Consider the following 144,179-nt stretch of genomic DNA (forward strand, 5'->3'; position numbering starts at 1 on the left):
TTTAATCATGAAAAAAACTGGTTTAAGCAGGTCTGTTTAATGTTGCGGGCGGAAAAGAATGTGGTTCAAGGCTTGTTGGCTACTTCACTGAAGCTCTTGCTGCTGTGACGTTTACGTGTAAGGGCCATTATGTATTTGATAGGTAACAGTCTTAAACTACTTACAGTTCTCTATTCTTTTTAAATGGTCAAAAATGTTAATTATATTAGTTAATAGTTATTATGGCGGTCAGGGAAACCACTGTTTATATAGATATGATTACATTACCTTCCAGTAAAAAAAAAGTCTGGAAATTCAACACAAAAACTTTGTTTAAAGTCAGAGATAATGTCATAATGGTTGGCAAAGGCGAAAAAGACAGGAAATTTACAGAAGCACCGAGAACAGTATCTTGACCGATGCACTGAAAAGGCTTCCAACACACAATGTACTAATACCTGCATAGATTTGTGTTGAATTAGATATAAATTCTTGGATTCTCTTACATCATAATTAAGTCCACCAGTCTATCTAAGATAGGGTTGTCCAATCTTGTACAAAAAGGGCCGATATAGGTGCAACTTTTCATTCTAGCCCAGCATTAAGACACTCAATTGTGGCTCATCATCACATGCTTTGTCTCACTGCTGAGCTAAGCAAGAATGGCTAACTGGATCAGTGCTTCCACTGCGAACAAGCCACAGTTCCGTTGCTGCTTAAAGTTTCCTGCTGATTTGTTGGTTAGTGACGTGGTGCAAATAATTATTTTCCTAGTGGTAACTGGAGCTACTTTGTGTAAAAGTACTAGCCAGTTGCAGATGCATGGCAAAATACATGGATGAAGTAGGCTTTACAGTAGGGCTTTACGGTAATATATAGTGATATATTATTCTGTATAAATCGGCATTAGTCTCTTGTAAAACCTGGTCAGCAGCAGCAGGATTACAAAGGTCAGGATTAGGCGGGGCGGCCTGTAGCATAGTGGTTAAGGTAAATGACTGGGACATGCAAGGTCGGTGGTTCTAATCCCGGTGTAGCCACAATAAGACCCACACAGCTGTTGGGCAAGGCCTTTAACCCTGCATTGCTCCAGGGGAGGATTGTCTCCTGCTTAGTCTAATCAACTGTACCTTGCTCTGGATAAGAGCGTCTGCCAAAAATGCCAATAATGTAAAGGATTAACATAAGACTGTACTAATGGGTGTGAGAACACAATGCAATCAGGACAAAGGCAATATGGCCTTAATCTTGATCTATATCCGGGAAATACGAAAGGCCCCCAAGGAAAACCTGTGCAAGTTTTTAACTTGAAGGCATGATCCCCATGATGACTATTTTTTTCCATTCTGTGCACCTTTCTATGGGTTTGGGAATCCTAACCCCTTGTTCTCACCATGAGCGATTTGGTCAACCAGTTGCCGACAGCCAACAACATGACTGCTCTGGGATTTTTACACATGTCTCTAGACAAGGGTCGCCAATTAAGTTTGGCCTTGGGTAAGTTATTAGATGGCCTCAGTAGTCGATACAGGGTCTCAGAGATTGTTTACTCTGAATTTCTCTGGAGGAATTATCATTGTTGTCTGTTTCCCTGTTGTATACTTTTTCAAAAGTACTTATACATAGAAATGCTATTTTCCACATTTTGCATGGGTACTCTCGAACACAATGAGCCCAAGTTCAACCATCTCTGAAGGGCATGTTATTGAAGTGATGACTAAAAAGCATTTTAGCTAATGACATTACGTTTTCAACGGTGTATAATTTGTTAGGCTTGCAAAAAAAAAAAAATTTCAATATGAACACAGAGTCAAAAACAGTTATTGAGATTTAGGTTGATGTTTTACAAAATAATTGTATTTTGCGATGATGATGTCTAAATAGAAGACTTCCTTTGGAGGAGTTCCTAGGAATCTTTCGTCTGAGTGAATATTTCTGAGGAAGACCGTGAAAACACTGTTGACAACACAATAGTGGGTGTTTTCTGTCAGGGTTGGGAGGGAGTACCGGCTGTGGCCACCAGGGGCGTGCTTTATTACCTTCACCTGGTAGTCATTAGTGCCAGCCATTTAAAGCTCTCATTCTCCGTAAATCAGTGCTTCGGTGTACACTTACGCTCTGTCACCCAAGCTGGCATAAGCACACAGTAGACTCTGGTAATTGAGTCGGGTATTGTGCTGGGTATTGGTTCTTTCTGAGCCTGGTTCTATTCGCAAAAAAGAAAACGATTAATATAGGTAAGGAAGGGGTTCTCGCTGGCAGTGTGCCTTACACGAACACCTTCCTTGGGATTGAGTTTCTTGATTTACTTTTATTTTTCGGCTCGTGTGAGTCCGTGGGTACGGGACGGTGTCCCGGGTATGTACTTTTATTTCTAAGTTTTCTGGAGCTGCGACTCCTGGTGTTTTATTTTCTGTGGCTAGTATTTTACACTAGGTTGTACGTTTATTTTGGGTTTCCCCCCCCGTTTCGGGGGTTGAGTGCACACGTTTAGGCACTCTGTTTTTTGTTGTTATTTCTTCGCCCTGGTTTTAATGGGTAGTTTTACTTTTTGAGCCGTTATTTGGGGCTCTTATTTGTGCGGAGCTGTCTCCTATTGTACCCCGGTCTCTGCTATTTCCCTGGGGTCTGGGTGGCGGACACTTTTGTGTGTTCGCTCACGTAGGATCACCCTTAGTCGCGCTTGGCTCTCCGCACCTCCTTGTCACATTTTCAGTGATGTGACCCCATTTTATGTCGGTGAGTATCTAAATACATGATCAAAATATTTTATTATTATTCAGTATACTTATGAATAAGGAGCCAGCCTGCTTTTGATTTAAAAAAAATAGCGTGTGAAATTATGTGTTTGACTTGTTGATGGGGGTTGAGTATTTCACAAAAACTTAAATCAATGGACCTCAATAAATATATTAGTATAATGTCGTAATATAATATACACTCACCAAACATTTTATTAGGTATTTTTTAGACTTCTTTTGTAGACTTTTACTGCTATAGCCTATCCACTTAGAGTTATGATTGTTGTGTGTTCAGAGATGCTCTTCTCCATACCAATGTTGTATGTCGTTATTTGTGTTACTGTCACCTTCCTTTCAGCCTTGCCCAGTCTGGCCATTCTCCTCGGACATCTCTTATTAACAAGGCGTTTTTGTCTGCAGAACTGCTCACTCGATTTTTTTCACCATTCTTTGCAAACTTTTTAGACTAGTGTGCATGAAAATCCCAGGAGTTCAGCGGTTTCTGAGATACTCAAACCACCCTGCCTGCCACAAATAATCATTCCACATTAAAAGTCACTTTTTTTTTGATGTGAACATTAACTGAAGCTCCTGGCCTGTATCTACATGATTGTATGCAGATAATCATATGAATAAGTAGGTGTAATAAAGTAAAAATATTCTGAATAAAGTGCTTGGTGAATGTATATAATATATAATAATATATAGCAATATATAATATATTCTTGACCTGTTACTGTCTGAGGATAGCTGCAAGGAGAGGGAGGTTGGGACAGAGAGGAGAGGGGAGGCTGAGGCAGGGGGAAGTGCAAACATTTTTTTTTCAGAGTAAAAACTGTTGTATAGTTTAGTAAGCAAAATGCAGCATTTTACACCTCATAAGACCCATAATTCCATCATAACCCATAATTGTTTTGTGCATGTCTTTTTTGGAAAACTGCCTAGATATAGATTAAAAAAAAAATATTCAGAATGCTCTTTGGTGATATTGCTCTTTGGTGATATTGTCTTCAAATTTTAAAGGAGATTTGTTCACTGTTGTGACTTGGCTCCATTATGTTTCTAAGTGCACAAGCCACAGCTACAATAATCTGCATCCAGTCAAAAACTGAAAATGTTTTCAGTGAGAAAGAAAACGTCCACTTTCACTGTGTTCGAACTTTGTTTCAGTAATTACTGTAGTCAAATGGGTTCAAGAATAGTATCCATTTTATTTTGGGTATGTCATTTTTAAGCTTTTCAAGATAGTTAAGGGGATAACACTGATTCACAACAGACTGCTGATTTAGTAAAACAGATGCTTATATCTTCCTCTGGTGTTTTTCCTCTGGTCATTTATCCTTGCAGTGGTTAACAAACCAGGTTACCGAATTGCCCTCTTAAGGAAACCAGATTAGCAGCCTACACGTAGTTGCTGTTATTCTTTGAAGTACCCAAGCTCATGTTTACTGTCAATGGAACTCAGTAGTATATTACGGGATACTTCTGGGTTATAAACCATGTGTACAAAAAGCAACTCATCCATTTACATTAGTACATTACATTAAATAATTTAGCAGACACTCTTATCCAGAGCGACAAACAATAAAGTGCAAATCAGAACCAGGAACAAGTGCACTGAAATTCTAAGTCATCGACTGATCACATAGATAATAACTTGAACCCTTGAACCTTGAATAATCAGATAACTAGCCACGTAGCAATACCACCATTTGCAGTGGGGTTCATACATGGCTAATTACAACAGTGAGGTAGGGAGGGAAAGGTGCAGCCTGAAGAGGTGAGTTTTCAGTCTGCGCTTCAAAGTGGTGAAAGATGTCCAGGGAAGGTTTATTCCACCACTGTGGGGCCAGAACAGACAGCAGTCATGACTGGGAAGTGTAGGTGTGACAAGGTGGAGGCGCCTGGCATCGCAGGTAGCAGAACAGGTGTCTTTATTTCCTTCCCCCCTGACACCCAAGTCACCACACAGATCTCTGCCTGCTTGGCTGATATCTCTGCGTGGATGACTTCCCACCACCTGAAGCTCAACCTTGCCAAAACTGAGCTTCTCTACATCCCTGCTAAGTCCTCTCCGTCAATCGACCTCTCATTGACTGTTGAGGACTTTGTAGTTTCCTCCTCCCGTACGGCAAAGAATCTTGGGGTGACTCTTGATAACTGCCTCACCCTGGCTCCATAAGTATCCTCCACTGCCAGAACCTGCAGGTTCTTTCTGTATAATATCCGTCATCTCCTGACTGAGAAAGCCACCCAGCTCCTAGTCCAGGCGCTCGTCATTTCCCGCCTGGATTACTGCAACTCCCTCCTAGCCGGTCTCCCAGCGTGTGCCATCAAGCCCCTCCAGCTGGTCCAGAATGCTGCAGCCCGCCTGATCACCAGTCAGCCCAGGTCGGCTCATGTCACCCCGCTTCTCATTGGCCTCCACTGGCTTCCTATTGCCGCACGCATCCGTTTCAAGGCCCTAGTGTTGGCATTTCAGGCTGCTAAGGGGACTGCCCCACCTTACATACAATCCCTGATCACTCCCTACTCCCCAGCTAGATCACTCCGGTCTGCCAGCTCTGGTCACCTTATGGTCCCCTCTCTACGTGCACCTGGCGGTCGAGCTGCACGTTCACGCCTGTTTTCCGTTCTGGTTCCTCAGTGGTGGAATGACTTGCCTACCACTGTCAGAACAGCAGAATCCCTCCCCCTATTTCGACGCAGACTCAAAACCCACCTTTTCAAACTCTACCTTAGTCCTCCCTCCTGATTTCCCCTGCCCCTCCTTTCTGATATCCCTATCCTTGTCTAACCCCCCCCCCCCAAAAAAAAAATGCACTTATGATGACAGCTATGTTTAGAACAGCATTTCATGTGTATTTTGCTAGTTCTGGATGTGATGCTTTGACTTATGGTAGAACCTATGCACTTGTAAGTCGCTTTGGATTAAAAGCGTCTGCCAAATGACTAAAATGTAAAAATGAAAAATGTAAAAATGCAAATGAAGGGCAATTTAATCACAGTTTCTGGGAGTTATCAATCTGTACATTGTTTTTCCTGCCAACATTGTATCATTAACTCCGTTAGTCTGATTTCTTGCGTTCATTCCTTTTTTTGACAGCTTAGCCTCATAATGGCTTTCTTGAATTTCATTTCACCTCTGATACTCATATTGGGAATCAAGACTAGATAATGAAAGCTCTCTTATACCTGCACTAAATTTGTATATGTGTTCAATTATACATTGTGTACTTATCAGAAACAGCTGGAAAGCCTTTGTCCCAAATATTATGGCGCCCTGAAATGGGGCACAATAATATTTTCAGAAATCACAGGTGCCAAAATGATTACCACAACTATTATAAATAAAATCAAACAAAGTGAAATCGGCAATACAATTTTACTTTAATGGAGTTAATCTCGGCGGCACGGTTGGTGCAGTGGGTAGCACTGCCGCCTCACAGCAAGGAGGTCCTGGGTTCGAATCCCCGTCGGCCGGGCCCTCTCTGTGCGGAGTTTGCATGTTCTCCCCGTGTCTGCGTGGGTTTCCTCCGGTTACTCCGGTTTCCTCCCACAGTCCAAAGACATGCAGGTTAGGCCGATTGGAGAGTCTAAATTGCCCGTAGGCATGAGTGTGTGAGTGAATGGTGCGTGTGCCCTGCGATGGACTGACGACCTGTCCAGGGTGTATTCCTGCCTTTCGCCCAATGTACACTGGGATAGGCTCCAGCCCCCCTGCAACCCTGATCAGGATAAGCGGGTTCAGATAGATGGATGGAGTTAATCTCAGTCAAAAGGAACTATATTGTGTTACTTCATGACTTCCTGTTTCACTAAAGTATAAAAATGAGATAACAAGCATGCAAAATCCCTTCAGCCATCAGCATGGAAAAAGCCAAAGAACAGAAGACACAGATGGTAATTGACCATTGGGTAATAAAGTCAGGAAATGGGTACCAAAAGATACTGAAACAATTAAACAAACCACTTAGCACTGTAAGGTCAATGATAAAAAGGCTTAAAACATGTGGAATGGTTACAACTTGCCAGGAAGAGGGCGCAATTATCCCCACGGACGGTAAAGAAGATGTTGAGGGAGGGCATAAGTAACCCAAGGATTTTACTTTAAGAATTGTAAATATTAGCTGTGTCTTGAGGTCACCAAGTTTAAGAAAATTATAATAAAATGTCACTTCCATACCAACAAATTCTTTGGAAGGGTGGCACGAAGACAGCCCTTACACACAATAAACAAAACCATCTTGAGTTTGCCAAACCTCAGTGGTATTGGTCAGATGAGATCAAAATGGAAAGTTTTGGCCATACACACATTTGGCAGCAAAATGGAATGCATACAAGGTGAAGCACCTCATACCTACTGTCAAATATAGTTGTGAGTCATTGATATTTTGCTGCCAGTGGTCCAGATGTACTATTTAAGATCAATGCCCCAATGAATTCAACAGAGTACCAGGAAATCTTGGCAGAAAATCAAGTTGCCTCTGCTTGGAAGCTGAGACATAGGTAGATTGTCCAGCAGGATAATGGCTCCAAGCACTTATCAAAATCCACGTAAGTAAAAACAACAACCATGTTCTGCAATGGCCCTCTCAGTCTCCAGACTTAAATCACATGAAAAACCTGTGGTCTGAACTGAAGAGGGGGGTATCTCAAGGATATCAATGATTCTGAACATTTCTGCATGGAGGAATGGTCAAGAATCCCTCCAAATATGTTCTCTAACCTTATCACAAATTATAGAAAAAGACTCATGGCTGTCATCTTTGCCAGGAGTGTTGGCACAAAGTATTAAACCAAGGGTGCCAATAACGGTGGAAGCGTTTTTTTGGGGAAATACGATTTTATTTTTTTTTGTGCATATTTATCAAGGGCGTATATTTAGCATGAATGTATGTAAACATTGTGTAATGCTCCCTCTCTTTTATATATCTCCTTCATAAAGGTAATCACACATCACACATGGCATATCACAGTATTCTTGTGAAAGATGCTTTATTTCTTTTCACTTGTAACTGAATCTGGAGGAGCATAAGTATAAGGCATAACCGATCATTGGATTAGCATGAAACATTATGAAACAGTGCCACCTGCTGAATCAGTTTAAGTAAACCACTCAACGGTATTTGTTGTCCTGCACGAAGGTGAATTGTATTGGTGTTTGGTTTTGCGTCGTTCACTCTCTGTATTTGGCACCATTTGGGTTGTCTCCTTTATCAGTTGCGTTATGTAATGCCTTGCTCAATGAGTAACTGATGCTCTTACATTATTATGGTATTATTTGTAGTAGTAAATTAAACTAAAGGGTCCTAGGCCAGGAGTTTTCAACCATTTTTATTCCAGGCACCCCAACCAAGCTCAAAAACCTTATGAAGTAAAAAAAGCCTTAGGGCCATATCTCAGAGTATCTCAGAGTAGGAGCAATCTGGAATCAGTTTTCTTCTCACCATACTTCAGAAAAGAGATTAGATTAGCAATATCTAGATTATCCTATACTGTGGAAATGTTCTTAAACACAGTTTACAGTCAAATCTGATCATACACGTTTCCTGAATAAGGCCCATTTTTAATACAGATCACTCAATAGATCTGAGGGCCAACAGTCCAGGACTGTCAGGTACTGTTATATCCTTGTATGTTCTGTTAAAAACACCTGTAAAGATCCAGGTGGTAAGTAGGTTACAGAATGAGTAAAATAAGAAGCTTTTCACATGGATAAGGATGCCTACTAAGGAGAGACCTAAAGTGATTGTTTGTATTTTTCTATTTTCAGTGTATTCATTACATTACATTACATTACATTATTGGCATTTGGCAGACGCTCTTATCCAGAGCAACGTACAATTGAATAGACTAAGCAGGAGACAATCCTCCCCTGGAGCAATGCAGGGTTAAGGGCCTTGCTCAAGGGCCCGACGGCTGTGCGGATCTTATTGTGGCTACACCGGGATTAGAACCACCGACCTTGTATGTCCCAGTCATTTACCTTAACCACTACGCTACAGGCCGCCCCAACATACGGTAGCCTACAGTGTACTTGACTTTAAAAAAAAGTGTATTTGAATGCCATAACTCAGTCATGGTTATGACATGGAGTTCTGTGTGACCCTCCAAGGATATGCTTCTGACCAAAGAGTCTGGAGACACCGAGGTGAATGTTATGCTGCCTGTAACATCATCCATCACTGACTCACTGCCAAACCGGTCATGCTGGATGATGTTACAGGCAGCATAACGTTCACCCCGCGTCTCCAGATTCTGGTGGTCTCTCGCGAATACCAATCAAGCTGCACGGTGCTGGGCTGTGAGCACAGGTCCTACTAGAGGACGTCAGGCCCACATGCCACCCTCATGGAGTCTGTTTCTGACAGTTTGGTCAGAAACATGCACACCAGTAGCCTGCTGGAGGTCATTTTGTAGGGCTCTGGCAGTGCTCCTCCAGTTCCTTCTCGCACAAAGGAGAGGATACCGGTCCTGCTGCTGGGTTGATGCCCTTCAGCAGCCCTGTCCAGCTCTCCTTGTGGAATGGCCGGTCTCCTGGTATCTCCTCCATGCACTTGAGAATGTGCTGGGAGACACAGCAAACCTTCTTGCGACTGCACGTATATGGCTGTGCCATCCTGGAGGAGCTGGACTACCAGTGCAACCTGATTAGACTGCAGGTACCACTACTAGTAATGACAAGGACACTAGCAGAACACAAAAAACAGACCATACTCCTTTAAAAAGTCAGAGACTTGGGGCTCTGCCCAGTGCCCGCATCAATGCCAGCACAATGAAACTATACAAATGTATCATCTCATGCACTGGGAAGATGTTTCAGTGTGGTGGCATTATCGAAAAAGCAAGTAATTGAAAATTTTCTTATGAATATAATCATAAATAAACAACCAATAACTTACCTTATTGGACAAATGGTTAACCTCGCAGGACATTTGGGAAATATTTATTTATTACCGATTATACTCTGTAGCCTATGTATTTATGAAACAAGTGTCTTTTCAGTTCACCATTCCGTTGTAAAATGAATCAATACACAAACAAACACAAAAAGGTTTTTAGCTATGGTCATATATTCTTTACCACTGCAGTGTTAAGTTTGAAGAATAGTATGTTTAGCTAATTCTTCATGGGCGTTAGAGATAACAATACCTATGACATTCGTTAGCTATAAGTGGTGTGACGCTTACCTCGATATCTTTTACATTCGTTCATCCTCCCATGCTGGGCGATTTAAAAGTTTGTGTTGTTGCACACACTACAGTTTGCCAGGGTTGGCTTGGCTTTAACTGGTTTCAAACATGGATATATTTTGGAGTATATTTTCACGTACACTACCAGTGGATTTACCTGTGGGTTTTTCCATTGCCATTGAACAAACTGTGTGCATGGTGTGTATTTGGAATCTGACCCATAACATGATCTGATTGGTGTTTGATGATGACGATTGGTCTTAGGATTGATGAATGGGAGCCATCAAAACACGGATCAAAAAGCCTACTGGAGGGAGCCGCGGTGGTGGAACAGGCTAAGACGCAGCAGACTCGCGGTTGCAGTTTGCTGCAGTTGCACACCGGGGACCGGGGTTTGATTCTCGGTCCTGCCAAAAAGCCAAGTTTGGCTGGCTCACGTGGAGCAGCAATAATTGGCTCGCTGCTCCAGAGGGAGGGACTTGGCAGGGTTAGTAGATAGCGGCACAAACAAAGCACCTCGGGCGCCTCGGAATCACGGTTACAACTTGGTAGGCGAGACGGCTTGAAGAAGGCGTGTCGCTCTGCCGTTGGCCGCCGAGGGACGGGGTGTGGGCGGTGTATCTAATACTAGCTCTAATTGAATCAGACGGGGTCCAATTGGCTACCAAATTGGGAGAAAAAGGGAAAAAATCGGATAAAAAAAAAAAAAAGCCTACTGGAGCCTGCAAGTAACTGCCCGTGTGCAAGTAGAAGGAGGTTCTCACTCCTCTCGGGAGTCTGGGGAGTACTTATTTCCGGGAGACTTGGGATGTGTGCGTCAGCGTAGCCGGCAAAACTTCTCAAAACAAATAAGTCCAGTGATGTCACTGCATGTGTTTGGCTTGAATCATCAGCCTGTGTTGCCCAGAAGGTAATGGGTGCTCAAACTCCACCCCTGAATGTAGCGACTGGTTTATGGACGGCCATCCATCCTTCCAAATACTATAACTTTAGCACACAAATATCTCAGAACCTACCTCGGCTAGCCTGAGTGCTATGACGGACAGCTCTGACTTCACAGAATCTGAGGACAAGCTTTTCGATTTTGATGAAGAGGGAACAAATCCATTGTAATTAATGACAGCGGCTCCACTGTACTAATCGTGTCACGTTCGATGGCAGCGTCAAAGTTAGACAATCGCCGAGGTTCATTCCCATATAGTGAATTGATTCTAATTAGAAATGTAGTTGTTGTGCTTGTTTTTTTCCTCATATAACCTCATACAAATTATAAAGTGGGAGGCTATTCATGTCATCACAGTCTGTAATTTAGCTAGCTAATAATTATGAGACACTGGAGCTGACTAGCTAGTGATTGCCTGGATTGGTAGCCTGCACATAAACCCGTCTCTGTGTTCAACTTACGAACTAGCATACCACGGTTGGCAGCTAGAATACCCCGAGTACAACAATACAATAGCTAATACAAAACATAACAATATCTATATATAACCATATAAGTGCCATTACACTGTGTTCCAAATTATTATGCAAATTATATTTTTCTCTGATTTTCCTAAATAGTCGATGCAAATGACAGTCAGCATAATTTTCAAGTCATCAACTGTTAGAATATAATTAGAATGTTATTGAACAAACCTCCCAATGATAACAGTATTTTTTTTTTTTAATAAAAAAACTGTGCTTTTTTCAAAAATAAAAAAATCCACTGTTCCAAATTATTACGCACAACAGAGTTTCAAAACATTTTATAGGTTGTAAAGAACTGAAAATGGTCATTTGTTGAATTTGCAGCATTAGGAGGTCATATTTACTGAAATCAAAAGCTATTTCAATCAAAAACATCTTAACAGGTCAAATTACATTTTAACATAGGACCCCTTATTTGATAGCAGCTTCACAATTCTTGCATCCATTGAACTTGTGAGTTTTTGGAGAGTTTCTGCTTGAATTTCTTTGCAGGATGTCAGAATAGCCTCCCAGAGCTGCTGTTTGGATGTGAACTGCCTCCCACCCTCATAGATCTTTTGCTTGAGGATGCTCCAAAGGTGGGCGGCACGGATGGTGCAGTGGGTAGCACTGCCGCCTCACAGCAAGGAGGTCCTGGGTTCGAATCCACGTCGGCCAGGGCCTCTCTGTGTGGAGTTTGCATGTTCTCCCTGTGTCTGCGTGGGTTTCCTCTGGGTACTCCAGTTTCCTCCCACAGTCCAAAGACATGCAGGTTAGGCTGATTGGAGAGTCTAAATTGCCCATAGGTATGAGTGTGTGAGTGAGTGAGTGAATGAATGAATGGTGTGTGTGCCCTGTGATGGACTGGCGACCTGTCCAGGGTGCATTCCTGCCTTTCGCCCAATGTATGCTGGGATAGGCTCCAGCCCCCCTGCAACCCTGTTCAGGATAAGCGGGTTAAGATAATGGATGGATGGATGCTCCAAAGGTTCTCAATAGGGTTGAGGTCAGGGGAGGATGGGGGCCACACCATGAGTTTCTCTCCTTTTATGCCCATAGCAGCCAATGATGCAGAGGTATTCCTTGCAGCATGAGATGGTGCATTGTCATGCATGAAGATGATTTTGTTACGGAAAGCACGGTTCTTCTTTTTGTACCATGGAAGAAAGTGGTCAGTCAGAAACTCCACATACTTTTCAGAGGTCATTTTCACACCTTCAGGGACCCTAAAGGGGCCGACCAGCTCTCTCCCCATGATTCCGGCCCAAAACATGACTCCGCCACCTCCTTGCTGACGTTGCAGCCTTGTTGGGACATGGTGGCCGTCCACCAACCATCCATCTGGACCATCCAGGGTTGCACGGCACTCATCAGTGAACAAGACTGTTTGAAAATTAGTCTTCATGTATTTCTGGGCCTACTGCAGCCGTTTCTATTTGTGAGCATTGGTTAGGGGTGGCCGAATAGAAGGTTTATGCATAACTGCAAGCCTCTGGAGGATCCTACACCTTGATGTTTGCGGGACTCCAGAGGCACCAGCAGCTTCAAATACCTGTTTGGTATTTTAGCAGCTGCTCTCTTAATCCGATGTTTTTGTCTGGCAGAAACCTTCCTCCTTGTGCCTTTATCTGCACAAACCCGTGTGTGCTCTGAATCAGCCACAAATCTCTTAACAGTACGATGATCACGCTTAAGTTTTCGTGAAATATCTAAGGTTTTCATACCTTGTCCAAGGCATTGAACTATTTCATGCTTTTCGGCAGCGGAGAGATCCTTTTTCTTTCCCATATTGCCTGAAAATGGTGGTCTGTAATGGAACGTCCTTCTTAAGTAGTTTTTCCTTTAATTGGGCTCACCTGGCAAACTAATTATCACAGGTGTCTAAGATTGATTTCAGTGATCCAAAGAGCCCTGAGACACAATACCATCCATGAGTTTAATTGAAAAACAAAAAAAGTAATCTTTACGACACTTAAATACAATTTGCATCATAATTTGGAACACGGTGTATAGTCTATGGCATATACAATGCTAATCATGGTGGTGTGGTAGGGAGGGAAAGGTGCAGTCTGAAGAGATGAGTCTTTAGTCTGCGTTTGAAAGTGGTCAGAGACTCTACCATTCTTACATCCACAGGGAAGTCATTCCACCACCATGGGGCCAGAACAGACAGCAGTTGTGGTGAGGGGGAGGTGCCAGGTGGCCCAAAGTGGCAGACGGAGGGGTCTTGCTGGTGTATATGTCTTGATAAACGATTTAATATATGCAGGGGCTGATCCCTTAACTGCCTTAACATAAAAAATTAGATGCGAGCCATAACAGGCAGCCAGTGGAGGTTGCTGAGCTGGGGGGTGACATGCAAATGTCTGGGAACATTGAGTACCAGACGGGCTGCGGCATTCTGGATCAATTGTAGGGGTCTAATGGCAGACGCTGGATGGCCAGCCAGCAGAGAATTTCAGCAGTCCAGACGGGAGAAAAAGTTGGGTGTCATCAGCATAACAATGATATGAGATTCCATGAGCAGAGATAACTGGGCCAAGGGATCTGGTGTAAATTTCCAACTGATAGGTCCACGGACCTGCACTAAGAATGAAACGCATAGAAGAAAAGCATAAGCCCCTCGGGTATGAAGCATATGCGGATGTCAACTAACAACGCAATCCGCCACAAGGATCTACTTCAGATCCCCGAACTATCAGATGTGCGCAAACTCGCCATTACAGATGTTATCTCCGACATTGAGACTTAGTGCTATACATACAACATAAAGACATCTTATGAAAACAAACACAATGAGTTTTAAAAGTGAAAAACAAACACTTCGCTATACTAAAGTAAATGTCAGGGGGCTGTCAAACTTGGAAACCGGCCACTATGGGAAACACAATAAAGCCAAGACTAATTTCCACAAACGGATAGGGTGAGCATCGTCTTCTCCCTTACACTTGCCCTAAATTATAAAAAGTCTAAGCCAGTCTCTTTAATTACAAGTGCGCATTAGCACTTCAACCATTCACCTTAAACTCAGCCTACAGCTCCTTACTTGACAAAGGTAGTTGTAAAAATAAGGCAAAAAATTACCTAGGTGGATGAACAGCATGAGAGCAAGCGTATAGCAAAGGGTGCAATAAACCCAAACACTTGGCCTAAACAGAAGGAAGAATCTGACAGGGTCTCAATTCCCAGAGGAATCCCGCCCTCCAACTGTCGTGTGTTTAACACTTGTGCACAAAATAAAAAGTGAAGGTAAATGTGTGACAGGCTGTCCTCACTACTCTGAAGTGACAGTTGCTGCGTGCACAGCTCATAAACCCCGACAGGTAACTGGGACTTCAGTCACACCTGATATAATGCACAAATGAGAAATAAAAACAACGTGCTATGGAGATTGGAAAAATAATATAAATCTGAATCTGACTTAGAAAGGCAGGAAATTGGAATCAGTAGTCAACATGAGGGTATTGATTACCTGATAGCCAAAGTGAACTAATCACCAAATTGGCAAAAATATGACAAGCGTGCCCTCTATCGGCGCAAAAGGGCAGTGCCTGGAAAAGAATAGAGCCAGGAACCATTGTTGTGAGCCACGGACCCCTTGCCGAGCTCAGACCTCATGTTCCCACGAGCAGTACCCCACGAGGAGGTGTCTCGGGGACGAACTCAAGTACTCCGAACGTTCTGGAGCCCTGGTAAGTTCTACTGAACTTCCAGCCCAGTCTCGAAGTGAAGGGTGTAATGCAAATCTGGTATTCGATGTCCTGTATTCAATGTATTCCTCTAAAGAATCTTTATCACATATGATTATAGTAAGATATACTTTATTATAATCAATCAAAAGAATAGAGTTATACAGATTACAGTGTAAATATCATCTTTTCAGTTTGCTGATCACATGCAAGTTACATATACCCCTTTAGCTCTTTCTAACTTACCTTTCCACCATGATGTTTAAAAGTCAAGGTACACCCCTCAAATACCCATCCTCCTCTTTGGCCTTTACCTTATCTTATGGCTCCCCCTTCACGGAGATAAAAGCTACTGAACTTCCATTAATACAATGGGTACGAACACCCCTAAAGTCTACTACTTATTTATATCGTATATAGTATCTTACTAAAAAATAAAAGACATAAAAATGAAAGGAAACTTATAATGTATTACTTCTATGTACTACTTTTCCTACTTTTACAAGTAATATAGATTATAATTACCACCCATGCCCTAAATATAGCCATCTTGTTTTCTGCGGGATTTGATCCTTCCTCCTTGCTGTTGATGAGCTCTTTGAACAGCTGCATTGGTTTGGGAATCTGGGGCAGGATCAGGACCCAGACTTTTGAAAGACGTGACTTTGCACTTCGTTCTTCTCCTGCCTGTTGTATGGGATGTGCACTGGTATGTCTTCGAACACGTTGGGGGGTTTGCAGTGCAGCCGCAGCATATGCCTCTCCTCACTGACACTGAGGTTAGGGGGGGAGGCTTCAGGTTCTTGCGTGGGTCCAGCAGGAAGGTGTTCTGTAGCGTGGAGGAACCCCGCGTCCCATCTGTTGGCCTCCAGGTGCAGTTCACGGCTCCAAGCATGTCGTAAAAGCCCTTTAACTCTTTCACCAGCTTTTCTGTATGATGAGGGATGCGCATGAACACCTCTTCGACATCAGTCCCGCTGCCACAACTCTTGGGCTGAGTCCGCACCGCGTACGTCACTCCTCTCTCCATATCCATATCCAGCTTGACTACAGCTGTCCTGCGTTGCTCTCTCTTCAACAGCCCATAGATATCTTCTGAAGCAAAATTCTAAGATCCTATCCTAAGGTCTAAAAGCTTATTCCTTATATATCTTTTTTGCATACAAAAGTGTACCTTTTTGATAAGAAATGTCCCCAATATTTCAAGCGGGAAGACATTTATCTCTTATGTAACTTGTTTTTTAATGACCATATTCATTATTTCTGTTTTTCCCACTGTCATTTTCTCATACCTCAAAATACTTTATCTCATGTGCCCCTCCGGTTTGTGAATTTCCACCATCTTTATACGAGTGGAAAAACACTAGCTTTTTTTGTCTTTTTTTAAGGAATCTATTCATCACTGGTATTTGTCTCCCTGTCATAATCTCTCCTTGGACTCTCTCCAAACTTTGACTTCATACAAGCCAGAAGTTAGTGCCCTCCACCATCTCAACACACTCTTCAGGTGCCCCTCTCCACGGCGCCTTAAGGGATCTACAAAGGACATCCAGCCAATAGCTGAGTGTAAATCATCCTCCAACTCTTCTATAGTCAGTCCTTTGAATCTATCCGATAAATTATTTGTGCTATAATCAGGAAGGCCCTTGAAGCCTCTTAATCTTCTTTCGGTATTGACATCCCTTCCGTTTTCCTTATTTTTTTGCTTTAGCCAGGCATTGTGCCCCTCCCCTGTAGGGTTGGGGTATTCTCAGTCAGAACTTTAACCTTGCTCCTTAAAACCCAAAATCTAAGTCCCCCGACTTCAGACTCCTCTACTGACAAGTATGGCTGCTCATTATCTCTGAACCACATATTTTTCTTACAGGCGTTCTTACTACCACCTCGATGGCGTGTGCGAGGGGTTAACAATGCATTCCTTCCTAACCCATCCCCCGTCAATCTCTCATCAGGGGGGCCTAGGGCCGGGTCCTCGACACCATGACAGTCCATAGCCTTTTACGAAGATATATGTCAATTATCCTGAATGCACCAACTTCTGGTCTTTAGAGTATGAGTAAGATACGAGGAAATATTAACATTTGTTCTCCTTATACTACCTTAAAATTAGACCCATCAGTTGGTATCGGTTTGTTATCTTGTCCTCTGCCAACAACGGGTTTCTCCCCAAATAATGTAACAGTGGCAGTGCGCCTTTCTGTTCCCTCACTTGCACCACTATGTAACATGTCGGGCCATATTTTTTGGAATCAGCTTTGCACGTTGCAGTCACCTGGTGAGGTGTACTGGGTGTGGCTGCTGAATATTGCGAAGTTTTCGAAGGGCGCATCAGTACGGCAAGCAGCTCGCCAGGTGACTGTGCCAATGCGCCGTGCAAAGTGGTTGAATTCATTGTGTGTGGGCAGGTGGGAAATGGGATAGATTATGCTCACTATATTGCAGCTCACTATAGTGCACCTTGATTCATTTATATCCAATCAAATTAACTATTTTCATTACCATTAAATGAAAATGCCAACATTTTGGGGAATATACCTTTTTTTCCGGTTTACGCAGACTTAGCATAAAGACTTGAAGTGTATCAGAGTCCGAAGCGGTCTTACTTACACAAGGTATCATGTGTATACATGTGCGGGAAAGAATTGAAAAAAATGAGAGAGGTTGTTTTGGAGAAGTTCTACCTTTTAAAAATACCTTCAAAAGGTCCCGTTGGCCAGGACCTCTCTGTGTGGAGTTTGCATGTTCTCCCCGTGTCTGCGTGGGTTTCCTCCGGGTACTCCGGTTTCCTCCCACAGTCCAAAGACATGCATGTTAGGCCGATTGGAGAGTCTAAATTGCCCGTAGGCATGAGTGTGTGAGTGAATGGTGCGTGTGCCCTGCAATGGACTGGCGACCTGTCGAGGGTGTATTCCTGCCTTTCGCCCAATGTATGCTGGGATAGGCTCCAGCCCCCCTGCGACCCTGATCAGGATAAGCGGGTTCAGATAATGGATGGATGGATGGAATTAATCTTATTTTTCTATTCGCTTGTGGTCATTATTAATTATGACACGTCACTGAATGCCAGCCCCCCAACTGACACCTCCGCCTTGTTCCAAATCGCATCTTTTAGTCTAGTGTGCAGTTACATTAACACAGAAGACCTGAATGTACATATGAAAAACAAAAGAAAATCTTTTAGTGTGGGCCATTACAAAGAGTGATGAAGCAAAATGCTGAAGTGGTAGTGATGTTTACATTGCCAAAATAATGATAAGGTAAATCTCACAGGTAATCCTTCACCGTAGAAAACTGTGTAGCAAAGTATCAAATGATAAGTGTCAAACAGAGTTTTAAGTATTTCTCAAGTTCATGTTAATATGCAGCTTTAGTCTTCACCTTGCTGTATTAAATGCATATGCATGATTAAATGTATGCCATTTATTATATTAAAAAGACAAAAAAATACAGAAAAACTATGAGGTTGAGGAATGGCGGAGAGCCAGGCGCGACTAAGGGTAATCCCTAGTAAGCGGGCACGCGAACGTGTCCGCCACTAAACCCAGGGAGGTCGAGGACACGAAAAAACAACTCGGAGACAGCTCCGACCAAATAAAGAAAATAGCCCCAAAAAACGGCTAATGAAAATAAAGCAACCCTTAAAAACCAGGGCGAATAACACAACCAAAAAGAGGGCTAAAAGGCGAGCCCTGAAAACCCCGGACCGGGGATCCCCAAAATAAAAGTACAACCTAGTAAAAAAGACGAGGTAAACAAAATAAACAACCGTGAGTCGCAGCTCCGGAAAACGCACAGACCAAAATATATACCGGGGACAACGTCCCTCACCCACAGACTCACACGAGCCAAAAACAAAAGAGAAAAGAAAAATAAAGAACCTACAGGAAGGTGTTCGCAGTGTACACACACACACACACACACAACGAGCAGAACACCTTCCTTACCTTTTCTTCGTTTTGTTTTTTCTTTTAAATTCAAAACCCAGAACCAGCACAATACCTGACTCATTTAACCGTGAGTCTACCGTGTGCTTACCAGCTTGGTGGCAGTGCGAACAGTGACACCAAAGCATCGACCGATGGTCAAAGAGGGCTTTAAATACCTTCTGGAGGTAGCCACCCTGTTGGCACTAATGAGCACCAGGTGAAAATAATAAACCCCTGGTGGCCACAACCGGTACTACCTCCCAACCCTGACAAAAACACCTACCAAACAGTTGCGCGGTGATGTGGAAAAACTGATATCAAAAGAGTGAAAAGGAGAAATCGTTATTAAAACACTCTTGCAGTTTCGGATGTCGCAACGAAAGAAACCAGGGGTCCCAAGTTACTTATGATAAATTGTAAAACGCTGTGGTTTTAGGGTAGACTGCATCCTGTATTTTCAATTAAAACTAGATGGAGAAGGGATGTCTGATGTGTGTTTCTGTCGTTTGCATGAGGTGGGAAACAGTTGGGAGGGGCACGTGCACGCTGAACTTGAGAGGCAGCATGTCTGAATGGCGCTGTTGGAAGGAGTAGTGGATTTATCAATTTTGGGGCCTCAAACAAACAGCAGTTTTGGGCCCCCAAAACTCTACCGGACAGTGTGCTAACAAAGACATTAAAAGCTGAATCACCACAGTGCCACAGTGCATGAAGCAAAATTATTCTCATTTGACCATATTGCCAAAATGTATTATTTGCCATACCAATTTACCAATATTCAGGGCTTGACATTAACTTTTTGCCTCACTGCCACTGTCTAGTGTAGTGATTTTCCAAAGTCACTAGCCACTAAGCATTTGAGGACTAAACTATATGATTATTAATTTAAAAAGCGCAACTAATGTACCAACACCATAACATCACTTGTTCACTGCAGAATGCCATTTCTCATTGCAGTCCAATTAATTTTTTAATTGGAGTGAAAGATTTTGAGTGAGGTATGCTCTTTTGGAGGTGAACTAAAATGTGTGCAGTATGCTAAAGTGATTTAGAAAAACAAAACAAAATCTAGTCTTGCAAGTAGATGGCATTTCTTGTATACAAATGCCATCTACTGGCAAAAAGGGGTATTTGCCATTCATTGGATGATGAATTCTTGACTGAATTGAGAGTTCTCAACAAAACAGCTAGAATGCATAATGGTGCATGATTAGTTAGCGTCATTATTTTCCATTTCAATGATAATTCTGTGGTCTGAAATGCATTTCTTCAGTCAAATCTTACTGACGCCAACTGTATTTGACAGTGGTGACAGCTCTCTGGTCTTCATGTTGGTTTATTTCTTTTCTGCAGTTTTCACAGGCAAAATCCAAGGCTAAACGCAAGAGTAGACATTCAGAACTATTTATTATTTAACCAGTCAACAAGAAACACCTGTCAGTCACATGTTCCAATACTAAGTTGTTTAACCAATCTAGATAAAAATACCAGGAAATAAAAACTGAAATTCAGATCTGTGAACTCCATATGACCTTGCGACATGGCTCAGGCAGTAAGAGCAGTCGTCTGGTAGTCGGAGGGTTGCCGGTTCGATCCCCTGCCCGTGTTGAAGTGTCCCTGAGCAAGACACCTAACCCCCAAATGCTCCTGACAAGCTGGTTGGGGCCTTGCATGGCAGCCAATCGCCGTTGGTGTGTGAGTGTGTGTATGAATGGGTGAATGGAGAAGCATCAATTGTACAGCGCTTTGGATAAAGGCTCTATATAAATGCCTGCCATTTACCATTTTACCATTTACCTCATACTCAATTGTCTTCAGAGTTTAGCAAAAACAAAGGAATTGACCTTGCGATTCCAATACTTTTGGAGGGGACTGTATGTCACGTCCTGTGCCTGTTTCTGGTTCTCGTTTCATTGTTTCTGTGTATTTCTTATATCTGTGTTCTGCTCCGTGTTTTAATGTGTGCACTTACCTTTAACCTGCTACGTGTTTCCTAATGTGTAATTACACTCACCTGAATCCCATTGTGTCTCGTTACCTGTGTATGTCGTCTGTTTCCTTCTCTTCCCTGCAAGATTGTTATGTGCCATACTCCCGGGCATTATTGCCTGTTACTTACCTTCTTCATGTTTCCTGTGCCTGGCTTACCTGTCCTGTGTTCCTTTGTCCTGTTACCTGCTCCTGCGTTCCGGGTTCTGTATCCAGTCCTCCAACCCTCCTTCTCCTCTCCTACTTCTAGCTCCTTCCCCATTCTTATTCCCCATTCTTACTTCCTGGTTTCAACCCTCGCTTGCCCTGGACCTCTTTCTGCCTGCTCTGCATTGCCCTGTATACCTGGTTTTGACCATCGCCTGTCCCATCACCACAAACTGCTTTAGCTGTGTCATTTATGTTTGCTGGTTCTTGAAATTGGACTGTGTTAATAAAGTAACCTGTTCTGCTATCTCTGAGTCCGCGCTTGGTTCCGATTGCCTGTCCTGTGACAATATATATTTCTTGATTAATACATAAATATATGAAAAGTGTCCATTTATTATATTTATCATATTTATTATATATATTTAATTCCAATATTTTACATATATTGCTAAAAATACTTTTTTTTTTTCCATATCTCGGTCCATGTTATTAGGGCGTAAAAGATTGTAGAATCATTTTTATAATAGTGAGTGTGGTAGCTAGTGTAAAATAATAAATGTAGCTTCAGCTCAATGTAACTGCTAGCTATAACGTTAGCTAACTGTTATATTGGGTGTGATTTGGGGTGACTTCGGTTATCTATTCAGCAGGACCTTTGTGGCTAACTCATGTCTACCTAGATTAGATAACTAGCTATAACTTGATATGACCAGCACCTACGGTGACACTTAACATAGTATAGTAAATGTTCCCTTTCATAATTAGTTTGTGTTATCAAAAGTCAGGAAATTAAATTGATCAGCCCAGACTCTAACATCAGCCAGCTCTCCATCAAGGTATCAGTATAGATCTTTGACAACATGCTATAGCCCTGTGGCTTATATTCAGTTTGTGCAGAACAAGTCTCTCATACCCAATTAAATGCAGATAATTAACATGGCAGCATATCATTATTTCGATAAATTCAACAGATAGAAAATAAATATTATATTACATACAACATTATACATTATTCCTACAAAGTGAGGATCAAAGTGGTTTGTGGGTGAGACATTGAGTGACTGGAAATGCACATGACTTTAATTGGTCAATTACCTTTAGACATTTACATAATTATGTATATGCTTATATATGTACATACTGTAGGCTATACATCAGCTTATTTTATCTAGAATGATATACAGTAGGCATATATGAATGAGGTCATAGCAATATACACTACAGTCCCGGCCAAAACTTTTGTCGCAAGAGTGGACAAAAGTGACAATTGCTACTTACCCAACTTTTAATTAGCTAACAAAGTTAGGAAACAACACAAATTAATCGTAAGTGTCTAAAGTTTATTAGAAGCTAGCAAAATGACATTTCAAAATTGTTACTCAATGTTACAGCTTGATAATGATCAACAGGCCAGTTTTGGCCGGACAAAAGTCTTGTCGCAATGGCCAACTCCAATTTCTAGGCCACAAGGAAGCTGACAAAGGAAGAAAGGAAGAAACAAACAAGGAACTGTAGGTAACTACTTATGAAAGCAGAAATTTGACACTTTAAGCCATCAAGTTCATGCTCAACATTGCTTCTGTCAACATGCCCAAGATCAAACCAGAAACCAAAGTACTGATCATCAAGAATCTCAAGTCCAAGTCTCCTGCTGAAGTTGCAGACATCTTCAATGTGTCTAAACGGCTGGTGGAGAGGATTCGCAAGCGCTACCAAGAGACTGGCGATGTCCATGAAAGACCCAGGTTGGGGAGACCGCGCAAGACAACTGCTCGAGAAGACAGCTTGCTGGTCCGACTGTCAAAAGCCAGCCCCATGTCAACCGCCTCACAGCTCCAGGAGGAGTGGACGCCTGCAACACCTGTTTCGTCAAGAACTGTACGTCGGATTCCTGCTCGCAATGGTCTCCACGGTCGTATTGCAGAAACCAGCGCTAAACAAGAGGTGCCAGGGAGATCTGTAAGGTGGATGGTAACATTGACAGTGCCAAATATCAACAGATTCTTGCCTCCCAGTACATTCCCAACTACAAGAGGGGTCAGATTTTTCAACAGGATGGAGCTCCTTACCAGACCTCAGGTTCCACTATGAAGCTTCTCAGGGGGAAGAAGATCAAGGTCCTTCAGGGATGGCCAGCAGAGTCTCCAGATATGAATATTATTGAGCATATCTGGGGAAAAATGAAGGAGGAAGCTTGAAGGACCAAGCCGAAGAACTTGGAGGAGCTTTGGGATGCCTGCAAGGTGGCCTTCCATGCCATCCCCAACGACTTCATCAACAAGCTCTAATACTCTCTGCCAAACCGGATGGCAACTGTTCTGCAGGCCAAAGGAACCCATACAATAAAACCCTGGATATTAATTTCTTAACTTATAGTCCATGATTAAATACTAGACTGATTTTTCATTTGGTATTTTATTTACTTTTTGAGAAAGATAAAATTTATTGATTATAATTTGATTTGCGACAAGACTTTTGTTCAGGTATAAACTGGCTTGTTCATCATTATCAAGCAATAAACCTTATAAGCATCTATGAAATTTTTGTTTTGCTAGTATCTAAATAAACTTTAGACACTTATGATTAATTTGTGTTGTTTCCTAACTGTATTAGCTAATTAAGAGTTGGGTAATTAGCAACTCATGCGACAAAACTTTTGGCCGGGACTGTATATGCTCTACAATATACACTTGCAGGATGCAGGATGTATCAATTAATCACACTAGTTTAAAAATGGTATACTATATCCCAATATAGTTTGTGGGCAAGCTATGTTGAAAGAGTGATACAAGATATGTGGTACCTAATATTGGACATAAAATAAAGAAATAAAGCATGCTTTAGAAAAATGCTAAATAAGTGTATTAACAATAACTATAATGTGCTAAATTGGCAATACAAATTACAGTGTACGCCATTCATCTAAGATTGCTTAAGATTCAAACCTCTGAAAGAATCCACAATCTGCCCAGTTGTGAGCACATGTTGTTTGATGTAGAGTAGGCATTATAGATAGCTGTAGCAGTTGTCAGAGATCTGTGCTGATACATTGATGGAGATGGCTGATGTTAGCGTTCAATTAGTCTTTTGAGGCTTTCAGCAAAGGCAAACATTTATCTTAAAACGTAGTTTTTTCTGATTACCGTATTATATAGCGAGGTCTTTATGCTTTGCAATCAACAAACCATAATAGGCCAGTTTTGCAGAAACCGATTAACCCTAGAGGAAATTAAATGTTTAACGCAGTTCAGTTTTATGTCTATCTGTGAGTATATGTTCAGAAATCAAATAGATATATATTACATTTTGTTTGATATGCTGTTCAGAGCGCAGAGGTCTGATTCAATGTGCTGTGGCTCCGCCCACTGAGTTTACCAAGGTTTCTGTTGTCAAGGAAGCGCGTCGGTGGTTGCCAAGATCGCGGGGTTATTGCATCTACCGTTAAGACTACAGCTAAATTTAGGTCCAAATTTAAATGGTATTTGTTTCAGGATTAGCGAAGTAGATTCATATCAGATAAGGTAGCTGAATACCTTGCTGAAAAAGCTAGCTATCAGGTTTGCCAATTTTACGTTTAACCTGTACTAGCCAGCTAACGTCGCTGTAACGTTAGCTAGCTAACTCAAACGGAGAATATGACGCTAGCCAATGTTAGCTAGCTAGTCAGCTAACTAGGCTAACATACTTAGCTTCTTGTACATTATTGTCTCGAATAATCTGCTTCTTAAAATACTATAGCGTGCGACTAACAGTACATGTTGGAGGTATGTGTTGGTGAAGAACCCAGATCAATGAAGGTTGTTGTGAACTCCGCTGACTTTTAAGGATTGTCCATTTCTGGGATCCGACAGGATGCAAGTTCAGAAGGGCAGTTCTCAATCTTATACGTATCCTTTGACGTCTGTGCTTAATCAGAGGTTACACTCAAACGCAAATAAACCAAAGAAAGTTCGTTGTGAACATATATCGTTACGCTTTAGCATGATAAACGGCTACTTAGACATTTGTCAGATTATTAAACGCAAACCAAAAAGTATGCGCGTGGGTTTAGGGATATCATTAGCTAACTATAACGATATAACCAGCTTGATGACACACCTGGATATCATTTATTTCGAATATAACTTGCTACCTAACGTCATGAACTAGGCACTGGCTAGCCTGTAGTCTATAACAACTTGAATTATGTTTAAATGCAGGTGTGGAAAGCTACCTACATCTAGTAATTCATGTTAACTGTTCATTTATGACAACAATTGGAATGAAAGCAAACAGTTATTTACCGAATTGCATTAATAAAGCTGGCCTAGTATTTTATGTAACAAAAAACCCAACCATATTATTAACACATTCTGTTGATTCCAAGCGTCGCGAGGACAATGTCTCCTTAGCTGGGCGTGATTTCAGAAACACGAGGACACCGCTTTATTTTATCTTGGAAGATGAGCATCACATTCTGTCGGAGGAACAGAAAGCGTACAGGGCCAGGACACGCAAGTTCTCTCTGGAAACAAATCGCCGCAGGAAGTAAGTTTCTGCCTCACATTTAGCTATATATATATATATATATATATATATAAAGAAAGAAAGAAAGAAAGAAAGAAAGAAAGAAAGAAAGTCAGCGTAGTACCACAAATGTCAGTTGTCAAACATCCTGAGGTGGAACGTGTAATTTTCACAATCCAGCGAAGTCATATCAGCACATATCCGACGCTTTGTAATTGACCTTTCGTAGGCAACAGGTAAAGTTTATATTTGGGTAACGTTAGCAGACTGACGGAAAGCTTTGAAAGAGAGGGGCGAGATCCTGTTATTCAACACTTAACTACTTTGCGAAGGCCCGAGAAATCAATTTTCGAAATCTCCTTCAACTAAAAACAGGTGAATTGTAAATATGGGTTATTCATTTTGAGCGTACCGCAGGCTTACTCTGAAAGGGTCCGTAAATTTAAAAGCATAAAACAGACTGACAGTGCAGTCCGTATGCATAAAACATATTAGGACTCTGTTAGGACAGTTGGTACAATTTCTGTTCTTTTGGCTCTGTAGCCCAGCACATTGGATTTGGATTTAAAGGTACAATAGGTAATATCGGACTTCTAACGGTCAAGAGAGGAATTACAGCAACAAACAGGCTCAAACCGCAACACTGTTTATCCCACCCCTTCTCTGTGAACGCGCTGACGTTGAAACGCCATTGGCTATGGCAATTACAACCAATTTTCAACCAATGAGCTTGAATTATTGTACAGCTATACGATGTTTTGTTACAGAATTCCGGTCCGTCAACGGCATATTTTTAAACCCGAATTTAAGGACTATAAACAGATGCAGAGGGTGAGTCAACATGTCAGTGAGTCTTTTTCAATGATAGGAAGGAATTTACAATGGAAAAAGGAATGCTGCTGCTACTTCCACTCCTTAATAATAATAACATGGCAACTTTCATGAGTTATTTGCCGGACAAAGTTCTTCACAGAAGAAAAAACAAACAAACAAACACGATACAGTAAAACAGGGCTGGGCAGAAATGGGGTTGGGCAGCCCTGGTATAAATGATATCTGATTGACTGTCAAAATAAGTGAGATTACGATTACTGATTCATATTTATATTTCAGCAGGGACTGTGATTGGATATTTTAATCCTAATGTTTGGACGATTCACACATAATTATAACAATGAGGTTTATGTTTGACAATAATATAATAATAATAATAATAATAATAATACAAATAATAATGATGATAATAATAATAATCATAATCATAATCATAATCATAATCATGGCGGCACGGATGGTGCAGTGGGTAGCACTGCCGCCTCACAGCAAGGAGGTCCTGGGTTTGAATCCCCGTCGGCCGGGGCCTCTCTGTGCGGAGTTTGCATGTTCTCCCCGTGTCTGCGTGGGTTTCCTCCGGGTACTCCGGTTTCCTCCCACAGTCCAAAGACATGCACGTTAGGCTGATTGGAGAGTCTAAATTGCCCGTAGGTATGAGTGTGTGTGTGAGTGAATGGTGTGTGTGCCCTGCGATGGCCTGGCGACCTGTCCAGGGTGTATTCCTGCCTTTCGCCCAATGTATGCTGGGATAGGCTCCAGCCCCCCTGCGACCCTGTTCAGGATAAGCGGGTTAAGATAATGGATGGATAATCATAATCATAATAATAATACATAATTTCATACTGCTGAATATTTACTGGGTAAGGAAATTCCCGTAAAAGGTTGGACAGCGGGCCTTATTGTTTACAGCAGGGCTGCCCAACCCCATTTCTGGAGATCTACCGTCCTGTAGGTTCTCATTCCAACCCTAATAAAGCACATCATATTCACCAGCTTGTTGAGCTCCTAATGAGTAGAATCAGGTGTGTCACATTAGGGTTGAAGTGAAAACATAGAGGATGGTAGATCTCCAGGAACTGGATTGGGCAGCCCTGCAGTAAAACATATACTCTGAAACAATGAGGAATAAATAAAAGCTTGGTCAATGAATGAAAAACAGGATTATAAATAATATGGACCAATAGAAATAAATTAAAACTAATGTTTAAAAAAAAAAGGGCCATTCCATGCCAACTCCAGAAGGTAGCACCACAACAACCATTGGTTTCTTCTCTGTTTCTGAGTGTTTGTAGACCATGATGAGATATAGAACTCCTGAAATGTTTAGCTTCATACTCCATTTTGTTTAGGTATAGGTATTTTGTAAGGTAAAGTATATGGGCTGTTAAAAATCACATTTCCTACCGCATCTCGTTTTTCATTGTGACACCCGACAAATTTGAAATGGCTTCACTGGCAAAATTTAAATGCAGTATGAATCTCATTATTGTCTACCAACACACAGAAAAAGAAAATTCTTACATTCTTAATTAGCTACTTTTGGTTTCTCTGATCTGTTGAGGCGGGCTTTTTCACAGATTAGGAATCATGAAAGCCAAAGGAAGCTTCACATGCTCTTGAGTCTTCTTTGCAAAAGTAATCTTGCCTTCTGATTCTTACTACTGATGAGTGGTTTGCGTCTTGTGGTACAGTCTATATTGCTGCTATCTCAGTCTTCTTCGAATGGTTGATTGAGATACCTTCACCCCTGCCCTGTGTGATGTGTTGGGGTTTTTCTTCACCGCGCTCACAATATTTGTCATCAAATGCTGTTGTTTTCCTTGGTCAACCTGTTCAATGTCTGTTGCTCAGTACCATACTGGGCCAGTTTTGCAGAAACCGATTAACCCTAGTCCTAGAGGAGATTTAATTTTACATCATTACATTATTGGCATTTTGCAGACTCTCTTATCCAGAGCCACGTACAGTTGATTAGACTAAGCAGGAGACAATCCTCCCCTGGTGCAATGCAGGGTTAAGGGCCTTGCTCAAGGGCCCAATGGCTGTGCAGATCTTATTGTGGCCACACCGGGATTAGAACCATCAACCTTGCGTGTCCCAGTCATTTACCTTAACCACTACCCTACAGGCCGCCCTGAATTTTGAATGCAGTTTTATCTCTATCTGTGAGTCTATGTTCAGTAATCAAAAAGATCGCGGGGTTATTGCATCTACCATTAATAATACAGCTAAATTTAGGTCCAAATTTAAATGGTATTTGTTTCATGATTAGCGAAGTAGATTTATATCAGATAAGGTAGCTACTCAGTACACAAGTGGTTTCTTTTTTGGGACATTCCAAGTTGTACAAGCTATCCCCAATGTGGTTTATTCAGGGATTTGTGTGAAGAATCACCCTGTATCAATCCTCTGGTGTCCACACTGTGGGGTCAGTATTTATTAGAGGGGTAAGATGTATAACTGGTCTGTGTTGCTCTGCACAGAGCTCAGGAGGAAAGGAGGAGGGAGGAGGACATCAGGGAGCAGAGACTGAGGGAGGAGATTTTGCAGCAGCGCAGGCACAAGGTGCAGGATGTCACTGAACGCTTCCAGAGGGCCCACCTGCCACCCTCCCAGAGGAAGAGACAAGGTCCCACTCTTCATTGCACTCCATCTCTGACATCTCTGACAGCCTGACATTGTCATCACACACATACAAGGGGGAGAACTACAGATCAGTCTCCATCAGTTTGTTTTCTTGTTTATCACACTGTAGTACTATATGGGGAAAACTATTTGCTACTATTTGCTTCTACGTTATTCAGTAAGTTTCAGCTCAGTTGTGGTTATCTTCTGAACTTTGAGTTTGATTAAAAAAATGTAACATTTGTCTCTGTTAAGCAAGATGTTGAAAACATGCAATGAAACCATCAAAGGCTTAATGTCAAATGTAATTGTGACAGTCAGGAGTGGCATTTCAGCTAGCCATTTCCCTGAAGATGGTACATTTATGGGACTAAATCAAAAATATTTCCATTGAATTGCAGGCGAGATAACTGACTTTGATAACACTGTGCTTGCTTATAAGAGAGCACATATTGTATGCGTCTAAACCGTTGTATTTGCAGCTTCCAGAAGGGCTACTCCTCACCTAGAAGAGGCTCTAAATCAGATTCAAGGCTCTTCCAGCTCATCTGCCCTACAATCCACATTCTTCAGAAGGCCCACCAGTAATAGGTAGTGGAGACAGCATTATTAAACTAACTTACTAAATTATACAAAACTTTACACTGCCCCCGCCTGTCACCCTCACCCTACCTCTCTGTCTCAACCTTCCTCGCATTGCGCTCTCCTCAGACAGAAGGTCAAGAAGATCATAAAAAAGAAGTATGATAATCACAATAATAACATCTTGTATACTAATACATTGCCCTCCAAAAGTATAAGTAGTTTTGCACAGAATCACCTTAATTGTTACGTGACTTGCCTCCAGGCCTGTGTATAATCATCTGCCATTGGTTTTTGCACAGGAGCTATGCTTCCTCCCCCAATTCCTCAGCAAGCTCGACCGGACTCCAGTACCAAAAGCAGCTGTCAGCAGCGGTGCCGTATGCCAAGCTCATGCAGGAGAGGAGCGGAGTTGCACTCAAGAACAGCCAGCTGCTGTTTCACAACGAGCTGCAGGAGAAACAGCGCCTCCTAGAGGAGCGGCAGATAAACAGCTTACAGGTAATGTAGGCCCATTCTTACAACATCCTGTCTTTCTCTCACAATTGTTAGAAAAGTCCAAGCCAAAACATTCATACAGTGATGTGCAAAAATTGGGGCACCCCTGGTCAAAAAAGCCTTTTGCAATGAATATCTAACTGAACAGACGCGAACCTGACCTCAATGTTAAACATGACACATTTCTTCAAATTTAAAGCAAGGTTACTTTTATAAAAATTGTTAAAAATGGAAAAGTTTGGGAACCCTGTCAGTTAGTACTTTATAACTCCTCCTTGGGCAACTATAACAGCTTGTAAATATGAAATGAACAGGCAGATGCCACGTAATGGAAAATTAAAGAACTAACTTTTATTGCCATTACTGTCTATCCCATCACCCATTACCTTGGTAGAAGAAGAAGAAGCAAAAAATCTGTTTTTGAAAAAAAATGTAATTGGAATGAAAATGCATGCTGATTTTGCATGCTGAGGCAAAGTTGTTCAGCTGAAGGAGTAGGATAGTATTTTGAATACAGGCCTCTTCACTTGACTATGTAGAATTTAATTCCTCATTAGTAAACAACGCTGATGACAGCAGAGACTCTTCAGTCCATAAATTCCACATTTCTCGATCACACCGATGCTTGAACATGATTATATACTATAATTATTTGCATTAGGCTTACATTAAGTGACTGCATAGCTTAAAGGAAACATACCAGCACTGCACCATCGGCATTTTGACTTACAATAAACAAAACTGTCCATGATCATCCGCTTTTATTATTTTATGCATTTATGTATTTATATTACAAAAAATATATCACAAACAGATCAATTCACAGGAACCTAATATCCACTTTCAATGATTTTGAGACCGGACAGCCCTGTTCAATAGTGACTTGCACTCAGTGAGCACTTTATTAGGTATTAGAATTATTTTTTAGACATATTGGTCTTCTGCTGCTGTAGCCTATCCACTTCGAGGTTTGAGGCATTGTGTGTTCACAGATGTTCTTCTGCATACCACTGTTATAATGCGTAGTTATTTGCATTACTGTCACCTTCCTGTCAGCTTAGTAATTATATGAATTCTATTAATTGTTAGGTCAATTAAATGTAATTTAGCAAAATAATTATATTATCAAACAATTTGTTTCCAGGACTTTCAACGAGAAGTCGGTCAGATTGGCCAATCAGAAAGCCTGTCCAGTCTGGATAGTTTGGAAAACGAGGGTCCCTGCCACCAACCAGCTGTGACCCACGCACTCAATTCCTCTTCAGAGAATTCGGAGGTCCTGAACTGTGCCAGGCCCCAGTCACCACAAAAACACTTCAACAGTCATGATGATATGTGCAGGCCGCAGAACGAGGCTGTCGCAGGCTCTTCTCCCCCAACACAGGATACTGAGGAGCCGGGAGAGTACGATAAGACCGCACAGGCCAGAGGGGAGCGAATTACAGAGAGCCAGAAAGCAGCCCCTGCTCTAAGTCACCAGTCAACATTTGCTCAGAGAGGAATCATAGGCAATATAGTCCACCTGCCGCAGCAGAGTAAATCTGATCAACAGAACTGCGTCAGCGAGAAGGCCCCTGCTCTCAGTCAACAAGCCGCAACCATCCTAGGAGGAATAGCGGGCGATGTAGTGCACCCAGCAGACCTGGGTGAAGCCAAGAAGGCCCCCGCTGGCACACCTTGCAAAGCATGGACCAGCCCAGACACCACACCCCCTGAATCCTCATGGCCGATTCAAGGGGATGTCTACGGACACATGAGAACTCAAGCGGACAGGTTTATAAACCGCCCAGAAGCCACTCAGGTTGTATTGCTCTCTGGCCTGTGCAGTGACCGAGAGCTCTCTGGCTACATCTCTGAAGATCCCAGTGCTGTACCAAGTGCCATGAGCCAGATGAGCCCAGATCAGGAAGGCTCTGTTACCAAACCCATGGAAAGGATGAGTCACCTGCACAAGATCCATCTGGCCTGCAATGCCAAGACGAACTGCAATAAGGATACAGACTGTGGGATCAGCACCCAGATCAGGCCTTCAGAGCCATATGAGCTTGCCTCTAGGAGTTATCACGTAAAGGTCAGCCAAGGTCATGAGCAAGAGGTGCCAAGTAGATTAACCTTACCTTCCACTTCCAGTTCAGGCTCCAAAGCTGGTCCGTCAAAATCTGTTAAAGGGATACTCAAAAAAGAATCCAAATATGCGACCACGTGCCATGCCAAATTAACCTTCTCCCCAGTCAGCTGTGCTGTATCCAACCACTTCTTGATGTCTGTAAAGGACAGCATGGAGGTAGTGAAGCAGAGGGAGAGAGACATGGAGGTTGGGAAGGGTGTGAAGAAGAAACTGCGCTGGTATGATGAAATGTGCTTCCATGAGGAAAATGATGAAAGCAAGCCACTCCAGGATGCGATCTGCCAGCAAGTGCAGGGGCCGGGCAAGCCGTCAGTCCCTCTTGAATGTAAAACCGTCTCAGTGGGACACCTGGAGGGTCAAGTCCCAGCCTCCGGTTTGGGGAAGACAGCCCCAGCCCCACATGTTGTGACACTCACAACCCCTGCAACCATTGTGGGTCATCTCTTGACAAAACAGGCCTGGGGGTATGGTATGGGTTCAGAGCGGGAAAGAGGTGAGGAGGCCCGTCCTGAGAGGGGGGCTCCTCGTAGGGCTCGACCGAGGGGGCCCCGGAGGGTACGCTCCGCCAGGGCCTGGCTTGGCCCTGCCCCATCCAGAACCAGGAAGGGTGTGGCAGTGAGGCCACAATCAGCCTCCGAGGCCAGCCAAGTGCACAAGGGTACCCAGGGGAGGATCATCATGCCCCACCCTCCGCCCAAATCCACTTTGCCTGAGGGCAGGCCAGCCCTGGATTCAAGCACTGTGGAGGAGGGGAGGGCAACAAATGCTGCCAAAAGTGTGTTTGGTGACATCCATGGAAGGATGGGTTTTCCAGCGGAACAGAGTGATCTCCCTGAAGGCTACAACCTTCCCCCTGGGAACTCTGTTCTCACAACTACTGGGGGAGTGGCCTTCACCCCATTCCCACCCTCCTACACCCTCTCCAACTATGAAACTGTCAGCAAGGCAACCAATGCCGTGGGTAGTGGCCAACAGGATACCCTGGGAGTGGCCAGCAGACGAGGGCCACTGTACGTAGAGCATGGCCTGAAATTGGCACAGACTCCCACTGATGAGGAGATCTCCCAGCTGTGGCATGGAGTCCGCAGTGCCTTATCACCGAAAGATGGTAATTAAAGCTTTCTTTGTGTTACCACATTTCCCCCCAAAAAAAACTCTTCTGACAATTTCCAATTGCTGTGTTCCAATGACTTGTGTTCAAGAATAACAGAAATATAAAGCACTGTGAACAATCCAAGATGTATTTTAAAACACATCAGTCAAATGTATTTTCTCCCCACACCATATCTGCAGATGAAACAATTTTGCTGAGGAACAAACACTTGAGTCCAATGTGTACAGAAATATCTCACTATTTAATCTGATTTTTCTCATGCAAAAAGGGGCCAGCACAAATGGTTTCCTTTGTTTGAAAATGTACAGAAATAATTTGAAATCTGAAAAACAGTGTGTGTGGGCTTTGACACTGCAGCTCTGGGGATATTTTTTCTATCATTTTTAATTAAGCTTTTAAAGCTGTTTCAATAGGATTTGTTTTCACAGGTCCTGTCTACTACTAAAGACCACTTTCAGCCATGCACTTGGCATTACAAAAAGAACACTGTTCTGGGAATATTAATCCACTGAAACAAAATGCATATATTTCCTTTAGGATCGCTTTGTTTTTTATTATTGCGGTGAGAGAAAGCGGCTGTATAATAATAATAGAATAAAAATAGCAGCATTCATTAAATGAGAAACGGGCCGCTGTCACAATGCATTTTTTTAGATATTAAAGGTACGATTTTTGTGTTAAAACATTGTTACAAGACCATTCATTGAAAAAGGCTCACCGACATGTGTTTATAGTCCCTACATTCGGGTTTCAAAATGTAGTTGACAACCCGACAAATGTACCAAAACATTGTATAACTGTAGAATAATTCAAGCTCATTGGTTGATAGTTGGTTCAGCCAATAGCATTTCAACGTCAGCACATTTACAGAAAAGGGGGAATGATAAACAGTGTTGTGGTTTGAAGGTGTTTGTTGCTGCTATTCCTCTCTTGACTGTTAGAAGTCCGAAATTACCTATCGTACCTTTAACTTAGGTAAACCTGGAACCCTTGCAGTTTATAATGGCCTGTTATCTGAGCTGTCCCAGGCCCGTGCCAACCTGTCCCATGTCACCATTGACGGCGGCAGCCTGATCAGCGGTATCAAAGCGGTGACTAGGATGGGAGGGTTTTTTGTCACCACTCCTAATGGTAAGGCTAACGCATGTAATTCTGTAGCCATGGTCAAATAACATTTTGAACTGCTGCAGCTCTAGGGATTTAGCAAAATGCCAGAGGACAAGTCAATAATTACATATCATTACATTAATTGAGCAGAGGGACTTAAAGTAGAACTAGAAAGTACTTATGGGTGTCATTTCAAATTCACATTTTCAGAAATGTGTAATGTGCACAAACCTACAGGCATCTTTCTTCTTGTCTTAATTTGCACCCTGTGGTCTTTCTTTTTTGCTCTTTGAAGCCACAAAGAATACAGTTAGGAGGAAACAGGCTGTGGATGGCATCGGGACAAAGCACAGAGCACTTTTGGAGCAGAGGAGGGTGAACTCTGGTTCAGGAATGAGGAAACCACCAGCCCCCAGTCAGGTATGCATCCTCACACATGCGTACCCACAGCAGTGTTCTCCGGGAGATAAATGCAGCTCACTAGTGTTTAACTCTTGGCCCTTTGATCATTAGTGTGAAGTGTGCTCCATCCTGCATTCAGTGTTAACTTTACTGAAAGAGTACAAAAATGTAAAATCCCACACAAAAAGCTACATTTAACCTTGAAATGCTGGGTGGCTCAGTAACCTCATTCACAACGTTTATTTATGCAGTCTGTATTTTAGTGCCTACCCTTTTTGCTATAGATTAAATTAAAATTAATTTTATTGTGTTTGTCTTTGTCCTTGGCTTTGACATTTTCTCACTGTGAATAGCAACAATGTATAGTAGCAGGGATTCATAATAAATTACCGGCTTCTGTAGGACCTACAATGCACAATTCAAACATTATATAATGTGATTAACAATGTGCAAATGGGTTAGAAATTGGTTTAAACTGCATAGCCTGGTCATTAGGCTACTTTCTGAGTAACTGATATGTTGTTCTTGTCCTTTCCTACTCAGACCAGTGTGCAGATAAGTCCATTGGGCAGTAAAGCTGACCAGATTGCAGGTGTTGCACTCCAAGATGAAGGTGCATAAATGCATGTCATATAGTACCAGTCAAAAATTTGGACACACTTTGCCCTTTTCAGTTGTTTTTTTTTATTTATTAACGTTTTATTTCCAGTTTGTAATGAAACAATTCAAAGTGCAGATTCTCAGCTTTTATTGTTAAAAACCCTGAATCATCCCCCCCCTGCCTATCACCCTACCTCCCCTACCTCCCCTACCTCTTTGTCCCAAACTACCTCTTCTTGCAGCTATCCTCAGAACAGACAGAAACAGGTTGGGACGATCGTAAAAAAAATGGAAAAAATAATCACAATATTACCATCTTGTATACCAGGGGTCACCAACACGGTGCCCGCGGGCACCAGGTCGCCCGCAAGGACCACATGAGTCGCCCGCAGGCCTGTTCTAAAAATAGCACAACTCACTAGTGAGCCGCATCTAAAATTTAATTTTATTCTGTTGCTATTTTTTTTTAATCACACTTGCATTTATATATATTTAAAAATGACAATATCTGAAAAATATGTTTATTATACATGAAGTTTAGATATACAAAGTATTGTGCGCGTGACAAAACTTCAGTGCTCGTGGAGAGTAAGCTAGCGGGTTTTGTCACGCGCACAATACTGTCAGCTTAGATGGGCGCTGAATGCAGTTTCTTACCCCAAAAACATGGCAGAAAAAAGAAAGAAAAATTATCACTTTCACAACGAATGGGAGGAGGAGTTATTTTTTACGACTGTGAAAGAAACTTGCGTGTGTCTCATTTGCGGGGCGACTGTGGCGATGGCAAAGCGGCACAATGTGGAGAGACACTTCACTACGAGTCACAAAAGCTACCATGCTAACTACCCACCGGGAAGCGCACTACGGGGAGAAAAAGCCCGTGAGCTAAAGGCAGCTTTGGGTAAGCAACAGTCTTTTTTCACGAGGCCAGCGAAAAAGTCACAAAAAGCAACCGAAGCCTCGTTTAGAGCTACACATTTTCTGATCATGAAGAAGGGATTTTCAGACGGAGAAGTTGTCAAAGAAGCAATGATGACAATTGCTAACACTGTACTAGAAGACGAGAAAATTGGAACCGATCTAATCTCCACTCTCTCCGACGTCCAACTGGGGGCATCATTTAGTTTTAAGTGAAAATATTTTTTAGTAGCTTTTAGTTCAATATTTCAAATGTAGTGGAAACATTACACATTCAATTCCAAATCAAAGCATTAGCAGATTTGATCAAGTCTGCGTTATTCTTTTACAGGAAGCAAAGAAAAGGAATATTAATCTGTTCAAAAAAATGGCAGTGTCAACACTTTTCCCTTCAAACTCAAACATTACTGTATCAACTGAATACATTTTTCAAGATTTAACTTCACTTTAGATTACTGAACTAATATTTAGTTGCATAACCATTGTTTTTGATAACTGCTGCGCATCTGCGTTGCATCGAGTCAACCAACTTCTGGCGCCTAGAAACGTGTATTTCAGCCCAGGATGAACAAACTACATTCCACAGTTCTATGAATTTTTGGGTTTTCCTTCAGAAACTGCATTTTCAATGTCACCCGACAAGTTTTCAATGGGGTTGAGGTCAGGGGATTGAGCTGGCCACTCCATTACCTCAATCCTTTTTGTCTGGACATGTTTTTGTCTGGAAATGTTTCAACAATGAGTGAAACATTTGCTTCCATTCTTCCTTAATAAAGGACAATTAATGACACCTGTTTTTTCAGAATGAATGAATTCTCTAATTAAACTCCACACTGCTATTATTTTGAACATGCTCCTTTCAATGAATGAGTCAATTATTCAGAACAAGCAGGGTGCATATCATGACAGTTGGGTCTGTTGTTTTCCTATTACACTACTACATCTACAAGTAAAGTATTTGGCATGTAGAAATATCACTACTGCTAATCACAGTGGTTCATCAGGTTACTGATGTTGTACTGCTATTTTCTTGAACACAACACAACAATTTTGATTTGACAAATGGGGTCAGCTTCATTCCAGTTCAGTCAATTCAGGAAAGGAATTGAAAAAATGGTTCTCCAGTGCTTATTTAAAAAAAATTATTGACACAATTATAATTGACCCCCTGTTGTGTCTCGCTATGACAGTTTCCGAGAGCACGGCCCAGTTCCTGCTGGCGGAGACCCTGGCTGATAGCTCTGCGACGGGCGACGACATCCTGGCTGCCATGGAGACTGCGCACACGCAGTTACAGCAGCAGACTGGACCACAGCAGTGCCCCCAGTCGCCAGGCCCAAACATGAGTGCCCTATCTCTGGAGGAGCAGAGACTGCTGCAGTCTCTAGACCGCCTCAACTACAGGCTGCATTGTGAGAGTACACACTAGGGCTGTCTTTGACTTTTTTTATGTAATGAAAAAAGATATTAACCCCCTAAATCACCCATGTGAAAAGGGAATTGCCCCCTTAAACTTAATAACTGGTAGCACCACCAGCAATAATTGCAACCAAATGCTTCCTGTAATTTGATATCAGTCTTTCACATCGCTGTGGAGGAATTTTAGCCCATTCTTCTTTTTGACTGGGGTAATTTGGGTGTTTGATATAATTGTTTCACTAAAGAGTGATAGGGCGGCATGAATGGTGCAATGGGTAGCACTGCCGCCTCACAGCAAGGAGGTCCTGTGTTTGAATCCTGGTTGGGCCCGCCCGGTCTGTGTTGAGTTTGCATGTTCTCCCCATGGCTGCGTGGGTTTCCTCCCACAGTCCAAAGACATGCAGGTTAGGCTGATTGCCTGTAGGTATGAGTGTGTGAGTGAATGGTGTGTGTGCCCTGCGATGGATTGGTGACCTGTACAGGGTGTATTCCTGCCTGTATGCTGGGATAGGCTCCAGCCCCCCCGCGACCCTGTTCAGGATAAGCGGGTTAAGATAATGGATGGATGGATTAAAGAGTTATGAAAATGAAGAAAAAAAAAGTGAAGAAAAATGTGTTTTGTGTTTACTCAGATCCCCTCATATTACACAATGTCTAAAGATCTGAAGGGAGCAAATACTTTTTCATGGCACTGTATACACTCAGTGAGCACTTTATTAGGTATTTATTCGACCTAGTTTTAGACTTCTTAAGTCTTCTGTTGCTGTAACCTATCCAGATTTGACGCGGTGTGTGTTCAAATATGCTCTTCTGCATACCACTGTTCTAATGCATGGTTATTTGCGTTCCTGTCACCTACCCTCAGCTTCGACCAGTCTGGCCCTTCTTCTCTGACCTCTCTCATTAACAATGCGTTTCTGCCCGCAGAACTACTGCTCACTGGATTTTTTGTTTTTCGCACCATTCTCTGCAAACCCTAGAGGCAGTTGTGCCTGAATATCCCAGCAGATAAGCAGTTTCTGAGATACTCAAACCACCCTGTCTGGCACCAACAATCATTCCACGGTCAAAGTCACTGAGATCAAATTTCTTCCCCATTATGACATTTGGTCTGAAAAACAGCTGAACCTCACCACGTCTGCGTGCTTTTATGCATTTAGTTGCTGCCACATGATTTTCTGATTAAACATTTGCATTTAGAAGCTGGTGTTCAGGTCTACCTAATAAAGTGCTCAGTGAGTGTAATACACTGTATAGTGAAAAACTGTTTCTTTTTCAAAACAGCAGTTTCATTGGACTTCAGATTGCTTGCTATAATCAGGCTGCTTTGCACAGTAGGCTAATACCTCACGGAAATCACAGGCCAGAAGGACAAGGGGGCTGAACTGAGTTATTTCCCTGTTAGGACTTATGCTTTTTCACTGTATGCTTAAGCAATGCTTAAAGAGCATCAAGTCATTCTTGATGTTAAAGATGGGACTACCGAAGAAATGGGGAGATTTAAATAACTGCTTTCCAATGTCCTGCAGGTGTGCAGGAGGCTGCAGCAGGAAATGCCACCAATCCCAGGGTCCTACAAATCACAGCTCCAACTACTGTGAGTATCCTGGAGAGAGCAATGGGTGATTCTAGTCCTAGATTTTATTTGAAATAATTTAGCCCCCTTAGATACTAGGACAACTCCTGCAGATCTCTGGCTTTTTATTTAAAAATAAACATCTATTTTATTTAGTATTTAATGCTAAATTATTCTTTCATTGAGAGAATAAAAACTTCTGCAGGAGTGTTTTTAAATTTTTAGCGGCAGATAAAAATGATAGCATTTTTTATATGTACAGTGGCTCCAGAATTACTGGCACCCCTAACTGGCAGCAAATTTTGGTTATTCAAAATGATCTTGGTTGATTCCATTGAAACATGAATAAACAACAATATTGCATTGGCATTATATTGGCATTTTTAGTTGAATGAATAGTTGCCAGCAATTCTGGATCCCATTGTATTTGACCCAGATCAGGGTCATTCCTAACCTCAATTCAGTTTGGAGTGGAGTTTTCTTCCCGGGACATTTTTAACCCTCCCATTTTCTCCCCTGATAGAGCCTGTCGTCCCGGTTAGTGGAGGGGCAGGCCATGGCCCAGCGTCGCTACTGCACCAATTCTGCTGCCAGCCGCTCCCGCTTGGAGAGGCGATACTGACCGGATGTCCCCCAACACCAGTCCTCCCCCCTTTTGTCTCCCCTCCTTTCTCCCAGAACCTACCTTTCCCAGAACATTACTTTTTTACCTTTCACCAAGCACTTTAATCTTGTACTCTCTGCTGTTTATTAAAACAAATTAGTGACTTTGTCCTTTTTAAGGATGTAAGCACTTAGAAATGTTCTGATGTGTTGCTCAAGCCATTCCACCCTTGGCATTTAGCATGTAGACTTTCTTATTTTAATAATAGAGCCACATGAACCTTAAATGTCTTTTACTGCTGAAGGACTGCTTTCTTAATGATGGGGAAATGTAAGAAAAAATATTTAAAATGTTGAACTATTCAAGAAACCCAACAATGCTACTGTGCTGTAAATGGGATTAACTGGATGTTTTTTGTCCATACACATTACATATTAGCAGATTGAATCCAGTTATATACTGCATATAGACTTTTTTGCAATACACCAGAATGTTTGTCAAGCTATCGAACTTAAGTAAAGTTTACAGCAGATTTCTTTATTTATACAGTGGGTGGATTTGATTATAGGCTTTATTTTTGATTGTTTACAACGCTATAACATAATACTTATTTTTATATTTGTATGTATTATTGGAGTTGTTTTATAAGTACATGTACAGTGTCGTCCATAATGTTTGGGACAAAGACCAATCGTTGCCTCTGTATATCACAATTTCATATTTGTAGTAAAATAAATTGTGGTTAAAGAGCACTTTTTTATTTATTTTAATAAAGGGTATTTTTTTACATTTTGGTTTCACCATGTAGAAATTACATTTACATTACATAATTTCAGGCCGCCATAATGTTTGGGACACAGCAATGTTAAGTCAATGAAAGTAGTTGTGTTTCATATTTTTTTGCATATCATTTGCTTGCCATGACTGACCTGTCATCAGTGTCTGAATATATTATTTTCAGGTTGTCCTAAAAAATGTGATCCAAGTGACTTTGACCGTGGAATGATTGTTGGTAGTGGACATGGTGGTTTGATTATCTCAGAAACTACTGATCTCCTGAGGTTTTCACTCACAACTCTCTGCAAGAGTTTGCAGAGGATGGTGTGAAAAACAAAAAACATCCAGTGAGTAGCAGTTACATTACATTACATTATTGGCATTTGGCAGACGCTCTTATCCAGAGTGACGTACAACAAAGTGCATACCCATAACCAGGGATAAGTTTGCTGAAAGACCCTAGAGGGAAGTACAATTTCAACTGCTACCTGTACAACAAAGATAAGGACGAGGGCCAATTTTTTTTCCTATCCAGGTCTTTTTTTTTTTGAACAAAGAAACAAACAGCAAAAGTGACCAAAGTTAACTATCCAAACACTGCTTACCTTCTGTGGGCAGAAACACGTTGCTAATGAGAGAGGTCAGAGGAGAAGGACCAGACTTTTCAAAGCTGACAGGAAGGTGACAGTAACCAAAATAACTCCACATTACAACAGCAGTGGTATGCAGAACAGCATCTCTAAACACACAACACGTCAAACCTCTTAAGTGGAAAGACTACAGCAGCAGAAGACTTGATAAAGTAATTCTAATAAATACCTTATAAAGTGCTCACTGAGTGTAGATATAAGAACATATATGAGTGGAAGACGCGTCGTAGGGCACAATGATTCCTGCCTTCCCTACTAGTTCCTGGGGGCCAGTTCTCTCGTTGCGTGTCTCAAAGTGGACACATTTCCAATGTACCAGAATGCACCAAACCTGCAGCTATACCTGGAAGAGTTTTGCAAGCTAACAACTGCACTGGATAGGATTCCATGGAGTACAACAAACATAGACATAAACATAAGAAATGGTCATTGTTATTAGAGATGATGTAATTGTGTTTTTGAATAGTGAAGGTTAATCGAGATGATGTATGATGCTGACAAACTGTTGGCAACAGGTAGCTACTATAGAGGTGAAAAAAGGAGAACTACTTTATAACCTAACCACTCATACTCTTGCTTCTGCTTTGCATGATACTCGGAAGGAGATCACTGTTTTGCTCCAGCATTTGCTTGAAAAGGTACATTAATAAATAAATAAAAGTTTTAGTGGGACAGAACATGTACACAAGGATGGAGGAGAGGTGCTACAGTACTGGCTTGGCATTCAACATGGAGGTTGCAGCTTTGATAGGTGACCTTCTCAGGTCACACAATTTATAAATGCCAAACACTTGTACCAGGATGAGTACGGTCAGCAGTCCTTAAGGAGACGGAGCTGGCTCCCTGGCTGGTGATGGTGGTCAGTAAGCAGGGCTTGCCATGACAGTGAGACCATCTGGAGAGGGGTGTGAATTATCTTGCCCTGTAACCCTCCTGTGTGCTGCGTATAGTACATCACATCAATTTTTCACAGGACCAGTGCGCTGCTGTTGGTGGGTGGGTGCTATGCACCACTTCAACTGAGTCAGGACAGGCCCTGCCATAAAATATGGAACCGGACCTACAAATAGTATTACCTGAATCTCCTGGAGCAATAACAGTGCGAGCCAATGCTGCCTTGCCTAACCCTTCTTACTGCATTATCCTTACCTCGACCACTATCTGCTCTATTCTAGTTTCTCCTGATATCAGGAGAATTCTGTTCCAGCACTTGATAGCTGGGTGTTATGTTAATTTTTACTTTGAGTGACCTGTTCTGTTCTTATAGCAGTAAATAGTGGTAGTTGGGATGCTAACCCACCACCAATACAAAGTGGGTGAATAATAGGTTGCTTGTGCTGCTGTTCTGCATATTTTGCTTGCTACTGAAATTGCTTGCTGTTGCAATAGTTCTGCTCACCCTCCACCACCCCAGCTACCACCTGTTTCTGCTTCTTGGTGCTGGGAGGGGGGGGGGGTTCTTGTATTCTTCCTGTTTAATAGGAGTGATGTATTGTGGAATGTGTCTTTGTGTGTTTGCCTTGAATCCACTGCATGGTTGAGGGTGGGGGTGTATTTACAAGGATGGGGGGTGAATGTGGATAAGGGTGGGGTATGTGTAAGCGATGTATGGGTAATGATGTATGGTGGTGTGGTTTCCAATATGTGGGTGAGGGCCCACCATTAATTTCTCTGTAAAAAAAAATAAAAATCTGAAAATGTGTGTTGGGGTGTGGAGAGGGTGGGGACTGGGTATGTGTTGTCCCTTATTATCTGGGAATTCATTAAAGTGCACAGATTTGCATAGTTTCTGACTAACATTACCTGCCAAAACTTAATTATTGCAAAAAAAAAGAAAAAAAAAAGACAAAGATCAAGACAATATACACTGAGGTAACCACAATGTAAGGGGGAGCATGTAGGCTACTGGAAGAAACGGATGATAGTCTAGAGACCAGCATGGTTCAAGTCGTTAAAGGGACAATAGGATTTTTGTGTTAAAACATTGTTACAAGACCATTCATTTAATCCTTTTCTATTGTTGAAAAAGGCTCACTGACATGTTGACTCACCCTCTGCCTGTGTTTATAGTCCTTAAATTCTGGTTTCAAAATATACTGTTGACAGGCCGTGACCAAAACATTGCACAGCTATACAATAATTCAAGCTCATTGGTTGAAAATTGGTTCTAATTGGTTCTCCAGCTCCCTTTCACTGTGCATGTTGTGGTTTGATCGTGTTTGTTGCTGCAATTCGTCTCTTTACCGTTAGGAGTCCGAAGTTCCCTATTGTACCTTTAAGTTTGTTGCCATAGTGACTTCAGCGACAACATGGCTGCGGGAGATTCGTTGGAACACATATTCGCCTTTAACTTTCTTTCTTGTAAAACGTTTGCCTTTCAAGACAGAAATACTACAGAACTCTTGATGAAATGGTAATTACTTTTTAATTCATTTATCATTTCAGTGTTAATTGTGTAATCTTGCTAGCGGCTTTCACAGGGTAACTGTTCGCATGTTGGCTAAGGTTATAAAGTCGCGTTACTGTCCACTAGGACCTAGGCTAGGTCATGAAATTGAGTGAGATTTGGGAAAAGTGCATTTAATGTTAGAGAATTCCAGGCTTTTCGGGCTGACTGGGAACTAACATTCTATGCATTTAACATACTACTGTAGACTCATGGTGTTCCGAGCGAACACCTGCTCACGATAGGTGAAGCACAATTACTACAGATTTGCACTCTGTTATGCAGGCAAATTTATATTAAATAATTATCTGCTTAATCTCAACATTAATTACAAACGGACACTGTTTAAATAAAACGATGTGTATACATCCGTGAACAATAATAGCAGCTTCTCCACCACCCTGTCACAGGGGAGCACCATTAGCCTACCTTGTCACTGTACGCTGAGGCGGATCGCGTACGTGTCTAGTAACGTTAAGTTTTTATGAAAACGGAAGAATTTGAATTACACGCATACAAACCAAAGATGATCTGGAAGTAATTTATTTTTTATTCGTCACGAAAGTTTCACTGTTCACTGAACACCGCGAGTCTACCTTAAATGAATGCCTTTTAAGATGATTCATTTAATTTCCTATCCAGGTCTATGCTCGGGCGAATAACCGCTCAAGCCTTTAATTTTGATCAACCCTTCCATCTTTACAAAAAACATGAGTTTGTGTCGGTAAGTTAAGTGTACGGTTTGCAAGTCAGTAGGCTATAACCTAGCTTAATTATGTTTTGTGACAGCTTGCTGTACTAATTTGTACTTGCTTTCGAGTTTAGGATTTCTTCAAAGATCCCTGTGTTGTGTCCAATTTGAAAGTGATAGGAGCTACTGGATTATGGGAACCTTTGGGTATGTCGAAATGCTAACCCTCCTTAAGTAATTAATTCGTTTCGATAGATTCAATCATCTCAGAATTCTAAAATTGGACTGTCTTCAGAATGTGGCACCTTTCCGTTAGTGAATATAATGTGTTAGAGCGGGGATGGTGTAAACATTATGTTTGTTGTAACAGCATCAATTTCACCAATAAGGGGTGAGTTGTGGTAATGCGATCAGTAATGTCAAGACCCATATTCCCCACAGGAAACTTTATGTGAAATATTAGGTATTTGAAGCCAACATAAAAATGGCTACAAAAGTAATCTCATCTCATTTATTTTTTGTTTAGCAGTCAGTCACAATATTGTAGGTAAACCTACAGCAATAAACAATTTATCTAGTCAAATGTGATGCTTCAAATTCATGGTATTTTCAAACCCACAAGCCAAAATAGCTGACTGTGTAATAGCTAGTGCTGAGCGATTAACCAACATTTCGGTGTTTTTTCGGTGTTTAAATAATTAATCGATCGGAGTCGATTGGGCATTTGAATTGAATTAATTTGGTGGAATCCCTGAGTTCACCTGAAATTCATATCTATTTTTGATGACTAAATAGATCATTTATGCAAGTCATTTGCTGTCCATTAATATGCAGTCACAACATTGGAACCTTTGAAAATAGATGGAAAGTTTTAAAGCTCTTTTTATTTAATAAAGTTAGTATTCAACTTTTCAATTAAAATATTAAAATTTCAATTGTCATTATTTCATTTTATGTTCATTCGAAAACGATGATTCTTTTCAAAAACCGGATCGAAATCAAACTGAACTCAAAAAATGGAATGGAATAGGAAAAACAGACAGGTGTCTCAGGAGACACACTAAAGCACTCTTGTATTGACATGGGTAGTCAGCTGACATTCTCTCATGCGCGCGCGCACACACACAAACAATGTTAAAGCATATTGGCTTGGAAACAGGTTTTTAGAAATAAACCTGTTTTACATTTAAATATTACAAAGTACAATTTATTTTAGTTGAAACATATTTATTTTGAAAAGGGTGACATTCTGAGGGTGACATTCATTAAAGTGTAAATGTCATAGTGTGGGTCTGATTTAAGCAAAATTTCAGTTCCTGTTATATCCATCCCCAGCTAATGTGACAACTCACCCCAGTAGTGGGGTAGGTTGTAACAGTGTACATATTTGTATGACATGAACTCACACATTGAGACGGGTGCGTGGGGGTTGGACCCAAAATGCACGACTCAGAAACAATGGTTAGATAAAGTCCCGTAAGGGCTTTATTAGGGACGAATCCCAGAAGGGTAGTCAAAACAAGCAAAGTCCATACACATAGATCCAGCCAAACAAACAGTAAACAAACAAAAGGCACAGCGCCGAGGGAAGAGGCGAACTCGTAGTCGGTAGACGTGCAGGAAGAGCCGTCAGCGGGGCAGAAGTACAGGCGGACGGCAAGCAGAGTCGTAGTCGAGGGCGATGCGGAAGTCGAAACCATGAAACAATCAGCGAGGCAAAGGTACAAGAACGGTAGGTGAAAAACATACGATGGTCAAGGAAACAGAAATCAATAAACAATGGTCGGTAAAACAGGCTTGGATCGTAACGTGACTCAATCAGTAAATAATGCTTAAGAGTTGCGTTGATAAACTAGAGGCAGACAATTTCGCGAAGAACCGTAGTGCGACTGGGCTATAAATGCGGGCGTAGACAATTAGTTTAGAGAGCAGCAAGGAAATGAAAAACAAGTGCGATAGATGACAAGTCTAACAAGGTAATTAGTAATCGTTAGTAATAAACCTATCCTGCCCTAGCATTAGTAAATTAGTAAATGACATGCATGAGAAACGTAAGGTAACATGAACACATAATTAGTTTGTTAGTTCTACCCAATCCTGATCTAGCGTTAGTAGTTTTAGTAAATAGACAAATGGAAACAATTAGGGTGTGAATGACAGAAAGAGAGAGAGAAAAGGCGGAATGCAAGGTTTGCGGAAAGACATGTAAAAGTGTATGTTTAAACAGTAACCAGTCTACGTAACAATAAACATAAATCAAAACATAACACAAAACGAAACTAAGACGATAACCACTCAACATAACAAGGTAATATAATCGTAACGAAACATAACTAGACATGACGAGAAAATAAATCGTAACAAGAAATAAACTAAACAACATGACGAACCTAGACTAACATAATACATGATAAGACAATACGTGACTAAGACAAAATGAATAAACATAAAACATGGCAAGACAGACCTGAAACGTGACACACATTCTGATGATATTCTGGTGATATTATCGTAGATGTCTAAATGGCTAGTATTTGTAGCAGGCAATATGGGTAGCGTATATCCAAGTTTGAGAGCTCTAGCATAAGCATTCATTGAGTTATACATGTTGGATAATGTATAACTCAATACTATTCAATGTTTACAAACTCTGTTAAATGAATATGGACAGGAGTGCAACGATGTGTGATGTTCATTGTGTGTATCATAGTACTGATGCATTGTATTTGGACTGGTTAGGACATATCATCAGATGCATGTTATGTCTCTTCAAGACATTCACTAATTTCAGGAGTATTTCCTGAAACATGTTAACACACCTGAAAATTGGACTGTAGTGAATTGACTCTTTTGAATTCGCCTCACGTAATGTTTTGAGAAACGGATATGAAACTTCCGAGAGCTGTCTTGAAATTGTGTGAAGTATGTTGTGCATTGTGTGAAGAAACGTTGCTATCAGGAAACTCACCCCAGTATATTAATGTTCATCCTGTGGGATCGGTAATGTAGGCATACTATATGAAGACTGTTGAAATATGTGAATTATCAAAACAATTTAATATTTTCCCCCCTCCTTGCAGAAAGGAAAATAACTAATGTAACAGTGGAAATGGTGCCGTGCACAAAGATTTCCATGGATATGTTCGATCCCCTCTATTCCTGTGGGATCTTGAGTCCTACTGGTCACATCACCAAATGCTTTCATGAGCATTATGCAGACTTTGATGAGCTAAGAAAGGTGAGCTCTCACAAGGGAAGAAAATGTTTACAATTTGTGAGTCAATTTACCTTAACCCCTTAAGTCTGGGCTGGGCCAGTGAGGGTTTTTTTTCTTTTTTCAGCCTGCAGTTTTCAATCACTATGGTAACAGGATATACCGTTTGAAAGCGTTAAAACTCATGGCTCTATCTGTATAACCTATTTTAACATGCCATTGCTTTAGTGACACCAGTCACTTATTTTGTAACATGTGGGTGGTAAAACAAGTGTGGGGGTCCTCACCTTCTCTATATTTTGGAAATCTGCATTGTTTCAGTAATATTTGAAGTAATTCCCCGAAGGGGTTACCTTTCAGAAGATACCACGATTATGCCTGTAGTCAAAAGGGTTCAAGAATAGTAACAATTTTGGGTTAGTCATTGTTAAGCTTGTGTCAAGAAAAGGGGCGATACTTAAGGAGTTTAACAGTACAACATAAATAGCAATAACATAACATGACAGTGTACAAAGCATTATTCATTTTTTGCTCTTTTTCTGCTTAAAAGATGCTGATGATTGAGGACTCAGAAAACTATGAAATAATCAGTCAGGAAGATCGACAGGAATTTCTTTTCAGACTGTTCAAACACCTTTGCTTAGGAGGAGGACTTTGTCAGTACGAGGAAGTTGTCACTCCTTGTATTGAAACTGCAAGATTAATTTACAAGGACATGCTTAGGTAAGTGCAGCAAACAGATACCTCTCAATGAACAATATTGTTATTGTTGTTGCCTGTCTGGTGTGGGTTAATATCTCCTGTTGAAACATGACAATATCCAGAATCTGTCATGGTATTACATATATTCCTGGTTGTGTGCTAATGGTGCCTAATTAGACCTGAAATCAAGTGGAACTACACCTTATGCCTATACATATGCATAACTATATAACTAACTATATAACTACTATGTTTATTTGGACCGTCTGTGGCAGAACTGCTTTGTGTTATGGTACAACAGTAGAACAGACATTTTCAAGAACGTACCTGTCTCCAAAGTGCAAATAATATGGATAGACAATAAAAAAGAGTAACACAAGTTAAAAGAAACAATCAGGCGGCACCTGTTCAAAGTAATTTAATGCACAAAAGATATTGTTTGAAAATTGTGAACATGAATGTTATGTTTTAATTTCCAGTGTTCAGAAAGATCCGGAAACAAAAGAAATCAAAATTGTCTCAACAGTTCTGAAAGTCACAGCCTATGTAAGTAAAACCAGTACTCAGCACATATTAATTTTGTTATTATTATTATTTCTTTTTTTACACTTTTCATTTTTCATTAAGTCAATGTATCATGTTATTTTGTATGAAGTATACACTTGCTCTCATATTAATGGCTACACTTTAAATCTGATACATCATTATTCTGATTCATTATTCTGATTCCGTTTGCAGAACTCTGTGTACTCAGTTCTTGCACATCTTCCTAAACTTTTTCGGTTTCCTTTGTATTTTCCTGTTCTCTTTCCATAGTCCATTCTGTTCTGCCTGTTCATTATTTTCACCTGTGTCTCCACCTTCCACTCCTTATATGTATTTCCTTCCTGACTCTTGTCATTAGTTTCACTTCTTGTGGCTAGTTCATCTTATCCTGCACCTTACCCTGTACATGTTATTTTCCTGCCCCATGTTCTAGCCTCCGCTTCCCCATTTCATGCACCTGTGTGGTGTCCTGTTTTCGTTATGTTTAGAATCTCCTGTTTATGACCTGCCTGGCTTATTTGTATTTTTATTATGGATTACATTTCGTACTTCTGCTCGTTTGGACTGCCTTCCCTTTTTTTTTAAACTTTTGCCTGCCTTTTGTTTATGCACCTAATTACCTCTGATTACCCTGTCTGCCTGGATATCAACCATTGCCTGCCCTCTGTCCATTCTTTATTAAAGCCTGCCTTTTTTCACCTCATCCTGAATCTGCTCTTGGTTCGTCTGGAGAAGAAAAGCAGCATATAATAAACAACATGCATAATGATCCATTCAAACATACAGGAAAATTACTTTTTTTATTTAGGAATCTATTTTCTTATGAAAACCACAGGTGCCAATAATTTTGGGGCACTGTTTAAGATCAATGGCACAATCAATGGCACAATTAATTCAAGTACCAGAAAATCTTGGCAATCTGGTTGCCTCTGCTCGGAAACTGAGAATTTGTCATAGGTATATTGTCCTGCAGGACAATAACTCCAAGCATACATCAAAATCCACACAGAAATGGTTTAGTAAAAACAACAGTCTCCAAATTTAAATCCCATGAAAGACCTGTGGTATAAACCGAAGAGCGGGGTATCCCAAGGAAATCAATCATTCTGAAAAGTTGTCCATGTAGGCATGGTCAAGAATCCATCCAAATGTGTTCTCTAACCTTATTACAAATTATCAGAAAATAATTTCATTGCCAGGGGTGTTTGCACAAAGCATTAAACCAGGGATGCCAATAATTGTGTTTTTTGGGAAATACATTTTTATTTGAAAAAAGTAAGACTTTGGTTGATTCCATTGAATCATTAGTAAAGCACACTACTTTAAGCATGTTGGAAAATAAATCTTAAAAATGTCAATAACTATTCATTTTTAGCGTACAGCACTTTGTGCATATCTATCAGCCCACTGTAGTTGTGTGCGTGTGTGTTTGTGTGTGCATGCGGGTATGTTTATCAAACATAAAAGTGACCCTTTTTCCTTTTAATTCTCTTAGGATGACTCAGGATTGTGCTACCCATCAGAAAAGGATGATGAGCAGACCTTTGCTTACTTAATTGTTGACCCTTACAAACGGAATGTGTATGTCCTGTACCATTCCTATGGAGTTCCTATGGAGTGTCTCCCACACTGAGCTGATGCAATAAATCATTTGGGGAAAGAGAAAGAGGCATTCCAGTACACATAATGAACAAGCAACAACTCTAGTCATTGTTTGTAAATTGTTGTGGCCTATAATCTATGAATTATTCATGAACTTGTTCCCACTACTCTCTATCTTAAAGTATTGACATTTCTTTAATTTGTTCATAAAAGATGATGGAATGGTCCCGTCACCCTGCCCTCACCGTGCGCATCATTTATGGTCCATTTCCTTATCTATATTATGTTGTCTTAAATAGTGAGTTTAGGTGATACGTTGGATATCTGGGCCTGAATCTGCATGGTGTGTGTATGTGTGTGGATTTGCACAGTTGAGTGTAGCGTTTTTTTTATAAGTAAAGTGTGGATGCACAAATGAAACATGGCGTGTGAATCATCAGTGCAAACCAGCAAAAAGGTGAACAAAGGACATCCAGCCGCTCAGCCTGGTGCAGGAGGAGAACAAATAAAAGAGTGAGCCTCCCCAGAAAGCCATGGGATGACCTTTTATTACCCTCCAGCCAGTTGCTTACAATTGAAAATTACCGCACCATGGAAGACTCCTGAAGAAAACAAAAGTAAACACAACAAACCGAAAAGGGAGCAAGGGACATGAACATGGTGTTTGTGCTGGTTTGTGTGCCCCTCAGTACATTCCCTTTGCATCCATCTCATGTCAGGTTTGGATCACTGCCATCTACTGTACAGGATGACATGATTGTTGTAAGGATAGGACAGCAAGATATTAATATTAAAAGACCTTCAGCTTGCTAATAAAAGGTGATGTGTTGTTTGCTTCGACAGGTACTTTAGCATTTACATAGGCTTTGTCAATCATTCAGTTACCCCTTGGGTGTCAGCTGTTTTCCCAGGATTCAAACTCAGAACTCAATAATGGCTTTAAATACATTGTACAAAAACTTCCCTCAAGCATTGTTTTTCAAATTGAACAACTGCAGTCACAATATATGTGACCCGTTCTATCATAATTAGTTGTAAGTCGCGATGGCTAATTTCACATAAATCAATGTTTATGTAAAAAAAAAATCATTTTGGCAGTTTCACATAACTCTTGCAACCTCTGTAGCTGTTTTTTCTCATGGTTTGGTGGCACTCAAAATGAAAAATGAAATGGGACACAACTGATATCTGGAGTAGAGAAATAACTTTAATAACTAAAACTCAAAAAACATTTGTTGGGCCAATATCACTGATTTTGATCACATAGGTCACATATCACAACACATGAAAACTCATGTGTTGTGTCACAACTCATGTCTCAACTGCACACCATTATCATTTGTACATTTCATAGAAGGAGCATAAGGCCAGAAAAGCATGGCCACCTGGTCCCTGGCCAGAAGCCACGTAGCCTATATTCTACTAAATAGACTAATAGAATAAAGAATGTCAATTATTGTGTAATTATTACTGGTGGGTTTTCACTTCCTCTCAGCAGTGTCTCCAATGAAAATTATATCACTCCCAACTTAAAGCTGCTCACAGAAAAATATTACATGTAAGCCAGTTTTCCTGATGTCTAAACGTAACAAGGAAAAAACAGAATAGCAGTAGAAAAATCCGGTTTCATTTGGAACTCTGACATTTAAAAGTAGAAAAAAACAGGACAATTCGTGTCCCGGGAAAGAATCGTCATTTTCTGGGACAGTTGTTCAAAAAAGAGAACAATCCTGGGAAAACCAGAACGTGTGGCAACCCTACTAAGAACTGAAACCTTGTTAGCATCAGCACTGAGTCTCAGATCATTAGCTATCTTAGGTAGAGTGGTCTATGTGCTGTGTTTAGATCTAAAACCTGACTGGAACTTCTCTAAAGTATCTCAATAGTATGTTTTCATTCAGGAAGATGGTACGTTAAGTATCTTGCTCATGAACAATAAATTGAATAGGTATGTAGTTTAGGACACTAGAATCTAAATTTGAAAGTGGTTCAACAACTTCAGTTTTAAAAGCCTTGGGAATTCATCTCCATTGATGAATTGACTGACCTTTAGAGCAGTTGTATAGACACTCTTAACAAACTTTTTTTTTTTAAATGCTGTCAGCAGGGACAATGAATACAAGTGAGCCTATTCCAGTACATGCCGAAACAAGAACACTACCTCCACCATGTTTGACAGATGAGGTGGTATGCTTTGGATCATTTGGAGCTGTTCCTTTTTTTCTCCACATTTTTAGCTCTTTTAGCTCTGGTACAGGTTGATCTTTGTCTCATCTCTCCAACAGATGAGAACAGAACTTGCTAACTGTAACCAGGCCACATGTATTTTGTGTCCAGCCAAGATCTGTTAAATATTATCTCCATCTCCCTGATTCCCCCTCTGGTTGCCACAAGGTGCATCTACGTCAGGACAAATAGAGGTAGAGAGGCAATAGGGAGTGCTACAACATAGTAGGGGAGACCGAGGTTGGTTGTCTCACGGGTTGGTTGTCACAGTGCTTATTACAGCCACACTATAGGGCGCTGTGACATGATGTTGATATTAACTTTTAGCCCTGACATCCTCTTCATTTTGCACTAGCCATTTTTTGGAACACACACAAAACATTGAGGTGAGGAGATATTTTATCATTTTTATGGGTCAGAGTAATTTTTCATGTTGGTGTTGTTTTTGTATTAACTGCTTGTTTGTTATTAGTCATTTGAAAATAAAACACTTTTTAAAAAGTCAAAGGTACGTAGCTTTTGATGAGTCATCTTTTAGCTAGCAAGCTAAAGCTATGTGGGAGCTAGCTTAACATGTTTGTTAAGAGGTCAGTTGGGGATGGTTGTCTCACTGCTCTGGGGGTTGGTTATCACATGTGACAACCAACCCCTAAAGTTTGAGAAATTACTTTTTCAGCTGAGGATATGCAGACAGTGATATTTTTTGTGTTTTTTGTTGGTAGAATGGTCAGGAACTTCAAGAGAAAGACAGACAGGGGAAGTACGCCAGCAGATGTTATGCTTTTGGCTGTGAGGCAGGTGAAGCTAGCAGACAAGAGCATACGTAGCACAGCTAAAGACTTCAATATTAACTACAGGACATTGACCCGTTACTGCCAGAAAATGTCCAGTGATGACATAGAGGGCAGGGCTACCACTCCATCAGTGCCAGTTGGCTACATAAAAAATTGCCAGATTTTCAGCAATGACCAAGAGAAGCAGCTAAAAGATTATGTCTTAAGGGCCTCTGATATCTACTACGGTCTTGCACCCAAAGAAGTCCGTGGTCTGGCTTTCCAATTTGCGGTGTCACAGAACATCACGATTCCACAGTCCTGGAGTGACACTAGTCGAGCCAGTACGGACTGGTTCCGTGGCTTTTTGGATGAAGGAGGAACATTTTGTGGACTTCTTGAAGCATTTTGTCAACCACACAAAATGTTCCAAGGAGAAGCCCTCCCTGTTGCTTTTAGACGATCACGGGTCACATCTCTCTGTGGTGGGCCTTGACTATGCCAAAGAAAATGGTGTGGTCATCCTTTCATTCCATCCACACTGCTCACACAAGCTTCAGCCCCTTGACAGGTCAGTGTATGGACCTTTCAAGAAACATGTCAGCTCTGCCTGTGACACCTGGATGCTGCAGAATCCAGGAAGACCATGTCAATTTATGACATCCCAGGTATTGTAACCATTGCCTACCCACTGGCTGCAACCCCTACCAACATCCAGTCAGGCTTCAGGGTAACTGGCATCTACCCATTTAACAGGGATGTCTTTGAGGAGTATGAGTTTGCCCCATCTTTTGTAACGGATCGGCCCCTGGCTCCTCCCACCTCCACTGTGCCACAGCAGGCCCTAGCTCCTCCCACCCTTACCAGCATGCAGCAGTCCCTGGCTCCTCCCACCTCCACCGGGTCACAGCAGGGCCTAGCCCCGCCCACCGCCACCGGACTACAGCAGGCCCTAGCTCCTCCCTCCTCCACAAGCATGCAGCAGCCCCTGGCTAATGGCGCGTTCCATTTACCTCGGAAGTCGGAAGTCGGAGCTGGGAATGACGTCACACCCGAGTTGACAACTCGGATAACCAAGATGGACGCCTCCAGTGCTATTGTTGCTATCGTTGTAGCCATTGTTAGCAATACCAGTTGAAAACACCACGTTACACGGTATTCTATACATACAAACACCGTAGTAACATGTCCACAGATAGACGTTGGACAGTACTACGTATACCACTTATTTAATTACACAAAAACAAAACAGAAGTGCTAAATAATACATTACGAGAGATTTTATTAACCGTTGATGCACGGAGCAGCCATCTTGGATTTCTAACTCGGGGTTACTCGGTCCTTCCGACTTTCCCAGTCGGAAATCCCACCTCAGGGGGCGTTCCAGTTGAAATGTCTGACTGGGAACTAGGAAATTCCGACTTCCCAGTACAAATGGAACGCACCATAATACCACCTCCACCGGGGTACAGCAGGCCTTGGCTCAGGCCACCGCTTCAACCAGTTTGCCAACGCCAGAAGTTATCCGACCATTTCCAAAGGCTGGTCCAAGGAAACTGGTCCAGCAAAGGCGAAAACGCAGGAGTGCTGTTCTAACTGATACTCCTGTTAAAGCACAGATTGAAAATGAAAAAAGGTCTGCCGATGCTAAAAAGAGAATTATATAAAAAGAAGAAAGAAGAAAGCCAAGAAGACAAGGTCAGAGGAAGAGTCCTCTGATGAAGATGAATGTTTCTGCCTGGTCTGTATTGAGCCATACACCAATAGCAAGTCCCGGGAAGTATGGCTTAGATGTGCTTGCTGCCAGGCTCACAGAGATTGCACCCCTGGCAATCCAGGGGTGTACATTTGTCAGAACTGTGACTCATGTGACTCTGAGTGAAGCACAGGGTTTTCTAGACACATCGTACTGAAAAGGGAGAGAAGCTGAGTTTTATATTGTTTTTGTTCTCAGGTGTTTGTGCACATAATAGCCTACCTTTATTCATTGTTGTTTCATTACCCTACCTGTTAGAAAATATTGGATATGTATGCTACCTTTTAAGGCGGTGTGTCTTTTGTTCTTTGCATGCTGTTTGTTGTTGCCCAATTAGGCAACTTGTTCATTATGATTTATTTGAAAACAGTGTCTTTCACAAAGAGATTTTTTAGCACTGCAAATGATTTCATTTTACTTCTCATTACAGAAGATAATTCCAATAATTCACCTCCATAAATCGTATTGTTTAAACAGAAGGGGCATTGATGACAACTATTATAGAGGTGGTATTCATTTCAAAACTTTCTAGCTTAAAAAACAAAAAAGTTACACATCTTCTTTTAAGATCCAAATTTATCACTGAAACCCTATTGAACCTCCATAGGGACAACCGACCCTGTGATGGAGTTGGTTGTCACATTGTGTCTTTCATGGTGAATTACTTCTTGTTGGAATAAGAAATAAAAAGGATACCAATTTCAAGCCAAGACCTTAAGCTTTCATTTCATATAAGAATTACTGTTAAAAGTTTTTTTGAAGATGAGAAATTCATACATGAGTAAAATGTGTGACAATCATCCCCGGTCTCCTCTATATTTGCAATTATGGTTTAACGCCCCGCGTCGCGCGTCAAATGTCCAGGTTTTTCACAAATCAAATGTGGCAACCCTAGTTAGAGCGACCCTACGTCTCTGTTGTTGTGTAGGGGCTGGCAATGCAAACATATTTAGTAGGTGTCGGTCCACCCATCAATCCTGCTAGGGAAAATAACGAGCTATCATTAGCTAGCTAGCTAACGTTAGATCAATGAAGTTAGTTAATGTTAAAATACTGAAATGGCAAGGCCCGTTTTGAGTCACTTAGCAAACGTTAACTAGCTAAAGTTAACGTTACCTTAACGTTAGATAATGTGTCCGTTTGATGGCTAGATTTGATGGCTAAATTTCTACTTATACATTTTATACAGTCTATGCTTATAACCAATAGCATAGCCATATAACCAAACAACACAGAAGGTGCTGTTATGATTGGTGTCCGCCATGTTTACAGTTAGTTCGTAATGAACGCCTTAAATCGGCTTGGGTTTTTTAATTGAAGTCAATGGGAGGAAAGCCCTTCCGCTTTCCGCAGACATTCTTCACTGCCTGGACCCTCCTTTATTGTCTCTGCTCCCACCCTCTCCAGTTATTATGTACGCTCTATGCACGCTCCGCCTTCATCTGAGTCACAGATCACATGAGTCATAAAAGTTTTGTCACAGCAAAAGTTGAAGACGAAGTTTTGGAAAACGAAGGGCCGTGATTTGCGATGTGTGGTGAAGTTGTTCGTTTTGTTTTGGTAGCCCGTAGAAATTGCCCCACGTAGACTATCGGAGACAGTAACTTAATCAGAAATAAATTGTCTATTTGATTGGATTTGCGGAGAGAGAGAAAAAAAAAAACCTTTGCAGTTCGTTTTACCCCTTTGCTATTTTATTGTACAAATGTATTATTATTTAATTTTTTTGCAAACAGCGGTATTAATTTTCAGATTCAGAAGAATAATGTAAAGTATCCTACACGACATACTCGTTGCCTTGGATTGGATCCGTGCTGGAAGTGTGTCAAATTTATGAACGTTAACTAGCAAGATCCGGACCGACTTCCATAGTTGGCAATACAAGACGCTGCAAATACTTCGGCCATTCCGCATGATTTCATTCGTGTTAAGGCGATAGTGAAGGACTTTTTTTCTGGGCATTACGGTAACCCTAAAGTGTCTATATGGTTGCTGTTGAGAGCTCAACAATTGAGCGTTTCAAACGTTTGGATTGATTTGGAGTTTTTTGGAGTTATCGAGTTATTTGCATCCCTTCGGAACCATGGATCCGAGCCAGCATAACCCCCCAGCCGGCCACCAAATCGTCCACGTCCGGGGCGATTCAGAGACTGATTTGGAAGCTCTTTTCAACGCTGTGATGAACCCAAAAAATGTCAGCGTCCCCCCAACAGTACCTATGAGGATGAGGAAGCTACCCGACTCCTTCTTCAAACAGCCAGAGCCAAAGACGCACTCCAGACAAGTAAGGCCCAATTTCTCCTTCCAATCCACCGCCTTCATTTTCCCCCAAGTTCTCTAACTTGAGTGTTTCCATATTTTCACTAACGGCCCTTTCGCTGAGCATAAGCACTAAAGTTAAGTTTTTATTTTTCATTGGAATGCAGGAACACCATAGCAATCAAATTAACTTTTTTTTTCTTTTTTTTCTGCCGTACTGGAATGTTTATTAACATTGTTTATGGGTCTGGCAAAGGAACAGCGAACCCGCCAAAGAGGACGTTGTTCAGAGGAACACACTGAATCATCTCTTTTCTTGTCTATTAGAAGTAATTTCATCTCCTAATATTTTGTCTCGTCGGTTCAAGGTTTAGAAAGCTCCTTGTTATCCTCGCAAATTCCGCCACATAATGGACGGAAGTTCAAAACTGCGAAATGCCAGTTCGAGGAGACCTAATGTCTTTCTAAACGAAAAGTTGTTGATTTTATAATGTAATCATCTCAATCCTCAATCCTCAATGCTTTGGCTTTTTTCGACAGAGATTTTTGGAACAGTGGCTACTAAAGCTAATCACTTCCCCTTCCAGTGTAAACACCCTTAGGTTAAATACTTGAAGTCAATAAATACAGTTTCAAGCCAAGCATAGAACTTCAGTCTGAATTGTGTCAAGCCTAAAACCCCTTTGCCTCCCTTGTTTCCTATTCATATGTGTAAATGGGAAAGTGAAGGAAATGTTTACTTAAGAATTAAGAAACACAAAGTTTAGAAATTTGATCTTCATCACTTTGACCGTGGAATGATTATTGGGGCCAGGCAGGGTGAGTACCTCAAACTGCTGATCTCCTGGGACTTTCACACACAGAAGTCTCAAATTTACAGAGAATGGAACGAAAAACTAAAATCCAGTGAGTGGCAGTTCTGTGGATGAAAATTCCTTGTCAATGAGAGGTCAGAGGACAATGGACAGACTGGTTCAAGCTGACAGGATGGCTACTAACTTAAATAACCAGCCATCAAAACAGTGGAATGCAGAGTGTCTCTGAACACGTCGGACCTTGAAATCGGTGGGCTACACCAAAGTATGTTTTATTGTGAATTAAAGTTCTCTTAGAAATCATCAAAACATGCTAAGATATAGCAATAACAACTCCAATTTTTTGTACATATGTAAGCCTATTATGACACATTTTCTGGGTTTTTTAATGCTGGGAAAGAGCTGGGACAGAGCCAATATCTGTAAAATGACAACTCCAATGAGGCTGATGTTTTGTATGTTTTCCATTTAATATATAAAGAAAATTTACACAAATTTTGAGCAAAATTGTAGTTGTCACACCCCACGCCTCTGGTTGATTTGTCACGGAATGACCCGGTTCTCAGGCTCTGTAAATTGTTGGTTTGCTTTCTTGTGATCAATAAAACATAAAGCTACAGCTCATTTTGCTCAGATGTGGCACAGTTGCTCAGTTTTGGCCTATGCCTATCATCCTATGACCATGTGCATTTACTTTTTTCTTATGTTTTTGGTATTTTGAGGCCTTTCGTTCTAACATACCATAATTTTCATATGATTTTTCTCCCATTTAAAACTTCCCATTAATAAAAAAATCGCCTCGCTTTAATGTCGAATAGAAAAGCCCTGAATGGACAAAATAAATGACAGATGACTATGTAAGGGTGGGATTTTTGGCTTTCCAATGCACTTAACTGCAAATCTGTATGTGAAACCATTCCGAAGTCATCATGCGAAACTGGGACCGTCCTGACAGCCAACAGACAAAACTCCACCCACTTCCAGTTTAAGTCATGCCCACTTCAGAGTACGGATGCGGATATAGGTAATTTAGCTGGTTTATCCACATTTGGTTTCCCGTTGCAGGCCAGCACAGATGCCAGCACTGCGGTTACCCTCACTCCACAGCATGTGCGGGCGCACTCTTCGCCTGCCTCCCTCCAGCTGGGGACACTGTCACCTGGATCGATGGGTGGCGGTCCTCCTGCCGGCCCTTCCTCGCAGCACGTCCGCCAATCCTCCTTCGAAATCCCTGACGACATGCCACTTCCATCTGGGTGGGAAATGGCCAAGACCTCTTCCGGACAGAGATACTTTCTGAAGTGAGTGTGCTGCCAGTAGTTTGGCATTTTCTGTGCTGTATGTAACTTTGTGGGAGATTGCGCACGCAGTCTGAGTTTTCCACCACTAAACCAATTTGACAAATGCTGTCATCAAGAGTGACCATTGTTTTACATGCAAATCATTTAGGCAGGTTGATATTTTGCTCAGGCAGTTCAAGTTAAGCACCTTGATCAAGGGTGCTGTCGCAGTGCCTCTGCTGGGAAATCAACCTGCAGACTTTTAATTTCAAGCCTTCCTGAACAGTTATACTACACTGCTGCCCATTATATCAGGATCTTTTCTGTTCCTTTGGAGGCGGGAAAGTGAACTTAGTTTGTGGTGTATTATACTGCAATAAGCAGACTGAAATTGCAGCTGTAAATTGTAGCAACACATCTGGATCATCTTCTCAGGAGAGTACTTGAGAGAGATATAAGAGACTTGCTTGCAGCTCAAAGTTGTGGTTGTCGTGTCAAACATTTCTGGAAGCCTCATATTGCAGTTATTTCTTGGGGTGTAACAAAGTTGGTTTCTCTTCATTCATACGTCTCAATGCAATTAACATAATTTGAACTGTGAAGGGCATGTGACCTTTGACCATGGATGAGCTGGGAGGGTGTGAGTGGTGCAGTGGCAGTCTTCACTCTTTGGCCATGGCATGGATTTGGTTCTGTACCATGTGGTTTTGCAAACTTTGTTTTCTGGTAAAATTTTTTCGATTGGCCTTGGTCTGTTTACAATGAAATATCTTTTCTTCTTTGGTACTCCCCATCATTGTGCCACGGTTAATTTATCTAACTCCGTATGTTGAAATTTGACCTGTCAATTTACTGAGGAATGTCTATTTAAATGACCACAACAAATTTCAACCTGGAGAACCTGATTCTAAATGTGTTCCTGCATTCAGTGGTGTTTGACACATCTGTACATGATTACCGAAACAAAAGTTTTTAAATGCAGCTTGGTTTGGAGTTGAAACGGGACCTGAAGGTAATTAGGGCTGTGCCATCGCGGTCCATCAATTCTTTTTTTTTGCCCAATGACAACAAACTTTAGTAGGTGCCGGTAGGTTTCGTTCCTTTTTCCCCTTTTCTTTCCCTTTTGTCGTTAATCATACTTGATACAGTAACACAGCTCCAAACTTCAGTGAAATGCTTCCAGGGAAGAAAAAACTTTTATCTATTCAATGTTAACTTGGTTTTAGTTTTGAAAAACGCATCGCTTACGTTTTCGCTCTTTATCTCCGTAGTCATGTTTTTATCTACTACATAGAAACAGCGTGGCCCTGTCATCCGTCCCCCCGTCCCCGCCCCCCAAACCAGAGATGCGATCCCAGAATTCCAACAAACTCTTCATGGGTGCTTTTCACATTTATGTAGGAATGTTAATGTGTTAGTCTAAAACAACACATTTGAGATTTCCAAATATTCATTTTCATATTTTTTTTTCATTTATTCATTTAATTTTAGAGACATTTTTGTATTTAATTAAAAAAAGTAACATATTACTCTAAGTAATTGACTACTTTTTACATAAACACTTGATCAAGGCTGTCTGAGATCAGAAGCAAGTTCTCCAACATGCTTGGAACAACCTCCCTGCTGATTGTCTTAGCCAACGCTGTCCTGCAGTTCTATATCTCAGAGAAGTGATGCAGTTTTAATGCCAAAGGGTGGTCACAAATATTGATTTGATTCAGTTTTTAACTATTCTGCCAAATGTAGTGTAAAATGTATAGTACGTTTATTCAGGACCTTTCATTGAATTATTTTTGAAAGAATCTTATCTGTACAAAATGTTATTCAGGTGCATAAGACTTTTGCACAGTAGCTACTGTAAATAAGACTGATTTAGAGATTAAGTTTCTTGGGGGTTTTCATTATAAGGCAGTGAATGGGAAGGAATGAATTGGTTAGTACTGCTAGGTGTTGGATCAGCAGAACACCAAACTTTCCAGAGATCAGTTCCCAGAGATAACTACAGTGATTACACAGCAATTTGGTCCAAACAGCTGTTTGTGTTGGTGTGATTTGATCAAATCAGAACTTGCATCGTCATTGTAAGATGATGAGCAGAGGGACCTACAGTTGTGTTTAAAAAAAGTGAATGAAGTGAAACTCTTTAAAAAAAACAAAAAAAAACAAAAAAAAAACCTTTTAGTTCCATATTTCAAATTTAGTGGAAACATTACACATTCAATTCCAAATCAACAAATTTTAACAAGTCAGCATTATTCTTTTACAGGACGCAAAGAAAAGGAATATTAATCTGTTAAAAAAAATGGCAGTGTCAACATTTTTCTTTTCAAACTCAAACATTACTGTATAAACTGAATACATTTTTTAAGATTAAACTTCACTTTAGATTACTGAACTAATATTTAGTTGCATAACCATTGTTTTTGATGACTGCTGCGCATCTGCGTTGCAACAAGTCAACCTTCTGGCACCTAGAAACGTGTATTTCAGCCCAGGATGAACTAACTACATTCCACAGTTCCTATGAATTTTTGGGTTTTCCTTCAGAAACTGCATTTTTAATGTCCTCCCACAGGTTTTGGGGTTGAGGTCGGGGGATTGAGCTGGCTCCATTACCTCAATCCTTTTTGTCTGGAACCAAGATGTTCCTTGCTTACTTGTGTGTTTGCGGTCGTTGTCTTGTTGAAACACGCATTTCAGGGGCATTTCCTCTTCGGCATATGGCATAATCTCTTCAAATATTTTGAAGTAATTCAAACTGATCGATGATCCCTGGTATACGAACCCAACCGTAGTATGAAAAACATCTCCATACCATGATTTTTGCACCACCATGCTTCTTCACAGTGTACTGTGACGTCAATTCAGTACTTGGGGGTACTGTCGACGACCACTAAACCCGAAAAGAACAATTTTACTCTCATCAGTCTACAGAATGTTACACTATTTCTCTTTGGGCCAATCGATGTGTTCCTTGGCTAACTTGAACCGATTCTGCACATGCCATTTTTTCAGCATTGGTGCTTTATGGGGGCTTCTTGCTGGTCACTTAGCTTTGATCAAATGTCTTCTGACTGTAACAGCACTTACAGGTAATTGTAGATCATCTTTGATTTTTTTGGAGCTGATGAATGGCTGAATCTTTGCCATTCTGACTATTCTTTGATCCGTAGTTGCTCGTTTTCTTCCATGTGTTTCCGGTTTTTGTTGCTAGTTTAAAGGATTTGATAATTAATGACACCTGTTTTTTCACAGAATGAATGAATTCTCTAATTCAACACTGCTATTATTTTGAACATGCCCCTTTCAATGAATGAGTCAATTACTCAGAACAAGCAGCGTGCATGTCATGACAGTTGGGTCTGTTTTTATATTACACTACTACATCTGGTAAATTATTTGCAATGCAGAAATATCACTACTACTAATAACAATGGTTCATCCGGTTACTGATGTTGTACTGCTATTTTTTTTAACACAACTGTAGCTAGTAATTTGCCGAACCTTGGTGGTAGTTAGTCAAGTAAGCTAACGTTAGTAGTAATATTTGAAGTAATTCTGAGTCTTGGAAAACAAACCCTAAAGGGTTACCTTTCAGAATAGAATTATGGCAGTAGTCCAAAGGGTTCAAGCATAGTAACCATTTTATTTTTGGTTTATCATTTTTAAAGTGTGTGTCAAGAAAAGATGTGATACTTAACTTTTTGGATTACAACTGTGGTTGTAAAAAAAATAAATAAAAAAAAATATATATATGTCTTCTGTATGTCACACAGCATGTGCTCACCACTGGACAGTCTTAAGATTCAAACCTCTTAAAGAATTCATAATCTTAGAGTAGTGCACTGTAAATTGTATTTGCAATTTTGCATATTAAAATGACAAAAAACAGCATGAATTATCTAATGAAATGTAATGAAAATAATAAAAATATGTACAAGCTCTACTTGTTGTGGATTCATCAAGTTTAGAAGTTAGTTATTGCTGGACAGACTGGCTTGTAAACTGTGGCTTGACTTGTTGGCGGAGGCATACAACCGCAAGGCTGTCATTTCGCTCTAGTTTTCATTATTAGAATCGGGCACACACATTTTAATATCAGGCACACGTTTACTATCTGTCATAGTGTATTCCTTGTAAGATAATGAGCAATAACAACATTTTCTATAATTGGTTATTTGTATAATTGTATAATTTGTATAATCCCTCTCCAAGGAATCGCCACCTTAACGTGGTGGAGGGGTTTGTGTGTACCGGTGATCCTGGGAGCTATGCTGTTGGGGGCACTAGCTAGCCCCCAGTAGGGTCTCCCAAAGCAAATTGGTCCCAGGGGAGGGGCCAGACTAAGAGCGATTCTAAGACTCCATGATACGGCCACACAAGAACCCAGTTACCTCGCCCGGAAAAGGGAGACCGGGGCCCCCTTCTGGAGCCAGACCCGGGAGGGGAGCTCATCGGCGAGCATCTGGTGGCCGGGCCTTATCCCATAGCGCCCGGCCGGGCACAGCCCGAATTGGTCACGTGGGGCCGCCGCCCTGTGGGCTCACCACCTGCAGGGGTCGGCATCGGAGTCGGGTGCTTTGCCCAACGGGCAGTAGGCAAAGGCTGGGATCCGGGCGTGCTGATCCTCGGCGACTAGTTCTGGGGATGTGGAACGTAACCTCTTTGGTGGGGAAGGAACCGGAGCTAGTCCGTGAGGCGGAGCGGTACCAACTAGATATAGTTGGGCTCACCTCTACGCACAGCACTGATTCCGGAACCAAACTCCTGGAGAGGGGCTGGACTCAGGGTTGCTCAGGGTGAGAGGTGCCGGGCGGGTGTGGGGATATTCACAAGCCACTGGCTGAGAGCCACTGTGTTGGAGTTCCACCCGGGGAACGAGGGGGTCGCCTCTGCGACTATGTGTTGCTGGGGGGAAAGCTCTGACTGTTGTTTGTGCTTATGCACCGAACAGCAGTTCAGAGTATCCGGCCTTCTTGGAGTCACTGGGCGGCATCCTGGAAAGGGTGCCACCTGGAGACTCCATAGTTCTGCTGGGCGACTTCAACGCTCACGTGGGCAATGACAGAGAAACCTGGAAGGGGGTGTTGGGAGGAATGGCCTGCCTGATCTTAACCTGAGTGGTGTTTTGTTATTGGACTTCTGTGCTGGTCATGGATTGTCGATAACAAACACCATGTTCGAGCATAGGGTAGCTCATAAGTGTACTTGGTACCAGAGCACCTTAGGCCAAAGATCAATGATTGACTTTGTGGTCGTATCATCAGATCTGCGGCTATATGTCTTGGACACTCGGGTGAAGAGAGGAGCAGAGCTGTCAACACCTGGTGGTGAGTTGGATCAAGTGGCCGGGGAGGCTGCCGGACAGACCCGGTAAACCAAAACGTGTAGTGAGGGTGAACTGGGAACGTCTAGTGGAGGCCCCTGTCCGTGAGGTCTTCAACTCCCACCTCCGGAGGAACTTCTCACGCATCCCGGGAGAGGCTGGGGACATGGAGTCCGAGTGGGCCATGTTCAAAGCCTCCATTGCAGAGGCGGCAAGCAGGAGCTGTAGCCAGAAGGTCATCGGTGCCTGTCGGGGCGGCAACCCAAGAACCCGCTGGTAGACACCAGCGGTGAGGGACGCTGTCAAACTGAAGAATGAGGCCTTTCCGGCTTGGCTGGCCTGGGGGTCCCCTGAAGCAGCAGACAGGTAGTGGGTGGCCAGAAGGGCTGCGGCTTCGGCAGTCGCCGAAGCAAAAACCCGGGTATGGGAGGAGTTCGGGGAGGCTATAGAGAAGGACTTTCGGTTGGCCTCGAGGAAGTTCTGGCAAACCATCCGACGACTCAGAAAGGGAAAGCAGGGCTTGTCTCAGGCTGCTTTCAGCAGGGGAGGAGAACTGCTGACCCGGACTGGGGATGTTGTCGGGCGGTGGAAAGAGCACTTCGAGGAGCTCCTGAACCCGAACAACTCATCCTCTGTGGAAGAGGCATGCACCTATATCCCTGGCGGAAGTTGCTGAGGTAGTCAAAAAGCTCCTCAGCAGCAAGTTGCTGGGTGTGGATGAGATTCGCCCTGAGATGCCGAAGGCACTGGACATTGTTGGGCTTTCTTGGCTGACACGCCTCTTCAGTGTCACGTGGAGGTCGGGGACAGTACCTGCAGAGTGGCAGACCGGGGTGGTGGTCCCCATTTTCAAGAAGGGGGACCGGAGGGTGTGCTCCAATTATCGGGGTATCACACTCCTCAGCCTCCCCAGGAAAGCTTACTCTAGGGTGCTGGAAAGGAGGCTCCGACTGATGGTCGAATCTCGGATTCAGGAGGAGCAATGTGGCTTCCGTCCTGGTCGTGGAACAGTGGACCAGCTCTTTACCTTGGCGGGTTGCTGGCGGGGTCATGGGAGTTTGCCCATCCAGTCCACATGTGCTTTGTGGCCTCGGTGAAGGCTTTCGACCGTGTCCCCCGGGGAACCCTGTGGGGGGTACTGCGGGAGTATGGGGTACCGGGGCCGTTCTTACGAGCCATCCGGTCCCTGTATAACCAAAGTGAGAGCTGTGTCCACATCCTCGGCACAAAGTCGAGTGGGTGTTGGACTCCGCCAAGGTTGCCCCTTGTCACCGATCCTGTTTGTGATATTCATGGACAGGATCTCAAGGTGCAGCCGAGGTGAGGAGAGTGTCCGGTTTGGGGACCTCAGAATTGCGTCTCTGCTTTTTGTGGATGACGTGGTTCTGCTGGCTTCATCGGACCGTGACCTTCAGCATGCACTGGAGCGGTTTGCAGCTGAGTGTGAAGCGGCCGGGATGAGAGTCAGCACCTCCAAGTCCAAGGCCATGGTTCTCTGCCGGAAAATGGTGGATTGCTCCCTCCAGGTTGGGAACAAGTCATTGCCCCATGTGAAGGAGTTCAAGTATCTCGGGGTCTTGTTCACGAGTGAGGGTAGAAGGGAGCGTGAGATCGACAGGCGGATCGATGCAGCGTCAGCAGTAATGCGGAGCCGGAAGGCGAAGCTCTCGATTTACCGGTCGATCTACGTCCCAACTCTCACCTATGGTCACAAGCTTTGGGTAGTGACCGAAAGAACGAGATCATGTATAGATGCGGCCGAAATGAGCTTCCTCCCGTAGGGTGGCCGGGCTCAGCCTCAGAGATAGGGTGAGGAGCTCGGACATCCGGAGGGAGCTCGGAGTAGAGCCGCTGCTCCTTCGCGTCGAAAGGAGCCAATTGAGGTGGTTCGGGCATCTGATCAGGATGCCTCCCGGGCGCCTCCCTTTGGAGGTTTCCCGGGCTCGTCCAACTGGGTGGAGACCCAGCGGTAGACCCGGACCCCGCTGGAGAGATTATATCTCTCCTGGCCTGGGAACACCTCGGGATCCCCCAGGAGGAGCTGGAATGCGTTGCTGGGGAGAGGGACGCCTGGAATACCCTGCTTAGCTTACTGCCACCGCGACCCGACTCCGGATAAGCGGCTGATAATGGATGGATGGATGGATAATTGTGTTCATGCACCGATGGCTATATTTTTTGTTGGTGGGTTGCTGCAGTTTGGCTGTTGACAGTGCAGGTCTTTAAAGGCTTGGAAATAAAAACAAATAAAAGCATGTTTTCCCTAATGCAGCCCACAGCAAATCAAAGCTTACATTTGAGGTCTTGAGCATAACACAAGCACTTACAACACTGGGAAAGCTGGTTTCACCATTTCAGTTGACAGGGACAGGAATTTGTGTACATTTAATCACTCCCTTTCCCAGGTTGTGGGCATGGTAACTTTGCAGTCTTACCTGCTCTGACTTATTCTGCAAAATACCTTCTGTCCTTTTTCCTCTGCACAGTCTAGGTAGTTGTCCAATGTTGGTGATCTTTTGATACAGGCAGATATTGGATACAGGCAGATATTATTACTCTGCAAATTTACTTGGATAAAAGGAATTCAGAACCACATGGTTTCTTTGTGGGCTAGTTTTTAAATTAAACATCTGGAGGACATCTGGTGCATTTCAGGTTGTTCTGCTTAAGTGAAGGGTGGGGCTGTGCAGCGTTTGATAGTATGCAGCAAGCTCTCGCACATTTTTTCATTCTCAGTCCTCTCCGATAGTAATGAATCCTGGAAATGTGAGATTCAAGGTCGCTCTCTGAGACTGCCTTGAAATTGGACCAAAGATGCTTGTTTAAAGAAATAATAAGCCTAAGTACCCTTGCTCTGTACTTCAGCATTATAAATCACACCACTGTTAGCCTTAATTTGAGGGTATTTGCGTCCATGTCAGATGTTTTTAATACATATTTTTATACACTGCCCTCACCCTGTACCACAGCCAATATAGATGTAAATGCCCTCACATGAAAGCTACCAGTCTGCACTTTAAACTCCTAGTGAATGTGCTGGAGTACAGTGCCAAAACAACAGAAATCGTGTCACTGTCACAATACTTTTGCATTGAATGGTATTTAATCGATGCAACAAACCTGAGTGTTTTTCGGAGAGCAGCAATTGGAAGGCCAGCTAGCATGGACAAGTAGTCTTGATATCTAACAAGCTTGCTCAGTGCAAAAATAAAATTCAAATTGTCTGTTGAGAAATTGAGTCGACATAAATACCTTCTGTTCAGAATTGTGTTCCTGATTTTTGTTCCTGTTCTAATTATGTTGTGTTATAAGCGATCGATTTAAGCATTGACTACCTACAAGTGATGAGACTGAATTTGTTGGTTTAAAAAAAAAAAAAGAAAAGAAAAGTTGCTAAAGTGTTTTTCGCAATCAAGTACAATCATGTTGCAGACTGATTCAGAGCTAAATATCGGCTGAAGTCCTATTAGAGCAACCATTTCTGCGCAGTGATTGGTAGACTGCAATGTCAATCATACAGTCAGGTCCATAAATATTGGGACATCGACACAATTCTCATCTTTTTGGCTCTATACACCACCACAATGAAATGAAACGAAGAAGATGTGCTTTAACTGCAGACTTTCAGCTTTAATTTACATCCAAATCAGGTGAACGGTGTAGGAATTACAACAGTTTGTATGTGCCTCCCACTTTTTAAGGGACCAAAAGTAATGGGACAAACTAACAATCATAAATCAAACTTTCACTTTTTAATACTTGGTTGCAAATCCTTTGCAGTCAATTACAGCCTGAAGTCTGGAACGCATAGACATCACCAGACGCTGGGTTTCATCCCTGGTGATGCTCTGCCAGGCCTCTACTGCAACTGTCTTCAGTTCCTGCTTGTTCTTGGGGCATTTTCCCTTCAGTTTTGTCTTCAGCAAGTGAAATGCATGTTCAATCGGATTCAGGTCAGGTGATTGACTTGGCCATTGCATAACATTCCACTTCTTTGCCTTAAAAAACTCTTTGGTTGCTTTCGCAGTATGCTTCAGGTCATTGTCCATCTGCACTGTGAAGCACCGTCCAATGAGTTCTGAAGCATTTGGCTGAATATGAGCAGATAATATTGCCCAAAACACTTCAGAATTCATCCTGCTGCTTTTGTCAGCAGTCACATCATCAATAAATACAAGGGAACCAGTTCCACGCCATGACACTACCACCACCATGCTTCACTGATGAGGTGGCATGTTTTGGATCATGAGCTGTTCCTTTCCTTCTCCATACTCTTCTCTTCCCATCATTCTGGTACAAGTTGATCTTTGTCTCATCTGTCCATAGGATGTTGTTCCAGAACTGTAAAGGCTTTTTTAGATGTTGTTTGGCAAACTCTAATCTGGTCTTCCTGTTTTTGAGGCTCACCAATGGTTTACATCTTGTAGTGAACCCTCTGTATTCACTCTGGTGAAGTCTTCTCTTGATTGTTGACTTTGACACATATACACCTACCTCCTGGAGAGTGTTCTTGATCTGGCCAACTGTTGTGAAGGGGTTTTTCTTAACCAGGGAAAGAATTCTTCTGTCATCCACCACAGTTGTTTTCCGTGGTCTTCCGGGTCTTTTTGTGTTGCTGAGCTCACCGGTGCGTTCTTTTGTTTTAAGAATGTTCCAAACAGTTGATTTGGCCACACCTAATGTTTTTGCTATGTCCCTGATGGGTTTGTTTTGATTTTTCAGCCTAATGATGGCTTGCTTCACTGATAGTGACAGCTCTTTGGATCTCATATTGAGAGTTGACAGCAACAGATTCCAAATGCAAATAGCACGCTTGAAATGAACTCCTTGTAAATGAGATAATGAGGGAATAACACACACCTGGCCATGGAACAGCTGAGCAGCCAATTGTCCCATTACTTTTGGTCCCTTAAAAAGTGGAAGGCACATATATAAACTGTTGTAATTCCTACACCGTTCACCTGATTTGGATGTAAATACCCTCAAATTAAAGCTGTAGTCTGCAGTTAAAGCGTTTCTTGTTCGTCAAATCCATTGTGGTGGTGTATAGAGCCAAAAAGATGAGAATTGTGTCGATGTCCCAATATTTATGGACCTGACTGTATATTTACAGTCAGTTACAGGCAGCATGTCTGGAACCTCCCCCCTTCCTCCTGACTTCTTACCCCTCTTTCCCCAATATTTGCCCTGCCACCAAATGGGAGACAGCACAGATTCCTCTTTGCAACAACTTCCTCCTTTTTAGTCTGTCTCACCTGTGAAGACAGTGAAGGAGGCCAAGCAACAATAACTGATAGCTGTGGAAAAAAAAAGGCATTACTGAAGTAGAATTTCATTCTTTGTATTATAAACTGTAAACTATACAAAATCCAAAAATCGAATAAGAAAAGTCGAAGTACATTCGAAAGTCTGCTTATTATTGCAGATATTTTGATTAGAATCTCCTGTAGCCAAGATGGATAGTCTGGATGTCAAATTACGCTTATTTACTATTTTCTACTGTCCGCTCATTCAGTAGCCTTAGTTTTCTCTGCATGGCTTGTTTTAACCTCATCAGCCCTTTTCAGTTGCACTGAATCTGCACTGGTTTGGCTAACAGACTAAGGAAACTATCATATGATAATTATTTTTTTTCTATCTACACAGCCTATTCAACTAGCATGAAGTGTAAAGAATTTGCTGGTATTATTTCAGTAGTTGCTTGCAGTTTTGTCATTTGGTTGTCCCTGTGTCACACGTGAACAGTGAGAGACACACCGGACTCATACCTGCCCCAGATCAAAGCTCGGACACCTGATCTGGTGTTGAAGGCAGTCTGTGCAGCCTCAACACCAGCCACGGCTGAGGCACCCATTAATAAACAAGGTCTGCTGCCTTTGGAGAGAGAGGTGGGGGTGGGGCGCTGAGTGAGAACTTGCAACAGCCAACCAATTTCTGCCATGTGGGAAGAAGGCTCACGGTTGAGTTGGCAGGTCATCACCCTGCACTGCGTTTTGTTTTGATGTGTGTAGTAACTATCCAACATGGGCAGCCACACGTCTTCTTCTCCACCCGTATGTACTTGAAAATGAATTTGAAAAGACCCCAATGTGGTCAGTGTGCCAGGTGGAATATGAGAACCACCATCCTGAATGACAGCGTAGTGGTAATGTAACTAGGGTCACAATGGTTTAAGAAACTAGTTTCTATCTCACTTTTGGAACAATAAGCCGGTAGCACTAACCAGCGCTTCAAGAACTAGTTACTCCACTTCATTTGTGAAATGTCTTGCAGGGGGTCCTTATTATTAAAGTTGGGTGTTTGTTTTAAAAAAGGTTAATTAATGCATATCATGTGCAGCAGTGGAAAAATGATTGAAATAACATGCGCAACTGTTGCAATGGTAACATGCTTGCATTCATAAAAATCTGCGAGCAATTGCTGCAAGGAACGCATACCAGTGAGAAACATGAGAGGCTGGTACATTGTTCCATCATGGAAAGAAAGTGCATGCTTTTTTGCCTTTTAATCGGTTGCATGTATTTTTATGTCTTTAAAGTTTGTTTTTGTAAAACATGTATATTGCAAGGTTTGAGACTTGATGGAGTGGCTGTTGTCACAGACATGGTTACCGTAGCAGTTTAAGGAGCACTCCGCATGAACGCTGTTTACAGCTGACTGACGAGGATGAGAATCTTGACGTCAGTGCATTCCAGAATCTGTCGCACAATTGTCGCACTTTGTTTCTCCCAGCATTTGCAATATGGTTAAAATGCTTGGCTCTACAGTGGCTTCAGAAAGTATTCAGACCCCTTCACTTCACTGTCACAAAGTTTTCAATAGAAGCAGATTTGTTGCATTTCATGCCAATCAAGTCAGGCAGAAGCTGTAGGGAAGAGGGATGAAAAGACAAAGAATAATTATTTTAAGAAAAAAAAAAAGAAAAAAGAAAACAAAGACCACTTGATCAACCAGCATGCCTGGATGTAGCCTACACGGTATTAACTACTGACTGCTGGACATCTGTGAGCACGATGTCACTGTAAATGTAAATCCTTAATTTGCCAATTAGGCTATTATCTGACTTAGTGTTGACTTATAAACCATTTTAACATGGTAAAAATAAAGTTTGAAAATGCAGTGACATTTTTGTCTGGCTACTCCAGGTTATATATATATATATATATATATATATATATATATATATATATATATATATATATATATATATATATATATACATTTTTTTTCATAAATAAGATGCAACCCTTACTGCTCATAAGCAGTATTAGTTACACAGTAAAATGTGATGGTAACGGTTTACAAAAACTGATGATTTGTCACACCCCTAGTGCAAACACTCCTGGCAATGATAACAGCCATGAATATACCTATAATTTGTGAAAAGGTTGGATAACACATTTGGAGGGATTTTTTGACCATTCCTCCATGCAGAACCTTTCAGAATCATAGATCTTTGGGATTCCTCGATCTTCAGTTCCGACCACAGTTTTTTTTAAAAATTTCTGGCACCGATAGTCCTCCGCGTCCATACTTTGCTGCTTGGACCCCTATTGATAGAATGACAACCAAAAGCATTCAAATACTTCAGGACCCCTCTTTGATTTCTGTCCGAAGACTGAGGATGAGGAGGAGGCATGATTGGAGGGGGATGTGTGGGAGTCTTCACCTCAAGTTATTTTCTGTCTGTGTGAGAGGTGCTATCAGCGGGTTGTGGGGAATGGGGAAATAGGTTTGTTGGTATCTTGAGCATGGTAAACCTCCTTTAGAGCCTCTAGTGTCAGAGCGAGGCTAATAAGGGCGTATGTTTTCTTAAGTACACCCATGAACAAGCTTCTCATTGGGAGGCCAATTTAGGGCTTGTGTTCAAGTGGCACCAGTGGATTTCTGGCCACTGCTTTTTGATTCAACCAATCTTACCTTGTCTTTTAACCAGGCCTTTTATAGTATGTTGTATTTGATCATTACCTAGGGAAAAGGACTCCTGGCACAAAATGACTTCCTTTTCATTTCAGGAGAAAGTAGTTTGATTAATTGCAGCAACCGCTGTGTTTGAGGAAAAACTAGTGGCACTGCAGTGTGTTGATGGTTCCTCCTAACCTGGAGAAAAAGGGTTGATTCAACAAAAAACATGCCAGTGCACATGTCTCCATTAGTGAAAGTGTTGGCTATCTTTTATAAGGCCACCTTCAAATTCCTGCTAATCTCTAGAATTTTGTTTCTGAAATGTTTGAGGAGCACTGCTTGTTTCATTCAGGCATTTTAAACCTGGTATACAAGGCTTCGGTAATTGCTAGTGTGTCAATAATAATTCTAATAATGGGGTAATTCTGTCTTTACCCCAATCCCACTCCAAAGCAGAGCAATGCACTTTATAAAGCTATTTGTATCAGAATTGATCCATAACCCTTCAACCACCTTAGATTTCACCAGATTTATGAGTTTTCTGTTAAAATTCTGTTAATGGGGGTTTAATCCCCATTTGGGGAGGCTGGCAAACAGAAAGCATAAAAAGTAAGCTTTGCAGTTGTCAATTTCCCTGCAGTTGTTTACAGTCAGCCTTCACCAGTGCTGTTTTGTGTATAACCTTAAGAGTTGGTGAACTTCCCACCGACTGACTTCCACTGCTGCACAGAGGGTTCGCAAAGGTCAGTGGGTGTTCTTCTGTGCTGTGACTGGTGCCATGGAGCCCCACCCCTCTGGCTGTAATTCAGAGGTGAAACAAGGCGACCGACAACTGGCAAAACTTTGCAAAGAAGATGCATCATTTACCATTATTGTAAATATTTAATTTTTCTTTCTCTCTCTTTCGTTATTATTTTGAAGGAACCCCCCTCTGCGGAATTTTGAACTGTTTTTTTGCAGTTCAATATAGTTTTTTATCTTTTGTGAGGGATTTTTCTTGTTGGAAAGAAAGTGTATTTTGCGTCCAGCTGGGGTATAAACTATAAGCCCTGACACAAAGGATAATTAAGCTGTATAGCAGTGTCCTGCTGAAAAAAACACCCTTTTTCTTTGCTTGAAATTTAAAATGGAGGCACTATCAACTGCTGCAGACAGATGTTTAGGATCGAACTAAAGCGACTACTACTTTCTTAAGAGATAAACCATGCTGTATTGCATGTTAACATTGGGGCATTATATAGACATAAAAACAATACTAGCTGTTGTATTCAGAGTGATCACATTTCTGTTAGTGGTCAAGGTTTAAATGTAATTTCAAGTGTGGTCTTCGAATGCTTCATGACTGTGGCACAAATTACATTGCATTATGTGAAAGCTCTAATATTAGATACCGTATTTTTCATCTGTATTCAATGATATGCTGTGCTTAGTCATAAAATGAACTTGCATTGGCCACATATTAGGTAGGCCTATTGCATGTTTTGTTGTTTCTGTCAGATCTTGTCTTTAAACTGCTTAGTACAGTACTTAATATGTGCAGACTTCCCTCTCCAGTCCTCTGCAATTTGAATTGCAAGTACATGAATCTTTTCAAACTTCTTGCTGAACAAAACTGTTAGTTTATATGGCCTATGGGTATATAATCTGGTGTTTATTTCAGAGGACAGGAACGGGAAAGTGATGTTTCTGTGGCTACTTAGAAAGATCTTTCACCTTGGCACAGATGGGACAATGTTCAACTGAACCAGACCTGTGTAATAGAGGCTTATGCCTGCTCTTTTTTGAATACTCCTAAATACCTTTTAAAATTAAAAAGTAAAATTCCTGCAGATTTCTGTTTTAAAAACAATACATGCTGTTTTCACCAATATTCAGAACAAAATTGATGGTTGATTATACCATTTGGCTAGTTTTGTTGGAAACCCAAGGATCTGCAGGAGTGTTGTCAAATTTTTAAACGCATCTAAACTGTATTTCAAAACATTGTTTGACCCCCTCCCCACCCGCCACCTCTTCTCCTCTGTCTTCTTTATTCCTTAGTCTGGACAGAAGGTTAAATTGCATATTCTGTTACTCGCTGCAAAAAAAAAAGTCTGTCATTGAGTTTTTGGTTTTTGCAGTGTTGTTTGCAATGGTCCTTTCATCTGTTTGCAACAAAGGCCACCTACTGTAATTGGAGAAGGCAGAGCCTTCTACTCTTTGTGTTGTAGAGGTGGATTCAAGATGACCTCAGAGAGTCATATAGGGGACTGTTAGGAAGTGTAAAAAATAATAAAATAAGCCCCCCCACACACACACACACTTCCACCTGGCTGGGAAATCTCCAAAGTGTTTCTCCATCTGGATTATGCCTCCGGGCACATGTATGCCTCCTTGTCCCATTTGCTTGCCCGTTTGCTTTGAAGGGTTACCAGATGTTTGCAAATAATCCCTGCCCCCCTACCCCTGTACTAGCCAAGGAGATCCTCAGCACCCGTTAATCCCCTTTCCCCTTTGTCAACAGCGATTGACGGCGCCAGGTAGCAACACAGGACCGACACTGTTGACAAGTTATGACTCCGCCTGCCTTTCCATCTCCTGGCATCTTTACAAAGCAGCTCTCAAAGATGGCTACTGTGTGCGCTCTTAAGCTTCCCCAGTGCTGCACAAGGAGATATTTCCTTCAACAATTTTGAGTTGTGGGTGGGGAGGGGTGGGAGGAGAATAAGGGGTGCTGATGATAGACAGTCATACTTATTCACAGGGGCACTATGCCGAATGGTGACTAGCACTTTTGACCCCGGAACTGACTTAAGTGCGCATTTATTTTTTAAGGCCTAGGTTTGACTTAAAAAAAAGAAAAAGAAACATTTTTACTTTTTTTTTTTTTTTTTTACACTTGCAGTATATGCCTGCCCAATACAGCTAGTGTGTGTATTAATAGGCAGTGGAAAAAGTAGTTTGATCCTCATATTCCATCACAGTGAAATGCATGTGCACTGTATCCATTGTTAATACTAAGTACACTACTTGTATATCCTATGAATATTGTTTTGCTTATCGTCTTTGCTACTCTCATAACATATTCACCCAGAATGACAGTGCCTGTTTTGCATTATGAAATGCAAAAATAAATCTGGTTAAATACCATGTTTATTTGTTAAGTGAAGGTATTTCATTTATTTAATAGTTGAGCTTAGAGTTTGCAATTGTTTGTTACATGTCCCCTGAATTTGAATTAAATTTACAAGTTTGAAACCATCTTCAGGTTGAATGTTATTTTATTTTGAAATCACAACATATTAATACAATTATAAAGCTTTGTAGGTGTAAATGTGTGAATGCCACTTTTGAAAACTTGCATAATCACCAGCTGCTGGCATGTGTACCAACTAAGCCACCTGAAAGCACATTCTGTATATTAGCACTTGACAGACCAATCCTTGAAGAATATAATCATGTAAGTTACTAATCTTGATGATCAATGATTTTTTTAAAGCAAATGTTCCTTTGTATTTATTGTCCTTGTATAGTATCTTTTGAATGGAGAGTGGCCTTTTTCCCTGAACTGTATTGTACTTTCAACCCAAGACCTCACAAAAATAAATAACTTTGTCTCAAAATTCCTGGTGTGTCAATATCAGCGCTTTGCTAACAATTCGCCCAGATTTTCCCCCCTTTCGTTTTTCTTGCTTACTTACGGGTCCTACATCTGACACAAGATGGGGTATGTGTGATGCATTTGCTCCTTTAGGAGAGATTATTCTTGTGTTCGCTAGTCTTGTTAGTGACCACACACAGATGAGCCTTCCCCATTCAGTCAGCTCATGACACATGTTACTGTGAGGAAGCTAGCTTGCTATTTACTGAAGTCTCTGTAGCACCTCTGTTCTAGACTTTAATGCCTTCCGTGTCACTGGTGAGGCACTCTAGTTAAGCATGGTACTTAAATTCTGGCTTTTCTAAGGATTTAACAGCTCCCAGTGCTGAAGAGCTCCTCACGGTTTCCAAAATTAGCTGAGAATTTATTTGCCCCACAACTGATAACTTGTGCACCTGTTGCAAGAACCATGCAATAAATTAATATGCTTAATCCTCTGCATATGTGGGACTATAGGTAGCATGCCCTGCAGAATTTAAAGTCATAGACTGGGGGTTTAGACACCTTGGCAGGTGGTAACTGGACTTTTAAATGTGGTCATTTTCAAGTTCAAGTTTGGGTTATCAAAGCCATGCATAAAGCCTAGTGTGAAGATTTTTGAACATCATACTTGCCAGTAAGTTTAATCCTTTTATAAATTGTGTGTTCTATTTTATTCGGTAAAAACGCACCGAATGTTGTTGATGATTAAAAAATGTGATGCTTCATGGACCACATTGTCTCTCTTGGCCAAGAAAGCCATGCAGGAATGTTTTTTCAATTAGCGGGTGGCATGCTGACTGGCACCAGCACCTCTGACCCCTGCCAATCAACTGTTGACATTTGTGACTTTAATAGTCAACTTGTTAATTCAAAACCTACTTCAAAGTTACAGGAGGTTGTTCGATGATTGGTTTAATGTCTTGGTGGTAGAGTAGTGCTTAGTCTCTGGCAAACGTTCCCTCTGAAACATGACTAAAGGTCCAGAAATCACTGTTTTATCATTTGTCCCCTTTCCACAATCTAAACATGACAAAAGAATTGCGAACTATAGACTGACGGTCAAACAAGAATCTGGTTTTGCAATTGTAGTGGGGAAATTTGGTAGTCATTTGGGAAAGACTGAGGGAAGGGAGGTGGAAATGCACAGGATAGCTGGATTCTCTTTCCATTCTTAGAATTGGTATTTCTGTTTGCCATGTGTGGTAGCAGTAGCACACTATTGTCTCGGATGCATTAAAGGCATTTAAATCCCAACGATGGCATCCAAGTTTTCCATAATAATCATTTGGCCTGTAACTATATAGCATTGCATTTATACTGTAACAAGAACATGCTATAACCTGATCAGAAAGCTTACCTATACTTCCATACACGCCAATCCACTGTTTTTAGGGAACCTTTTTAAAGGCAGCCTGTTTTCCTCTTCCAGGGAGCTCTAGGCTTGACTCTGATCTTGTACTAGAAGCCCTAACAGAGTTAACCTGTGCAAGGTCAATGTTAAGGAAGCATCGCTGCTTCAGTCTGACTTGCATAACCAATCAGGTGCCGGCTGTGTTTTGGTTTCGTATTGATAAAATAACCACTGGCTTGCTGTTATTTGAAATCAAATGCAAAATTATATTTCATAAATGTTGAAATAATGGCGTGGATTAAAATGTTTCGCTATAAAGTAGGCATACATACACGTTTACAGCTAAAAAAAAAAAATTGATCTCATTACCCTTTAAGGTGATTTCAGGTTAAAAGAGTATTAGAGGTGGCTGTGTATTCTATAACGATACAGCAATTTATTAACCATGGCATGAAGCAGGAATACACCATCTTTCCCAGAAAGGGCTGGTGTGGGTTTTTGTTCCAACCATGCAGTTGCACACCTGATTCTATTGATCATGCATTAGAGTCTGCTTTGCTGATTAGGTGAATCAGGTGTGTAACTGCTTGGTTGGAACAAAAGCTGACACCCACACCAGTCCTTTCTGTGTAAGATTGAGTATCCCTTGCATAAAGGATCAGTAGATTAGTGATAAATGCGGGTTTAGGGATGTGTTTATGTGTGAATGCATGCATGTCTGTTTGATCAAACAATTAAATCTTTAACTTGGGTAACCCAGACTCTTTTCAGACAGAACTTTTCTGTTTAAAAAGTAAACATGACCTATTTTTCCCAGGCGGGACTTCGGGTCAAGAGAGGAGGGTCTATCTGAATAAATGGTAAATGGTTGGCATTTATATAGCGCCTTTAACCAAAGCGCTGTACAATTGATGCTTCTCATTCACCCATTCATACACACACTCACACACCTACGGCAATTGGCTGCCATGCAAGGCGCCGACCAGCTCGTCAGGAGCATTTGGGGGTTAGGTGTCTTGCTCAGGGACACTTCGACACAGCCCGGGTGGGGGTTCGAACCGGCAACCCTCCGACTGCCAGACTTTTACTGCCTGAGCGATGAATACAGTAAGCACTGGGATTTGATGGACAGTAAGACATTGTGTGTGAATCAGTCCGGTTTACACAGCATTCTAGCACAAAATGGCTGACATGTGTCTGCCAGGTGGGTGCTGCACTCTGAAATCCTGGCATGAAAGGTGTTGTTACGAAAACTTTCTACCTTTTCACTTACAAAAGCTAAAAAGCATTTTAGTTATTTGGCAGACGCTTTTATCCAAAGCGACTTACAAGTGCATAGGTTCTTCCACAGGTTAAAGCATCAAATCCAAAAATATACAAGAAGGGCTGTTCTAAACCAAAATAGTCATCATAAGTGCGAAATATATATATATTTTTTTGGGTTAGACAAGAGGGATATTGGAAGGGGGCGGGGGGGGATCAGGAGGGAGGACTAAGATATAGTTAAAAGGTGTGTTTTTAGTCTGCATCAAAATAGGGGGAGGGATTCTGCTGTCCTGACAGTGGTAGGCAAGTCATTCCACCACTGAGGAACCAGAATGGAAAACAGGCATGAATGTCCAGCTCGACCACCAGGTGCTTGTGGTGAGGGAACCATAAGTCGACCAGAGCTGGCAGACTGGAATGGTCTTGCTGGGGAGTAGGGAGTGATTAAGGATTGTATGTAGTGGGGCAGTCCCCTTAGCAGCTTGAAATGCCAACACTAGGGCCTTGAAGCGGATGTGTGCGGCAATAAGCCAGTTGAGGCCATTGAGGAGTGGGGTGACATGAGCCAACCTGGGCTGACTGGTGATCAGGTGGGCTGCAGCATTCTGTACCAGCTGGAGGGGCTTGATGGCACAAGCTGGGAGACCTGCTAGGAGGGAGTTGCAGTAATCCAGGTGGTCATTTCCGCCTGAGTGCCTGCACTAGGAGCTGGGTGGCTTTCGCCGTCAGGAGATGACGGATACGATGTATATTGTGGAGGAAGAACCTGCAGGTTCTGCAGTGGAGGATACATGTGGAGCGAGGGTGAGGTGATTATCAAGAGTCATCCCAAGATTCTTGGCTGTATGGGAGGAGAATACTACAAAGTCCTCAACGATCAGTGAGAGGTCGATTGTCGGAGAGGACTTAGCAGGGATGTAGAGAAGCTCAGTCTTGGCAAGGTTAAGCTTCAAGTGGTGGGGAGTCATCCACGCAGAGATATCAGCCAAGCAGGCAGAGATCTGTGTGGTGACCTGGATATTGGGGGGGGGGGGGGGGGGAGAGAACAAGTTGAGTGTCATTGGTGTAAAAATGGTAAGAAAAGCCATGGGAAGAGATAACAGAACCAAGAGACATGGTGTATAGAGAGAAGAGGAGAGGACCAAGAACTGAGCCCTGTGGGACTCCAGTTTGTAGGGTCAGAGACTGAGCCCCTCCAAGTCACCTGGTAGGAACGACCAGAGAGGTAGGAGGAAAACCATGCAAGTTCAGATCCTGTGACACCCATCCCAGTCAGAGAAGGAATTGCGAATGGTATCTACCTTCTTTCCAAAGGAGACAAAGTCATCAGGTGAGTGATGAGGGAGGTGGGGGGGAGGGGGAGTGAGAAGGGAGGACAAGGTTGAAAACAGTTTGCGAGGGTTAGAGGCGGCTGTGTTAATTTTAGAGTGAAAGAAGGAAGATTTAGCTAGAGAGACAGGAATAGAAAGATGATTGGAGGGCATGGAGGGAAGTCATATCAGAGAGGACCTTTCCATTTTCTCTCCGCTGCCCGCAGTTTGTTTGGTCAGCTCGTAGAGCATCAGAAAGCCTAGGACTGGGGCGGGAGGCCCGGGACACAGAGTCAAAGGAAGATGAGAGAGAGCACATGAGGGTTGTGGCAGCATCGTCAGAAGACAGTCGAGAGAAAGACTCCACGGATGGTAGGGAGGAGAGGGTGGAGGTAGACAGGTGGTGTAGGTTGCGCCGACAGGTGACAGTAGACAGTAGATAGTAGACAGTAGACAGTAGATAGTTGTTAGAGGAAAGAAGAGAAAAAGAGATGAAGGAGTTGTCAGATATATGGAGTGGTGTTACAGAGAGGTTGGTTGTTGTGCAGCTCCTTGTGAAGACCAGGGCAAGAAGGTTGCCTGCTTTGTGGGTGGGAGGGGAAAGTGTGAGTGTAAGGTCAAAAGAAGAAAGGAGGGAGAGAAAGGTAGACTGGGTGGACTCTGAGTTCAGAAGTCACCCAAGGAGGATCAGGGGAGTGCCATTGTCTGGTAAATTCTCCATGCACTAAAATGGTGGAACGTTCAAGTGGAGAGTTGTGGAGAACAGCAAGCAAGTTTATGGTTCTGGATGTGCTTCAGGAGTGCTTAATTTAAACACTTGGTTTCCAAGACCTGACCTGATAATGGAAAGGAAAAATTCACATGTTGTGGCCGCCCAGTTTTCACATCCCTGTTTTAGACCAAGGCCCCCTGTGATGATGTATGTAACATTTAATTTTGTTGGTGAATGACCATGTCCTGGTGCTTGCTTTCCTGCCTCTATCCCATGCCTGTCTACTGTGAGCTTTTATTGCAATAGTTAGCGGTATGATGCTTCTCTACTTATTTTGCACCGTTTTAAGATGAGACATTAAACCAAAGTTCTTAATCATGGCGAAGAGCCCATGGTGCTATAGTGTGGTGTGCACAAAAAACAAAAAACTAATTAAAAACAATAATCCATATTATTTATAGAGGACTTTTCATTACATTGTGAGCAATGAAAAACATTTTATTTATTGAGCATTTTTCATTGCATAGCAATCCCAGTGTGCTTTATCGTGAGTAGTAGGGGGTGTCTTTTGTGGCTAGTGGCTACCTAGCTAATGTACTATTAGCTAATGTTACGACTTAAGGAATATAAAAACAACACTTAACCAAAATATCTACTCGTCTTTTTAGAAGTCATACAGCAAATGATGCTGATGACATATTGAGAAAAATTGCGAAGTGGCACAATTTAGTATTTTTTAAAATCGGAGGTCATTGTCAAAGTAGACGTAAAATTGTGTCAAAGTACATGTTTTTCCCCTGCTTTAATGCCAAAGATATAAAAATCGACACAAACCCCAATTCCCACTCGCAAGTGACTTTTTGCATGCCACCCTCCTCCCCTTATTTCAGCCAATATCTCTAGAACGACAAATCCAATGAGTAATGTATTTTTGCTATTGGCCTCATATCTATAGTTTTTCTGCCCATGTGCATTGCATTTGTTTGTTGTTGTCTATTGTTCCTTTGCTGGCTAGATTGTTCCACCTTTGGGAGATGATAATGTGTCAAGGCCTTTCTGTCTACCGGTCTGCATGTTATACAGTCATGTATGTATGTATGCATACATGTGCACATTTGACCACATGTCTATTTGGCTTCATAAATGTATGCACAATAATGTGGAAAATATTTAGGCACCCTAGGTTTTTTTTGTGTAAATTTGGTCTTGTATGTTTGTTTTTTTGTGTTCTGCATTAGTGTGTCAGTAGAAAAGAGAAAACTTGAGATTTCCAAACATTACTTTCTAAAATAATTAATAGATAAAATAACATCTTGAATAATAGACCACTTTTCAGATAACAACTGAACTGGAAAAAGACCACAGAAGAAAAGTTCTCCAATATTCTTGGAACAACCTACCAGCCAGACAGTGTACCTAAGAAAATTGATGCAGTTTTAAAAGTGAAGGGTGCTCACCAGAAATCGCTGAAAAGGGTATGGTTTTTTACATGTGCCAATGACTCTGTCTGTTTCAGAGCTGTTCTCCACCAGTTTCAATGGTGTGTAAGAAGGTTGGGACGGAAGGTTGTGTGGGAGGTCAGGGCAGGGGAGAACTTGGCAGTTGCTTTGCTCAGTGCATAGAAAACAAGAGCCTGTATGCCAGGACTCCTGTCCTGGAGGGCCGTTCTGCAAGCTGGTTTTTGTTCCAACCGATTACCTTAATTTATTTTTCTCACAGCTCTAGAAATGATGCTGGTTCACTCCTGTACTTGAACAGAGTACAGTGTTTAGGATACACTTGGTTGTGTTGCCAACGTAGCCATGCTCCGAATCGATGGGGCAGAAAGACTTCCCCCGCTCTTCCTTGATTAGCAATACAACCATTCACAAAATACTCAAAACCATCAGATATAGCCCTCCCAAATTAGGAAGTTTATTCTGCAAGTAACCTGGGCCCAATACATATATTGTAAAATTGTGTACATTTTATCAACATTACTTGCAAATGCATGTGGATCGCAAATCCTTGCAGTCAGCGAATAGGCTATTCATGGCATTATCTACAATGCACAGATTTTAAACAATCTTGAAGCACATTTTGTTATTGCTGGTTATACAGCAAGCTAACACGGTAGACAAGAGTGCTGCCTGTCTGTCTGTGTTTGCACACATCTGTGCACCTGTATATGTGCACATGAGTAGATTAATGTATATTTGCATGTTTGTGCATCATTTGTATGTGTTTGCACATGTATGTTTGTGCACGTGTGCACCTGTGTGTGGATGAACATATGTTTGCATGCCTGTGTATATCTATGTGTGCATGTGGGTGTATGGTTGTGTGCACATGCACGTGTGTGTGCCTTTGTGTGTATATGTGTGTGTATGCTTGGTGAATTTGCAGGAGCATAGTTGGAGTTCCTGTGGGGGCATGAGACTGTCTGCCTATATTTCCTACAATCAGACAAAGCCAGAGGTCTCAATAGCTATTGCAGTTTTCAACTGAACACTGTTGATGTTCGCTTCTCTGAAGCTTATGAAAGTACTCTGGATATCATTAAAGGAATCCAAATATTTATCACTGGGCTTACAGTTACAGTACAGCCCTTGCAGTGCAGTTACTGAGAGTTTATAGTTTGTACCCAACTGCAAATACAAGCAGCCTCAGCAAAGGGGTGGTGGATGCGAATTGAATGTGTCAAAATGCACTTCTGCCTCCAGAACATTATATTTAGCCAAACACAAAAAAACGTGTTTGATTTTAAGGGGTGCATACCGTCATTTGTGGAAAACTCAGTGGGTTTCTGGCAGAGGGGCAGTATTTGGCTCTTAAAGCCACCAGGTCTCCGCCCATTTCTTGGACTTACAGTGACCCAGGCTATAGAAAATTATGTTTATCCACATTTGCCACTGCAATTGCTAGTATGTGTTATACATATTTTGTACGTGTAGTATGCATTGTGCATATTTATCTTGGCGGCACGGATTGTGCAGTGGGTTCAAATCCTGGTCGGCCTGGGCCTCTCTGTGTGGAGTTTGCATGTTCTCCCCGTGTTCGTGTGGGTTTCCTCCGGGTACTCCGGTTCCTTCCACTGTCCAAAGACATGCTGTTTTGGCTGATTGGAGAGTCTAAATTGCCCGTGGGTGTGAGTGAATGGTGTGTGTGCCCTGCGATGGACTGGTGACCTGTCCAGGGTGTATTCCAGGGGCGACCAGTAGTGTAGTGGTTACGGTAAATGACTGGGACACCAAGGTCAGTGGTTCTAATTCCGGTGTAGCCACCATAAGATCCGCAAAGCCGTTGGACCCTTAATTGCATTGCTCCAGGGGAGGATTGTCTCCTGCTTAATCTAATCAACTGTAAGTCGCTCTGGATAAGAGCGTCTGCCAAATGCCAATAATGTAATGTAATGTATTCCTGCCTTTCGCCCAATGTATGCTGGGATAGGGTTCAGATAATGGATGGATGGATATTTATCTTCATTAAAAACTGCATAGAACTGGCATCAGTCTCCACATTCTTATGGAAATTCAATATACTGGTGCATATAATAATTATATATCAATATATTTCACAATTGTAAGCAGTAATAACTGGCATATGTTAGTTGTCCTAATTGTGCTGTTTTCCCCCCTCACTCTCTCTTGTTCTCTCACTGTAGCCACTTAGACCAGACAACCACCTGGCAAGACCCTCGCAAGACCCTCTTGCAGATGAACCAGAATGCCCCTTCTAGCCCTGTGCCCATGCAGCCGAAAATCATGAACCCTGCCTCTGGTGAGCATTCTACCCCACCTCTAGCCCCAGCCCCACCTCTGGGCAGACAGATTCCAAGCCAAGTCTTTTTGTGCTCAGTGACCACTTTATCAGGTATTTATTAGACTCATTTTTAGACTGATTAGTCTTGTGCTGCTGTAACCCATCCACTTCAAGGTTTGATGTGTTTGGTGTTCAGAGATGCTCTTCTGCATGCCACTGTTGTAATGCGTGGCTATTTGAATATGAAGCAGTCTAGCCATTCTCCTCTGACCTGTCAATGCATTTTCACCCACAAAACTGCAGCTCTCTGGATATTTTTTGTTTCTTTGCACCATTCTCTGTAAACTCTGGAGACTGTTATGCATGAAAATCCTAGGAGATCAGCAGTTTCTGAGTACCCCCGTCTGGTACCAAGAACCATTGATAAATTGTCTCACTTCGATCCCATGGAAAGATTGTTTTTGTAAGTGCCAAGACAAGTACCAAGGCCAGTGGTCATTTTGTGAATGTTAAGGTTTTGTAAGTATAGAGAACATCCATCCATACACATGTTTAAGAAATGTGGCTTTTGAGTTCCTTTGTTGTCTATTGGTCATCATTGCTCTGGTGTCTTCTGTAATGCATGTTCTAATGAATATAACATGTAGATTATTGCAGTCCTTTCTTTTCTTCACCTCTTCATTTTTTCATGTGAGTATTTCTCTTGGTTAAAGTAGATGTACTTGAAAAAAATCCTTGTGCTTAATGAGTCATGTCTATAAATGTATCCATTTTAATAAGGAAAAAAATACTGAGTCAGAAAGAGCTTTCTCTTCTTCTCCTCTGAGTTTTGTTTGTTTTGCCTTCTTCTGTCAAGTTGCATGTCAAAACTTGCAGGAAATGTTCTTATCATTTTCTGTTTCAGAAACTTGGGGGACGATGACTGTTGTTTGCATTTAAATGTGATTGTAGATTGTGAATATGTTAGATGAGATTGCTTTGAGTTTCATGCAGCTACTGGTTGTATGTTCCAACTAATAATTGACTTTGTCTAACGCATTGAGTTACATTTTATATCTTTGTAAAAGCTATTCAAGACCATAGTAAGTCTCAATAATAATCAACATGTAAAAGTGAAATCAATACACATACTGTGAGAATGGAGAAGCTAAGTATGTTGATATGGATATGGTCGATATGAATCATATGAATAAACCAAAGAAATAGAAATCTTGTATCACTTCTACAAATGGGAGCAATCTGTGAAATGCAACCTCGCATGTGCAAAATTGCACTAATTTAAGGTATCCTTTCAACTTTTACCACTTGTATTGGCACTCACCACCGATGAGAAACATCTTTAGACAGCTTTGTTGTGTGAAAATTTTCCCCAAGCAAAGGTATGTTTGTTGCAGAACATGTCTGATCCTGCCTAATGTACTGGGGTGTTTGAGAAAACAGGCATGGCTGGGTAACCCCTTTGTCCCACCCCTCCATGTCCTGAGGGTGTGTCCTGGCAACTGTTACAGCACAGTATACCACCCCCCACCCCCTCCCGTATCTGGGTAGGGGGTACAGAAGAAGGTGGTTCAGTTGTACCACACAAACACAAACAATATTGTGGATATTTGAAAATAATATATTGTTTATAAAAAATCGAACAGTGGTCAACAGTGGTGGGGAAACCAAAACTTCCCCTGTTTGGAATAAGAATTGAACAATCCATACCATCTCTCCTGTCCCAGGGCCTCTCCCTGATGGCTGGGAGCAAGCCATCACCTCGGAGGGGGAGATCTACTATATCAACCACAAGAACAAGTCCACCTCCTGGCTGGACCCGCGCCTCGACTCGCGTTTCGGTGAGCTTGGTCCACTGAAATTTTGTATAGATATTCCAGAATTATTTTTCCTACAAGGAGAGCTGTCAATGTGTGGAACAGCTTTCCGGGCCACATAGTTTATCCAGAGACCCTCAGGGTGTACAAGTCCAGGCTTGATGTAGTGCTGCATATTCTCTGGAGGTAAATGGTAAATGGTGAGTGTAGGTAGGCTGAAGCATTTTCATCTTTACAAATTCTTCTACCAGCGTTAAAACAAACATCTGGAACCAGCAGTTAATGTTGAGCTGTGGCTAGCCTCTGTGTTAGATGCAACACAACTGTTGAATTCCAGATTCCTTTTTTTGTGGGTGTGCGTGTGTATCTATTGTTGGTGGTTGAAAGGAAGCTCAGTTCATCATTCACCTAAATGATTTAGTGATCACCATCTTGGAAAGTTGTATCCAGTGTACAAGCCCACTGTCTCCACCTGGTTTCCTTTCAGGGAAGAGCAAGAGTCTGGTGTTGAAGTGGGGCCATTCTGGGAAACATCCCCCCATCCACACCAAGAACGATAACTATAACTACAACAATAAATTAGTTTTAAAAACGTTATGGTGGAGTCCAAACTACAACTATAACAACAACGACACTGAGGAACAATATCATTGGGATCAGTGATTTTTGAATGATAAAATATTGACAGCCTATCAAAATCCAACCGAATTAACAGGGCGTCACGTGCAAAATGGCAGATGACATACAGTCCTCTCAAAAAGTATTGGAACAACAATAGAAATTTCTTTGCTTTTGCTATACAATTGAATTTGAGGTCAAAAGATGTGCATGAAATGACATTGAAATTTCTGCTTTTATTTCCTGGTATTTTTGTCTAGATTTGTTAAAATTATTTATCACCTTTTGTATCAGACCGCCCAATTTTTATGTGAGCAAAAGTATTGGAACATTGTTGTCAGATGTTTCCTGTTAGATTGATTTTTTTAAACAATAAATGGTTCTGAATGTCTACTCTTGGTTTTAGCCTTGGGGTTTGCCCTGTGAAGAATTTGTGTTCGAAAAGATAAACCAACATGAAGATCAGAGAGCTGTCTTTGGGAGAAAAGCAAGACATTTAGAAGCTTAGAAAAGAGGGGCAATTGATCAGAGCCATTGCACAAGTATTGGGGTTAGCTTGTACAACTTGGAATGTCCTGAAAAATAAAGAAACCATGTTTGGCGTACTGAGCAACAGACATCAAACAGGTCGACCAAGGAAAACAAAAGAAAAGATCAGTCAGTGAAATCACAAACTCCACAGGGCAGGGGTGAAGGTATCGCAATCAACTGTCAACTGAAGAAGACTGAGAGCAGCAATATAGAGGCTATAACACAAGATATAAGAATTGGAAGGCCAAGATTATAATTTGTACAGAGATGAGCCACAAAAGTTCTGGAACAAAGTTATATGGACTGATGAGACCAAGATAATGTGATGGAAAGACCAAGATAAAGTGTGGAGAAAGAAGGGATCTGCTCATGATCCAAAACATACAACCTCATCTGTGACGCACAGTGGAGGAAGTGTCATGGCTTGGGGCTTGCATGGCTGCTTCTAGAGTGGGCTCTTTATTGATGATGTAACTCATGATGGTAGCAGCAGTATGAATTACAAAAACAGCAGAAGGCTACAAAACCATTTTGTCTGCCAACGTAGGGAGAAAGTAATTGGGTGGAACTTCATCATGCAGCAAGACGAAGAAAAGAAGAATGCAATAGTTTGGTGATGTCAATGGGTCGCATGCTTGATGCAGTTATTGCAAGCAAGGGATATGCTACAAAACATTCATTGTTATTTACTTTCATTTATTTAAATACTCTGTTCCAATACTTTTGCTCACCTAAACATTGGATGCTCTGCTACGAAAGGTGCGATGTTCAAAGTAGTACCAGGAAATAAAAGCTGAAATTCTGAACTCTTCTATTCATCTTTTTATCTCAACCCAAAATGTATTCAGTGTGTTGCTAAAACAAAGAAATTGGACTGTAGCTGACAGTCTATTTACAGAACATTATCGTTCTTCAGTGTGGATGCTCAAGTTGTTACCGTTATAGTTCTTGGTGTGGATGGGCCTTTAATGCAGCATCTGGGCTGCTAGGAAAAGGAGCAGAGCTCCTTTAACAGAGGGGAGGGCTTGCCATGACTGCATGAGGCCCAAGGCAGGGCCACCGACTGATCCAGACAGACCCGAGCCTGTGCCAGAGCTCCAAGCTCCAGAGCTGCTAATTTGTTCCAGACCTTTCCAGTCGGAGAGCGTCGGCATGCTTTGGGGCGTGGGTGGGTGGGGACGATGACCAGGGAGGTGCCACATGGAAGAAGGGAGCTGCATGCGAGTCTCGGAGGCTGGTCAGTGATCGGCAGGCTGTTGTGGTGCTTCTGGAGGTCAGATGGTGGCTGGCAGGCCATGTTTGTATTCCAAGCATCTTTGCAGGGGAACGTGCTCCAGTAGAGGGGTGTTTGTGAGGGCACAGTGTCTGTACAGCGGAATGTTCTCCAGTAGAGGTGTCTGTGTGAGGGCATGTCATCAGTGCAGGGGAACGTGCTCCTGTTGAGTGGTGTGTATGTGGCAGACCTGGTTTGTGGCTAGATTTGGATTTGGATAGATTTTCTATGCTTTACTAAGCATGTCTTGTGTATTGAAACCTATGAAATGCAAACCCCCACCTTCTGTTCATCTTGGTTGGCTCAATTGTACCAGACAAGATTAGTCAAGCACAGAAAAATATTTGAATCTAAAACAATTACGTTTTTGACCCAGGTCTGGTTTGAGGGCAATTTTACATGCCTTTAGTACCACAGCAATGAAGAGTGTGTGCATCAGAGATGGGGGCTCGAGTCAATGACTCAGACTCGAGTCGCACTTGAGTCTCGACTTGGACTCGTCAATAAGGACTTGTGAACAATAAGAGTCTGCTAAATTCCATCGTGAAAATGACGAAGTGAATAATGGCACAGCCAATTATTATTTTTCAATTATGTAAATTAAAGATATTAATTAGTTCAAACACTCCTAACATCGTTTTACATGCCACACCGTGCGCCTTTTAGTTGCAACCATTACAACACCCTACACTGTATTTCTTGCAGCATAGTTCACTAAGATTACAGTTGTGGCCTTTGAGTTTAAATAATTATGATTCATCAAGCCAAACAAAATGATTGCAACTAGCAAAATGTGGAGAATTAAAATAAAAGATGCGGGAGCAACCACATCAAATTTCAACAGACATTTGAAAACTCATACGGAAAGGTAAGTCAGTTTACCAGCACCGGAGCTGATCCCACCGCTGTTCACTGTTGCATTAACGTAACTTGGCTAAACTGTTGTTGGCCAAATGATGCGTTTCAGACTCAGTATAATGTTTGTGTCACTGTTTAATCAGCATAACAGAAGCGCATATTTTCTTATTTTGGTGACTGCCAAGTTGTAGCGATGTTGGCTTGCATTTCAAATGGCTGATCTTGAAAAGCTATGCAAGCTAGAGAACTACGAACATAAGGTACAGTAATGTTAAAACAAACTTCTTCTGGTTGGCTTGAAAAGCCCCGTACATTTTCATGAGTAGTTCACACAAGCAGCTGCGTTTTCAGTAAAACGGCCATGTAATGGGATTTTGATCTGAAGCCTGATCAAGGGTTGCACTATTTAAAAACCTTTCAGTATGGTCTTTAAGATCGATATGCAAGCAGGACAGCAAGTTATTTTGAATGTCTTCTGGGTGACGTTATGTACTAGTTGGGTGGACATTGCAGGTTGTGCCTAATCCTAGACTAAATTTAATTGATGATTATCCATACAAAGCTGCATTTAGTCCAAGTTTAATATGTGTTCATGTAACCAGCCCCTGTTATTGACCATCATCTTGTACCACAGCCCATGTTATTGCTTACATTATGTCACATGAGTCACACAGAGTTCTTAAAAAATAGAATGGTTATTTATTGTATCTTATTTATTGATATATCAATTACCTACCACACCAGACCTGAAGTTTTGGCAAGCCTTTCTCCAGCCATCTTGAGAAAGGCGTTGCCAAAAAGTTCAGGCGTTGTAGTTCACTATCTTTTTGTGTGCGCCTGATAACACATGTCATATACAAAATATGTCTTCTATAGTTCTGGTTTCTATATCATCAATTAGCATAGGAATCAAGATTCATTTCTATAGCCGTACTGTTGTTTATGCTGCACCATTTTGGAGACTTGAGACTTGACTTGGACTCTAGCTCAGAGACTTGAGACTTGACTTGGACTTGCATTTGATGACTTGTGAACATCTTTGGTGTGCATGCATGATCGTGTCCATATCTGCTTGTGTGTGTTAGGTGGCCCTTACCTTTGTGTATGCCTGCTTATGTACCGGTATTGTTATCTGCAAGTGTGCATATCTGCGTACACATGCAGAGTACATGCATGCCAAGCTGTCTTTCCAAGCGTTGGCAACGTCTGTTAGGGCTGTGCCGGTAATCAGTTCACTGAGCAAATGTGGAAACAGAACCCTATGATGGTAATGTTAACATTGGTTAAAAAAAAGATTGTTCATGGATTTATTTTATTTTACGCATGGCATAACAAGTTACAAGTATAGTCAGCGATTGGGCTCAGTATTCAGTAATACACAGTAACTTGACTTATTCTTAGCTCCTGGTACTCTTTTCTGTCCCTGTCCCTTGAGGTAGTCACTTTAGATTTTTGCCCATATACGCACCATCACTTGTTAGTGGATATTGTGCTGTGGTATGCAAGCTAGTTATTTACCTCAATAAAGACTAGTTTTAGGCTACCGGTTTGTCTTGATGAACTATTACAATAAAGATAATTTCATTGTCGTTTATGAAACTAGAATTCTGACAGCAGTTGATACGTCACATACATTAATGGAATTTTGAATTCTGAGTGTATCAACTTTTTGCGATTTGCAAAACTGCTAGTGAAACTGTTATCTCAATTATCTCTTGTTATTTTTTTTCTCCTTCAAGCGCTGAGTATAGCTGCTATTCCCATGCAACACAATAACTTTTCACATTCATTGGAACTAAAGCAGATAATTACGTAGAAATTATTTGAAGCTGCTGTTCTGTGACTGTTTATTTTGTAATTTTAGTCTTTTTAAAAATATGTGTATTCATCTCCTGTATGGCAAGTTTAAACAACATTGTTGTTTATACTGATTGTAATGGTAATGGCAAGTAACGTAGGCTATGTGTAATGTGTAATGCAGGACTCTCTCTGCCAACAAGGTTGGTATCCCATTCAGTTGCTTGAGCACAAACTTTTCCATGCAATCATGGGTGAGCATGTGTGCTTAACAGCTAAAGGATATTGGCAGCCAGGAGCACCCCTACTTACTCTGCTGAAATGAGAGGTTGATGAACTGTGCTGTGTGGAAGACATTCACAGTTAAGGAGTGTGTACAAATTCAGCAATTTGCAACTTTTTGTTAGCAATTGTGCCCCAATTACTGAACAAAACAGATCACTTCTGTGAATAAAGCTTAATAATGTCTGATGCCCGTATACTTTTCACACTTTTCAACTAAGCTCATATTTCTGCCTGTTCACTAGAGCAGTGCCATTTGGTGGTTTTCACATTATGTATAAATCATGTGATTAATCATGCAAATTAATTGTGCAATGAACTGCTGTAATTGTCTAATTAAGGCCTAAGTAGCAATGGAAGCCTGCATACCTCTGGCTTGTGTAGGGTAAGGGCCATTTGCCTAGAGCAGCAGTCATCAAATCTGGTTTTCTTTTCTCCCAGGTAACTAGCTGAACAATTAGTGCTACTGACTGGCCAGACTGCCTTCACACCTGACTCCTAGGTAAAGGGAGGATTGAAAACCAGGAGTTCTCAGACCTCGAGAACCGTGATTTGATCGCTGGTCTAGAGTATACAGTACTGTGTCAAAACTGGTCTTGAACACCCCAAGGTTTTCTTCACCTGAGAGCTAAGGAATCTGCTCTATACAAACCCATGGTATAAGCATTTAGTTCCTACATACTTCCAAAAGTGTCTCTGTGAGGATTCAACAGTGTGGTTCTGAAGGCATGAGCGTGAATTTACCGAAATGGGTGTGTTTGAGACCCAAAGCTTCCACACACGGTTCCGATAATGTATGTGCCCCCATCCTCCTCTTGCTCCGCCCAGCTCTGAATCAGCAGCGAATGAAGCAGGCCCCACCCCTGCCCTCCAGCCCCCAGGGAAGAGTGAGCCAAATGAGACTGCAGCAGCTGCAGATGGAGAAGGAGAGACTGAGGCTGAAGCACCAGGATCTGCTTCGGCAGGTCAGACCCCAGGTCAGAATTTTTTTAAATATTATATTTACTGTTCCTGACAGTAGTTCATATAATTGGCCTCATATTATGAAGTGCTTCAATGTGTGGGTCATACATTTTGCAATATATTTTCTGTAAATACCATTTACAGAATAGGGGTATCATAGTGGTAAAAACATAGAGCCTCTGCTATGCAAGTTGGGGCATTAGTTGCCACAGAGACAGTATGTCAGTCACAACTGTAGGAGTTGTCAATGGAGGCATTGTTACAATTCCCTTTTTTTTGTGTGCAGGACATTTCAGTTGTACTCTGCTAAGCCCAAATATACATTTAAGTAATATGTTCTTATGCAGCCATATTTTTGGGAGGGGTTAGGAATTATTCAAATCTGATTTGTTAAGAAAAGGCCACGCTGCATTTTGCAGGAAAGTGTGTTGTAACTCAACCTTGTGGTACGAGTTTGAATATTAATTTTAGTCTCAAGGGCAAGTCTGAGGATAGAAATGCCTTTGGCCTTATTGTTCAACAGTATAATACAAGGAACGTTTTTATGATATATTTTTAGTCACTCTGCTTTTCGTTTATTTGAGGTCAGATCTCTCCGGCTTACAAAAATGTGCAGGATTTCTCATCCAAATTAAAGTGTGGATATACCCAAAACACACAGCACTACATGGATGCAAGAGTGGAGAGGAATTTTCTTTTTATCACGGAGGCCTACAGAAGGTACCTTTGACTTCATGGCTTGATTTTTGTCCTGACATGTAGTTTTACATTTTACATTTTAGTCATTTGGCAGACACTTTTAATCCAAAGTGATTTACAAGTGCATAGGTTCTTCCACAAGTTAAAGCATCACAAAGGGAGGTGTGTGCCTTTCTGAACTATGTCCAGCATTAACAATTCAATTTGCCGCAGGTGGACTCCAATCAATTTATAGACAAATCTCAAGGATAAATAAAGCAAACAGGATACACCAGACCACAACTTGGAGTGCCAGAGCAAAGGGTCTGAATACTGGGCGACATGGCTCAGGCAGCAAGAGCAGTTGTCTGGCAGTCGGAGGGTTGCCGGTTCAATCCCCCGCCCAGGCTGTGTCGAAGTGTCCCTGAGCAAGACACCTAACCCCCAAATGCTTCTGACGAGCTAGTTGGTGCCTTGCATGGCAGCCAATCGCTGTCGACGTGTGAGTGTATGTATGAATGGGTGAATGAGAAGCATCAATTGTACAGCGCTTTGGGTAAAGGCGCTATATAAATGCCAACCGTTTACTGTTTACCGTTTACTTAAATGGCAATATTATTCATTTAAAATGAAATCTACAACATAATAAAGTGTGCAGAAAGTGCAATGTAGGGTGAGGAGCCTTGGTCTAGGGCTCAACAGCTGCACTGATTGTGGTTAGACTTGGGTTTGAACCACCACCTTCCAGGTCCTAGTCAAACACCTTAGCCACATATGCTGGTTGTTATCTGGAAAAAATAATCTGCAGTTCACCTTGCAGTTCTCATATGACAGCTTTACCAAAAATAAATGTGTGCACATTCAGCACCAAGTCTATAATATTTCAGTGATGTTGATGTTCAAAAGCAGGGCGGCACGGATGGTGCAGTGGGTAGCACTGCCGCCTTACAGCAAGGAGGTCCTGGGTTCGAATCCCCGTCAGCCGGGGCCTCTCTGTGCGGAGTTTGCATGTTCTCCCCGTGTCTGCGTGGGTTTCCTCCGGGTACTCCGGTTTCCTCCCACAGTCCAAAGACATGCACGTTAGGCTGATTGGAGAGTCTAAATTGCCCGTAGGTATGAGTGTGTGAGTGAATGGTGTGTGTGCCCTGAGATAGACTGGCGACCTGTCCAGGGTGTATTCCTGCCTTTCGCCCAATGTGTGCTGGGATAGGCTCCAGCCCCCCTGCGACCCTGATCAGGATAAGCGGGTTCAGATAATGGATGGATGGATGGATGATGTTCAAAAGCTAGTTGCAGCTGACAGATCACATTCCTTGGGTTGAATACTCAGAAATTTAACCATTTAGATACCAGTGCAATTCTGTACTTTACCGATACATTTTACAACCACCTGGTCCCACGGGAGACTTTGTGGAAATCTTACTGGGCCTTTCTGCTGCTTGTGGTGCTGTAGCCCACCAGTTCATCCTCTCCACCCTGGCTGGACCTTCCTAATTGTGCTTCCTAAAAATCCTCTTCTTCCTTTTACATGTAATCTCTTGGGCCTGTCGTCTCTCATATGGTTTCTTATTCCATTTCTATTCTGAAGACACTCAATGTTTCTCCATTCATCCACTTGCCGCACAGGTCTCATTTTGCATCTCATCTTTTATTTCCTCCATGTACTCACCACTGCAAGACCTCTTCCTTGGTCTTGATGCTACAGAAGATCTCACTTTGAGCATGTGTACTGTATAAGAAGTCTGGTTGGTTTTAGAGGTTGTGGGTGTTTTTCAATTGACTACTAGCTGAACTGAAATTGAATTGACGACCTGAATGACTGGATTTGAATTGAACTGATAGCTTGAATTGGTTTGGTTGTAATGGAGTTTTACCCTGAACAGGAAACCATCCTTGAAATTAGCAATGGTGAGGTTATTTGGCCCCCATTTGCTCAGGTGATGTGGGTTCCCGCTTACAGGAATTGGCCCTGCGGAACCAGCTGCCTACAAGCATGGAGCTGGATGGTGGGACCCCTAACCCTGTATCCCTGCCAGGCATGTCCCAGGACATCCGGACCATGACCACCAACAGCTCAGACCCATTCCTTAACAGGTGAGCCTAGCCCTCCAGGGCCCTTTGGGGTCCACCTGCAACCCTCTTGGGGTGAACTGGGACATTTTGGCGTCAGCCAAATCCAATGCAGCAGCTGACAGTCGAAGGGAATGCAGGTGCGGCCTTCAGCTGTGCTTTGTCCTCATGGGTCCCATTGTGATCTTGTAATATAAGTGACATGAAATGTACAGAAATAGACTGAGGCCTGTTTGGCAAAGGGCATTCAAAGGACTCTGAGAGCATGAGGAAAAAGATGCTCTGGTCTGCTAAGACGAAAATTTAACTCTTTTGGCGGAACTCCAAGCACTATGTCTGGTGAACACACGAATGGTGGTATCAGCATCATGCTATGGGGGTGCTTCTCAGAGACAGGGAGACTGGTCAGAATTAAGTTAAGGATGAAGGCAGTCAAACACAGAGAGGTCCTTGAACAAAACCTGCTCCAGAGTTCACAGGACCTCAGACTGGGGGTGACGGTTCACCTTTCAGCACGACTATCACCCTAAGCATACAGTCAAGACAACACTGGAGTGGCTTCAGGATACTGTCCTTGAGTGGCCCAGCCAAAGCCCAGACTTAAACCCCATAGAACATCTGCGGAGAGACCTGAAAATGGCTGTTCCTATCCAGTCTGGTGGAGCTTGAGAGTATCTGCCAGGAAGAATGGGATAAACGGCCCAAATCCAGGTGTGCAACTCTTGTAGAGACTAATATGACTTAGAGATTTCAGTTTTAGATTTTTTAAAATAATTTTGCAAACATTTATAAAAACATGTTTTCATTTTATTATTATGGGTTATTGAGTATAGATTGATGGACAAAAATGGAAATTTTATCAATTTCAAATTAAATCTACAATACAGACAAAGTGAGCAAAAGGAGAAGCTCTGAATACTTTCTGAAGCCATTGGTTTTGTACAAACTGTCCCAAGTAAACATCAGTTTGCTGAACATAAATTGCTGACCATCAGTACTGCCAGTCTTCTCTGCATTTACACCAGCCAGTGAACTATTATGTTCCCTATTGTGGCAAAAATGCCCTGAATTCACCACTGGTCTGCTGTAAAACTGATGAGAAAAAATGCCAGTCAATGAAATGAACCCAGGCTGACATTACATTTGCTCCCTGAGCTTGTGTACACTCCAAACTCCAGGCTTCTAAGCAGCCCATACTGTATGTCAGGTACAGCGTTGCCAACTCCTGGCTGACGAATAAGCAATATTGCCATTCTTATCTGACCTTGTCTTATCTTATCTGACACCAGCAGCATGATGTTCTTAGCAGTGGGTCAACATCTTGCTGTAGACGGAATTCTCAATCAAACATTGTCCAGAGGGCATTGCATGATATATTGTGATTTATTGGTATTTATTGAAGGATTCATGGTGCCTTCAATGAAAACCGAATCACCAACACCAACTTCTTATACAACCCCAAACTTGCACTGATCCTCCACCATGCATACTTGATTGTGGACATGGTTCAGAGAGTCTCTTCAATCTATAAATCCTTACTTTAGGCTCATTGGTCCATAAATCCTTACTCTACATCTCAGCAGTCCAGTTTTGGCGTACTAGACCAAATTTTCTTTTTTTGTCTATTTCCTTTTGTCTTTTTTTTGCAGATTTTTGACATCATTTCAGACCTATAGCATTGAGTTGTCTTCTCACAGTAGCAGGATTGTTGCCTGCGGTTTCTTCAGATCTTTAACAGTGGAGCTTGATTCTTTTTTGGTGAACACAACTGGTGGAACAACTAGTGGGGTGCACAAAAGAAAGAGTGGACAGATATTGATACATTTGATACTGGTTAATTTATACTAGGCTTTTCTATAATTTTCTCTTATGTTTCCTACTTTATTGTATATTCACAACTGTCAATTTAGATTGTATTTGCGGGTAGATATGCAGTTATAAACCATGAAATAAAAGTAATAAAAAGTAACGACAAAAAAGAAATACATGTGCACAATGTAATTGAAAATATTGCATAACACAGCATTTATCTCTGGTTACCCTCCTGGAGACAGTCCATGGCTCATCTCAAGCAACTGTTTGTATCTGTTGATTTGTCATGTCATTTTTTTAATGGTTTGCAGTGCCAGTGGTAACTTCCACTCCAGGGATGAAAGCACAGACAGTGGACTGAGTGTGAGCAGCTACAGCATCCCACGCACGCCGGATGACTTCCTAAACTGTGTGGATGAGATGGAGACAGGTAGGTGCCATGGATATGTGTCGGTGGCTAACCCCCCTCAGCTTTGGTGGCCAAGATGCCTACATCCTGTAATTGTTGGACAGTGGAAATATGTAGCTTAAGTGGAGAAAATATAATAATGAATGAAAGGGTTTATACACTATATTGCCAAAAGTATTCACTCAGCTATCCAAATCATTGAATTCAGGTGTTCCAATCACGTCCATGTGTATAAAATCAAGCACCTAGGCATGCAGACTTCTACAAGCATTTGTGAAAGAATGGGTTGCTCTCAGGAGCTCAGTGAATTCCAGTGTGGTACCGTGATAGGATGCCACCTGTGCAATAAGTCCAGTCGTGAAATTTCCTCACTACTAAATATTCCACAATCAACTGTTAGTGGTACTATAACAAAGTGGAAGCGATTGGGAACGACAGCAACTCAGCCACGAAGTGGTAGGCCACGTAAAATCACAGAGCGGGGTCAGCGGATGCAATAGCTACAGACCTCCAAACTTCATGTGAACTTCAGATGCATCCAAGCCTTACATCACCAAGCGCAATGCAAAGCGTTGGATGCAGTGATGTAAAGCACACCGCCACTGGACTCTAGAGCAGTGGAGACGTGTTCTCTGGAGTGACGAATAACGCTTCTCCGTCTGGCCATCTGATGGACAAGTCTGGGTTTGGCGGTTGCCAGGAGAACGGTACTTGTCTGACTGCATTGTGCCAAGTGTAAATTTTGGTGGAGGGGGGATTATGGTGTGGGGTTGTTTTTCAGGAGTTGGGCTTGGCCCCTTAGTTCCAGTCAAAGGAACTCTTAATGCTTCACCATACCAAGACATTTTGGACAATTTTATGCTCCCAACATTGTGGGAACAGTTTGGAGATGGCCCCTACCTGTTCCAACATGACTGCGCACCAGTGCACAAAGCAAGGGCCATAAAGACATGGATGAGCGAGTTCGGTGTGGAAGAACTTGACTGGCCTGCACAGAGTCCTGACCTCAACCCGATAGAACACCTTTGGGATGAATTAGAGCGGAGACTACGAGCCAGGCCTTCTCGTCCAACATCAGTGTCTGATCTCAGAAATGCACTTCTGGAAGAATGGTCAAAAATTCCCATAAACACACTCCTAAACCTTGTGGAAAGCCTTCCTAGAAGAGTTGAAGCTGTTATAGCTGGGTGGGCCGACATCATATTAAATCCTATGGTTTAAGAATGGGATGTCACTCACGTTCATATGCGTGTGAAGGCAGACGAGCGAATACTTTTGGCAATATAGTGTATATAGCCATCCGAAAATTATGCAAAAACATGTCACATAGGAAATCACAATTTCCCAACAACTCAGGAAAATAGCACTGACTCTAAAATATAACTTTTTTTTTTTTACTTGAATCATTATGGATCAATCGAAATGATTGATACGGAAATGTAAAAAACGGAAATGTGATTGATATGGAAATGTAAAAAACACGAAAACTATAATCTGTATATACTGTATGTGTCCCTGTCTCACTCTATTATAAATGGACCTTTTCTTATGCAGGTGACTCCGTAGGCCCCACCCCCATGGCCACCCAGCCCAGCCGTTTCCCAGACTACCTGGACACTATCCCAGGCACGCACGTAGACCTGGGCACTGTAGAGAGTGAGAGCATGGCGGTAGAGGGCGAGGAGCTGATGCCCAGCCTGCAGGAGTCACTCAGCTCCGACATACTCAATGACATGGAGTCTGTGCTGGCAGCTACCAAAATCGACAAGGAGAGCTTCCTCACATGGTTATAGAGAAGGGGATGGGAGTGGGGCAGGACTGGGGTGGGGCCAAGGGCAACTCCTACTAACCAACCAACATCCCTCTCCAACCCCCTACCCACTTTCTCACAGTGGTCATCGCTGCCATGTAGATACTCAGTTGCGCCTCTGAAAGTATGTAAAATGGTCTTTCCAGCAGAACTTTTCAGGTGCTACTTTTGAAATGTTTCCCTCCCTGGATGTTGGGAGATGGAAGGAGAGGAACATGGCAGGGCTCACTGGCTCATGACCTGGGGGTTTGATGGGACCTGAGAGCCCAGAAATTGAAGCCCTCCAGCTCCTGCTTCCTCTGTGTAGCTCCGTCTGTAGAGGCCTTGGTTTAGCTGTGCTTGTATGTTCGTGAGTGTCTATGTGTGTGTGTTTGTGCAGAGGAGTATGCATGTGACAGCAAAACAAAAAGTGAATCATATGAAGCCTGACTGTACAATCATCAGAATTGAGTCACATCTGAAAACTTTTTAGATGCTGGGAAAACTGTAAAATACACCTGTGGTGCCTATTAGGATCTCAAGAAAAAGTCTAACTGAAAATATACAATCAAATGAAATAATCATTTTATTCTGAACATTGTGTTTTTTTCTGTTTTTTTTTTTTTACATTGTCGAATCTGCTGGAATTTTACTGGTGTTTAAATGGGTACAGTTTCCAAATAATTTTTGGTGTACATCTTTACTCTCCTCAGAACCAATCAACATTCATGACCTTCCTTATCTGTGGCCACATTTCATCTATACCAATGTGAAAAAGCCCTACAGCCTGGACTACATTTTGCTTATGATATTTTGAACCATTTGTGGGGTTTTGTTTTTATTTGTTTTTAATATTATCAATCTTTCATTTTCATGAGCCTGTCTATACAAAAATGATGTAGCTAAAGTGAAAAGACCAACCTCAGTACTGATTTGGTATCAGCATGTCAGAAGGTCTGGTGTGGGTGGAGCTTGTTGCTGATGATACTGGATTGTGTGTATGAAGGGGGGGAGCATGGCTGAGTGTTTCCATTTTACAAATACTGCTGCTTTGGCTGTGCTGCCAATTTTAAGTATACCTTATTCATCCAAGTGCCTTCAGTTGTTTTTGAGAAGATAAACAAGTGCTATATGGATTGTTCCTAATCTTGTGACAATTTCCTTGATGATGATGTGTTGGAGGACAAGCCGCCATAACCCATTCATTTCTGTGGTAAAACATGGGGTTAAACTACGCCTAATTGACATGACATCCATTACAAAATATTATGATGGTGCTCAGTCAATATCACTTTTCATATAAAGTTTGGATGGTTGGCCTGTAACAGAAAAAAACAAAGATCTAAGGGGGGGAAACTTCACTGCTGCAGCAACTCTCTGTGTGCCCTCTGTAGGACTGGGTTGCACCAGCTGCACTTCAGTTCAAACGTAGCCTAGTTAGCTATAACTTTAAATTCTACTAATACTCTTGATTTATGCATTAGTAACATAAAAGCGGTGACACAACAGAAATAAGCTAACAAGGTAACTAGCTAACAGTCCTATAGCCTACACTCAGCAGGTGTGATCACATAGTCACTCATGAACTGTAAAACGGATTTTCTACACACAGCATAATTTTTTCGGTAACACCATGGCATTTTGCAACTCAGTAGTCAAGTAGAGGTTTCATTTATGTATATGATATTTCAGTAGCGATCTAGCTAGCAAACTAGCTACGATGGCAAGTGCAAGATGGTAATTAAATCTTAGTAATGACTTTACATCCAGAAGAGTTGGGATATGTCCAGTTAGGATATATACGTAATCAAGGTGCCACAACATTTATCAGCTGGTTTTGTTGGAAAGTACTTTGTAGCGCCCGTAAAACTGGTCCTTGGGATCTTTCAACCCACTGGTTAGCTTGAATGTGAGGAGTTGTATGGTAGAATGCATTAAAAGTAAGCTTACCAGTTACAATGATCCGAACAAACTGGTGTATGGTCTACTTATATTGCAAATCCACCTTGCTCTTCTTTCTGTTGACAACATTACATTTTCTTATCACCGGTGGGTATTAATCTTTGGATAACCAAAAAAAGACAATAAACTGCACAGAAATTAACCTTACAGAATCTGTTCTTGACAGAAAAAGACATTGAGTTCTATGGTAGGTTGTCCTCCACGGGTCAACGCCACATGGTTTGTGACGTATTAAGAATGATCCATATATTGGGCTTCTGAATTATTGGCACTCCTAATGAACATGGAGAACATGGAAAAAATATCTATATTTTATGTGCAAACATATGGAACGACTATATACTTTCATTTGAATACATTTACTCTCATGTTTTTTATTTAGAAGTCTCATTTCTTCTGAAAACCACATGTGCCAAAATTGAACATTTTGGCCATACACACCCTTGACATGTTTCACAAATGGAATGAATACAAGGAGACTCACCTTACTGTGAAATATGGTGGTGGATCATTGATGTTTTGGAGATCCAGACTTAATTCCCTTGAAAAATCTGTTGTCTGAGCTGAAGAGGGGGGGTATCCCAAGGATATCAATTATTCTGAAAAGTTCTGCATGGAGGAATGTTCAAACATCCCTCCAAATGTGTTCTCTAACCTTATTACATATTATTATTACAAACCTGTTTTTTGGAGAATTTTTTTTTTTTATTATTAGAAAAATGTATGTTCCTTTGAATCATTAATAAAGCACACTGCTTTACACATTTTGGGTAAAAATCATGCCAATAACAATTTTTTTTAGTTTACAGTTTTGTGAGTGCCAATAATTATTGAGCCCAATATATGTTCTGCAGCACCAGTCTATATATAGCCAGATGTTCTGAACATGACCATAACCCTTTCTGCATATTTAGTAATCATGAGCATATTTTTGTTATTATACATAAGGTTTACAGGGGGTAGGTTTTTTACACCTAACTTCTACAGTCTTATTTAAGTCTGATTTGTCCCTGTTTTTTCCCTTTATTTGCTTGGTTCTCATTATCTTTTAAGTTGGGTTGTTCAATGAATGAGCAAAATATGTTGCTGATCTTGTGGATGGGTTTTAGGCGTATTTTAATGGGGAGTTGTGGTTCAGGCTTACTTTCAGCACATGGTCTAGAACTGAGATCTCTCAACCTCAAAAATGAACCTAAAATACATTTGAATTCCTCATTTAAAAAGAAATGGAAACCTTTCAGATGCTGTGCCATCTGCCGTGATGGTGCTTTTTAAATCTAAGTGGGGGGCATTGGTTTGATTGAAGTAGTGACATTTATTGTACTGATATCTTAATCTCCTATTTAATCTCTCATCTTAAACATGGGTTTATGAACTCAAACACGAAGCTTGCAGCGCAAAATGTGGCCTGATGAGAGTATGTTGGTGCAGTTGCAGTCTGCCTGAAATTAACCTGTTATTAAAACAGTAGCAGTGTCCCATGAAAAAAAAGTTAGCAACCCTAGTGGAATCTCAATTCACAAAAGCCCTACTAAAAGTCACATTGTTTACCTGTAAACTTTTAATGCGGCCATTTCAAGTGCCACTTATGCTACAGTATGCTTACTGATTCCATGTCAATTTCCCCACACAAGAACTGCCTCCTGTCGCAAAAAAAAGAGATATTACCTGGTAGCTAAAGAAATGGCCCTGAAAAACAGTATTTTGCAGACCACAGTTGTCCTTAAAGTGAACCTTATAGGAAAAAATGATCAAAATACGTGTTAGCTGGTTTGAGGATCAGGTAGTCAATGGCTTGTGGATTAGTGCAGTTATATGGGATTTAGCGGTAATCCTGACTTTGTTTTGTATTATACTTTTTTTAATCAATGGCGAACAAGCAGTACAATGGAAATTGATGATCTGGATTTATTTTCTTTTTATCAAGGCTTCCAAAGAGTATTTTATTTCCTTTTGAGCAAAGAACAAAAACTATTTGTTATCAACCTTGTTTTTGTATAAGCTAAACACACACAAACACACACACACACACACACACACAGATAACTGTTTTATTAGATGGGAGATTTATTAGAAGTTTTGGATACAAGATGTCATATTTTCTTGCCAAGCTGTTAAGCATTTAACCTGTGTCATAATGATTTGGGTTTGTGGAAAACAAGTGCACCACCCATAATTCTTTGTCTTATGTTTACAATCTAAGCAAGTGAGTATTGTGGCTGTTGAGGGATGATGACTTTAAAAACACTTCCTTTATTGGCAGTAAGTACTTTTTTGTTGTCAGATGTTTACATGGTGAAAACACTATGAAAAGAACAGAAGACCACCATGTGTTATGATGTCCTCAAAGCCACAGCTATTTTCTTTATTGTATTACTTTTTATGCATGATTTTATGCATCAGGGAAACCTGATCATCGTCCTGCATGGAATGGTTTTGATTTTTAATTTTGGTTGATTGTATGGATATTGGGGAACCCAAAAGACAGCCATTTATTAGATCAATATGGAGTAGCAGTCTATTCAACCTTTGCATTCAAACATGGTTTATTTGATATTAAGTGTAGCTTTGTTATTAGGTGGGAACAGATCCAGTGTTGGAGCTGAATAATGCAACGAAATATAAATAAGTATAACTTTTGAAAATTGATGGTACAAGACTGTTATATTTTTATCACTTAAGCATGCCTTTATACATAGTAGTTTGTCATTGTCAGAATATATAGTCACTGATGGCTGTCTGTATGTAGCGGTAGGACTAATCACACATTTTAAAGGTTTCATATCTAGATATTCATAAATGCACACAATTAATTTATATTCAACAATAATGATTTTTTTAAATAGATGTATGTGCATGTATGTTGGCATAAACTGTTGTATTTTATCTCTTTATATAATACTTATAATACTTATTGGCTTATTGTGGAATAAAGTATATACTTTGTGATAATGTTTGTTTTATTCATGTTATGTAAACTGCCAATGCCAGGTCATTCAAGCAGTTGAATACATCAGTGGCCACCGGCAACACGTTCCAGCAGTTATGCTTGACACATTCTGACATGAACCACAAATGACACATTTCACCAGTTATGCTGGACCTGTTTCCCCAGTTATGCTCAACACATTCCACCAGGTATACTTGACTATTCCACCAGTTACGCTTGACACAATCCGCCATTATTTCTTGTCACTTTCCACCAGTTTTCCTACACACATTGCAGCAGTCATACTGCACACAGGTAATCTTGACACATTCTGCAAGTTATTCTTGGCATTGTTGACCCCCGCTCCCCAAGCCTAACATCCTGTTCCTCTAATTGGAGAGTGTGTTCCAGAAACACATGAATGACACTGTTGGATTGTTGGAATAGGTTGACAATTACCACAGGCACCTTACTTCAGCAGAGGAAGCCCATGTCCTTGTTTTGATTAAGAGCAGTGACCGGATATTCTCCATAAAAATGTTCTGGCTGTGCTCAATCAACTGAATTTATTGATCAAATTACTCAATTACTTTTTCACATATGAAAAAAGGGTTTTTGAATTTTTCCTTTTAAAAAATGAGTGTGAAATATATGCAGTCATAGAGGAAAATCAGGAAGTGCGCAAATACTTTTTTATAGTACTGTACAATACAATGTACAGTGTATGTTAGAAAGACTGTAAGATCTGCATATAGATGGTACTGTATATGCTATTCCAGAATAATATTATTGCAATATGACACTAAATTCACTAATATTCAGCTACATTTTCTATTTTCAGGGTGACGACAGTGAATTTAGTACAGTGTGTTTTCTAGCGCCCCCAAATGCGTCTCACACTACACAGCATACAGCACAATGAACTAAAATCTGTCACTTCATCTGGTGACACTTACAATGCCCTCCATAATGTATCGCACCAATCATTTATTTATTTGCCTCTGTACTCCACAATTAGAGATTTTTAATAAAAGCAAATCACATGTGGTTAAAATGCACAATGCATTTGGCTTCACCATGTAGAAATCACAGGAGTGTTGACAGGTCATGGACATCAGTAAGTCATGGCATGCAAAGGATATGCAACAAAATACTGAACAGGACTACCCAGACATTATGGAGGGCACTCTATGTTGCAAGATGTTCTTTGCCTTCTTTCAAAAATGTTCCTTTAATGTCTGTGCCATCTCCTTCACTGATGTGCTCAAGAGAATCCTATTGTAGAGGCCTGAGGCCTTTCTCCTCTTTTTTTCCCTTTCTTTCTACTCCTAGCTCCACCCATTGGGAGAGGCTAGAAAAGGGGCAAGAAAAATAAATTAAGACTGGGAAATCGCAAAAATTTGAATTAGGCAAATTTTATGTTCTTGCTCCTTCAAACGGATATTAGGAAGTATTTTTCCACACAGCGAGTTGTCAATGTGTGGAATAGCTTACCAGTGCATGTACTGGAGGCAGAAACAGTCAGGGTTTTCAAGACCAGGCTTGATACAGTGTTAGATTCTATTTAGCTCTTAGCCAAATTAGGCAGTAGGTACACGTAGGGGTAGGAAAAGGTGAGCATTGCTGGGCTGAATGGCCTGTTCGCCAGTACCTTATGTTATGTAAGTTCCAGACAGGGCAGATGGCAAGAGGTGGATCCACAGGTCTATCATTTATTTAAAACATAAAGCTTTCCAGAAAAAATATTTTTTACATTACATTAATGGCTTTTGGCAGATGCTCTTATCCAGAGCAACATACAATTGATTAGACTAAGCAGTAGGGATGTGACAAATCATCAGTTTTTGTAATAGGTTACCAACCCATTTTTCAAATGGTTAACCGGTTAACCGATACTGCTTATGACCGCTATGGGTCGTATCTTTTTAAAAATATATTTACATTCCACAAATTAAAGCATCACATCCATAACTAATAAAATACACATGAAGTGCTGTTCTAAACAAAAAATACAGTCATCGTAAGTGCAAATTATTTAATTTTTTTGACAAGAGGGATATCAGAAAGGGGGGGTTGCAGCATTCTGGATCAGCTGGAGGGGCTTGATGGCACAAGCTGGGAGACCGGTTGCAGTAATCCCGGCGGGAAATGACGAGTGCCTGGACTAGGAGCTGGGTGGCTTTCTCCGTCAGGAGATGACGGATACGGCATATATTGCAGAGGAAGAACCTGCAGGTTCTGGCAGTGGAAGATACATGTGGAGCCAGGGTGAGGCAGATTCTTGGCCGTATGCTTTACATTACATTACATTACATTACATTATTGGCATTTTGGCAGACGCTCTTATCCAGAGCGACGTACAGTTGATTAGACTAAGCAGGAGACAACCCTCCCCTGGAGCAATGCTGGGTTAACGGCCTTGCTCAAGGGCCCAACGGTTGAACGGATCTTATTGTGGCTACACCGGGATTAGAACCACCAACCTTGTGTGTCCCAGTCATTTACCTTAACCACTACGCTACAGGCCGTATGCGAGGAGGATACTACAAAGTCCTCAACAATCAGTGAGAGGTCGATTGTCGGAGAAGACTTAGATGTAGAGATGTAGATAGCAGGGATGTAGAGAAGCTCAGTCTTGGCAAGGTTAAGCTTCAGGTGGTGGGAAGTAATCCATGCAGAGATATCAGCCAAGCAGGCAGAGATCTGTGTGGTGACCTGGGTATTGGGGGGGGAAGGAAAGAAAGAGTTGGGTGTCATCGGCATAAGAAGAATTTTTTTTTTTTTAATTTACTGAATTACTGAGAAGTTTAATTGCATTTTCAATGGGCCATCTCAATAGTTAAATGTCAACATTGTAAGTCCGATAATGGTAAGTCAGCCTAATTGCCAAATTTCAATATTTACATTGACATTGTGCAGTGTAACCTCACAGTTGCAGAAATCCCTGTAGTTTAGGTGTGTAATTTTTTTTAATGCATCGGTTGAAATGATAATTCTTCATGTTTTCATCCCTCGTCCCTATGGCTTCTGCCTGATAGACTTGATTGGCATGTAATCTGTAAATATGCCGCTGTGAACAACTTTGTTACAGACCGGGTTGTGCAGTCAGAATTCTGTGGTCACACATTATTTGGTTGATAGAATATAACACCGGGTCCTTTTTACCATGAGGCGACTGGTCTAATGATTTTACTTTCCTGCCAATACAGGTATCGGTACAATTTTATATATTTTTATGTAACAGTAAACAGTAAACAGCATTTTATATTCCAATGCATTTTATATAGCGTGGGACAATCGTGGTGGGGAGATTAACGCGTCCATTTTTTGTTGAAAGCGGGGAATTTTCACTTTCAATATCCGATGGATAAATAGTCTAATGATATTGTATTGCTTCATTTATTTTTATGTAGATACGGCATAGTGGAAAGCGAAGTTTAATTTGCTGTTAGTTTGAATACGCGTGTCAACGAATGAACACAAATGAAGAAACGCCATAGAATAAGCCATAAGTGAACTAACATCTACAGATTTAAAACACACAAAAAATATTTGACAACTATACCACTGTAGCATTCAATTCCATGCGGTGTTTGCATTCTTAACCCTCTGAAATGGCCGCCGATTGCTTGTGGACAGTGTATTGTAATATTTACTGCAACATTTGTCCAATAATGTATTGCTTTGTTTATTTGTAGATACAGCATAGTGGAAAGCTACGTTCAGTTTGCGGGTAGTTTGAATTTGCATGTCAATGAATAAACACGGATCTTCTGTGAACCTTAAGAAAAGACACAGCGTTACAATAAGCCATAAGTCAACCAACAGCTACAGAAATGATTTGATAACTCTAATACTGTACCATTAATTTAATCAACGGTTATCAGTTATCAATTTTTTGTAACAGGTTACAAATCAGTTTAAGTTAACCGTTTATCTGTTCACACCCCTACTAAGTATGAGACAATCCTACCCTGGAGCAATGTAGGGTTAAGGGCCTTGCTCAAGGGCCCAACAGCCATGCGGATCGTATTGTGGCTACACTGGGGATCGAACCACCGACCTTGCAGGTCCCAGTCATGTACTTTAACCACTATGCTACAGGCCACCCTGTACTTCTGCAAAGGATGCACAGATGTTTTCTAGCTCAAATGAAAGATTAGAGGTTCCTAACTTCTACTTATAGCTCCTAGAATAAATATTTAACGGGTTGGAATGACCTTAAAGATGGTGGAACCTTGATCAATTTTCAGGTCAGGAGCAAGGAGAAAAATAAGAGATGGGGCTGGTATGACCTCAATCTCTCTTATTTTTCTCCTCTTTTTTGGTTGCTAGGGTCATGGAGAACAAGTTTGTGTATATGGATTGTGTACCAACATGGAAAACCTCAGAATTTTATCCAAAAATACACATTAGATTTTCAGTCACTTTTTATACCTTGTCTATACGAGTGAATACAATCAAGAAGAGGAGAGAATAGTTTCTGAGCAGGAAGGGAACCTAACCTAACTCAAAGCTGTAGATTTTTTGTTTTGCTTTTTCATTTTTTAAAGTGTTTTCCAATCCAGAGCCACTGAAATGTGGATGCACAACTATTAGAACATGTGACTGAAGTATAAACTGAGCCTGACGTCTCTAGTGTCTACCACTAGGTGGAGACATCTGACTAATCCTGCTTTTGTTCCACAGGAAATTCAGTGCTGGATTCTGGAACAGAATAACTTTGTATTTATTTGCAGTGACCCTTCAGTGGACCCAAACCATGCCAGAAACATGCCCCGGCATGTCATGTTTTTCTCTGTTGCAATTTACATCCTATCAAGCTCAGAATACTGTATAAACATAAGTGGTGTTGCCCACAGCTTACTTGTTTGTTTTGTGGAGCATTTTGGCCAATTGTATGGACAGGAATTCCTAGGGTAAAACATGCATGGGTTGGTACATTTAAATGAGGATGTTAAACATCATGGCAATCTGGATCTGGTATCAGGCTTTCCCTTTGAGAATTTCTTTGGCAAAGTAAAATAAAAGATCAGAAGGCCTTAATCCCTTAGCCCAAGTCGTACGCAGGCTTTCTGAGATGGAGAGTGCGAGTCATCTTTCTGATTCTCCCTCAGCTCAAACAATACTTCGATTTCCACATAGAGAGGGCCGTTTTGAGAATTCCAGCAATTTCAAGAGTTATTGGATGATGAACTGAAAATAGATAGCTGTATTAAAATAGGTCACAAAATCATTTAGGTTCAGAACATCATCATTAAAAGTTAAACAATACATCGTTTTTACAGAATACAAGCAACAGAAGGTATTTTATACATATCCTCTTGATTCCAGACTGTTGGCTATCTGTGCAGTGTCTGAACTGTCATCAACTGTACAATGCCACCACATTGACAGGCACATTCAAAAATGTGTCAGGCTACCCTTCAACAGTAAATGAGCAATTTCCCCCCTTTTACATGGCATTTCATCTTAGTGTAAGGACAAAATGGCACAATTTAAGAGACATAATACTACCTAAATTGGATTTCTATGTGCGTTTGTGGAAAAAAACTTTGTACCAAATGTTTCCTTTGATTAAGAATGTTTCTTTAACAGTATTTCTATGTATACGCTGGATATCAGAAATCTACACACATTTAAAAATTGCTGCTTTTGCTGATGTAATGACTGAAACAAATACTTTTTTGGACATGGTCAGTTGAACGCTAAAAATGAAAACATTCGGTCAATGGCACCAAAAATTCACTTTAATGCACTGCAAAAAGTCCCACTTTCAAATTTGATATTTTCTGAATCATCATTGATCTCTCTAGGCCACTGTGAGTAAAACAGGCTGGGTTTACAGTTGCCATGTAAATTGTGTGTAAAATCGTTCACATGATTGAAGCCTGACATGTCTATTATTAAAATCCATTTAACCTATTCACCAGCCAGCTGGGACCTTTAAGTTATAATGTGGGATATACTGTAACAAGTGTAGAGTGCATACAATCAACCAGTAAGAGCCATTGTTACGTCACCATGTTCAAACTCCATAAATGTAAACAACGTTGGGTCCTACTCTTATCATTGATGGAATGCTGGTAAAATATGTGTGAAAAACCATGAAAACAGTCGATTTATCAGATTAAAATTCCACATGAGGACAATCATTGTCCACAACACGTTAATTTAAGGTTAAACTGATATTTGAATCACAATATTAATACTGATTTCCAGAAATACGTTTTTCAGGTGCCCTCCCTACATTATATGCAAACAATGACACAAGTTCATTCTCCAAACAATGTGTATTAGGCTAATATTGTAAAAATAAATATTGATACATTTTTAAAATTTATTTTATTTGTAGTTTGTTATCTTAGAATGTGATGTCAATCACATTGTTGCCTACATGTTCCTTATAATCGCAGGTTGTTTAAATCCCAATGGGGAAATTAATTCAGGAAAAACAGACAGAAATGACACCCTTTACAAATAAATCCATGGTTAAAACTTTTTATCTGAGTTGTGTATAAATAGAAACAAAACATTACCATGATTCAAATGTCTGTTTCCCTCTGACAAGTATTTTATCATGGGGCAACATGGCTCAGGCAGTAAGAGCAGTCGTCTGGCAGTCGGAGGGTTGCTGGTTCGATCCCCTGCCCGGGCTGTGTTGAAGTGTCCCTGAGCAAGACACCAAACCCCCAAATGCTCCCGATGAGCTGGTCAGTGCCTTGCATGGCAGCCAATTGCCATCGGTGTGTGAGTGTGTGTGTGAATGGGTGAATGAGAAACATCAATTGTACAGTGCTTTGGATAAAGGCGCTACATAAATGCCAACCATTTACCATTTATTACTTCTCATGAGGAACTGATGCTCCCCTATTGTCGGAAACCTGCAAGTACATCAGACCGCTGTGGATTAGAGGACTAACATATGCTACCTGGTGGTGGTTGTGCTAACAATAAGTAATTACTGTGGAAAAAACTAAAAATCTGCCACTGCCCGGTAGATCTCCGGAGGCAGAAGCACCAAATGAAACACAAAACCACTATCTCTCATGTCAGAATGTATGTGTATGCATGTGTGCCTTTGTGTGAATGCTCAAAGGAATGTATCACAGATATTTCAGAATGTGTGCGACAGACCAACTGAAATTATATTCATATTATGCTGTGGGGGACAAAAAACAATTAACTGTAATTAATCCACTTTGCAATGAGCGAAATATTGGAATTATTTGAATGACGTTGAACGGCATTGGCATTATTTAAAATGAGTTGTTACCCCTTTTGGATATGACCACATCACAGCTGTCATTTCCATGTACAGCCACATGTAATGTGACAATTGGATATGACTTTTATCATATCCAACAATTTTGTGGCATCTCAGTTTGTTCAGTTTTGACAAAAGTAACACTTGGTAAATTTATTTTGAAATTACTTTTTTCTTTGTGTGGTTCTGCTCCATGAAACATCTACAATATCTTATAATTATTCAGTACATGAACTGCAAATATATACCAAACAGAAGGCTATTTTTTGTTTAATCAAGCAGAATACAAAGCAAACTGTTCTGGCTTTTCAGCCTTTATGCTGTATAAACAGAAAACAAACCCACCAAGGTGCTGATATAATTTCAATATTCACAAAAAGTTGATATGAATTAATTTAGCATTTTGAATGGAAGCTCCCTTGGTGTGTTGTAGTGACTTGTTCCATTACTATTGAAATTATTGTCTTTTTTAAAACAAAACTATTTCTAATAAAGTAATAAAGTTACTCCCACATTTGTAGCATATGCAAATGTTGTATGTTTGTTGCAGGTTTAAATCAGACATATTTTCAAAAAGGTGGACCGTAGAGACTATATATGGATGTGATTGGCTGTGTGACACCCAATTATTGGCAATTATTGACACCCTGGATAAAAAAAATACTGTAAACTCAAAAATTACAATAAAAAAAAATAAAAGGATTTCCCAAAACCAGGTTTCACAATTACTGGCACCCCTGGTTTAATACTTTGTGCACCCCTGGCAAAGATAACAGCCATGAGTCTTTTCCTGTAATGTGATCATGTTAGAGAACACATTTGGAGGGATTTTTTAGCATTCCTCTATGGAGAACTTTTCAGAATCATTTATATGCTTGGATTTGCGCATATCCTCGGAACCCCCCTCTTCAGTTCCAAGTCACCAGCCACAGGCTTTTGATGAGATTTAAGTCTGGAGACTTAAATCTGGAGATGGCCAATGCAGAACATGGATGTTTTTTTCACTTTTTTATTTCTGTGTGGATTCTGATGTTTAGAGTCATTGTCCAGCTGGACAATCTACCTATGCCAAAATTTCCCGGTACTTTATTGAATTAATTGTAGCATTGATCTTAAAAAGTGCCCCTGGACCACTGGCAGCAAAACATCTCCAAAAGATCAATTACCCACCTCCATATTTGTTGGTAGGTATGAGGTGCTTCTACTTGTATGCTTTCCACTATTGCTGCCAAACATGTTGATGGTGGCCAAGTTCAATTTTGGTCTCATCTGACCATAGCACTCTCTTCCAGTCATAATTCCAATCTCTGCCATTCTTAAACCTTGGATTCTTTATGGCCTCCCTCACCATTGTGCAACATGCTCTTGCATTCTGTTCCTGGCAAATTTCTAATCACTCCATATATTTTTTCCATATATAATTTTTTTTATTATTATGCTTGTGTAAAGTGGTATGTTTAACCGTTTATATATATATTTTGTACCCATTATCAGACTTGTGATGGTCAATTACCTTCTGTCTCTTCTGAATCGACAGTTCTTTGTTTTTTCCCATGCTGCTGGGAGACAAAGGTATTTTGCATGCTTGCTACCTCATTTGTAGACTCTAGTGAAGTGGGAAGTGATGGAATGGCAATGTAGTTCCTTTTGACTGACTAATTAAGCAAAATGGTATTACCAAATTCACAATAATTGTTAAGGGTGCCAATAGTTTCGACACCTATGGTTATCAGAAAAAAATAAGATTACTGAATTTTTTAAAAAGTAAGCCGATAGTTTGGCCTAAGTTTCTCTTATTAAGTTTTTCTTATTTTTCAACCTCATAATGCCTTACTTGACTTTCATTGGTACAGCTCTGCTCTTCATATTGACAAATGCCAATGAGACTCCAATGGCAATCAAAAGTGTAGAATCAAGATGAGATACTGAAAGATTTCTTAACGGAGTGATTGAATGCACATGAGTAATCAGAAACAGCTGAGAAATCAAGAGTCCAATTACTTTTGGCCCCCAGCCATCCACATCCAATCCATGTATGAATTACATCCCCTTATAATATGTATAATCTTTTGTTTTTTTGGTTCTATACTTCAGCACATTGAAATAAAACAATGACTAGGAAGTTGAAGTGCAGACTTCGAGCTTTAATGTGAAGGTTTACATCCATATTGCGTGAACAGTGTGGGAATTGGAATGGAAGCCATTTTTATACACAGCCCCCCAATTTTAGGGGATTTTTGGCTGCTCAAATGTATCTTGCACAGGTGTGATAAGTTTCATAGTTCATGCATAAAAGAGCTAGCAAAAGTTCTGGAGTTGATTTAGCATTTGGAGTCTGTTCTTGTCTTTCAACATGAGGACCAATAAATCAAAATAAATCATAAAGAGACAAAGAAACTTTCTGTAGTGGATGACAGAAGAATCATTTGAATGGTGAAGAAAATTCCCTACAGGAATGTAGGCATAGATGTGTCAACGACAACCATCAAGAGCAGACTACACCAGCAGTGGGTTCACCACAAAATGCAAACCCCTGGCAAGCCTAGAATGGCCAGACTAGTTTGCAAAAACATGTACAGTGCTAAAGTGTTATGAACAGATGAGACAAAGATCAACCTATACCAGAGTGATGGAAAGAGGGAAGTGTGGCAAAAAAACAGCTGATGATCCAAAGCATTACAACCTCATCTCTCAAAGATGATCAAGGTAGTGTTGTGGCTTGGGAACAAGCATGCTAAACAGTAGAAGTCAATGACCTGCCCTCAATCCAATTGAGCATGCATTTCACTTGCAGAACATCAGACTGTTGGTAAAATACCCCTGAAACAAGCAGGACTGGGCTGCAGTACATGCCCAGCATCTGGTGATTTCAGGTAGTCATTGATTGCAAAGGATTTGCGACAAAATATTGAATATAATGACTTTATTTCAGTTTGTGTTCATTTGTCCAATTACATTTGTTCCCCTAAAATCGGGGTGGATTATGTATAAAAAGGGCTGTAATTCCTACACAGTTCACTAAATATGGATGTAAAAACCCTCACCTTGGGCTCATCGTGTTCGAGAGAGCCTGTACAAGACGTAGATAATAGCATTTCTCTCTACAAGTACTTTTGTAGAAGTATATAATGGCGAAACAGCTATTATACATTTGATCCGATGGTCACTTGTCGTGAAAAGGATACTGACATTACCTTATTTCTTGTAGTAAGTGGATTTCCAAAATGCAGAGAAGGTGAGGTCCCCCCACACTTGTTTTACCACCCACATAAAATAAGATACTGTTGTCGCTAAAGCAATGACATCTTAAAATAGGGGCCAGTGAGAATTAAGGGGTTACTTTAATGTGCAGTAAACAAATGTTTGTTAAACATACATGTTAGCTGTTGATGTTTGCTTCTAAAATCGAACTGGGTTGTAATTACAAGCGATATGTTACACATTTTGTTAACTTCATGTAGATAAGGCAAAATGGAGCTTTCGATATAGTAGATACTGTGTGTACACATGAACTCAACAGTAATGGAATAATTTCTCACAGAAAACATAGGTCCACTTTTTTACTTCACAGAAATGGTGATAAAACTTACAAGAAGTAAGTGCTAGTGTGTTGTTGGTCTTTACTGGTCTCCATATGAGGTTAGTATCATGTAACTAGCATAGGCCAATAGCACTAACCCATACAATTTGCTTTTTAATAGTAAAACAGGCGTGAATGTGCAGCTTGACCGCCAGGTGCTCATTATGGTTCCCTCATTACTTTTCTATTCTGGTTCCTCAGTGGTGGAATGACATGCCTATCACTGGACAGGACAGCAGAATCCCTTCCCCTATTTCGAAGCAGACTAAAAACACACCTTTTCAAACTGTACCTTAGTCCTACCTCCTGATCCTGACCCCCCCCCCCTTTCTGATATCCCTATCCCTCTTGTCTAACCCAAAAAAATAATAATAAGAATTGCACTTATGATGACTGTATGTTTAGAACAGCACTTCATGTGATAAAAACGAAAGCATTTGATTACGGTCAAGGGCACAAAAATTTTCGGTTGCATCATCCATAAACAGCTATAGTCCCACTATAGGATTGATTTAAATACTAAAAAGTTATATACAATATGCTAGTGCTAACAAGGTTAAGTGTTGCAGTGGAAGATATACACTCACCGAGCACTTTATTAGGAACCTACTTATTCATACGATTAACTAATCAGCCAATTGTGTGGCAGCAGTGCAATGCATACAGTCATGTAGATAGGGGTCAGGAGCTTCAGTTAATGTTCACGTCAACCATCAGAATGGGGAAAAAATGTGATCTAAGTGACTTTGACCGTGGAATGATTGTTGGTGGCAGACAGGGTGGATTGAGTATCTTAGAAACTGCTGATCGCCTGGGATTTTCACGTACACTAGTCTCAAAAGTTTGCAAAGAATGGTGCAAAAAAACATATCACATGTGCCCTGCGATGGACTGGCGACCTGTCCAGGGTGTATTCCTGCCTTTCGCCCAATGTATGCTGGGATAGGCTCCAGCCCCCCTGCGACCCTGTTCAGGATAAGCGGGTTCAGATAATGGATGGATGGATGATGACAAATGAACAAAATGCCGTACACAAGAAAATCAAACAAGCAGTCAGATTCCAACTTTGAGTCATCCGATGAAGCCAAACTTGTGTAAGAGAACAGGCTATCCGCCATGTTTGAGTCGGCTTTGTAAAAACAGCGCAAGTTTATTAGGGCACAATTCACAGGTCTGAATGGTAGACTTGACAAATTAAAAACAGAATTTGTCTGCTGCACGAAAGATGTCAAGAAGCTTCGTACAGACTGCAACGACCTTAGTAAAAGAATGGATAAAGCAGAGAAGAATGTAATAGATAACAAAACCAGGCTAGCTAACAACGAGGTTAAGTTAGCTGATTTGGAGGATAGGAGTCGGAGAGACAATGTGTGCATAACGGGCTTACCAGAGGGAGCAGAGGGACCCACCGTCTCCAAATTCATTTCCACAAATCTTCCGAAATGGTTCCCTGGCTTAGACGATCGGGCAATGAAATTAATGCGAGCGCATCAAATCGGCCCCCCTGCTCCAAACAAAGGCCCCTGAACGATCATCTGTAAAATGCTTCGTTTTACGGACTGCGACAAGATTCTCCAAGCCGCTCGAAAATCACAAGTCAAATACCATGAGCGTAATGTTCGATTGTCCGCAGATTACAGCAACTTTACCGTCATTCGGCGCCAAGCTTTTTCACTGGCTATAGAAGAGTAGAAGAGACCAGGAAGCTATGTTTTCAAACCTACCTACTGTACCTGGCAAAATTGAAGCTGACTGACCACATCTTAAATACTATGTTTATATGGCGAACTAAACCGTGGGCGAATAATCAAAGATTTTACATTATTTTTGAAACAATGACAGCCAACTACCATTTCTCAGAACAACAGAGCCCACGGTTGTCGAGCGAAACCTTATGGTTCCATGAACCATTCTCTTTTGTTTTAATCACTCTAACATTATGCATTACTTTCTTTTATTTAGGCTTAAATAGCTTATAGGTTACTGATTTCTTCCATTGCCACAAGTAATCTGGCCTAATAGTTGGACAAACGTGTTGATGTCATGGCGGGGAGGACAGAGGAACCAGAAGCAGACACAGGAGTGTGGAAAATGACAGGTTTACTAGCAGATGGACGGGCAGACAGAGCGTAATAGCAAACAGGCAAAAAGGTCAAACCAGGGGGTTAGTCCACAGGCAAAAGTACAAAGGTAAATCCAATCAGAATAGTCCAAAAAGTCAAGCACAGGAAATCCAGATACACAAGGGCAAGGACTCAGGAACAAGGGCAAGGACTCAGGAACAAGGGCTCGGGAACAAGTCGGCTAGAACTAGGGGAAGGAATAAAGGGCTTGGGAACAAAAACAGGACAAGTCGAACTAGCAGCGTGCAACTGAAAAGGACAGGTATAAATACACAGGGGAATGAGACAAACTAGGCAGGGCAAGGGAGTGAGGGCGGTCCAACAAATAAACATCAGGCGAGACATGAAAGGGTGATAGCACAATAACGAGGGGGAAACGAAAATGCGGACTGGATTCACAAAGACATGTAATACAAACGGCTCCGGACTAGAGAGTAGACAAATGCAGAGAATCAGGAGATGCAGAGATACGGAGAGACAGGTGCGAATACTTCGCTGAAACTAAACAAGTAATCAGTGATAGAATAGGGAGGCGGAGTTACAGAACGGAATTGAAACTGGAGATGCGTTAGTAAGTTAGTTAAGTGATTTAAATTACAAATACACAAAACTAGTGAATGTTAGTTTGTTAGTTTGACAAACATATTAGTGTGTTAGTATAATTAGTACTGTACAAAGTCTATGTTAGTTGGGATTAGTATATTAGTGAAACTGGCCTCTCCTCACAGACTACAAGACTTGGTCTATTCAGACCTTCCACTTAAATGCGGCAACTCAAATTAGGCCCTATCATAACCTTTCTTATATCTACATGGCGCTCAGTGGAGAGGGCCACAGGTTCAAGGCTCAAATGGCACACCCAAAGCCCCATTTTTCATAATTTTGCCCTTCTCACTGGGGGAAGACCCTTCCCCTTACCCCATTGGGCAGAGAGAGGTGGAAAGCTTATGTCTGATATTTGTGATGATAGAGGCCTTAGAACATTTACAGACTTATGGGGCACCTATAAGGCGCCTCTTTTTTATTTTATTTGCACCTTAGATCAGCAATGCGTGCCTATGGTGTGCCTTGAGGCTCCCCACTCCCAACACATGGGCTTCACACGCTCCTGGATGTAGGTGTTAGGAAGAGGGGCCTGATTTCTACCTTATATACCTTTTTGCTGAAATTCATACACTTTCTGTCCAACAGGTGTGGTCTAGAGGCCTTAATCTCACTGATGATGAAATTATTTGGTTAACTGTTTGGTCCAATTTGAATGGCACATCGAAAAACCCTAACCACAAACTAATACATTTTAAGCTTTTACACGGAATATATCTCACTCCGAGAATGCGACACATTATGAAACTTACACCATCCCCTATGTGCGAGCTGTGCTCGCTGGGACATATAGGTTCCTTCTTACACATGTTTTGGAAATGTCCTGGCGTGGCATCTTTCTGGAGATTGGTATCTTCCTCACTATCTGAAATATTAAATTTAGACATACCATGCTGTCCTAAAGTGCTCCTTTTAAATGACACCTCATCATTACTTATATCATCTGTCCAAACCCACTCAACTGTCTATCTAAGTTTTATTTCTCCTTTTGTTCTAGTCTACTAAATTGAATACCTTTATAATCTGCTGATGTATGTAAACTCTTATTATTTCTTTCTAATGTAATGAAGATCTTATAGGATGGGGTGGGAGTGGAATAGTTGCCATAGGGGGAGGGGGGAGGGTGTTAACGAGGGGTGAGGAAAGGAGGTATCAATATCTAAATATATATTGTACATTGGGGCTGTGGCTGTTGATTGTTTTCTTGGCGTTTATTCTATCGTCTGCCTTTTCTCCAAGGCCAATCGGTTTATAAGTGTAACATTGATGGATCTGAACCAGATTGTCACCTCTTCATCAAAGAATAAAATATGAAGTACATTGTTAGCTGGCGATGGGAATTTACAGAATGATAAGTGACAGGATTTGCTTGGAGCTTGGATGTGAGATATGACATAGTGTTCATAAGGAGCCAAGGCTTATGAATAGTACAGACATTTTTTTAAATGGAAATAATCAGTTTATTATTATAATCTTTCAAACAACCAGCTCGATTGACTGTTGCAGTTGCACTTGCTACAAGATGAGATTACTATGACCTATGTGCAAATGCGGCCTGTAGTGTAGTGGTTAAGGTAAATGACTGGGACAAGCAAAGTTGGTGGTTCGAATCCCAGTGTAGCCACAATAAGATCCGCACAGCTGTTGGGCCCTAGAGCAGGGCCCTTAACCCTGCATTGCTCCAGGGGAGGATTGTCTCCTGCTTAGTCTATAATCGAGTGTATGTCGCTCTGGATAAGAGTGTCTGCCAAATGCCAATAATGTAATGTAAATGCTTGTATACTGTGTTTGAATGTATAACTCATCAAGTGTATCTCTCCTTTATATTGAAATAAAAAATTGATAACAAAAAAAGAAATACCTTGGACCAGGATTTACAGCAGAAGAATTGCGTGAGCGGAAGAACACGGACAACCGAACACAGAATTTGCATTACTGGCAATAATAACTTTGCTCAAACCCTTGATACATCCTGCAGTACTTACCAAAGTCTTCTGCAGCAATAGGAGGATTAATTTGAAGAAGCTATTTACTTGTTGCTAAGTTGCCCACCTGGACCCCTTGTTTCTTCTTCCTCTATAATTTCCGGTTCAAAACTGTAATGTCAGCAATTGCCATCAGCCATCAGAAGCTGAGGGAATGAATCGCGTCACGTTCGATGGCAGTGTGAAATGTAGAGAATCACAGAGGTTCATTTCTCAATGGTTGATGCGCACATTCATTCCCAAATAGTGAATTGATTTTAATGACAAATGTAGTTGTTCTTCTTGTTTAGCCGTGCCATAACTAGGCAAAGTCAGAGCTGTCCTCATATCGCACAGGCTTGCCAAGGTAGGTTGCGTGATATCTGTATGATAACATTACCATATTACCATGTGTTATGGAGAGTTGCCGTCTATAAACCAGTCTCTGCATTCAAGGGTGGAGTTTGAGCGCCCATTACCTTCTGGGTAACACAGGCTGGAGATTCAAGCCAAACACGTCCAGTGACGTCACTGGACGTGTTTGTTTCGAGAAGTTTTGCCCCATATTTAAGAAACGGCTACACTGATATTGATTTTAAAAATGCTTGCACACATAATTTAAGCAATTCATCCAAATATGCTCTACTTAAAAAAGTGTGACAGTGCTCCTTTAATGTCATGCATGAAAACTGCTTTACGTTGCCCTTTAGTTGATGGCTTACCATTTACGAAATGCACCTCCATGGTTGCTGCCATTGTTGTGTAACGTCAGATTACTGCTTCTTGTGAAGTCAGGGTAGATGGATTTGCCCCAAGTTCACAAGTAGGAATTCTGACATTAAGTGAAACTTGAGTTGTCTGGAGTGCAGCATTAGTGGACTGTATAATTGGGTGGTGCAGGTGAAGTGTCATTCACCCGGGGTGTCAGTAAACACACTCAATCAGGAAATAGCATCAGTCTGTCTTTTGCTTTAATGCACAGCACAGAATTGGGCAAATTTACATCCCTTTAAGGTTGGCTTTGTATATCTTTGGGTATGGGTGTGTGTGTGGTCTACAAGGGAAATTAAAATATATAGAAATGAACTGAAATAGATCTATTAAAACACATTAGAATAACAGCAATTGGCACAATATTGAGTAATACGAAATTGTACCATTAGAGGACGCACGCAGCATAGTCTTCACACTATAAAGGCCATTTTACACTGCTGTACAGCACCTGCAAGTAGCCTAAATATGTTAATTGGAGTTCCTCAGCTTTGAACCCAACAAAGACAGGCTGGAAATCTTCCTCCACAAATACATGGGGGCCAATAAATACCAGAAGATCTGGTGAAGATGCTGCTCACTCTGTCACATGGTCATGCTGTCGTGTCTAGGAAATGACAGAGTCCAAATCTTCAATTTGTCGAAAAACATCTTTGCGAGGGAAAAGACGACACCAGGCAGCAAGATCTTCAGGAAAATCAGACTTTATTAGCACACGTGCATAAAGCCGGATCAGCTCTCCAGAACTGAACCCCGACTGGCATTTGTACACCCATTTTATACACAGTTACTCCACCTACAACTCCTCCTCAAACCGCATTCTGGCAAATCACCCACACTTTTCTTATCGTAACTCCTCCCAACGCTCCTCCCACAACGTCATTGTGGCAAATTGCCAACGGTCCTTATGCTCTGCCAACTCTGTACAAAGTTCAGGGCATTCTGCCAACTACGTGTCCTCACTTCACTCCGCACCTGCTCTTGGCAAACTACCAGACCTCATAAAGTTCTGGATGCCCTCCCTCTAACACGTCATCCATACACGTCACTCTGTATCTTTCGCTTTTATAAGACAAACTAAGCAGCAGTAATCATTGAAAATATACAGACAAACTAAACATTTGATTAATATTCACTTCTAATATACTTTTCTAATATACAGAAATACTAAACATTTGATTAATTATTCTCTTCTAAGGGAGTAAATGTACGTAGCATTCTTTGCTCTCATTTCAACAGTTTTCACTGTGGTTTCTTGCGTTTTCATAAGCTCAGCTATAATTAATGTTCTAGGTCAAATAGATACACTTCTGGCATAAAACATCGAGAGTCCCGGAGAAATCAGCTGTACAGTCATATCTTGCTCTGCCCGTGTCCTTGACAGTTTGGTCTACACAGTTCAAGACGCCCCCCCCCCCCCCCCCTGCCAGCTGGCTGGGCTCACTGTGTAATCCTAGCACAATTTAGCAGTTAATCAGTTTGAAACTATACAGGGTACATATCATACTTTAATACAGATATATTGATAAACTTTTAGCGCACATCGTCGAGAGTTTTGGAGGAACCAGCCTGCTCACTAAGGTGGAGTCTGATTTTGACTTGTGATTGGTTATCATGCTTTTAGGAGGGAGATCTTTCGTTCTGTGAATTTTCCCCTACAATGCATCTGTAAAAAGAGGGTTCTCAGTCAACCAAGAAGTTCTTGTGGAGAACAGGCCATTAGAACAGTTCATGATGCAATCCAGTCTCTGCCTCATATCACTGAGATCGAGCTAACCCACAGGCTTAGCTGAATGTCCAGTCAGCAAGCGCAAGATACCACCAGCATCTGTAGGAACAGAGGAATGCCAAGAAAACGGAGATGAACACCTAAAGAGAAAGGCTGTGGAAGAACAGATTAAAGAAATGGAACACAAAAAATAAATAACAGCAACATCAAAGCAATGTCCAAAGAAGCCAACGAGGACAGAGGAACTGAAGCATGATTCTACATTTCTGGCCAAGTCAAATGCATTTAGGATCAAAATAGAGGAGCAAACTAAAGTTTTCACTCAAATAAATATCTCACTGAGCTGAGAACAAAGCAATGTTGTATGGACTGAGACTAACTGGTGCAGAATGACTAAATAGCTGGTACTGATTGACTAACTTGACTGACTGGATGACAGGAAGAGATTGAATAAATAACTGATGACCAGCTAAATAACTTGGTGATTTAATAAACACTGTGAAATGTGAATCTTTAATTGTATCATTTCATAATGTCATTGTTTCTACTGGGGGGAAAAGTACTTGGGTCATTCCATGTTGAATCAACAGACACCTACCATCGTAAATTGTTCTGAAATTAATTATGTAGTTGAAACCAATATGCTAGACACTCTTGCAACATGATTTAGTATAAAAAATGTTTAGTTCCCAAGAAATTAAGCTAATTGATTTGACACTTTCATTTCACCAGTATTCATATAATATTCAATAAATACAGTTCCTAACATCCGAGTTGGACAAAATTTTATCCTGCTGTCAAAAATAAATGGTCAAAAGTCCACCAATGGTCCCCCTAAACTTCACCACCAATCCCACCCTTACAGACAGTATAGAATGTTAGTTCTCTTTCTGGGACAAGACCTTTGAAGCTGTTTGAATATTGTTTCTTCACCCTTTGTAATGTAATCTTAGTGAATTTGGTAATCATGAATTCACCCTGTCCAGATTGAGTCTCTTATTAATTCTGGCCAGATTCTGGCCACTAGATGGTGTTGTTACTGCTTTTATGTGAAAAAGTTGATAGAAAACAGTCCTCAGCATTGATTACAGTTTCTCGATTGTTTAAACACATTTGTCCACTCTGGCTGTCACATTTTCAAAACGATTAATACAGAGGCTTAAATAGCTGACTGACCAAAATAACAAATTCTGTTTGCAAAATGCTCTAAAATTCACAAAAACATGCAAAAAAGATTTCCATTAAACACCACAACTTGTGGTCAAATTAATATATTCTTTCAATCAATCACTACACAATGGACACAAATGACAAAATACCGCTATCAATATGACCTTGGGTTCAACCTTGTGCTATATACTGGGCCATTTGTTGATACTTCAGTATTGTCAAAGTATGGTTAAAGTATGTGGCAAAAAAGCAAGCAACCATATAACAGCATGAATTATATTGTTTTCTCCAAAGATGATTTTACTAGAGATAACTAACCCTGTTGCACTCTGCACCTGCACTTTTTTGAGACGCACCATTGAAATACTGTGAAGACATTTTTAAAGAAAGTTCTTCATTTTATTCTTGTGTGCAGGTCTTTCTGTGCCTATGAACTGTCATTGACACGTACTGTAAGACATACAGACAAATTCAGACATCATGGTACAGCTTTTGTACTGCATTCTTTCTTGACCAAAGAACCAATAAAGAATTTCACCCAAAAACTGAGATACTCAGAAACAAAACATTTTATTGTACTGCCATTCTTTTGTCCATACTTATCAATGCTAAATACTGTAAATAAAAGCAACCAAAGGAAACATATGGGTGGAAATATTCAAAAAACAAAATGAAGTTGGAATACTCGGAACATCACATTCAGTCCATTTGTTCCTGACGATTATGGCACAGGTTCTCATCAACATCACATTAGATGTTTTCCCTTGGAATGCACCAAGGGAAAAACCTCCTTGCATGGTGTAGCCATCCCTTTGCACCTATTGCCAAGCAACCAATATTCTTTGCCTCCAGGAGGGACATCTGGTCATATGACCAGTGATCATATACCTTCCATCTCTAAGCAGAGAAGAATTCCTCTATTGGGTTCAGAAAATGAGAGTATGCATGGAGGAATTGCTTCATCATATGGGGCTGTGCTGTAAACCACAAGGCATTCATTCACAAGGCAAGAGTGGTGGAAGGCAACATTGTCCCAAATTATGACATGCCAGGCCTCAACAGCCCTCTCTCTTCAGTGGAACCAGTCTTTCATTCAGTACATCATGAAATGTGATGAGGCGTTCTGTATTGTCTGGGCCAAGAGTTGGTATGTGGCAAAGGACACCATCATTAGAGATGGCAGCACACATGGTGATATTGGCACCCCTCTGACCTGGCACTGTAACAGTAGCCCTCTGCCCAATGATGTTCCTACCCCGTCTCCTCTGTTTAGAGAGGTTGAAGCCGGCTTCATTCATATAAATGAATCTGTGATGTGACCCTTCAGCTTCAAATTCCATTAGTCTCTAAGAAAAAAGGGAATTCATAAAGCAAATTATTAGAGTTGCCTGTAACTCTATGGTATGACAAGGCATTGCAATGACAAATCCTCACCTGCACATACTGGAGTCTTGCCTCCTTCATGATGTCAGGGTTAATTTGGAATGGAACTCTGCACAGCCGCTTCATTCAGACATGGTTTCGTGGACGGACTCGGTCAATAGTAGCCAAACTCACACTGTTGATATTTCTGAATGATCCCTGATCTGCACTTACTGCTGCCTGGATTTCACACAACCTGATTGAATTGTTTGCCACGACCATATCTACAATGGCAGCCTCCTGTTCAGCAGTGTGGTAGATTCTATAAAATTAAATGCAGAAAGCATGTCAAAATTGACATTATGACAGTTACATAAATGGGACTGATGAAACAACTGCATAACTGTAGACAGTTTGCTCTGCCAACAGGGCAATACAGCAAAGCTGAAATAGTGGTATACAGTAACATTGTGACTTACCTATTGTCATTCTAAAAAAGTCTCACAATAGATACCACAGTGCTCCAGCCCCTCCAAAGGATTGTTACCCAAATTTCATTTGAAACTTGAGCTCCATTTTCTCTTCTTGCAGCAGCTCCTCCACCATGCATGCCGACCCCTGCTCTATAGGATTCAGGAAAGGTGAGTAGGGGGGAGGAAAAGGGACACCATTTTCAGATGGGCAGCAAACCAGTTTGTGATTGCATGGGAATGCCACATTGTCCCATGTAATAACAAAGTTTGCCAGGTTTTCTCTTTTGCAGTAAAAATACAGTTTTGGTGGTGGATGAGCTTGTGAGAAAAAGAAATTCAAGTAATGTGAAAATGTGTTCATTGAATGCCTTTTGTGTCTTATCAACAATAAATGTGTTGACGGTATGGCCCCCATGTTGTGCTAACTGTGTAAAGAATTGTAGAAAATGTGTCTTCAGAACAGATTAAAGCTTTTTGGCAATCGTGAAAGACTGGAATATGCTTCTTTCTAATGGTCCTTCAATTGTGCAATGAATGGCAGCTCTCTGAGAGAGCTATGCCTGTGGTGCATCTCTCTGAAGGCATGCTTACAAGAGTCCTATTAAAGGGACAATAGGTAAGATTTTTGTGTTAAAACATTGTTACAAGACCATTGCACTTCCTATTATTGAAAAAAGCTCACTGACATGTTGACTCACCCTCTGCCTGTGTTTATAGTCCTTAAATTCTGATTTCAAAATATACAGTTGATGGGCCATCACTCTGTACAAAAACATTACACAGTTGTACAATATTTCAAGCTCATTGGTTGAAAAATAGCCAATGGCCAATTGTGTGGGGGCTTATCCTGATTGTTTGTGTGTAGCTGCCCAAATTGCACTCCAGACAAGCTATCACTGAGACACTGTATGCTATTATTATCCAAGCGAAGACTACATATCTAGTTATAAAACAATACCACTTCCCTTTTGGTAGCAACAAGCAAATTAGCCATAGTTAGCTTAACTAATTTACTAATATCCACCTGAGGCAATACAAACATAGTAGCGAGCATTACAAGCATTGCTACACAAGTGTTGTGTCTCAGGTGGATATTTGTAAATTCAGCAAGTAACTAATAGCTCATTTGCTTGTTGCTACCAATAAGGAATTAGTATTGTTTTATAACTAGATATGTATTCTTAGATTGGATAATAAGCAATAGTATACAGAGTTTCAGTGATTGCTTGTCTGGAGTGCAATTTGGGCAGCTACACATTCCTTTTATGTCTTTACGTGTTCAATCATGCGTGTTTAATTAAATCCAAACTGTAAGTTGCAGTTGCATCATTTGTGGTACACTGTCATATCGTAGTTATATAGCCAGCTAGGTTCCATAGCCAAATAAGTTGCTTGCTCATAATATAGTTGGTTAGCTAAAGTGAGAACTTAAAAAAGACAAAACATTAATAGTGTTGTGCAGCACACTCAAGTCTACCTTTTCGAACATTTTCTTACTAAAACACAACAAAAAGATGGCAGGCTCTATCTCAGTGCATTTTTGTGGTTTGAGGGTGTTTGTTGCTCAAATTCCTCTCTTGACTGTTAGGAGTCCAAAATTACCTATTGTACCTTTAAGTAAGTAAGTACCCCATTAAAACCTTGTAATGACCACCTCAGAGTGGATTATTCCACCAAAGATAAAAAATGGAGAGGCTAGCCAAATGGTCCAGTTTTGATTATTTTTTATCTTGGTTAAATTCATGGTTTTAAATGCGGCTTAAATTGGTTTCTTATTTGGAACTTCTTGTTCGTAATTCCGGTCCACCTTAAATTTTTCACTCCGCTGTTCAAGCTGTTTCAAGCATTTTTAAGCTGTTTGTTCACCAGGGATAGATCAGATTCAGATTATTTTTTAATGAATAAGCCACACATCCAATGCATTCTTTACCAACAGAAATGTTTCTCCCTATGTTTTCTCCGTGGGCAGGACCCAACCTCATTCAAGGTCAATTAACCTCTTAATAGGGTGGTTCTGGCCCTTTCATCAGTAATCTCAGTCTAATCCTAACCATATAACCATGAATCTGTAAATCCCCAAATTCACTGAGAATACATTGGATATGCAGAATTAAGAAAGTACTGAAACAGAATTGGGTGCTATCACATACAGTAAATTAATTAGGACATAACATGGGCAGCATCAGAGACTAATTAACCTGCATTAATGATTACATCTTGTCCCACATAGAGAACTGACATTCTATACTGTCCATAAGGGTGGGATTGGCGGTGGGGTTCAGAGGGACCTTTGGTGTCACATTTCATGTTTGTCATGTCATGTTTTATGTTTAGTCATTGTCTTAGTTACATTATTGTCATGTCACATATTATGTTAGTCTAGCTTCGCCACGTTTTTATGTTTTATTTCTTGTTACGTTTCATTGTCATGTCATGTTATGTTTCATGTTTAGTTCATGTTACCTTACGTTTCTTGTGCATGTCATTTACTAATTTACTAATACTAGGGCAGGATAGGTTTATTACTAATGATTACTAATTACCTCGTTAACTTGTCAATCCTCCACACCTGATTTCCATTCTCTTGCTGCTCTCAAGCTAATTGTCTACACCTGTCTACACCTGCATAAAAGCTCAGTTTCATGTCATGTCTGTGCGAAATTGTCTGCCTCTTGTCCGTCAAAGCAACGCTTCATTATTTACTGATTGATTCACGTTAAGATCCAAGCCTGTTTTTTCGACCATCGTTTATTGATTTCTGTTTCGTTGACCATCGCCTGTTTTTGACTACGTCCTTGCCTACTGTTATTGTACCTTTGCCTCGTTGCTCTGTTTACGGTTACGACTTCCGCATCGCCCTCGACTACGACTCTGCCTGCCACCCGCCTGTGCTTCTGGCCCACTGACAGCTCTCCTGCTACCGGACCTCCCTGCACGTCTACCGACTACGAGTTGGCCTCTTCCCTCAGCACTGTGTTTTCAGAGTATTTATTGTTTTATTGGCTGGATCTACGTGTAAGGACTTGTTTTGACTATGCTTGTGGGATTCGTCCCGAATAAAGCCCTGACGGGACTTTATATTACCATTGTTTCTGAGTCGTGCATTTTGGGTCCAACCCCCATGCACCCGTCTCAATTGGTGGACATTTGGTAAAACATGATCATGATTCTACGAACTGAGAGCATTCAATTTGGGTACCATCAATTAGATTCATTTCTTGACTAAACATTTTTTTGACAAAATAATATTGAAGTTAGTGCTTTTGAAGTTAGTGAAATTGGTTTCTAAATGTAGAATGGACTTCAGAACAATCTGAGATGGTGTTGAAATCCACTTTTCTGTCTTCATTTGACATGGAATGCCCCACTTACTTTTGAAGTAGTTTGGTGGGGTGGAGAGATTCAGTTCATTAACATATGCCTTACATACAACATTTTACATAATGGTATCAGTTCATTTACATACAAATGTGATGATTATGCAGACTGTTATTATGCACATTATGGAAAAATTAGTTCCTGATTTTTTTCTATTTTCTCCCAATTTGGTTGCCAATTGTACCGTCTAATCCAATTGCCCATGTTAGCTGAGGAAACACAACGCTACTGACCCATCCCCCGGTAGCTGGGACGCAGACCCTGGTTCTCGCCGTGCAACTGCATCAAACCGATGCCTGCATCACGATCCGATGCCTTAGTCGTTTGCATTAAAATGTCCATTCATAGTTAAATTCCAAAATGATTTCAGCTTATTTTTCAAAGTCGGTAGTATTTTCCATCATTCCTCTCGGTTCAGTATTTTACACACGGGGTCAGTATTACAGAAATGTCCTGACTTCCTTCCTAAATAGCCATTCCAGAACAAAAGTTCCTATGTTAATTCTCCTATCCTAACTCCAGATAGGAAACATTAGCTACAGAAACATCTCTAATGCTAGCAAGCTGGCTAACTACCATAATGGCTGTTCTTTTATTTGGCTACTTTTAAAATGGTGCTTGAACCTAACATCATCTTCTAACAGCAAATGACAACAGTAATGTCTGCAAAGGCATGGGAATTTAACAATTTAATCATAATAATAGCCTACTTCATACTTATATTTACACTTAGCGGCTATGGCCATGGTGGTACCGGGCTTCAGTTGCCAACCTGTGCTTGTCTCTCTTAGACATAGCTTATGTAACAAATGTCAGTCTGTTTATTTACCTAACCAATCAGCTGTGCACAATGAAAAAAGCAGGGTTAATTGTTTGATAACAATTGAAATAAAAAAAAAATTGACATAATCGATTTCAGATTTTTAGTTACGATTAGATAACATAGGATGGAGTAAGATACGATTCCTAAAGTTGGTTAGAATTTGCTTCTGAAATAAGAATTTGTGAAAAATCCTATCTTAACTTTGGACTTTCTTAGTAGCTTCCCAATGGTGTCTATGGGGCATAAGCAGTTACAGCAGTTACCTCTAAGAAAAATGAATGTGAAATGTAACATTTATTTGCTGAAATAAAAATAGCTTGCAGAATTTACCTACTGTACATATTCTGCGGACATGTGTCTCGACTCTTTGACTGTGTGTTCCATTTCAATATGGGTGGCCTACCATAGCCATCCAAGTGATGTGATTCAGGTATATCCTCGATCAATAATCCGCCATTGCAACAGGTTTAGGGTTAGGACTTTTCATGTTAGCTTATGAAGGTGAGCCAAAAACCACAGTAACAATACATGCATGCAATTTAACGTCACACTAATGAGAATTTTTCTCTGAGAACTGGCTGGTTGCTATTGTCTATCTACACAAGTAAAAAGAGAGTAATTGGCTCTTGCCCCACAGGCAAGACTATATATGCTAAGCCAGAGGTAGGTAAGCCTGGACTCAGACAACAATAGTTGTCCTTTGGATTTCAGTTTCCATCCACATTCTTATCCAAACTTAAATGCATAACTAACTCAATCATTAAGCTGCATTATTGAGGGCAGTCATACACTCAACTGACTTTGTGTTTTACTATTTAGAGAGGCCTAGAAAATCTGCAGGGTGGCAGTATTTCTGTAGCAGGGCTGCCTACCCCTGTGCTAGGCTTTGTGTTCTGATAGAATAGGGGCGACATGGCTCAGGCAGTAAGAGCAGTCGTCTGGCAGTCGGAGGGTTGCCGGTTCGATCCCCCGCCTGGGCTGTGTCAAAGTGTCCCTGAGCAAGACACCTAACCCCTAAATGTTCCTGATGAGCTGGTTGGTGCCTTGCATGGCAGCCAATCGCCGTTGGTGTTTGAGTGTGTGTATGAATGAGTGAATGAGAAACATCAATTGTACAGTGCTTTGGATAAAGGTGCTATATAAATGCCAACCATTTACCATTTAGAATGCCCACACAGCGGTGCGGCTATAGCTACTGAAAAGAGAATCCAATTGGTCACAGTGGGCCTTAGAGAAATAACTTTTATCACTCATTTTTCTCCTTTGCAGGAGGGTTCAGCAAGACTGCTAAGCTTAGCGCACTAAACCATTCTCTATTCCCACCAAAGGCCCGAGTGCTTTGTTTTATTGGCTTACTTTTTTCTGCCTTCTCATAAATTGAAATTTGCTTCAGAAAACTGAATCCCTGCTGAATTTGTTGAACATGCACAAGGAAAGTCATGATTTCTGCAATGAGACTAAAATCCCTCTCATGATTCGAGGCATGAGGCACAAGTTCATGTGAACTGTCGTCTCATACTGCATTGATGAATCAGATTCAGAAGCCAGGCTAGGGGTAAATATTCAGCCGTCTGGCAATGGAGCCAACTACTATTCTCTCTGATATGATTTGTTTTTCCACATTAGATTTTGGGGACCGACAGATTTTAAACTAGACACACTACATTTTCAGTACCATAAACGTCCCTATGTATTATGCACTTTCTTAAGCAAAACTATTTAATCCAGAAAGTGATGCTTGTGCAAAATTTGAACAATGTGAACTTCTATGAACATTCATGAACTTGAGGCTGAAAGCATTCCTTTAAACTGGCCATTGCTTGCAATCTATTTCTAATAACAAGGACATTGTTCTAGTCTCATGAGGGACATCCAGAGCTGGATGGGCAACCACCATCTAAAGCTCAACCCAGATAAGACGGAGGTGATCTTCATCCCTGCTTTAACCTCTCCCTTCTCTGATTTCTCCATCTCACTAGGGGATACCACAGTGACCTCATCCCCTAGTGCAAGAAACCTTGGAGTGGTGATGGACAACAGGCTATCCTTCTCCACGAACATCGCTACGGTGACCCGGGCGTGCAGGTTCTTCCTGTACAACATCCGGAGAATCCGACCCTTTCTCACCACCTACTCCACTCAGCTCCTTGTTCAAGCAATGGTCCTGTCCCGCCTGGACTATTGCAATTCTCTGCTGGCTGGCCTTCCAGCATCTGCCATCAGACCCCTACAACTCATCCAGAATGCTGCAGCCCGTCTGGTATTCAATGTTCCCAGACATTCACATGTCACCCCCCTGCTCAGCAACCTCCACTGGCTGCCTGTTATGGCTCGCATAAAATTTAAAACTTTGGCGCTCACATACCAGGCAGTTAAAGGATCAGCCCCTGTGTATATTCAATCCCTTATCAAGACCTATACACCAACAAGACCCCTTCGTTCTGCCACTTCGTGCCGTCTGACGCCTCCCCCTCGCCACACCTGCACTTCACGCTCACGACTGCTGTCTGTCCTGGTCCCACGGTGGTGGAATGACCTCCCGGTGAATGTCAGAACGGCAGAGTCTCTGACCTTCTTCAAGCGCAGACTGAAGACCCATCTCTTCAGGCTACACCTTTCCCTCCCCAACTCACAATCACTGTGATTAGCCTTAAACCGTAATGGCACTTATGTATAGATATCGTTACTTGTATAGGTATTGTTGTTTTTATTGGCTGTTGTTGTATTCTAGCTGCCAACAGTGGTATGCTAGTTTGAATGTTTATTGTACTCTTCAAGGGTTCTGAATTTCTGTATGTTTACACTAGGACTCGGAACTGTACTGTCCTCTCAGGTCTACTTTTGCACTTGTTCTTGTGATTGATTTGCACTTTGTTGTACGTCGCTCTGGATAAGAGCGTCTGCTAAATGCCACGTACTGTAACGTAATGTAGTCACAAAATACATATTTAACCATTTAAACCATCATTGTTGAGCTTAGGCATTTAAATTTCAATAATTATAGACAGATGTTTGTTTTTGTCTTTGTTGTCTAGGCCTAACTGTCTGTCTAGGATAACCAGCAAGATCTCTTTTTGCAAGGAGTTAATGAAAGAACAAAACCTAAATTATAAATGTTGATCATATATGTGATTCGACATAGTAAATCCATTTTGAAGATATGTTAAAATATGTGTCTGACAAAGGTGGTTTTGTGAAATCAGCCTTCAAAGTGACTGATGTGGCTTGTCACAGATTCTTGCCTACAAGTAACCTAGGTGTAAAAACATTTGTGATGCTCTGACTTATGGTAGAACCTATGCACTTGTAAATCGCTTTGGATTAAAAGCGTCTGCCAAATGACTAAAATGTAAATGTAAAATGTAAAACTGGCTCATCAGCCACTGCTTTGGAGGCTTTTTAGAGATTGGGGGAGGACATAGGTCTGGGGGTGTCAATGAGCTGCATAATGTAGGCATGAGCTTTAAGTGGGCAGGGTAACATTTGAAAGGCAGTGTTTTAAAATAATATAAGCTATACTTATATAGCACCTTTCATACATAAAATTTAGCTGAAAATGCTTTAAATTCCGCACTAAGAAAAACTTCAAAGCTTTCTGGTTTCTGCACCCTATCACAAAGATTATGAAATCGTATGCAACGTTTTTATTTCTAAGTATTGCATTTTTCATTGTAGACTTTAGATATTGCTAAAGCCTGGGAAAATGAAGTGAAACAATAGGTAGGCTATAGTTATTTGGAATGCTCTGGGATCCAGATTTCTGTCATTGTCAGTTGTTGGAATCAGATGTATGATGGCCCCTGTCAACATTGTTAAGAACATTCATGGACAAGAAGCGCTCCACAAAGACCAAGAAATGCACACCATGTTGGCAAGTATGCCAAGGCAAACATAAAAGAAGTAAAAATGGACATAGGATAACAGTGTTGTTTATTAAGGCAATTAGAATTAAATTCAGCTGCGGTTTCTTGAAGAACATTCATCAAGTGATAAACATTGTATTGTTACCGTACAATAAAAAGACCATCTAATGCAACTGATATTTAATTATTACGAGACTGAGCAGTCGCCAATTGTCATCATAGCCTAGAAGTTCTGACAAAGTGAATGAAAAATACGCATGTAATGCTCCATAATCAGTTATAGATGAAGTTTTAAACCAGGTTGGTTGTTTTCACCAAATAAAAAGTCACCTAATGTGCTGTAGATCGCTTTGTACATGTTTGTGATTTGCGCTGGCTAACGGGCCTTTAAGCATATATTGCATAACTGTTGAAATAAACAATTATATTTTTATCAATTATATTTGAAGCATCTTTGAGATAAACCAGCAAAGGTGTGTGCAGATACCAGCAACCAGTGAAGGAGAAGAAACTGAAACGTGACACCACTGTATTTTGAATAAAAATTGGCTGTTCGATTTTGTCATAATAATTAATCCCACAAATCTTCAACATCTTCATCAATAGACCCATTGCAATTAATCAATTTTGAGTGATTGATTATATGTGCAAAATTATTTTTGAACGTGCTATTATTGCACAAGTAGCTTCGATGCTTCGGCCATTAAGTTTTTGATTAGTGTAGCCAACCCATTCGCTCCTGACAATGGCCCAATTGTCTGCATTTAGATTCAAGTTATTTATAAAAGCCATGGGAGGAGGATAGTATTGCATTTATTGTGTTGCATAAATTCGAAAATATAAACGCCAAAATGGCGTGACCTCCTGTAGTGTTAATGCAGCAAGTCATATGACAATCCTGACATTTAGAAAAATGCTACAGCCATGTACACTCACCGAGCAATTTATTACGTATTTATTACTTATTTTTTTAACTTCTACTGTTGTAGCCTATCCACTTAGAGTTATGATGCGTTGTGTGTTCAGAGATGGGGCGACATGGCTCAGGCAGTAAGAGCAGTCGTCTGGCAGTCGGAGGGTTGCTGGTTCAATGCCGCCCGGGCTGTGTCGAAGTTTTCTTGAGCAAGACACCTAACCCCCAAATGCTCCTGATGAGCTGGTCGGTGCCTTGCATGGCAGCCAATTGCCGTTGGTGTGTGAGTGTGTGCATGAATGGGTGAATGGAGAATTGTACAGCGCTTTGGATAAAGGCGCTATATATATATTGCCAACCATTCACCATTCACTCTTCTGAATACCACTGTTGTGTAATAATGTGTGGTTATTTGTGTTACTGCCAGCTTTGACCAATCTGGCCATTCTCCTCTGATGTCTCTCATTAACAAGGCGTTTCTGTCAGCAGAACTGCTGCTCACTTTTTCTAATTCTCGATTTTTTCACCGCCATTCTTTGCTAATTCTAGAGACTAGTGTGCGTGAAAATCCCAGGAGATTAGCAGTATCCGAGATACTCAAACCACCCCTGTCAGCCACCAACAATCATTGCACGGTCAAAGTCACTTAGATCACATTTTTTCCCCATTCTGATGGTTGACGTGAACATTAACTGAAGCTCCTGACCCGTATCTACATGATTGTATGGATTGTACTACTGCCACACAATTAGCTGATTAGATAATTGCATGAATAAGTACAGTGGGCTCAAAAATTATTGGCACCCCTGACAGAAAATGAACAAACAATACTCAAAAAAATTCTAAACAATATATTTATAGACAAACTCGAAATACCAACATGTGATAAATACTGTGCTATATTAATGTTTCAATGGAACCAACAAAAATAATTTACTGATTTAATTAAAAATCAATTTCCTCCAAATAAATGTTTCACAATTATTGGCACCCTTAAAGATTATTGTAAATAACACGTACCACAATTCAACCAGGTATTAAATTCCACTTATTTAAGTTTATCTACGTGTTAAGGAACTGTATTGAGTGATTACATCACTTACTGTTTCACTAGGGTATAAAAATGAGATAACACACATGCAATATCCCTTTGTCATCCAACACCATGAAGAAAACAAAAGAATTGGCAGTTCAAAAGAGGCAGATGGTCGTAGACCTTCATAAACGTGGTAATGGCGACAAGAAAATTCACAAACGATTGAATATACCACTGAGCACTGTCAGAGCAATTATAAAAAAGTTAAAAAGATATGGAACTGTTGAAAATCTCATGGGTAGAGGACGCAACTGCATCTTGCCCCCCAGGATACTGAGGAGAATGGTGAGAGAAGCAACAAAATCCCCAAGGATCACAGTGAAAGAATTGCAGGCCTTGGTGGCATCTTTGGGTCACCAGGTTTCAAAAAGCACCATCAGACGCCACCTCCATAACCACAGCCTCATTGGAAGGGTTGCCAGAAGAAAGCCTTTTCTGACCACAAGACACAGAAGAAAGCGCCTGGAGTTTGCCAAACGTCATTTACATTATGACTGGAACAAGGTTCTCTAGTCAGATGAGACCAAAATTGAACGTTTTGGACAGATACAGCATCGGTATGTTTGGCATAGGAACAGAGATGCATACAAGGAGAAGCACCTCATACCCACAGTGAAATATGGAGGTGGGTCAGTCATGTTTTGGGGCTGTTTTAATTCCAGAGGTCCAGGGGCACTGGTTAGGATTGATGGCATAATGAATCCCAGCAAGTATCAGGAAATTTTGGCTGAAAATCTGGTTCCCTCTGCCAGAAGTCTGGGACTTGGTCGTAGGTGGACTTTCCAACAAGACAATAACCCAAGACACACTTCAAGATCCACACAGAAACGGTTCTGTGACAACAAAATCAACGTTCTGCAATGGCCATCTCAGTCACCAGACCTCAATCCAATCGAAAACCTGTGGGCTGAGTTGAAGAGGTCAGTTGATGAGCACAAACCCAAGAATGTGAAGGATCTTGAAAGGATATGCAAAGAGGAATGGTCCAAAATCCCTCCAAATGTGTTCCTTAATCTTGTCAAAAATTACAGGAAGAGACTTCATGCTGTTATCCTTGCCAGAAGTGGTTGCACTAAGTACTAGGTGAAGGGTGCCAATAATTCTGAAACCTTGATTTTGTTGAAATTTATTTTTTATTAAATGATTGTTATGATTTTGGTTGTTTCCATTGAAACATTAATAAAGTACAGTATTCGGCACATGTTGGTGTATTACCTTTCTCTATAATTATATTATTATTTTTTTTAAGCCTTGTTTGTGCATTGCTGGTGAGGGGTGCCAATAATGCTTGAGCCCACTGTAGGTGTAATAAAGTAAAAATGTTCCTAATAAAGTGCTCTGTGAGTGTATAATGCCAATGTATGTCAATGTATGTATTCGTCCAAAGTATGCTGGGATAGGCTCCAGCCCCCCTGCGACCCTGTTCAGGATAAGCAGGTTAGGATAATGAATGAATGAATGAAGACTGCATTTGTGTTAGAAAAGATAAACCAACAGGAAGACCAGAGAGAGGTCTTTGGGAGAAAAGCAAGCCATTTTGAAGCTTAGAAAGGAGGGGAAATCGATTAGAGCCATTGAACAAGCATTGGGGATAGCTTTTACGACAACGGAATGTTCTGAAAAAGAAAGAAAGCAATGGCATACTGAGCAACAGACATTGAACAGGTCGACCAAGGAAAACAACAGCAGTTGATGACAGACATTATGAAAGCTGTAAAGAAAAACCATAAATGTCAGTGACATCACAAACAATCTCCACAGGGCAGGGGTGAAGGTATCTCAATCTGTTTGAAGGTATCTGTTTGAAGAAGACTTAAAGAGCAGCAATACAGAGGCTATACCACGAGATGCAAACTACATTTACATTTACATTTACATTTTTGTCATTTGGCAGACGCTTTTAATCCAAAGCGACTTACAAGTGCATAGGTTCTACCATAAGTCAAAGCATCACATCCAGAACTAGCAAAATACACATGAAATGCTGTTCTAAACATAGTCGTCATCATAAGTGCCCAAATTTTATTTATTTATTTTTTTGGGGGGGGTTAGACAAGGATAGGGGTATCAGAAGGGAGGGGCAGGGGAAATCAGGAGGGAGAACTAAGGTAGAGTTTGAAAAGGTGGGTTTTGAGTCTGCGTCGAAATAGGGGGAGGGATTCTGCTGTTCTGACAGTGGTAGGCAAGTCATTCCACCACTGAGGAACCAGAACGGAAAACAGGCGTGAACGTGCAGCTCGACCGCCAGGTGCACATAGAGAGGGAACCATAAGGCGACCAGAGCTGGCAGACCGGAGTGGTCTAGCTGGGGAGTAGGGAGTGATCAAGGATTGTATGTAAGGTGGGGCAGTCCCCTTAGCAGCCTGAAATGCCAACACTAGGGCCTTGAAACAGATGCGTGCGGCAATAGGAAGCCAGTGGAGGCCAATGAGAAGCAGGGTGACATGAGCCGACCTGGGCTGACTGGTGATCAGGCGGGCTGCAGCATTCTGGACCAGCTGGAGGGGCTTGATGGCACACGCTGGGAGACCGGCTAGGAGGGAGTTGCAGTAATCCAGGCGGGAAATGACGAGCGCCTGGACTAGGAGCTGGGTGGCTTTCTCCGTCAGGAGATGACGGATACGGCGTATATTATACAGAAAGAACCTGCAGGTTCTGGCAGTGGAGGATACTTGTGGAGCCAGGGAGAGGCAGTTATCAAGAGTCACCCCAAGATTCTTTGCCGTACGGGAGGAGGAAACTACAAAGTCCTCAACAGTCAATGAGAGGTCGATTGACGGAGAGGACTTAGCAGGGATGTAGAGAAGCTCAGTTTTGGCAAGGTTGAGCTTCAGGTGGTGGGAAGTCATCCTCGCAGAGATATCAGCCAAGCAGGCAGAGATCTGTGTGGTGACTTGGGTGTCGGGGGGAAGGAAATAAAGAGTTGGGTGTCATCAGCATAAGAATGATAAGAAAAGCCATGGGAAGAGATAACAGAACTAAGAGACATGGTGTATAGTGAGAAGAGGAGAGGCCCAAGAACTGAGCCCTGCGAGACTGGTAGGAGCGACCAGAGAAGTAGGAGGAAAACCAAGGGAGTGCAGACCCTGTGACACCCATCCCAGACAGCGATGAGAGCAGAATCTCATGGTTGACTACTCATCAGTAGTAAGAATTGGAATTGGAATTGGAAGACAAGATTACAATTTGCAAAGAGGTACATCGATGAGTCACAAAAGTTCTGGTACAAGGTTTTATGGGCTGATGACACCAACATTAACCTCTACCAAAGTAATGGAGAGGCCAAAGTGTTGAGAAAGACGGGGTCTGCACATGATTGAAAACATACAAGCTCATCTGTAGAGCATGGTGGAGGAAGTGTGACTGGCGCTTGCATGGCTGCTTCTGGAGTGTGCTCACTAATCTTTATTGATGATGTAACTCATGATGGTAGCAGCAGTATGAATTCACAAGTCTACAAAAACATTCTGTCTGCCAACTTATGTAGAAATGCGTCCAAACTAACTGAAAAACAAAACAAAACACACTGCCAACACAAAGGACTTCATTAGGGGAAAAAAGTGGAAGGTTTTAGACTGGCCAAGTAAATCACCAGACCTTAACCCAATTGAGCATGCATTTCACCTGCTGAAGAGGCGATTGAAGAGAGCCCCCCCCCCCCCGAAACAAACAGCTGCACAAGGCTGCAGTTAGAGCCTGAAAAAGCATCACAAAAGAAGAATGCAACAGTTTGGTGATGCCAATGGGTCACAGGCTTGATGCAGTTTTTGCAAGATATCCAGATATGCTACCAAAGTGTTATTTACTTTAATTTACTTAAATGCTCTCTGTTCCAATACTTTTCCTCACCTAAAAATTGTGTGGTCTGATACCAAAGGGCCTTTTGAAAATCACTTTTAATCTAGTAGTTTCTTAAATATGGAGCAAACACTGGACATGGTTTGTCTTGAACCGCCAGCCTGTGTTTCCCAGAAAGTAACAGGTGCTCAAACTCCACCCTTGAATGCAGAGGCTGTTTTATGGGCCACCCATCCAGGCGACATGAGACTCCCACGAAAATGCAGTAACGTTAGCTTTAAGAGCGAGCAAGTACAGCATTATCCGTGTCTGTCTCCGTATCTGTTCAACCAAGTAAATGATCCGTATTGGTTCTCGTACTCGTGTCGTTTAAACAGTCCCCTGTCCTACATTGCGATTTGCAGTAAAGTACATTGTTCAGCCAAGACTTTCACCTGAAGCACAACTACTACACTTTTGCACTCTGTTATGGAGATAAATCTATATTAAATCTTTATCTGGTTGAACTTATGAATTAAAACAGTCTATACAAACAATGTGTGTACATGCATGAACTATTTTATAAGGAACACTTTTGGCTGAGCTGTATCAGCCTGCCCATTCGTATGCCATTGAATTTCAAATTTCAGTCTTGATACTAATTGTGATCTGGAGTTTTTTTTAAATGAACACCAATGAAAGAGCTGTCTGTGCATGTCTGTATGTGTGACTGTATGCAAAGCCCATGCTGAGGTAGGCAATTGGTCAGTGGCTGCTGGTGGCTATTTTCCTGGGTGAGGCGCCATACACAAACATACAATCTGCAACTCTGGCAAACAGATCTAATATATTACTTATGTTTTTTTATATTTGTTTTGTTGTCTAATAAATAAACAAGCAAACAAAGAATCACAACCATCGTGAATTTTTCTCACAAAGACACAGCAAGACCTATTCCCTCAAATGAGGAAGTTCATAATTTAATTAGGGTAGATTATACCATGGTCTGGGTATATAAAGCTATTTGCATTTAGAAATTATGAACTGGCATCTGATATAACTGTGAATGATTTTGTTAAGTACAGTAACATTATATAATATATAACCTTTGTTTGACGAGGAAGTCACATTGAGATTAAAACCTCTTTTACAAATGAGACCAAGCCAAGACAGGGTCAAATAGCAGCATAATAAAATCACAATCACAAGACCATTACAATACAGTACTATCCATAAGTATGTAGGTATATACAGTTCCAATTGCATTACAATACACACAATATGACAGAACAAAACACATGGCAGTGAAATGAACACATCAGTGTTAGTTAAAACAATTGCAGCTAACCATGAAAACATCCATTATTCTTATTTAAAAATCATTTAATGAAATAAAAGAATCAAGTTTGGGCTTAGACTGCAGCTCGTTCCAAGGCCAAGGACCACTGTAGGACAAGCATGCTCTTCCATCCTCAGTACGAAAAGAGGGGACCGTGAACTGAAGCCATTTGTGTGATCTCAAGTTATAACTGCTTTGCACAGATAAAAACTTCAGACTTAAGTATGTAGGGAATTTGCCGAAAATAATCTTATGAATTAAAATGTACCAGTGTTGTAGCCTCTGCAAAGTAAGGGATGACCAACCAGTCATGCTGTATAAAGAGCAATGATTACTCCAAAAACTAGTTTGTGATGTATCTCAATGCTGAGTGATACAGGGGGTCGAGCTTGGATAAGGTCGAGGAGGAGGCAAATCTATAAATTGTATCACCAAAGTCAACCTGAGGTAGAAATAGGCTAGCAACGAACCGTTTTCTTGATACTATAGAGAAATAGGACTTTAGTCTGTACAAGAAACCCAGTGTAAATTTTAACTTATTTGAAAGGTGGTCAATATGACATTTAAAATATAGGTTATTGTCTAACCAAATACCCAGATATTTATAAGGTACATAATATACATAATATGTTTTCTACACTTCTGGTTTCTATATCTTCAATTAGCATAGGAATCGTGATGAATTTCTATAGCCATACTGTTGCTTAGGCTGCACCATTTGTGGTAACCCGCTGGTAGAGAGAGAGAGAGAGAGAGTAGAATTGGTGGAAAAAAATTAATTTATCATCATTTTTTTCTTTTTTTTTTTCTCAGTGCTGGTGCCTTCAGGGCACTTCTTTAGTGTCCAGGACAAACAAAAAACTTTAGTTGAGAAATATTCACGTTACTAACTCACTAACGCATCTCTTAGCATTTCTGCGCTGTTCTATAACTCCGCCTTCCTATGCTATCCCTTATTACTCGTTTATTTCAGCGAAGTGTTCGCACCTGTCTCTTAACTATCACTACGTCTTCAATCTATGCATTGTCTACTCTCTAGTCCAGAGCCATTTGTTTTACATGTGTGTCTTTGTGAATCCAGTCCGCGTTTTTGTTTTCCCCCTCGTTATTGTCCCATTACCCTTTCATGTGTCTCACTTGATGTTTATTTGTTAGACCGCCCTCACTCCCATGCCCCGCCTAGTTTGTCTCATTCCCCTGTGTATTTATACCTGTCCTTTTCAGTTGCACGCTGCTAGTTCGTCTTGTCCTGTTTCTGTTCCCGAGCCCTTGATTCCTTCCCCAAGTTCTAGCCTCCTTGTTTCCTTGCCCTTGCCCTTGCCCTTGCCCTTGCCCTTGCCCTTGCCCTTGCCCTTGCCCTTGCCCTTGCCCTTGCCCTTGCCCTTGCCCTTGCCCTTGCCCTTGCCCTTGGTTATCTGCTTTTCCTGTTTTGACCCCTGCCTGCTTCCCTGGACTATCCTTTGTGTTTTGTGGAATTCTGTACCTCTGCCTGTTTGGACTGACCCCCTGGATTTTGACCTTGGCTTGTTTTGTGACTACGCTCTGTCTGCCCCATCACCTGTGAGTAAACTTGCCATTTTCCACACCCCTGTGTCTGCTTCTGGTTCCTCTGTCCTCCCTGCCGTAACACACGGATAATGATCCAATTACAATAAAAGTCAATAATCGTTATGGGTACTACAAGCATAACGTTAAAACAAACTTCTTCAGGTTGTACATTTTCCCGTACATTTTCATTGTCAGCATAGTTCACACAAGCAGCTGCATTTTCAGTAAAATGGCCATGTAATGCAATTTTGATCTGGATCCTGATCAAGAGTTGTACTATTTTTAAAACCTTTCACTATGGTCTTTAAGATCGATATGCAAGCAAGACAGCGAGTGATTTTGAATGTCTTGTTAAGTGTACTAGTTGCGTGGACATTGTTTGGTATAACAGTGTCATACAAATATGAACTGTATTTTCGAGAGAGCTTGTTTGTAATTGAGGTCAACATTAAAAGCTACCGTAGAACCCGAGTTTTGCATGTACTGTAGTTGCATGCGGGTTTGAAATGACTTATCATTTTACTATGCAATAGTGCAATGGCATTCCTTAGGAGTTTGAGGTTTTCCTATAGCATAATGTAGATGTAGCCCCAAAATCATAGCTCCCAATTTCTTGCATAAACCATATCTTGCCTCATTTGATTTTTTAAAATGATTTTCATTACATTACATTATTGGCATTTGGCAGACGCTCTTATCCAGAGCGACGTACAACAAATTTAAGTAAATGCTGATTTAAAAATTCAAAAGTAAGAGTATATTAATAAACCAAGACCTACTGCAACGTCATTCAAATTTCAAAACTCTGTAACTTCATTTACAAATGATATAATTTTTATTCTTGAGTTGCAGATGCAGATCTAGTCCTAGACTAAATTGATACAAAGGTGAATTTAGTCCAGGATTAAGCTTGATCTGGGTTCATGTAACAGCACCTATTTGGTTATTGACCATCATCTTATACTACAGCCCATGGTAATGCTTACATTACATCACACGAGTCACACAGAGTTCTTAAAAAATAGAGGATGGTTATTTATTTTAAATGGTGAATGGTTGGCATTTATATAGCGCCTTTATCCAAAGTGCTGTACAATTGATGCTTCTCATTCACCCATTCACACACACACACTCACATACCGACCAGCTCGACAGGAGCATTTGGGGGTTAGGTGTCTTGCTCAAGGACACTTCGACACAGCCCGGGCGGGGGATCGAACCGGCAACCCTCCGACTGCCAGACAACTGCTCAGGCATTGTAGTTCATTGATATATTAATTGTGATAACCCACTGGGGGGAGAGAGAGAGAGAAAGAGAGAAAGAGAGAGATTCTCACACACGGGAATATGGTCACCAAAAAGGAAAAAAGGCAAACTAGAAAATAAGTCCGTGCTCAAAAAATTAGGGATTTCAAAAAAAACGGTAAATTAAGGCGGACTTCATGCGGCGGGGTTCACTCGTCTGTGTCCGCTGTGGGGCCGTTATCTCTCTGTGGTGTCCCGGCCTCGGGAGTCCGCTTCCCCCGCCTAGGCGTCTAGGAATTAAACGTACAGGATAGTTGGCTTCTAGCCGGATTGATGTGCTCACGTGCCGTTTACTTGCACTGGCTCCG

At 41.2% G+C, this 144,179-nt stretch overlaps 3 protein-coding genes across 5 annotated transcripts; all 3 read left to right on the top strand.

Annotated features, from left to right (window-relative positions):
- The first annotated feature begins 24,876 nt into the window (after nucleotides 1-24,876).
- cep126 (centrosomal protein 126) lies at nucleotides 24,877-40,819 on the top strand. Of its 2 annotated transcripts, XM_061249969.1 has the most exons (12): nucleotides 24,877-25,006; nucleotides 25,527-25,646; nucleotides 28,943-29,088; nucleotides 29,567-29,675; nucleotides 29,969-30,167; nucleotides 31,309-33,400; nucleotides 34,382-34,537; nucleotides 34,809-34,933; nucleotides 35,459-35,528; nucleotides 37,624-37,845; nucleotides 39,382-39,449; nucleotides 39,952-40,819. In XM_061249969.1, the coding sequence occupies exons 1-12, from the start codon at nucleotides 24,972-24,974 to the stop codon at nucleotides 40,048-40,050; spliced, it is 3,441 nt and encodes a 1,146-aa protein (XP_061105953.1). In that variant the 5' UTR covers nucleotides 24,877-24,971; the 3' UTR covers nucleotides 40,051-40,819. The 2 variants fall into 2 exon arrangements, with proteins under 2 accessions (XP_061105953.1, XP_061105954.1); XM_061249970.1 differs by lacking the exon at nucleotides 34,382-34,537.
- A 2,936-nt stretch (nucleotides 40,820-43,755) lies between these two features.
- cfap300 (cilia and flagella associated protein 300) lies at nucleotides 43,756-51,374 on the top strand. The gene is made up of 7 exons (XM_061250355.1): nucleotides 43,756-43,872; nucleotides 44,548-44,629; nucleotides 44,731-44,803; nucleotides 47,677-47,834; nucleotides 48,361-48,533; nucleotides 48,992-49,058; nucleotides 50,554-51,374. Exons 1-7 carry the CDS (start codon nucleotides 43,769-43,771, stop codon nucleotides 50,689-50,691), a joined length of 795 nt encoding a protein of 264 aa, XP_061106339.1. The 5' UTR covers nucleotides 43,756-43,768; the 3' UTR covers nucleotides 50,692-51,374.
- Nucleotides 51,375-56,892: 5,518 nt separating this feature from the next.
- On the top strand, nucleotides 56,893-104,810 carry LOC133133658 (transcriptional coactivator YAP1-like). Of its 2 annotated transcripts, none has more exons than XM_061249780.1 (8): nucleotides 56,893-57,699; nucleotides 59,555-59,790; nucleotides 84,905-85,020; nucleotides 86,727-86,840; nucleotides 93,004-93,152; nucleotides 95,777-95,910; nucleotides 98,010-98,128; nucleotides 99,662-104,810. In XM_061249780.1, the coding sequence occupies exons 1-8, from the start codon at nucleotides 57,499-57,501 to the stop codon at nucleotides 99,898-99,900; spliced, it is 1,308 nt and encodes a 435-aa protein (XP_061105764.1). In that variant the 5' UTR covers nucleotides 56,893-57,498; the 3' UTR covers nucleotides 99,901-104,810. The 2 variants fall into 2 exon arrangements, with proteins under 2 accessions (XP_061105764.1, XP_061105765.1); XM_061249781.1 differs by lacking the exon at nucleotides 99,662-104,810 and adding an exon at nucleotides 93,728-93,858 and having other exon boundaries at nucleotides 98,010-98,125.
- The last annotated feature ends 39,369 nt before the right edge of the window (nucleotides 104,811-144,179 follow it).

This window comes from Conger conger, chromosome 7 (assembly GCF_963514075.1).
Source record: "Conger conger chromosome 7, fConCon1.1, whole genome shotgun sequence".
Taxonomy (NCBI): domain Eukaryota; kingdom Metazoa; phylum Chordata; class Actinopteri; order Anguilliformes; family Congridae; genus Conger; species Conger conger.

What these genes read in the sequence shown, in the direction of transcription:
- cep126 (XM_061249969.1), top strand. Translation starts at nt 24,972, where the DNA reads ATGCAAGTTCAGAAGGGCAGTTCTCAATCTTATAC. An exon ending in CTCCCAGAGGAAGAGACAAG is followed by an intron (nt 29,089 to 29,566) that starts GTCCCACTCTTC and finishes TTGTATTTGCAG; the next exon opens with CTTCCAGAAGGGCTACTCCT. An exon ending in AACCACCAGCCCCCAGTCAG is followed by an intron (nt 34,934 to 35,458) that starts GTATGCATCCTC and finishes TTTCCTACTCAG; the next exon opens with ACCAGTGTGCAGATAAGTCC.
- LOC133133658 (XM_061249780.1), top strand. Translation starts at nt 57,499, where the DNA reads ATGGATCCGAGCCAGCATAACCCCCCAGCCGGCCACCAAATCGTCCAC. An exon ending in CAAAGACGCACTCCAGACAA is followed by an intron (nt 57,700 to 59,554) that starts GTAAGGCCCAAT and finishes TTCCCGTTGCAG; the next exon opens with GCCAGCACAGATGCCAGCAC. An exon ending in AATCATGAACCCTGCCTCTG is followed by an intron (nt 85,021 to 86,726) that starts GTGAGCATTCTA and finishes CTCCTGTCCCAG; the next exon opens with GGCCTCTCCCTGATGGCTGG.
- cfap300 (XM_061250355.1), top strand. Translation starts at nt 43,769, where the DNA reads ATGGCTGCGGGAGATTCGTTGGAACACATATTCGCCTTTAACTTTCTT. An exon ending in AAAAACATGAGTTTGTGTCG is followed by an intron (nt 44,630 to 44,730) that starts GTAAGTTAAGTG and finishes TTTCGAGTTTAG; the next exon opens with GATTTCTTCAAAGATCCCTG. An exon ending in ACTTTGATGAGCTAAGAAAG is followed by an intron (nt 47,835 to 48,360) that starts GTGAGCTCTCAC and finishes TCTGCTTAAAAG; the next exon opens with ATGCTGATGATTGAGGACTC.